This window comes from Scardinius erythrophthalmus (assembly GCF_964197995.2).
Source record: "Scardinius erythrophthalmus genome assembly, chromosome: 8".
NCBI classification, from domain to species: Eukaryota; Metazoa; Chordata; class Actinopteri; order Cypriniformes; family Leuciscidae; genus Scardinius; species Scardinius erythrophthalmus.
Genome location: NC_138228.1, coordinates 8,083,073 through 8,213,966, shown reverse-complemented (window position 1 = coordinate 8,213,966; position 130,894 = coordinate 8,083,073). Strand labels below are relative to the sequence as shown.

Genomic DNA, 130,894 nt, shown 5'->3' with positions numbered 1-130,894 from the left:
TGCAGGAGCGGGCTCTGGAGCAGCGCTTGCAGGAGCGGGCTCTGGAGCAGCGCTTGCAGGAGCGGGCTCTGGAGCAGCGCTTGCAGGAGCGGGCTCTGGAGCAGCGCTTGCAGGAGCGGGCTCTGGAGCAGCGCTTGCAGGAGCGGGCTCTGGAGCAGCGCTTGCAGGAGCGGGCTCTGGAGCAGCGCTTGCAGGAGCGGGCTCTGGAGCAGCGCTTGCAGGAGCGGGCTCTGGAGCAGCGCTTGCAGGAGCGGGCTCTGGAGCAGCGCTTGCAGGAGCGGGCTCTGGAGCAGCGCTTGCAGGAGCGGGCTCTGGAGCAGCGCTTGCAGGAGCGGGCTCTGGAGCAGCGCTTGCAGGAGCGGGCTCTGGAGCAGCGCTTGCAGGAGCGGGCTCTGGAGCAGCGCTTGCAGGAGCGGGCTCTGGAGCAGCGCTTGCAGGAGCGGGCTCTGGAGCAGCGCTTGCAGGAGCGGGCTCTGGAGCAGCGCTTGCAGGAGCGGGCTCTGGAGCAGCGCTTGCAGGAGCGGGCTCTGGAGCAGCGCTTGCAGGAGCGGGCTCTGGAGCAGCGCTTGCAGGAGCGGGCTCTGGAGCAGCGCTTGCAGGAGCGGGCTCTGGAGCAGCGCTTGCAGGAGCGGGCTCTGGAGCAGCGCTTGCAGGAGCGGGCTCTGGAGCAGCGCTTGCAGGAGCGGGCTCTGGAGCAGCGCTTGCAGGAGCGGGCTCTGGAGCAGCGCTTGCAGGAGCGGGCTCTGGAGCAGCGCTTGCAGGAGCGGGCTCTGGAGCAGCGCTTGCAGGAGCGGGCTCTGGAGCAGCGCTTGCAGGAGCGGGCTCTGGAGCAGCGCTTGCAGGAGCGGGCTCTGGAGCAGCGCTTGCAGGAGCGGGCTCTGGAGCAGCGCTTGCAGGAGCGGGCTCTGGAGCAGCGCTTGCAGGAGCGGGCTCTGGAGCAGCGCTTGCAGGAGCGGGCTCTGGAGCAGCGCTTGCAGGAGTTTACCATGGAGAACAATGGGAGCAGAAGGGGCCTCAGGAGAAGTGGAACCAGCCGGATCACCAAGGGCAACAACGGCCAAGACACGACCCTCCGGGATCACAGGCAGCGAGACGGATGGAGAGAAGACGGAGCCCCGCAACTCCCTTCGTGACAGGCCGTCCACCATGTCAGAAAACGGGCGATCTATCAACCTCTCCCGTTCAGCCAGAGGAGGAGGAGCGTTGAGACCCGCTATGAAGTAGCGGTTGAGAAGGATATCAGGGAGGAAGAGCCGCTTCTCATTCGCGACCCGGGCATACTCCCTTATCGAAAGCTCTCCCTGGGAGGGGATCGGGAGTTTGCCCCTCTTCGAGTCGGCGATGGTCCTGTGCCACCACTCCTTAAGAAGGTCCGACTGAGACTCGACGGGCGAGGACCTTCTGTCTGCTGGGTTCGAAGGCGGTCGGTTCATTCTGTCATGGGATGTGTGGAGATGAACCCAATTGCAGACAGTGGTCACAGCAACACAGTTTATTGTAGAAATAACAGGGAAAACAAAGCCCACAAGGGGGCAAAACAGGACAAGACAGGACTTTGAATACTAACTAGACTATGACATAGACTTGACGTAACTAGACTACAAATTAACAGCAAATACAGGATCAGAACTTCACTGGACAGGAATACTCACAAAGTGATCACACAAAGTATGAAATTGATCGACAATGATCCGACACAAGACAGCAGACATGAGGGGATTAAATAGGGAACAAATAATCAGGAACACAGGTGATAATGGGTAAAGCAATAATGACAAAACGAGGATAACAAGGGGGCGGGGCTAGGGGACGAGACAACGCAAGCACATGGCCAAACAAATGGCCATGTGCTGCACATGAAACATGGGCCTGTCATGATTCTGCCGCAAGACAAGAGAAAATCAAAGACAAGAAGGCAGAATCATGACAAAATGTAACAATGAATAAGACCTAATATGTAATATATGTCTTTAATGTGTAAAAAAATATATATATATGGTTAAAAACAAAACATCATCAAACACAAATTCAGATTATGAATGATGGAGAAGTAAACAAGCAGCAAACAAATAAGCAAGAAAAATACATAAACGTTAAATCACTAAATGCACATTTGAATGTATATCAACGTCAGTGAAATAAAAATATAACTTTAAAATCTACTCCTGAATACACACTTTAATATTTTCTGAAGAGACATGATCGCTTTATATGATGAACAGATTTAATTTAGGCTTTTATTCACATACAGAGAGGAGAACAAGTATTTGATACACTGCTGATTTTGCAGGTTTTCCGACTTACAAAGCATGTAGAGGTCTGTAATTTTAATCATAGGTACACTTCAACTGTGAGAGACGGAATCTAAAACAAAAATCCAGAAAATCACATTGTATGATTTTTAAATAATTAATTTGCATTTTATTGCGTGACATAAGTATTTGATCACCTACCAACCAGTAAGAATTCCGGCTCTCACAGACCTGTTAGTTTTTCTTTAAGAAGCCCTCCTGTTCTCCACTCATTACCTGTATTAACTGCACCTGTTTGAACTCATTACCTGTATAAAAGACACCTGTCCACACACTCAATCAAACAGACTCCAACCTCTCCACAATGGCCAAGACCAGAGAGCTGTGTAAGGACATCAGGGAGAAAATTGTAGACCTGCACAAGGCTGGGATGGGCTACATGACAATAGGCAAGCAGCTTGGTGAGAAGGCAACAACTGTTGGCGCAATTATAAGAAAATGGAAGAAGTTCAAGATGACGGTCAATCTCCCTTGGTCTGGGGCACCATGCAAGATCTCACCTCGTGGGGCATCAATGATCATGAGGAAGGTGAGGGATCAGCCCAGAACTACACGTCAGGACCTGGTCAATGACCTGAAGAGAGCTGGGATCACAGTCTCAAAGAAAACCATTAGTAACACACTACGCCGTTATGGATTAAAATCCTGCAGCGCACGCAAGGTCCCCCTGCTCAAGCTAGCGCATGTCCAGGCCCGTCTGAAGTTTGCCAATGACCATCTGGATGATCCAGAGGAGGAATGGGAGAAGGTCATGTGGTCTGATGAGACAAAAATAGAGCTTTTTGGTCTTAACTCCACTCGCCGTGTTTGGAGGAAGAAGGATGAGTACAACCCCAAGAACACCATCCCAACCGTGAAGCATGGAGGTGGAAACATCATTCTTTGGGGATGCTTTTCTGCAAAGGGGACAGGACGACTGCACCGTATTGAGGAGAGGATGGATGGGGCCATGTATCGCGAGATCTTGGCCAACAACCTCCTTCCCTCAGTAAGAGCATTGAAAATGGGTCGTGACTGGGTCTTCCAGCATGACAACGACCCGAAACACACAGCCAGGGCAACTAAGGAGTGGCTCCGTAAGAAGCATCTCAAGGTCCTGGAGTGGCCTAGCCAGTCTCCAGACCTGAACCCAATAGAAAATATTTGGAGGGAGCTGAAAGTCCGTATTGCCAAGCGACAGCCCCGAAACCTGAAGGATCTGGAGAAGGTCTGTATGGAGGAGTGGGCCAAAATCCCTGCTGCAGTGTGTGCAAACCTGGTCAAGAACTACAGGAAACGTATGATCTCTGTAATTGCAAACAAAGGTTTCTCTACCAGATATTAAGTTCTGCTTTTCTGATGTATCAAATACTTATGTCATGCAATAAAATGCAAATTAATTACTTTATTCTGGATTTTTGTTTTAGATTCCGTCACTCACAGTTGAAGAGTACCTATGATAAAAATTACAGACTTCTACATGCATTGTAAGTGGGAAAACCTGCAAAATCGGCAGTGTATCAAATACTTGTTCTCCCCACTGTACAAACATTCATCAACGCACACATCAGATATGATAAATGGAGGCTCAAGCATGTTTGCTTGACATGCGAGAACCAATGAGGTTCACTCTCGCGTTACGCAGCACATTTGAGCTTCTACAAGAACTGGTGAGATTTGTTCTCACGCGTCAAACAAGTACGGTTAAGCTTCTGTTTATGTTCGCTGATCAATGTTTATGTGAATAAAAGCCTAAATCTGTTCATCATATAAAGCGATCGAGTCTCTTCAGAAAATTTGGACTAAACCTCTCGATTCATATGGATTAGTTTTACAATCTCTTTATGAACTTTTTGAAGCAACAAAGTGGTAGTTGCGTGGACTGTCAATAGAGGAACAGAAAGCTCTCAGATTTAATTTCAAATATCTAGCGAAAGTGTTACAGGTTTGGAACAACGTGAGGGTATGTAATTTTTGAAGTTTTTCATTTTTGGGTGAACTAACCCTTTAAATATAAGCTGGGTTGTACTCTATGCAATTTTCATATCCCAGTTTTTAGGCAAAACATGCACACAACCCATTTTTCTGCTGCCCTAGATGAAGTGGTTACATTCATGGCATATATATATATATATATATATATATATATATATATATATATATATATATATATATATATATATATATATATATATATATATATATATATATATATATATATATATATATACACTCACCTAAAGGATTATTAGGAACACCATACTAATACTGTGTTTGACCCCCTTTCACCTTCAGAACTGCCTTAATTCTACGTGGCATTGATTCAACAAGGTGCTGAAAGCATTCTTTAGAAATGTTGATAGGATAGCATCTTGCAGTTGATGGAGATTTGTGGGATGCACATCCAGGGCACAAAGCTCCCGTTCCACCACATCCCAAAGATGCTCTATTGGGTTGAGATCTGGTGACTGTGGAGGCCATTTTAGTACAGTGAACTCACTGTCATGTTCAAGAAACCAATTTGAAATGATTCGAGCTTTGTGACATGGTGCATTATCCTGCTGGAAGTAGCCATCAGAGGATGGGTACATGGTGGTCATAAAGGGATGGACATGGTCAGAAACAATGCTCAGGTAGGCCGTGGCATTTAAACGATGCCCAATTGGCACTAAGGGGCCTAAAGTGTGCCAAGAAAACATCCCCCACACCATTACACCACCACCACCAGCCTGCACAGTGGTAACAAGGCATGATGGATCCATGTTCTCATTCTGTTTACGCCAAATTCTGACTCTACCATCTGAATGTCTCAACAGAAATCGAGACTCATCAAACCAGGTAACATTTTTCCAGTCTTCAACTATCCAATTTTGGTGAGCTTGTGCAAATTGTAGCCTCTTTTTCCTATTTGTAGTGGAGATGAGTGGTAACCGGTGGGGTCTTCTGCTGTTGTAGCCCATCCGCCTCAAGGTTGTGTGTGTTGTGGCTTCACAAATGCTTTGCTGCATACCTCGGTTGTAACGAGTGGTTACTTCAGTGAAAGTTGCTCTTCTATCAGCTTGAAGTTGGCCCATTCTCCTCTGACCTCTAGCATCAACAAGGCATTTTCGCCCACAGGACTGCCGCATACTGGATGTTTTTCCCTTTTCACACCATTCTTTGTAAACCCTAGAAATGGTTGTGCGTGAAAATCCCAGTAACTGAGCAGATTGTGAAATACTCAGACCGGCCCGTCTAGCACCAACAACCATGCCACGCTCAAAATTTCTTTAATCACCTTTCTTTCCCATTCTGACATTCAGTTTGGAGTTCAGGAGATTGTCTTGACCAGGACCACACCCCTAAATGCATTGAAGCAACTGCCATGTGATTGGTTGATTAGATAATTGCATTAATGAGAAATTGAACAGGTGTTCCTAATAATCCTTTGGGTGAGTGTATATATAAATAAACATATTTGAGGATCATAGATTGCCATCCTTTTCTAATGAAGTAGAGTAATGAATTATGTGTGTACAGACCTGAAGTCTCTATAGTTTTCAATAATCCTTTTAAAAGAACATTCTTGGACCAATTCAACTTAAGCACAATCGTAAGGATTTGTGGCATATTCATTATCCACTTCCAGCTTTTCTTTAAACTATACATGATTTTATATATATATATATATAAATAAAGCTAAATAATAAACTCATATTTAAGTGTATAAACTGCTATGACATTTATATCTAAATTAAATTGTTCTCTCTTTGTTCCTCTCTTTATATCTGAGTAGTTGCCCAGCAAGGACTAAATGGTGACAATGTGTTCCTGGAAACACAGAGGATTGAGATAAGCTATTCCATGTAAGCCAGATCACTAAAGCAACGAGAGCCCATGACAACACTTGTTTCAACATCTTGTCACCTGATCTGACCAGATCAGAGGCCTTCCTTCCCTAAAGAGAAGTGCAATTTTTGTCTATAAAGCGGTCTTAAATCTCAGAACCCTGCAGAACACATTGCATTCAATTGGGAAATGATTGCTCATTGAATACTCCATTAAATTAAAGCTTTTGGGAGCTTTTTAGAAGATACTGGCCATTACTGTGGCATCTTCATGTGGGTGGTTTTGAACATGTAGAATAAGCGAATATGAAAAAGTGTGTTTTTTATTAAAATAATGGTATTAAGTGAACTGCAGTACATTGTATTGAATCAGTTATTTTTGAAGAGTGTAAATGGCAGGGACACATATGCTGTCATGTGCTAATGCCGAACGTCCAATCATTTGCTTCCAGTGTTTCATGGGATTAGAGTGGATTTATTGTAAATGACTGTAATTTCTAAAAGGCTTGAGAGATTATAAAGAATGTAGACATGACAATTTCATTTTATCACCAAAAAACAAGACCTGCATGTTGTATGTTTAATGCATAATATTATCATAATATCAGGCCTACTAATACATTTGTCACATACCGTATATAAATTCAAATGCAAATTTTAAAGTGCAACACCTCTGATCAAAGTCACTTTGAATGGGACTTCATGGCTCTAAATTTACAGCACATTTAACACTATTGGCTATAGTGCATTACATAAGTACTGTTAATTACATTTCACTTAAAGGAAACTTTAGGATTTCTCTTTTTTCTGTAATTTAATTACAGTTACTTCTTATGTAGTTGCATTACTGTATGGACTATAGAACAGTTTTGTATAAAACAATATTGGATTTAACATCAAACATTGTGTTTTTAAATGTAACCTTCTCCCTTTAAATACTTTGGTCAGTTCTGTCAGGGAATACCAGACTCAGAGACAAGAGAGTTAGTTCAACCCAAACAGGTATTTATTGAAACAGATAATATGATCAATGCAAGCAGGTGAGTAATAGATTTGAACAGATGTACGGAATAACAGAGTCTTTCTTTACCAGGTTTCAGTGCCATAGACAGTGACTGGAACATGATGGAGAGCACACACTTCTTCGCTGACAGTGGTAGCAGCCAGGTAAGTGGAGTTCACAGGACAGGAGATCGTTGGAGTATCACAGGTAGATATTAGGATTCTTATAGAGATCGCTGGAGTATCATATGAGACTTCCAAGGAGAGTAGAGCCAGTAAGGAGTCAGTAATCCACATTGAAGACCAGGATGAGTGACTGTGTGGTGTGTGCTCTTGTACTGTTGTACCGATGTGCTGATGAGAGACAGATGCAGGGGATCAGAACTCGGGTGAGAGTGTGGGTGTGCGTGAACCCGTGACAAGTTCAAGAATAATTTATGCAAATTCATATCATTTATTTGAAAGATTTAAAAGAGCAATTTCATGTCTATCCTTGTATTGTTCAACTGGTCGAGGTTGAGATGGGATTTAGAAAGTAATAAGTAATGTAATATTTTGTAGACTGAGTAATTACAGTAATCTAATTACACTGTTGAAGATGTAATTAGTAGTAAATAAGTTTTTAGAGTAACACACCCAACAATGATTTTTCATGAGAATTCTCATTTCTGTATCTTAGTAGATACACTCTCAGAAAAAATGGCACAAAATCACTGGGACTCTACCTTTTAAAAAGGTACAAATATATACATTTGAGGTACTATGCACTCTTTGTGCACAAAGGTGAACCTTTTGAAAGGGTACATACCACCCCAGTGACAGCTTAAACCTTTTTTTTTCCTGAGAGTGTACGTTTTACACGACTATAATGTACAGGGCCGGCCCGAGGCATAAGCGAACTAAGCGGCTGCTTGGGGCCCCCTCGCCACCAGGGGGCCCCCCAAGCGAGTTTTTTTTTTTTTTTTTTACATATTAATTAACTTAAACAAAAGACATAAATGAATGAATGGATTAATAATTCAAGACAAGAAAATTCTGATTTCATGATCAGTACTGCCTACAACTGGTGCAGTGACTGCCAGTGTTTGAGTCATGCGCATAACCTTGCGTGCACAGACAATTCGTGCGAAAAGTCACGGTAATGTTAAGCCATGTCACAAAAATTTGATTTGATCAATGATTTATCCTTTAAGTTTAATGATATTCAGAACAGAACAAGGATAAAAAATAACTATAAACAAGCCAAAACGAATTAATTTAAAGCGAAAGTGAAAGCGGCGTTGGGCTCACGTATCTCTCTCATTAGAATCAAAATGTTTCAACATTCGCGATGGATTTGGATGGCAAACTATTCTTTATTATAGGCTTCTTTGTACTTCACCCACGTTCCAATATCGAAGAAAAAAAAAAATCTCTTCACATGCGCAAAAATGTGCTTGAAATCCAATCGAGGGAAAAAATCATTCTCTTCACATGCGCAAAAATGTGCTTGGAAACATCACAGTGGAGCGGTGCTTAGGCTGCGCAGCGTTGAATGGTACGAATTAGGCTATACTGACTATTTAAACAGAGCAGTGTAATTTTTATATGTTAGGTTGACTATTTTTTTTATTATATTTTATTACGGCTATAACGAACAGGCTGCGATATCATTGCAATGCTATGTTGTGTGTCTGTGTGTGTGTGTGTGTGTGTGTGTGTGTGAGGCGCGGACGCGATCGAACAGTGGAAACATAAAAACATACTCCGTCATGTTCATACAAGACATCATTCAAACTGCAAAGTGTTGCAAAACGTTGGAGGATATTTTGCAAATTATAATTTTTTATGTTTTGTGACAATTTGTTTTCAGAAGTTTCAAAGAGTTAGTAAAAGAGTAAAGAAAAAGTTAAAACATTTTTATTTAAGTATATCTATTTTTTATTAAGTATTTATTTTGTATTAATACATAACCTCATTGTATTAATTTATAATGTAACATTATAGAGTGACATTGTGTCAATAATCGTCAAGCACAGCACAGGTGACTCAGCGTGTTGGGAGGGGGCCCCCAAATCAAATTCTGCTTAGGGCCCCCAAAAGGCTCGGGCCGGCTCTGATAATGTACTTAAAGGAGTAGTTCACTTTAAGATGAAAATTCTGTCATCATATCACCCTCATGTTGTTTCAAACCTGTATGAATTTCTTTCTTCTGCTGAACAGAAAGGAATATATTTAGAAGAATATCAGTAACCAGGCAGTTTCTGGGTCCCATTGACTTCCATAGTAGGAAAAAAATATACTATGGAAGTCAATGGGACCCAGAAACTGTCTGGTTACTGATATTCTTCTAAATATCTTCCTTTCTGTTCAGCAGAAGAAAGAAATTCATACAGGTTTGAAACAACATGAAGGTGAGTATATGATGACAGAATTTTCATTTTAAAGTGAACTATTCCTTTAAAATTGAAAAAATTTTCCTTTGGATTTTTTTGCGCACAGACGACAATACGGTGTCAAAATGAACCCAGTTCACACAGAGCTGCAAAAACGATTAAAACCGCTGTATTGTGCTGCCAGGCCAGTAGTTGGCGATGACACTTTGTAAAGAAACACTACGTGCCTATAGACTGAACATGTATAGGCTTAAGTATGAGCATGATTCAAAAACTGTGTTTTAGGCCCCCAGAACGCCGTTGTGTCGTGTTGTGCACAAAAGGCTAATTTTTAAAGTAACTTTGTTCTTGACAATTTTTTTATTTATTTAAGCGGTACACTCAAAAAATTTATTTTAGCTCTTTGTTCAATTTCATTAATTAAAATGAGCATATACAACACAAACCTTCGTAGAAATGATTCCAGCTTAATTTCATTAAATGTAATCAATGTAATTTTTAAAAAATTTGGTTTACCAAATTTTTTTTAATTGAGTCAACATGAATATTTTTCGTTCGTCTTAACCGGATGTCACTCAAAAAAAGAATTTTGGCCTCTTGTTAAAATAATTAATTACAATAAGCAAAAGTAACACGATTGTTTAATATTGTCACAACTTAATTTAAATGTGTTCAATCAACCTAATTCATTTGTGTGAAAACTACATGAATCATTGTTGTTGACATCTAACTGGGCAGTGGATCTGTAGTTCCCAGCATGCTTTGCAAGGGACTGCATTAAGAGGGTAAATTTAGGGAAAAAGTGTTATTTTATGTGTTTTTCAGTAAATGGAAAGATGTTGTTAGTTAATGTTAGTGTTTAATGTTCAGTTATGTTAGAAACTTAGAGGACTTTCTGTAATGTTTTTGAATTTTGTGGTTACCATTTTGCAGAAGAGTGGCGACTGTGTTTAGGCTGTGGGCTCAGTATTATATGTGCATCAAACCTCGTGTTCAGGCTGTGGGCACTCAGTATACACCGTGTAAACCTCGCTCACAGACCTGCACAAGTAATAATTCAATTGAACACTAGTAGTGTCTATGATTAGAAGTGACCATAGAGTCAAATTAACTAAAATTATAATGTTGGTTATTTAAGGCAGGATAAAAACTAAATGTAGTTAACCTGACAAAACTTTATCTAGCAGGAATGACTAAATTAATTTAAATTCATACAACAAGATTACAACAAATTATTTCAAACTATTTCGATTTTGTTGGAAAAATGTAATTCAATTTCGTGGAAAACCTTTCCTTAATTTAATTAAGTTCGTTAAACAGATTATTTTTTTGAGTGTATACTTCGCTTTGAACTACTTTTATCTGATGCATGTGAATATGGAAATATTATATTAAAGTCTGAGACAACGCACAAAAAACAGTGAATTACAGATGCTTTAACAAAATACGTTACAACAATCACTAGTCGCCCCAGTCATGCATTAGAACAGGGTTTTTTAGTATTTTAGATGCCACAGACCCCCAGCTATGATCATCCTCATGTGAGGAACCCCCTTTACTTTTTTAATGAAATAATTGCTTGCCAAATAGTGTACTGAACTTGAGACGACTGTTCAACACAATAAGACATTTTCTTTCAGATAGGCCATGATTAAACAGCTTGAAAACTGGTTGATTTGAGTGTGAGCCTAAGTTTCTCAGTATATTTCAAACAAGGACAAACACTGCAATGGTGCTCTGTGGGTTTTCATGTGATTCAGTATGTCGTGCTTTTGCTTAGTGTCTTCCTTCTTGATGAAATGAAATAATGTTTAGTGACAAAGTCTCTTAATGTGGCCTGTCAGTCGCTGTGAGACTGGGTCTAGCTAGCGTGAATTAAATCCTTTCACATCTTTCGATGTGTTGCTAGACACCTTTTTTTTTAGTCTCTCTCCCTATTTCATGTGCATTTTTTTGTATCATAAGCTCTTTATCCACCCCCACCTTTCTGGACGAGACATCCTGTGCATGAAGGAATTATATGTTTCTGTGTAAAAGCTGAACTAGTTGGTAAATTCCTGACCATCATGACGTTTGTACTGAAATCTGGCTTTGCTACACAGGACGATGTAATGTCCTCTGATAGAATAACACTGAAGGAACTGAAAGTCAACAGTTAGAGGATGTCATAAATCTGTGTGCTTAAAGTGACATATTTCTTGAGTTTCAAAGTCTGAAGTGTAAACCAAATGCATGTGTATCAAGGCTCATTTAAAAAAAAAAAAGTCTGACAGGCAGGGTTTTACCAGCTTGAACTTTCAGTTTCATACATGAATCACAAAAAACAGTAAAACTGTACTTAACATATTTCCTGTAAATGATCTGAATTGAAATTTCATGTCAGCTTATTTATTTTAACATAATAGAGATTTTGTAAAGTAATTTATTTTGGAGGTCACTATCTTTTAAATAAACAAATCTTCGTTATGTCCATTTTACAGAGCTTATAAGACAATCAAAATACATTCCCACCCATACAGAAATGTAATATGTACATACTGTATATGTTTTCACTCTATATGAGCATATTTGATATATGGATATTTGATATATGACACGTATATGTCAATATATTTATTTTACAAACATTCATATATATTATATGGGATGAATGTATATGCATATGGGATTGGTCACATTTCTAATAGGTTTCATATATGGCTTTACATATATGTACATGTTTACACTCAATAATATGTCTATGTATTATCACTCTAAAAAATGCTGGGCTGTTTCAACCCAACTTTGGGTCAAATATGGACAAACCCAGCCATTGGGTTAAATTTTTAAATTACATTTTTAACCCAACGTTTGGGTTTGTCCATATTTGACCCAAAATTGGGTTAAAACAACCCAGCATTTTTTAGAGTGTATATATATGGGATACATTTATGTCAATATATGGAGTTGTTCCAATTTCTAATCGGTTTCATATAGCTGCGAATATGATTTATTTCATATATGAGACATAGTATGTCAAAATGTGTTTTATAAATACATACATTTATATTAATTAAAATTATGTCAATATATGGAATCGTTCCAATTTCTAAAAGGTTTTTACTTTATATGAGCATAGTCTATATATTGATATTTCATATATATACATATATTACATTTCGTCATAGGCAACTGTAATTTTTAAAGAGAAAGTTTGTGCATCTTTATGTTAATTTCTTGATTTCATCAGTCAATTTCAAAGGCCAACAAAGAATGTTTTCCTTTTAAATCTTTGAACTTTAAATATATATATTTTTCTTTCACAGGAGTACTTTCTGGCTAGATACGTCAGCTTTTATGTGAAATATCCATTCTAGACTATATTGGCATTCCTCAGTACTAATCTGAAAGGCAACTCAGTGTGAGACAGAGACATGTCTCACTCTGGGTTGCCTTTCAGATTATACCATTTAATTTATCCGTCTCTGTATGTGTTATATATGGAGTTATGAGTTCTAGCGCATGGTGTCTCATAAAGCAGTCCTTCTCCAGAGAATTGCTAAGACAACCAGTGAAACTGCCACCTGGTGCTCATCAATGTCAAGGGCACCTGGTGGAGCTCTATTAAAAAAAAAGAAAGTCTGGTGCCTCCTTTAGAACCGCTGGTTTATTTATAAAATACTTCAGGAAGTTCCCTTGACAAAATTAAGTAACTGGAAAGATATTGGTGATGCTATTCTTTTGGAATTTCAGGAGGTTAATCAGATATCATTTCAGTCAAGTGCTACAGAGAGAATTGGAGAAAGCAAAACTGACTGTATTGACAGTAGAGGGAGGTCAATATCAAATCACTAGTGTATATATAAATATGGAATGGTATGCAGAAAATTATCCCATTACCTAAAAGATGTCAGTAAAATAACTAACATGCTGATCAGCCCTATAGCCTCTGTAAACAATACAATTAAAAAAGTGTGTTTTTGTTTAGCCAATCATAAGGCTGTGATGCGCCTTCTGCCTGTCACTCATTTTGCTTGTTCACAACTGACAGTCCATATATGGAAAGGCAGAAACTAGAGCGCAATAGATTAAAATGATTTTATGCAGTTTAGAGGAAGCAAAATATATGAGCATAATTTATCATTTGTCATCAATGGCTTACAGAGCCATAAAAGTAATCCATAAGGCTCCAGGGGGGTTAATAAAGGTCAAAGGTCACTCTTCCACCAGAACTAGACTTTCATACAGCTGTTACCGGAAGCCAGTGATTATAGTTTATAAAGTTATGGATATTTTTCTTACAAAAACTCATCGCTTTGCTTCAGAAGGCCTTTATTAGCCCCCTGGAGCCGTACGGATTACTTTTATGATGGATGGATGTGCTTTTTTCGGGCTTCAAAATCTAAGGTACCATTCACTCCCGTTATAAAGCTGGGAAAAGCCAGGATATTTTTTAATAGAGCTCCAATTGTGTTTGGCTGAAAGAAGAAACTCATATACACCTAGGATGACACCTAGTAAATTATGGGATCATTTTCATTTTTGGGTGAACTAACCCTTTAATTCGGTGTTATTAAGTTTAGTGAAAGATCTAGAATGGCTAACATCAGTTGACCATCACAAATTAAACGTAGTGGTAAAACCATATACAGTGGCCACAAAAATGTGTACACTTAAATCACACTTTAAATGTTTGAATATCTTTTTATACAGCCAATGTCAAACCGTGCTGCATTTGTTTTAATGATAAAAGCACTTTCGTGCAAAATGTTTTTCACAAACACTTTCATGTAAAACATTTCACAAATAAATCTTTTTTTTATATTTTTTTTTATCAAACGTTAGGGTAATTTGATGGGAAATGACTAAAGCATCCTTCAAACTAGCTCTGGAAAGTGACGTTAGTTCTTACATCATTTGTTTACAGAAACTTTTCTAGAAATGTCAAACTACTTTTAGGGCCACTGTATATTCACAAGTCTTGATGATAAGAAAACAGACTGTATCCAAAAGATGGGAACATAATTTGCATACAGACAGGAAGCTAAATGGTAAGTCTTCTTGGTTCAGTCACACCAAAACAGAGCTGGTGCTTTGAAGACTGTAGAGATGATTGTGATCTTCAGTTGGAGCTCCAAAGCCTTCGCTTCTGTCAGTCACTTGACTGTGTCTAAAATTGACTCCTTCAAGGTCTTGCAAACCATAATCATACAGGGCCTTAAATGGAAGACGAACCCTGACTCTGTTGTAGAAAAGTCTCAACGGAGGATTTCCTTTCCTTTCAGCTACAACTGAGCAAATTCAATTTGGTGCAGGATTTGATGGTTCAGTTCAAGAAGGCAATCATCAAGTTCAACACCTCCTGGGGTCAGTCCGTGCAAGGGAGACAAAAGGCTTCAACGCATTATTTGTTCAGCAGAAAGAGTTTTTGAGCACTACTCTGAAGAACAAAACTGTTTATCCCTTTCCATTTCTGTTAATGTTCATTAAGTGCATTTGGGGCTTTAAAACATTTTTGATGACCTCTAGCACTACCCCTACCTAGGCCATTTACCTGTAAAATTTGGAGAGTCTGGTCATATAGTACATTTAGCTATTTATATTGAGCTTCATTGCAATTCATACAAAACCAATACATGAAGAACACTTCATCTTACATACAGTACACTTTCATCTCTCTCAGTCTCTACACTGCACAACTAGTGTGTTTATATGGTTACTGAATTTCCACTGTTATATTTGTGAACAACATACCAAGTAAACTGCCTCATAAAGGCAAATTTCATGAGTTAACTCAGTTCTGACTTTTACACCAGTGAGAATCTTGTGTTAGTTTGTAGCCTGAGAGTTTCCCTTCTCTCATGCCACATCCTGACAGTCATCATGGCATAAAAAAACCTCAAGCAAACTCCATTACAGCTAATCGCACTATAACTATAAGACATAAACAGACATATAATGATAGAACATGAACATTGAAGTTATTGCAATCCCAATTCTGTTTCACATTGTTGAATTTCCCTTGCCTCGCACTCTTTCTTTTTTCATTTTCACACTTTAATCTTTCTTCTGAATGTAGTCTCTTTGCATTAAAACCAAAAAAAAAAAAAAAGCCGCTCTGTTACATTTTTAGCTTGTTGGTCTAACTAAATAAAATTATTGCACACATTTCCACAAGTGTTGAATAGATTGATTTGAACTTAAGCTGGGGTAGTTGTACTGATGTTAACCTTAATTCAATGTGATCACACCAATTTCACATGATGTATTCTGTGAGCATTCCCTGAATATAATTCACTCTTGTTGACCAAAGCAGTGCTGTCCCTGGTCAAAATGGTGCCCTGTACAGAGTTGTTTTTTTAATGATTACTGTGGTGAAGAGGTGAGTTTATGCTTAAGTTGAGCTGTAATATGCAAATAAATTGAATAAACAAGCAATTTGATTTCATTTGACATACAGTGCTATGCATAAGTTTAGACACCCATGCTAAAGTTGACTAAAAAGAGGAATAAAAAATCATCTTTTGGAAATTGAACTTAATGCCTTAATTTAAAAAATTAGGAAAAATCCAACCTTTAAGGACACCAATTTTCTTTGTGAATGAATAATGTATCGTAAAAAAATAAATGTTCTTCCTTAAAATACAGGGTGCATAAGTTTGGACACCCTTATGTTAAATTCCCATAGAGCCAGGCAGATTTTAATTTTTAAAGGCCAGTTACTTCATGGATCCAGGATACTATGCATCCTGATAAAGTTCCCATGGCCTTTGGAATTAAAATATCCCCACATCATCACATAGCCTTCACCATACCTAGAAATTGGCATGGAGTACTTTACATAAGATCATCTCTCAATGCAAATCAAACTAGCTATTAGGCTAACTGAAATAAAACCATGCCAATCTCTAGGTATGGTGAAGGCTATGTGATGATGTGGGGCTATTTTAATTCCAAATGCCAAGGGAACTTTATCAGGATGCATAGTATCCTGGATCCATGAAGTAACTGGCCTTTAAAAATAAAAATCTGCCTGGCTCTATGGGAATTTAACATAAGGGTGTCCAAACTTATGCACCCTGTATTTTAAGGAAGAACATTTATTTTTTTACGATACATTATTCATTCACAAAGAAAATTGGTGTCCTTAAAGGTTGGATTTTTCCTAATTTTTTAAATTAAGGCATTAAGTTCAGTTTACAAAAGATGATTTTTTATTCCTCTTTTTAGTCAACTTTAGTATGGGTGTCTAAACTTATGCATAGCACTGTATTACAAATTTAGTGCAAATAACAAATAAGTAGAAATTTTAGTTAAGTAAACTGAGCAAACAGCCAAAATAATTTGTGCAATTTTCAACAAGATCACTAACAACAACTGAAAGAAGTTCTGTTTATAAAGGTCTTTAGAATTAGCATTAATGTATGATAACATAATCATCTTTAGAGTGTCATTGTGGTTTAACTAGTCTCACAATCATGTAGACCCTTATTCATTCATAATTATGCTCTTGGTATTCTTGCATCAGATCAGATGCAATGATTGTGTAAAGTTGTAATGGTCACTGTGTCATTCCTTCCACTCTGTGTTTCTGATGATTCATTTTTTTTTTTAGAACACTATCAAAACCAGAACATTTGTTATCTTCCTTATCATCATTTTGTAATGAATGCTAATGAAACAATGGGATTGTAATGAGTTGAATGCTTATACATCTGCTTTTCAAAAACAATTGATTGCATTACCTCTGACCCTTTGCTTTGATCCCACCACCCCCTTCTTTTTTGGGTGACTCCAATTTTCCTTTTCCAATGGCAGTGATAGTAACACCCTAAAATACTGGCGTTATTTGGTGGTTGATCTCCACTGTAAGATAATTCAAATGTTGTCAGGAAACGAATGGCAGTGTGATGGATGCATGTTTGCTGCAAATAGCCACAAAACGATGTCATATTTAGTATTTTTCAGTTTATCGTTAATGTAAAAAAGTATATGGCTGCTATAAAACTCAATATATGTCCTGTTTTCACAGAGTAATAAAGTAACTCATGGAGTGTGAAATGCACCCGAAGAAGCTCTTTTCTTTTTCTTTTTAGATTTAGAGCTGGAGTACTAATATATCATACTATTGAACATTTGTGACTACAGTCATTTAGTTTCATTTCAGGCTGTGTGCAGATTTCACTTTCAGGTAACGGATTATAGGAAATTAGAAGAACTGATTCTAGTCTGCTGTCTCGCTTCCGTCTCTACCTATTTTCTCACGACTTGTTTAGATAGGCTACAAAAACAATATAACAGGTCAGTGTCTGGCACATTGACATCCATCAGACTAAAAATTATCTTAGCATTCAAATTTTCAACCCTTCTTGATCTCTATTTTAAACAGATAAACAAAGGAAAAGCATTCGCATGACATGTATTTGTAGTGAAGTTGAGCATGTCAGCAGTTGGCTTACGAACGCTGAAAACAAGCCTGGGCAAACTGCTTCGTACAGGTGCGTGGGAGGATATCCACTGCCAGATTCACAGATTCAATCACTCCTACCACTGTCTCTCTCACCTCTTCTCTGTCTTGTAGGAGAATAACTGTTAGATCACATCAAGACACCAGTATGCTCCATGAAGACCAGGAGTCAAAGTTGAAGTTCAATCAGTTGACACAGAGTTTACTGAAGACACATGCTGACTAAACTGACCTGTCAATCATCTTGTCAAAGATAAAATCCTCCACATTTAATTATGGAGCAACATGCAATAGCACGTTGATCTGCTAGTCACGGGTCTTTCATGCGGAGACTCTCCTCATATTCATGCATAACAATGCATTTAAAAGTTAATGGCCAAAAGGATCTTTATAAAAGTTCACATTGTTGTTGCAGATGAAATATAACACGGATTACATTACATAAATATTTTTTTTATCAGCTTAAATGTTAATTATTAGTCACTCAAACCCCTTTATCTAATCTCTCAACCATCGGTCGCGCACATCCGCCATGTTTTGTAGTTTTCTTTAAACTTTTTACTTGTGTTTGTAGTTCTGAACTGGATCACTGAGGCCCTGTCCCAAATCGCGCACTTCATGTGGACTTGAATTGCGCGTGCTCGCCGAGTCTACGAGTCCTTAGACCGTCCCATTCAGCATTTTAACGCTCTGAAGTGTGCTCAGCAGCGCCCCCTTTGTACCCTTGAAGCGGTCTTCCGCGAAGCCCGCATAGATGCAGGCTCCACGCACTTTAACTACCCAGGAATCCTTGCGAAAGGCCAATCAGACAACGGATGGGAGGAGATTTCGCTCACGGATAATTGTTGACATGGCTGAGAAGAAAATATTACGGTTTTTATTACCTAGATGTATATTTTACTAGTTGTTACCTGCAGTTTATACAAACATTATGGTCATCGAGCAGTGGTTGATGTCTCAAACATAATAATTGTGTGTTGAATAATACGATCACATTATAATTCATTAAATAAATAGAACCAAATGTCAGGGCTTTACTGAGTCATATGTAAACATAGTATGAATATTGAAACCTGTAAATTCATCTGAAACTCATGCACATTTTCATTATGTGTTAAAATTGTAATCTTAGTTCAAATGGAACATTATGTATTATTATGTAGCTAGCTACAACTGTATACATCTTTTAAATAAGCATGATGTATCTATTGTCTAATGCTCAGGTGATATGCACAATATAAAAATATAGAACTGTAAAATTAAGCTGTGTAGTTGACATGGAGATAAGACGTCGGGAGCGCAAAAACGTGATTTCTCCTGTCCAACAACAACCAGGCCGTTATTTCCGGCGTGACGATCGAGTCTGTCCCAAAACTACCTCTCAATGCGCCCTCGTGGACTCGCGCCAAGGGCCCTATAGGTCTGCACTACATTACGTCACCAAAGTGTGGACTCTGAGGAAGTCCACAAGTCCGGAGTGTGCCATTTGGGACAGGGCCTGAATATTAGCTGTTATAGTGAGCAGGGATCCACACTTCGAAAATCCAACGGAAATATAGTAGGCCATCCGGGGACTTCTGGCATATTCCTTCAACATACTATGCTTTGGGACACACTTATTTTCATCTCACATACTGTTTAGGATGGATAGTATGGACAGACGCAGGGAAAGTTCTCCACACTACCATATAGACTTTCTGCCACACCCTTTATTTCTCGTTACCAACCCCCCTTGTGTAGTCCTCGTTTGCTTGATTCTGATCCTCATGTGCTCTGCTCCCTTTATATTTTGCTCCTTTGCCTCATATCTTTTCTGGTTTGTTGCATGCATGCATTGCATGCATTTTAGCTTACCTGTGTCTACGGGTCTTGTTAGACACTGACAAGTTTAGTCTTGTATTATTTCCTTTTGGTTTTTCTAGGGTTTCTTCGTTCCTGTTTGATTGCTAAGTCTAGTCAGGATCTTTCTTTTTTCTCTAGTTCTCCCAAGCCTTATTTGTTGGTTCTCTCTTGATTTATTGTTGTCTGTTTTCCCCCCTCTCTAGTTTCCCTTTTTCTTAAAAAAAAAAAAGTTTATTTCTTGTGTTTATTACTTTTATTTTCTTCTGCAAACTCATTTGCAAATGTTTAGGTTCTTTATTTTTTTCCTCTAGTTTGCTTATGTTTTTATTTATCTCTTGTCTTGCTGGTCCCTGCCCTGCTTCCTGTTCTGTTGACTCTCCCAGCCTGGCAGCTAGTCTGATGCTACGTCAAGTCTCACCACCAAATGTCAAGCCTCTGGTTCCCTCAGCCGCTGGCTAGTCTCCATCGGTGTCTGGTGCGGTCTTACCCCCAACCAGCCTGTTTCTCCATTGTGTGCCCTGCTATTACGGTTTGGACTGTTTCCCTCCTCAGTTCCTATGCCTTAATTGTCAACCGTGCATAAATCTTGTCATTTCTCATCTCTGCGTTTGGGTCTTTTCTAACTCAGAACCCTGACAGCCACATGCTTCTAATAATAATAAACACTTGCAAGCACAATTAGATAAAACATTTTCCCTTCAAGGCTTTGTTTCATCAAGACATTCCCAGGAACAGAATATGAAAACTACATCCCCACAGAGCAATGATACAAATTTCAACACATGATTCACCGGCATAGTTTAACATATAGTGACAAACTGTGCTATAAATCTTAAAAAGAATTACACATGCTAAGTATGCATATGTGTTAGTGGATAAATTGTTGACCTTCATGACCTTAAACACAGTTGTCTTTCATATCTCATACAGCTATCATTAGAAAAGCAGAATAAAGTTCAAACGGACAATACTCTTTCTGCAAAAAAAAATAACTCTTGATTAATTTGGTTGTATAAGCAAATTAATTAATTACAGAACAAGCACATATTTATTCTCTGGAAGCCGGGGGAAATGAGTAAACACTGTTACTGTATTCCTGACATGGGTCAGACCCTCAATCACCTCTCAGATTCAGACATTGCCTAAATGCCAGAATTGATACACTGGTTTCCAATTCATTAAGAAGAAAAATTGTAAATCGACCCCTTCAGTCTTATCCTTTTTGGTCTCTCTCTCCTCCCTTCCTTCCTTTCCTTTTCAAATCAAGTCAAATCAAATCAACAAAGCCTCACTGGCCTAATTGTCAATAATAGAATATTATTGCAAAGCATCTGAATGGTTGCTATAGTGGCAGATACATTTATTTTTAAGATGATCCTTTAGAAATATTTCTGGGCATATTTTTTCAGCAGTGTGATATCACCAAGTCATAATAGCAAATTACTTTCAATACTGACAATATCACACCACTGAGTTTGTGTGTAATGTGTGAATAGACACCCCTCTACAGTTCAATGGGTCGATTCAAGCCAAATGAAATGCTTATAATTGAAACTGGTGTGTTTATATTTTGCTTTTTAAATTCCTCAGTTTAAATAATAATAATTGACTGTAATAGAATATTTGACCTGTAATGAAAATACTTTATTTAGCATTGATCGACCCAGACAATTAAATCAGCTCATGTCTATAAACAGGGGACTGGAAAGTGTTGACCGAGGCAGTTAAATTGAAATACGCAGGCAATCAAATTGGAATAGGACTTCCATTCTCAATTCCATGCTCATTAGATTATACAGACCATTTAGACTATACTCGCGCTCATGGGTTTATATCATAGTTTTAGTGTAGGATGGGAGTTTTGGAACAGGAGAATACTGTGCCACTTGAATTTTTAATGCATATTGATATTCTAGCAGAGGGATCCAAAAGGCTGCTGCACACCTGGTTTGGCTGACTCAGAGATCCCGTTTCTTTATGTAATCTTTCCTGTCTTCTTTTTTCACCTGGTAAAGTTAAAATCCCATGTCTTAACGTGCTTTCTCACACAACGGTCCTTCAAATCTATTTAAATGCATTTTACCATTCTCTAAATGTGGTTTAAATTGGGCAGTCTTAAAACATTATGGACCTCGTTGACACCTGTATTTAGCATTCTCCACTGTCTGATGCAGCAAAATGTATCTTAATATTTGGTGTAAACAGGGCACTAAATATAGGTTTCAACATGGTTTTCAAATGTTTTAGTGACGACAAATGTAAAATTAGCAGTAGGCCAGTAGGCCAAATAAAGGCTAAAAAAACATCATAGGCTCATTGGAAAATTAAAACTAAAATTTTTCCAAAACTCAAAAAACATATTTATAGATGCCATTAACTACATTTTCTAGCTAAAATGAACACTAGAGGCAGTAAAACACAAATAACCTTTAGGCTTATTCCTTTTCTTATTTTTGCGGGGTTTCTTGCACAATACTTTGTTATAACCTCAAAACACTATAGCTACCCTAGTGCATGATTTGTAAACTAAATATTTTGTAGTTTGCATTATATAACCAGCTCCATATGTAGCCTATGGATTTTCTGACGTAAACTCGGATAGGCTATCTCCAGATATGTCCCGTAAAACAATAGTCACGATAAAATACATATTTTGACGTACATGTCCAAGTGAAACAGCTTCTTGAATGTGACTTGATTTTCTCTATTGGGAATTGATTGGATAATTGTAATTGTTTGCTAACTGCTGAGATCTCATGTGTGACAAGTTGCCGAATGGGCCCTTGCGGCTGTGCACACGTCATCAGATGTATTTTTTTATTAGAGATTACGAGGGCACATTAATAAAAAAAAAGTATGTGCACAAAAAATCATTTATAATAGGTCTAAAAAAAATTCTATATTTTATATATAATATATATATTTGTGTGTGTGTGTGTGTGTGTGTGTGTGTGTATTTATAAAACGGTTAGTTCCAGTCCTTGATTCTGATTGGTCAATAGCTGTATTTTATTCACACTGCAATTACCTCTTCACCCAACGGTTCTATGCATCACTACACAACAACGCTAGCAACCACGCTTAGCAATTAAACATATATTTGTTCTCATTGTAGAGTATTGTGAGAGATAAGTGAGTGTACCTGCATTTACAGTAGATCTTCCTTCAGGTCAGTCCTATATTCGTAATAAAAAATCTGTTTGAATGTATGCTGCAATATATTGTCCTTTTAACAGTAAAGGGGTTTTTCCGCCCTGACACGTGTCATTTGTCACTTGCGTCTTGCTTCTACGTATTCACCATAGACAGTATAAGAAATGGACACAGCGACCCCATTGGATTCAATGGAGAAAAGTGAAGTCAATTAGAAGCACTCACTTTCTGATGGCTGAGATGTGACGTGAGCAACCTGTCTGTCTTCTAGTAGCTGTGCCAAGAGAAATCTGAATCTTTCTCTTCCGAAACTTGCAGAGGCGGAGAGTGTGAGTAGGAGGTGTCCATGAGCTAGGAGCAGGAGAAACTTTTGCTAAGTATTCTGATTAATTATTTTGTCATTTTGCCTCCACGTCCCCCCGAATGCCCGCGAGCTTCTCCTCCTGTCCATACGGTAATTTCTCTACTGTGTGACAGAGAGTCGCGTGGTTATGACGCAATCGTTAGCCTATTTTTACAAAAACTGCTTCTACAGGGCCATAACGTAAGAAACAAAGTAATGGAGCCTTTTATACATTTTCGTGTTTCTTTAGAAATAAATAATGGACAAATGGAGTCTTTAAACGCCTAAGATGTAAAGTTATTCGCTGTCAAAGTGACGCCAAAATGAATGGGAGTCAATGGAATGCTAACAGCAGGTGATGGTCTGCTAATCATTGGCGGCCCCCGGGGAAGCTTCAGTTTTTTTCTGAAAGATTACCCCCCTGGTATTCACAACCAGTTTTTCCTTTCAATATAAAAGTATTTTCTACTGACTGACTCACTGCCATCTAACGGCGAAATAATGTAACTTCTGTTGCTGTTCATGGTCAGGAACTATTTTTTTCCAGCGGAAGGAAGGCTTTTAGTGACTTTACTTCATTAAAGTTGGACTTATACATATTTTTGGCTTTAATATATGTATTGTGTGGTAACTGTTTTATAAAAGCAATAAAGTACTCGAGGCTAGTGCTGTATCGTGAATAAGTCACTCACTTGCAGGCCTATATAAATATACATGTACATATGAATTAGTGCTGGGCAAAGATTAATCGCGATTAATCGCATCCAAAATAAAAGTTTGTGTTTGCATAATATATGTGTGTGTACTGTGTATAATTATTTTGTATATATAAATACACACATATTCATGTATTTATTTAAGAAATATTTGCATGTATATACTGTATATATATTTATACATAATTTATATTATATATAAATATAAATAATTTATATTTAAATAAAAATTCTTAAATATATACATGCATATGTGTGTATTTATATATATAAAATAATTATACACAGTACACACACACATATATTATGCAAACACAAACTTTTATTTTGGATGCGATTAATCGCGATTAATCTTTGCCTAGCACTATACACACACACACACACACACACACACACATATATATGTGTACATACATACGTAAGGACATGTATATTTATGTAGGCCTATGTTCAACGCAAATTGTAAATTAGCATCACTTAGCTAAATGTCAATTATCCAATATAGGCTACAGTATACAGTATAGGCCTATATGATTGTGTGTGTGTGTGTGTGTGTTTGTGTGTGTGTAAAAATACCTTCAGCCTACATTTAAAGTTGAATTATTGTAACTATATTCGACTCTCCTGAAAGTCATTGTACAATTTGCATACTGCCTTTGTTAAATAATAACGTAGGCTACTTTGCAAAAGATTAAGACCCTTTTGAAATTTTCAATTGCAATTTTGTTTTTAATTTCGTGTCAATATAAGCATTTCCCATTCTCATCAAATTTCTAGTCATCTGGCGTTGCTGTTACAGGTTGTCAACGCTAGGATAATGGCCACACCTTTCTGTGATTCTTCCTATGGCCAGGGCCCGCTCATCGGCTTTAAATCATCCGCTCCCCACAGAAACACAACACTGATCCCTTAGTCGTGCTCACACACCGTTTAACAGCGGTCGCGTTGCGTGAAATACCAAGAGAAGCGCATTTATTCCGCCTGCAGATAACGGTATAAATCTAGCTGTAGTTAGCGGTGCGCGATTCGAATGCTCGCTCGTGCGCGCGCGCTCGCTCTGTCTCTCTCCTTCTGTGCTCCTGACGTCAGCGAGATTGTCTGAGAGCGTCGAGCCCAGCGCGTTCTCTCTCTCCATACTGACCCTCCATTGTGAGCACGCTAACGATGCCAGCGCTCGCAGCAGTCGCCGCCGCCGCCCAGTAGAGACCTCCCAGCCCGAGGACCGAGCACTACGACCCCGTTACACAGACCGAGAGCGCGCGCCAGAGACTTATGTTCCAGCCCAACGTTGTCTTTTGCGGGATTTAATGCTCTAGCTAGTCGCCGACAGGGAGAGAGAGAGAGAGAGAGAGTGTGTGTGTGAGAGAGAGAGAGAGGGATAGGGACAGCCATAGAGAGGAATAAGGAAGAAACACCGAGGATATTTCTCACCCGGACCATTTTGGAGATAAAAAGAGCCGAGGTTTATCTAGTCATGGGATGTACACTGAGCGCAGAGGAAAGAGCGGCTCTGGACAGGAGCAAAGCCATCGAGAAAAACCTTAAAGAAGACGGAATCACTGCTGCTAAAGATGTGAAATTGCTCCTGCTAGGTAATGCGGAGTGGAGCCCTTCAAATCTAGCTGTATCCTACACATCGCAGTGTCTCATCCGATGATCAATGCACATGTATGGGATCTCTTCATTGTGACAGGCGATCTTATTCCCTTGTGTCTGTCTCTTCTCCACAGGGGCCGGGGAATCTGGGAAAAGTACCATCGTGAAACAGATGAAGTAAGTGGCATGTTTTAAATGACATCCATCAGTCAGTGTGCGCTGTGTGAGACACTCGAAACCACCCACCCACACACACACTCACACACACCCTTTATTGCTTGATGGCGAATTCTTAGGTCCGCCATATTTTCAAGGAGTTCATTCTCCACTAGCGTGTTACATACATTGTAGCAATGACATGATGATGATCTGGTGTAACAGATCCGCAGTATGTATATTAGTGGGTTCGGGAAGACGAGGCGGAGTCGATGTGCTGTTCACGAAAATGGTGCTGAAAGTCAACTGGGGGACCGTGTTTCCTAGTTAATGCTCTATTGGCGTCCACTGACACACTCCACCCCGTTTTCACTTCATCCTGTGGACATTTACGGATGTCTCTGATGTCTTCCTGTGCATTTGTTGATATGACAAACGTCATAAATCAATCAAATACAGGCATTAAGGTTTATAGGATATATATATATATATATATATATATATATATATATATATATATATATATATATATATATATATATATATTCTACAATCAAATGGTTGTGTTTCAGATTTGCAGCATCACTTTAGAGATTCATATTCTTTTACCTATAGCCTTACTGATTTGACCCATATTTGACTTTTTTTGACCATATTTACACTTTTCTGCTTAACTAGTTAGAGGTTCTTCAGTATTGGTTTCTTCAGTATTAAATGGCGTCCCCTTAAAATACCGTTTGCAAGCTTTTACATATCAACCATTCATTTTCAATTAAGAGTTTGCTCTAAAATAAATTTGAAGCCATTTACATTCACATAAATAACTAGCCTACATAATAAAACATAAGCTAATTCATTTATTCATAATGCGGGTTGTGTTGTAGTGTTTATAGTATTGTGTCAAAAAGAAGGAATAAAACAATTAAAAAAGGTTTTATTTAGCTCTTGTAAAAGTAAATATATACCCCCCCCCCCCACACACACACTATCAGTTGGTTTATACTATTCAGTTAATAGGGTGTTAAGAGCCTTCTGTTGGTTGAGAATGGTGAAGGCAGAGCTTATATGGCAAATGGTGCCTGGAGATAATGCTGTCGGCTGTGTGTGCATGGCGTTGGTGCAACATGAACAGGCCTTCATGCTTTTTGTAGTCTGTGTTGGGTTGATGCTCATATGAGGGAAGAAGGTTTGACACCCAACCAGCTCAACTTCCTCACGGCCATTTTTATGCACTGACGTCCTCTTTACGCTTCACTGAAACCGATCTGTTCATCTACCTTGTGGTTTGGATGTCATATGCTCATTTGAATTGAATCTTAAATGCAGCTCCTGTAATTAGCCTATATTTGACTCGTTTTGGAATAATCTATTTTTTTATAGTCACTCACTGTCTCCATCTGGACATGGTGTGTGTTATAGAATTCATATAGGCTAATGATGAATGCTTACTGATAATTAGACGTTATAATGTAAGTGCTGCAAGGGAGATTTTTAAACGTCGAGCTGTAGCAAGCGCAGTTTATTGCTCAGTGCAAAGCTTTCGATGAAGAAACGCATCCATTCTCAAAGGTGTGCACGAGCCCTGCCTTTGTCGAATCCAAATCTGTAGCCCTTTGAAAATGGCATTGTATGGGCTATCTGGTCTGGCTATGCTATTATATCACGGTGTTTTTGCAATGCGATGCAAAGCAATTGTTATGGAAAATGAACGTAATTAGCTCGGAAATGTTGTGAAATTGTACATCGGAGGATTTCAGGCGGGTTCAGTGGTGGACAGCGCCCAGCAGAGTCTTTTTCTGTGATCGGCTTTCTTCGGCTAGTTTCGGTTTTCTCCGTCGTTAAGAGCTTTGAACCTGCGGCGAGAGGGAAAACAGGGGATGGATTTGTGCGTCTTGTGCTCAGGGAGAGATGCATCCACCTACTTCGATTCTTTTGTATTATATTGTGTGTGAATGTTTTACAATGCTTAACTTGGAAATAATAAATACAACGCTTAACTTGGGACAATGGCAAAATAAGCTAAATCAGCTGACGAGCTGAGGAAGAAATTTGCGCGGCAAAAATGCAAATGTAAATACCTCAGATATTTAAATTTGTGGGTGCATAAAATGTCCCCACAGTGAGTGAATTCCTCTAATGAAGGATTTGATAGTTTTCAATATAGCCTAGTCTAGCATAGTGTTTGTGTTATGATATATTTTTATTCAGATGGAGAATTTCTAATATATCTGACGGGGTGTATATTGCAAGTTGAGTTTGAGGATAGCCTATGGAGAAACCAAAATTTCAAATTGCTTGGTCAGCTGAACAAAGTAATGACAGTATTCACCACTGTGCTTTTAAGCCATTGTAGCTAATGCCTCAGGCATATTTCTAAGTCATCCAAAGAGTGATGAATCTTTCCTCTCTAAGGATTCATTGTTGCTCTTATGTGCTTAATTGGGTAATAAGAGTGTCTCATGATGGAGCTGGTTAAACTGTTTGGCTCCTGAAGGAGTGGAATATGCAGCTCTGGGCTTCTAACTGTAATACGCCGTGAATTAGTTGTTTTTCTTGGGCTTTTTATGAGCTTAACTAGATCATTAAATGTTCCGCCACTGTCACTTACTTGAAATGCTTTTTAGGATATTGCAGCTTTAATATAATGTATTGCATTTAATGTATTTGTAATCATGTTGCATTGCTAAGTGCGTACAATAAAATGCAATTTTACAATCTGTTATATGTTATTAGAATCCAGAACAAACCAATTAAAATTCCAGTGGCATTCTTATATGTCTCTTAAGATATATAATTTTTTTGCTCTAATGTGAAAGAGCCGATCTCTATATGGTTGGCAGAGTTGATTTTATCATGTCTTCAAGCTTCCCCAGAGATAACGGTTAAGTATAAGCATATAAGCCTAAATATGTCATGACATGTTTCAGGAAATGTTAAGTGTATGCGATAAAATCAGAGCTATGTTGAATCTAGATCAGTGGTTTTGGTCTGGCCTTGTTAAGGCATATAAGACAAAACCGAACCACAACATTTACATTGCAGCAAGATAATCGGAACACTGTGTGTTAGATGGTTTCTAGCCTTAAGTTAAACAGTATTCTGTATTGCATGGCTTGAAAAGTGCGGATTAGACGAGGAGGTGTGCACTTAACATGTCAGTGTAAACCAGGGAACTGGGTGATGTGTGAAAGATGGTGAGAGAGAGAGGGCGCAGCATGAGGAGGGGAGATGTTGGTAAACCCTGTGATTATGGTGTAGTCCTTTAGGCAGGCAACAGTGCTTCCATCTGCTTTATTAGTTCAGTGTGAGAGGGGAGTGTTTAAGTGTGTGCAGGCTGCTCTCAGTATCTGATCACATCACACATACACGGCGCTCTCTCTCTTTTTCTCTGTTCCTGCGGTCATCGTCCTGGCACCTAGTCCTATGGGAATGAAATATAAGCAATTGAAGATGTATTTTGTGTGTTCGGGGGAGAGTATATGGTGATGGAGAACAGTTTTATAGACCCTGGAGACGGAGCTGTGTGTGTCATCATCGTGCATGTCACTTCTTCACCCACGCGTGTCATGCATGGATGATCAAAAGCCTTCAGAAAGCAGATAAAATGTATATATACGAAAAGTTATATGGTATGATGTGTGCACGATTGTGGCATATTAAAGCAGTTTGTATGTCGTCAGGTCCCTGATCTGATTCTTGTTTATAAGCCTGTTAAACATAGACTAGGTGTTGCACTGACTATAGTTGAATATTTATATTAATACTTATTTTGTACACTGCCATTTAAAAGTTTGGGGTCAGTAAGATTTATTTGGAAATAAATGTATACTTTTATATATAACTAGGATGCATTAAATTGATCAAAAGTGTCAGTAAAGACATTTGTAATATGATAAATCAAATTTATTTCAAATATATGCTGTTCTTTTGAATTATCTATTCATCAAAGAATCCTTAAAAATGTATCACAGCTTTCACAAAAATATTAATCAGCACAACTGTTTTCAACATAGATTAAATAGGAAATCTTTTTTGAACACCAAATCAGAAGATTTCTGAAGCATCATGTTACACTGAAGACTACTGAATAACGCCAAAGATTTTAAATATAGAAAGACGGGGAACTCATATTACTTAAGAATGGGAGAAAGTGCAGCGTGCAGTTTGGCGAAATAAGTCCTGCCTTCTAAAGAAAAAGTCAACTGCTGACAATTGCAGCTTTGCCATCACAGGAAAAAATACATTTAAAATATATAAAAATATAAAACAGATGTTTAATAATATTTCACAGTCTTACTGTTTTTTAACTAGTAAATATGTTCAAAAACATAAGAACTTACCATCCCCAAACTTTTGAATGGTATTGGTGTGTAGCCTAGTAAACTGTCAAACTATATTATTATGAAGTGACTATAAAGTGAATTTAGAGTGAAAATACAAGTCAAAATTCTTGCAACCTGCCCTGATACTAATCAAGTGTCAGGGCGTGAGAGAAACTGAAAGCGAATGGGACATGACAATGCACTCTGAATCTACTAATGGGTGATAAGAAGAAACCTCAATAACACACTCTATGTGAATAATGTTGGATTTGCCAAAACCCGCTGATGCTGTAATATTCTAAGTCAGATAAGATAAACATTTACTGGATTACTACTTTTCTGGACAACTAGCTGTGTAGTAAAAATGAAATCCTTATTTAGACTATTTTACCATCTGATCATCAAGTGGTTTATTGTCTAATCTGTGAACTGTAATCCAAGGCCACTCGTCATATTATCCTTTAAAAGCGGACTTCTGCTGCTGGATAGACCGGATAGGATTAAAAATGTTTGTTTTTTCTAAAGTGATCTCTGCAGCATGCAATATGCCAGGCAGTCCTGTAGCTGGCTAATTGAAGGGTTGAAGCAGAGGACCCAGCTGTTCAGTTTTACTCCATCTGTACATCCATGAAGCTAAACTGTGGCCATGCACTCGAGTAGCAGAGCACGAAACATTATGTCTCTAGTGTCTAGAGGTTGACATGTGTTGAGTGATTGGTGTCTGATGAAGGTTTAGATGAAGAATTCTGTAAGATACTGCAATACAGCTAAAATTAGAGTGTTTCACTTCCCCTAGAAGAAAGACTTCAGCTCTACAGCATTGTAAGTTTGAATTGCGACATTCTAGAGCTAAGAATTTATTTATTTATTTTGTTTTTTTAATAAAGTAAAATACCTTTTATGTAAAAATATGTATATAGTGGCCACTAATTAATTCGTTCCCACAGCTGATTACGTCAGCACCAGCACGTTTGACTAATTCGTTCTCATTTTAAGTAAATCGTGTGCACAATATTAGTTTCCTCATTTTATTCAATCTTGGCCACGTTGAAATATATAAATACAAGTATGGACTCAGTATACTGTACTATTTTTTGCTGATATGATTTTGATGATCTGGATTACCTTACTTACACTCGTAATTCAATAAATGTAATCTTTCATAGTGAACTTTATATAATATTGTGATGCCTAAATTTGCCTGTAGCATTTAAAAGATCTGAATGTAGTGTTTTCCTTTTATTTATTTAAATTAAAATTTTACTAATTTTATTTTAAAAATGAAAATATACAAATATACAAAATCATACAAATTCTGCATTTTGCTTTCTTTTTTAGCCTTTTAAGTGTAGTATGTGTATGCTCTGACCTACTGAACTCCCTGCACATTTTGTATTGTTCAAAGCTTCATAGCAGATGTAAGTTGAAGAGGGCTGTTTGGGTGAAAACCCATTTTAATGCAAAGAAAGGAAATTAGCATTGACACAAAGCACCCTTGCTTGTGTCTGCAGCACTGCTGGCCCTGTTATTACCACCTGCAATAGTGTGCAGTATGCAGATACAGATTTACGTCTGATTGTCCATTGGGAGTTCTTCCTATAGGTAGATTATATATTTTAAAGTATCAAGTGCAGTGGGTTTGGGTGGGGCTGTGAGTGGGACCATAGTGTGTGTGTGTGTGTTTGGGGAAGTCACTATATAAAAAAAGTCACTCTGAATCACTATAAAAAAGGGAAGGAGCTCTGATGAAACACACAGGCCGGTGAAATGAACAGTACAAATGAGAGTTTCCCCGTCCATTTTTGCTTCTCTCTCTGTCGGTGATCTTTTGACTGTCTGTCTGACACTCTGTCCGACACTCTGTCCCTCTGTAATAGAGGGGTTTTTATGTGTCCAGCTGATGTGATTGGAGTTGACTGAGCACAGGGAGAACAAACGGTTCTCATGTGTTGATTTCCCAGAGCTTTGACTGTAATACTCTGGCATGATCCCCTCTGGCTCGGCCCGCAGACACAGTGTGACTGAACAATGCACACCTCAATTCTTTATGAGATGGAGATGATTTTAAATGAGTGTATTTGTTTATATACTGTACCATGGCAGCATGTATTTTGCATCTGATTTGTGAACGCTACTGGGTAGTATGCAAAGTTATCAAACCTACATGCAACATTCAGATCTTCTATACCATGGTTTTTATTGTAAACTGGTCAATTTTTGTATTCTTTAATGTAACTACTAATTTGGTTTGAGAATATTTGAGAGTATTGATGCTGTATTGAGATATAAAATAGCACAATATTTGTGAATAAAACCCCACTTTTTGTTACATCCACGGTCCTGGCTTATAGAGCCATGTATCTGGGTTTCTACTTAAGAGACTGCGCAGTAACTTTATTCTCACTTCTTGTGAGTAAAAAACACAGGTAGAGAGGAAGTGTTCAGCTCAGGCAAAAAAAAAAAAAGTGTCTATTTTTCTTGCTCAGTCACACACTCAAGCAGATTTCTCTTTAGGGCAGTGAGAGTCGATGCCTGAGTTGGGCCGGAGAGTGGGAAACATTGGGGCTGGAATGTCAAGTGTTTCCCTGAACCCCTCAGTGACCCCTTGTTCTCCCTCCGGTTCTTTTTTTCCTTTTGGTCTCTCTGTGGTGGGTCCATATGTACTTGCCGTGTAGGGAGTTCTGGCTGACCCATGTACTGGTGATCAAACAAAGGGCCTTTGTCTTAGTGAGGTGTTTGTGTTGGGCCATAATGCAGGTCCTAGGCCAGCCCCTTCAACACCAACACAAAAGAGCTTTATTGGGGAGGCAGTCAGGGTGGTTCTGCTCATCTGATCTGAGGTCAGCTGATTTACAGCATGGCAGTGCAATGTGAACTCCACTTATGGTCCAATTACATAATGTGTATCTGGATCAGATTGTGGCGTAGTCCTTAACTCTTAAAACAAAAAAAGTTTTTTTTCTAGCTTCATGCATTCTTTTTTATTATTAACACTTGTGTGGGTAAGTAAAAGCAACATTTTATAAAACTGAGAAAATCCAAATTTTTTCAAAGACTACAACGTGCATAAACAATGCTTTCATCACTTGTTTCTGCTTCCTCCAGTATTCTTTCAGAAGATGCGTAATAGTGCCCCTACCGTATAACAGTGAAAACACCGAAAGCCGGAAAATGTGGGAAAAGAGTTAATTAAAAATATACTAAATAAGAAGGGATGCAACAAAATATGATATACTTTTATTATATAAATAGCATGCATATTAATATGTAATTTATTCCTGTGATGGCAAAGCTATATTTTCAGCAGCCATTACTCCAGTCTTCAGTGTTATATTAAATAAATTAGTCTGTTATGCTGATTTTAAGTTGCTGATTAAGTTTTTTTTATTGTTATTATCAATGTTAAAAACAGTGCCGATTAATATTTTTGCTGAAACCTTGATAGATATTTTTTTCAGGATTCTTTGATGAATGAAAAGTTTAAAAGAACAGCATTTATTTGAAATAGAAATCTTACTACTTGTATAATTTATTTATATTTTTACATATATCTTTTCCATACAATGATTCTATATAATGCTCATACTGTCCACAAGCTGTGAATAGCTACTATAAAAAAACATAAAAGTCTGTACAACTTGTGTGATGTATTCCAAGCCTTGAGACGCCATACGATTTTTTTTTAAGATTTTGTGTGAGGAAAAAGAGCCAATGTACTTATACTGTATGGAGAAGATCTATGTGAAGATTCTTTAATTGTTTTGTTTGTATTTTACCGTAAAATAAAAGCATACAGGTTTGGAATGACATGAGGGGGTGGGTCATTTTAACAGAATTACAATTTTCAAGTGAAGTGTTCCTTTAAATGTTAGAATGTCACATACTTTTATCTTTCACACCTAGCTGTGTGCAAATCATTTTCTTATTTGCAAGTGTTAGTGGGATACTGGTGAAAAGTGTGTTGTGGGGTGATGTGAGTGAGGAGTGTTAATTGCATCCTGCTGTGACTGTGTTTTGCCATTTGTGTATCATTGTAACCTTTACCTGGTGACTGCAAATAGAATTGGTCTGTCTGCTGGTTGTTTCCAGCAACCTTCGGCCCTGGGGAGCCGACACGTGCACACACACACACACACACACACACACACACACACACACACACACACACACACACACACACACACACAGAAACGCAAATGAAGCTTGGGTATTACACAAGCAACTTTTAATTAAGGTATAATTGTAGATTCAGTAGGGACTCCGCCTGTGGCCTTTTGTTCACACACCGAGTGGAGCATTTCTGCTTTTGCAGTGTTCGCTTCCTTTTTACTGACTGAAAAGTACAGATGTTGCCCCATCATTTTACGGTATCACACGTAACATCATTTGTCAGGAACAGCTGATGGTTTACAGTGAATGATGTGTGAAATCGTTGTCCATAAGTAACGGTCAGTGCTTTCAGCTGCTTCGTGCATGTTCCTCTGGCGAATGTTAAGAATGTGCTGCCTCATTTCATTTACCCGTATGCATTCCCTCCCTCTTTTCTTCACTCTGTTGCCATGGAGATGACAATGGCTGCCATAATTGAAGGATGACAAATGACCCAGAGTAGATAAGGGGGAGGGGGAGTTACTGCGATCCATGAATCAGAAGAAAAGTGGGAGTGAATCGGGGTTGGCCGTTGGGAGCGTACAGGATGATGGCTAAACATATCTGGGTGTGAGTAATATTATGTATTCACAACCAGTCCATAATAATCTGCTAGACTGGTAGTATTAACATTATGCTGCTTTTAAGCAACATGAAATTAAAATCGACCCAGTTTACTTTCTTAATAAATGACTGGTATGATTCATCAGTGCGTAGAATTCAAAAGCTTACATCAAAATGTTAATGTAAATTTCTCCACTTATGAAATTACTTTTCATTTCTGCTTATATAACTAAGGCTGAGTGGGTGTAGAGAAAGTAATATTAGGTAGTAGGTATAAAGGGACACATTTTCAGGCTAATCAATCAAATCATATAGAATGCTCTACATGGGCAACAACTCAGTGTGCAACACACACACACACACACACACACACACACACACACACACACACACACACACACACACACACACACACACACACACACACACACACACACACACACACACACACACACACACACACACACACACAGCCTTGTGTAATTGCTTTTCAAAAACCTACCCTGTTAAAGCTTGCTTTTGACATAACTCTGCAAGAAAGGCGGAGAGAGAAAGTGAGATGATAGGGAAGGAAGAGAAAGAGGAAGGGACATACAGACCCATCATACTCAGTTTGTTGTTTCATAATTGTAATTACGCCCTGTAGTTTCCCTTTTCTTTGACAAGCATTTCTGTGAATTGATCCAATAGAAAATGACTCGCATACATCTGGGCACAGCAGAAGAGATGGGCAGCCTACATGTTGGGCAGATGTTAGGCTTTAACAGGGAAGGGTTGACCTGCGAACTCTCTGTGTGATTGAGAAAGCGAAGCCTTGATTATTATTGTTATAAATAGATGTCCCTCCCGGTGTTTAGTGGGATAAGTGGCCATGTCCGGAGGGTGATGACAGAAACAGCACTCAAAAACAGCATCAGGACAAAGGATTCTCTTACAGATGACATGAGCCAGCAATGGGAGATAGGAGCAAGAGGTAGTGTGGGCCGTTGAGTGTGTGTGTGTGTGCGTGAGAGTTTTTTCTATTTTGGCTACCGGTGTGTACTCTTGAGAACCTTTAAATCACATTCCACCTCACTACTTTAAAATAAAACCTTGTAAACATTCAGATCTGTGACTTGCTCTATAGATCGTCTTCTCTTAACCTCTCTGATCTGATAAATGGAGTTCCATCTAAACCAAAGGTCAGGAGGAGCATGTTTATTTAGTCCTGTCCATCACAATGTATGTGTACTTCATTCATATGACTTTTCGTGGCATCACTCGACCATTCTAAATTCATTAGGACAGCCAAAAACATTTACCTTAAAGCATTAGTTTACCAAAAATATTGTCATATCAGACTCATATTACTTTCTTTCATGTTATAGAAATTACATAGCAGAATGTTCATGCTGCGCTTTTTCATACAGTGAAACTGGATGGTAGTCCCCCAAAAAATGACAACACCATAAAAAAAAAAAAAGTTCTTCACTTTCAGTGTAGTTTTAGTACTATTTACATACTTATATATTTTTTATTAAAGGGGTGGTTGATTATGATTTCACTCTTTTAACTTTAATTAGTGTGTAATGTTGCTGTTTGAGCATAAACAACATCTGCAAAGTTACAATGTTCAAAGTTCAAAGCAAAGGGAGATATTTGCTTTTAAAGAAATCGTTTTTTAAGGACTACAACAAACAGCTGGTAGAGACTACACAACATTCCTCCCGGTTAGTGACATCACAAACCCTAAAATTTACATAAACCCCACCCCCGGGAACGTGATTTATAGATCATCAAGACAGAATATGCTAATCAATGACTAGAAGTTAACTACACATAAGCTACATAAATTCATCAACTAACCATTCAGAAATGTCCTGTTGCTTCTACATGTTGTCACCTCTTTTTGAGTCTCTCCATCATTGTCTGAGTCCGGTTTGAACATAAAAGGCTAAAAGTTTTTGAAATTTTCAGTGCATGTTGGTGTGAGTGCAAGCTCTTGAAGCTCCGCCCTCTGTGCCGGGAGCAGCAGCTCATTTGCATTTAAAGGAACAGACACAAAACGGTGCGTTTTTGCTCACCCTCAAAAATGCTATATAAAAATATCTGTGGGGCATTTTAAGCTAAAACTTCACACAGTCTTTTAAAAATATTTCTATGTAGTTTAAATGTATTTTTATTTCAGTTTTAGTTTTAGTAATTTTAGTACTTCTACTTAATCTACACTTATTTATTGCTGTTTAAAATCTTTAATAAAGTTTTTCATAGAATATATTTTCATTTTATTTTTTCGCTTGTTTCTGAAAACAATTTTTACCGAAAATGATTTTTAAACTTTTTAATTTTGATTTTAGTTAACTAAAAACTAAACAAACACTCAACAAACATTAAGTTCTGTTTCTCACAGAGAAGCTATTTAATGGCTTCAGAAGTATTGAAATATAGTGCAAAAGCTATGTGGACTATGTTCTCTTTTTCTTTTTAAAGCTTTACAGTCCCAGTCCCCATTTACTCACATTATATGGAAAAGGGAAATTCTTCTAATCCATTATTTTCGTGTTGTATGGAAGTAAGAAATTCATATGGGCTTGGAACAACATGAAGAAAAAGTTATACAGGTTTGAAATGACTCGAACATTTTGAATTAATCCTTTAAATCACTCAGCTATTCGTAGTACTGCACATGCTCTTCACGTTGATGAATGCCGCAATGATTTGTCCCTTTGTGCGAATAAGGTTGAGTGTACTCAAACCAAGTTACAGGTCACAGAGCGCAGTTGGCGCGATTATGTAATAACCTCAGCAGGAGCTCGTGCTGGCCAGATCCTCCACCTCTCAGGACACATACACAAACACATACCTTACAGAGAGCCGCGAGATGTGGGAAATTAGTCTTCATGCATGAATGCCATAAGTTTTCCAATCTGAGATGATCCTTTCTCTCACTCTGTTCTCTCTCTTCTTTAATGAGCTGTTCTATAATAAGTTCATCTGAAGGAAAGGTTGCTGTAATGATGTCTGTCCTCCGCCCACATGCTGGCTTTCAGAGATCAGCCCTTATCAGTGGAGAGGAGAAGATGAAAATGACTGTTAACCTCACACAAACTTTCCAAGAAACTCCCTCGTCTTCTCTCTTCTTGTAACAACTCTTCATTATCCTCTTTTTCATGTGGGTCCTAAAACTTGATCCCCGAAGCTGTTAGAACTTATTTTGACGGGGCTCTTATGCCTATGTGGGAATGTTTGGTTCTCTGGTGGTTTTTGCTGCTCATTAGACAATAGGGTGAACTTTCTACCATAATTTAAGTGGCTGGGCTTGTATTATGATATTAGCTTAATATTTGGACAAACAAAATACACTCACTGTTCTTCGCTTGCATTAAGACTTTCATAAAACTTGCGTTTATGTAGGCTATGTGTTGAGTCGACCCTTTAACAAAGGAAAAACAAATTGTTACCCATATTTGATGAATAGAAAGTTCAAAAGAACAACGTTTATTTGAAACCGAATTTTCTTTACTGTCACTTTTGCTCAATTTAATGCATTCTCACTGAATAAAAGTATTAATTTCTTAAAAAAAAAGACCCAACACTAGAGCTGCATGATTCTGGATAAATTAAGAATCACGACTTTTTTGTTTAAAATAGAGATCATGGTTCTCCCATGATTCTGGACATATAACTAAACAAAACAACATGTAATTTACTACAGGTTCTGACAAAATTTTAATTGCTGCAGTCTATTTAAACATATTTAATTAATTTGAATCAATTATTTAAAAAGATTGGGTTGAATGAATGATTCAATGACTCAATCATATAGACATCTTTTGTTTTATTACTGGATTTATCAACATTTTTAGATGAATCTCTTGAATTAATGTTTCAATGACGAATACATTTATGTCACTTGTCGCCACCTACTGGTGTAACGATGGAATTGATACAATCTTTATTTGAAGCATTAAGTTACAACTTATTTCCTCTACTTTGATTGCTATACCGTAGACATCAGTGTTTATATCTGAACTATAAACTTTTATCCAATACAGTTCTACCCCAAACTTTTGAACAATTGTGTATTTCAAACATGTATGTCTACATTTGTTACATTTAAATCAGGTAAGCATTTTGTAATGTAATAGTATGTGTTAAAGGTGTTATTGAAAGCGTTATCAAGAAAATCTGGCTTTTCTCTATAACGGTCCCTGAAGGGGTCTGGATAAACGTTTAAGTTCTCTGTTTTATAAGATTATAACAGTCCTAGACTGAACCACTTTTTTATGTTCCTTTTTATGTATTGCATACATTTTTGAAGACACCCATGAGGAAGTGACTATCTATCTATACATGCATATATTCTGATCAGGAAGTACTCATTGTTCTGTTTACATTATACTCAAGTGTCTTTGTCTGACCATAAATGTAAGCTTAGAGCTGAGGACAGAGATGTAAACATACTAGGGCTTGCACAACGACAGGTTTTTACTAGTTGACTAGCTGTCCAGAAAAGTAGTCAGCTAGTTGACATGCAGCATCAGAGGTATTTTGTTGTTTTTGGCAAGTCCAGCGCTCATTCATGCTGGCTGCATTGTCATGTCGGTGCAAAAACCCCATCTTGCCCCATTCGCTTGTGTCTCTCAGTTTCAGGGCGGATTGCAACGATTTTGTATGCAAGCTCCATATCAGATTGTTTATAGCTGCAAGATCACGCCGAACGAAGTGAGTGCATGTTAGATCAGGAATGTTAAGAGAACATTGTGCTTGCTATGTTTTTCGTCTTCAAACTAAACTTGGGTCTTCAGCCAACAACGTTTAAATCCAGTGTGGCTAGCGCGCTTCCCATAACGTTTACGCATTAAGTCAGTAGGCGAGGGTAGGCCGTCTTTTATGGCTGTTCGGAAGCATTCGACCACATGTGTGTCTACACTACGAACTCAAACCGATCAAATGCGTTATCAACTACTTCTGGAAGTGGTCAAAACTGGACAAGCTCAAAACATTTTAGACCCCATTTACACCTGTAATTAGCATCGTCCACTTGTGATCCGATCGACCATAGTGCATCTTAATACCAGGTGTAAACAAGGCCTTAAACAGTGTGCATGGTTCAGGTCTACCCCACGTTATGGGGACAAAATGTCCCAACAAAGATGGCAATATCCGAAATCCTTTTTGGCCCCCATGAGGAAAACAACTTCTAAATCATAATAAGAGATGTTTTTTTGAAAATGTAAAAATGCTTTAGTTTTTTTTTTAAGGTTTAAAAACGTAAGGTTTAGGCCCAATTAGGGCTGGGCGATAAAACGATAACGATAATTATCGCGATAGAATTTTTCTCGATAAAACGATATAAAGAGGTCGATAAATATTCGATAATGTTTATGCGCCAAAAGCGGACCGAAACTCATTTGAACCGCGCGCCACACGGACCGTTTATCCGCTCGGCTCAAAGTCCAAACGGCAGCGCGAGCGCGAGCTCACTAGAGCCGATGCGTTTACTCTGATCGCTCTCGTCACGAGATCCAGTGAGAAGTGCTTGAATTCAGCGAAGAACACAATGTCTCAGTGATTTAAACCAGTTTAAAGGCAGATAAAACAGCGCTGACAAACAGGAGAAACACTGTGCGCAACGATACAGTCAGAAGGCTTTTCCGTCTACAAATTCCCATCATTTACCATGGATTTACTGTAACGTTACCCTAGTAATATTAACTGCACCATGAAATGTGGGATATACATATTGAATTGTATTACATTATTAATGTAGACAATGTATTAAAGGACTAATGGAATATAATTACAGTATTTAATAATGTATTTAGGCTACTGTTTTTCATACAAATACCATAGAAACCATAAAGTTACATTTTGCCATGATAGTGAGGTGCTACAGGGTATGCCTGGTTTCATCTGTGGTTGTCATGATCTAAATGCATGATACTGGATGACCAATGGTTAAGTTTAATAAAACTCAAACAGTCAGAATATTACATTTTACCAAAAAAAAAAAAAAAAAAAAAAAAAAAAAAAAGCACATGCAGAAAATAAGAAATTGTCCAATAAATATAGGAAAAATGACAAATGTTTGAATGTTCTACCTCAGATTTGTGAAATGTTCACCTGTTTGGCAAGTGTTTGTCATGATATGTTCTGACAATAAAGAGTAGTTTAAAACGCCTCGGTTACGACTGTAACCTCGGTTCCCTGAAGAGGGAACGAGCGTTGCGTCGAGAATGACGCTATGGGGAACGCTTTGCGTGATGACGTCTTGAAGCACATGTAAAATCAGTCCAATGGTGTGGCGGAACGTCAGAGGCGGGTGACGTCACGTACCAGGAAGCTATAAAAGCCGGCCCGAAACAGAAAACGAAAGCTTCGTAAAAGTCTGAAGTCGAGCTGACAGGCATGAAGGAGATATGGCAAGGCGACGCAACGCTCGTTCCCTCTTCAGGGAACCGAGGTTACAGTCGTAACCGAGGCGTTCCCTTTCAAGGGAACTCCCGTTGCGTCGAGAATGACGCTATGGGGAACGTCTATACCAACGCCTCCATAGCTACGAATGTCTGTCCTGTGTGTAATCTAATAGAGCAGCACTAGGATGACAAAACATGAGACCCTGGAGCAGAGTCTAGATCCAGAGAGTAGAACCTGACGAAAGTGTGCGGTGAGGACCAGCCTGCCGCATCACAAACGTCCTGTAACGAAACTCCTGATATAAGGGCCTTAGAGGCCGCCATACTCCTCGTAGAGTGCGACCGGACAGCCAAAGGAGAAGGCTGTCCAGCCACCTCATAAGCAAGTGAGATAGTCTCAACCACCCACTGCTCATTCTTTGCTTAGACACTGGACCTCCCTTTTTAGGGGAGCAAATGTCACTTTTACGCCACAGGGCAGCTCTGTGGACATACGCGTCTAACGCCCGAACAGGGCAAGCAAATTATTAGCCTCCTGGTCCGATTTCGAAAGGGAGGAGGACCTCCAAGTGCCACGAGGGAAACGAGATACCAAAGGGGTCTTTCCCCACAGACATTCCACCCAAAGGAATGTGGTAAGCACCTAAGGCCGCCACATAAACCTTTAAGGTGGACGGGGTCAGACCTGCAGTGAACCGGTCCTGCAGGAACTCCAGAACTGTACCAATTGGGCAGTTGACTGGATCCAACCGACGGTCACTACACAAAGAGGTGAATACTCTCCAGTTCAGGGCATAAAGTTTCCTCGTGGAGGGAGCTCTGGACTGTAGAATGGTCTCAACAACCTCAGTTGAGAGACCTGACTCTATGAGCTGGGCCCCCTCAGAGGCCAAGCCCACAGGTTCCACAGTTCTGGGCGGGGGTGAAATATCGAGCCCTCCGCCTGGGACAGAAGGTCCCTCCTGACGGGTAGCTCCAGAGGAGGCCCGTCGAGGAGCGACACAAGATCGGGAAACCATACTCTGCCCGGCCAGCGCGGGGCTATAAGAAGCAGGCAAACCCGGTCCCTGCGAACTCTCTCCAGAACTCCCGGGAGCAGAGCAACTGGGGGAAAAGCGTACAGACGTAGCCTCGGCCACGTCTGCACCATAGCATCCAGTCCAAAGGAGCTGGATGCGTGAGGGAGAACCAAAGTGGACAGTGAGACGTCTCTCGAGACGCAAACAGACCCACTTATAAATTCCATATCAGCTCCACCACCTCGGGGGTGGAGCCACCATTCCCCGGGCCTCGGCCCCTGTCTCGACAGAGTGTCTGCTACTATATTTTGGACCCCGGGGATGTAGGCTGCCTTGAGTGACAGCAACTTCCCCTGGGACCACAAGAGGATATGGCGTGCCAGCGCAAACCCCCTTGATATAGGCGACTACCGACGTGTTGTCCGTATGTACTACACATGGTGTCCCCTGAGACCTGTGATAAAGCTCCTCAGAGCCCGGAAGACAGCTAACATCTCTAGGCGATTGATATGCCAGGAACGATGATGGTCTTCCCACAGACCTTGAGATGAGCGACCCTCAGGATCGCTCCCCAACCCGTGAGGGAAGCATCCGTCGTTAGCAGTTTGCGACGACAAGGAGCTCCCCGCACTGGGCCCTGGGACAGGAACCAAGGTTTCTTCCACATAACCAAGGCACGTAGGCATCACCGCGTGACCTTGATTGTGCGAAATGGGTTGCCCCTCGGGGAAAAACCCTCTGGTCCTGAGCCACCACTGCAGGGGCCTCATGTGCAGCAGTCCAAAAGGTATCCCGTTGGAAGCTGCTGCCATGAGACCCAACAGTCTCTGGAACTGTTTGACAGTGAGTAGCTGGCCTAGCTCTACACTTCTCACAGCTGCCAGGATCGAAGCGTGGCGATGACAGGCGCGCCTGCATCGACACTGAATCCCAAACCACGCCTAAAAAAGTGGTCCTCTGGAGTGGAGAAAGCACACTCTTCTTGGCGTTCAGCCGTAACCCCAACTCTTTCATATGGGCGAGAACAACATCTCGATGTTGAACCGCCATCTAATGCGACTGAGCTAAAATCAACCAATCGTCGATGTAGTTCGTGATGCGAATACCCCGGAGGCGCAGAGGCGCCAGAGCTGCATCCACGCATTTGGTGAAAGTGCGGGGTGATAAAGCCAGGCCGAATGGAAGAACTCGATATTGGTATGCTTTGCCCCCGAAAGCAAACCTCAGGAACTTCCAATGTCACGGACGGATGGAAATATGCGTCCTTGAGGTCTATCGTGACAAACCAGTCCTCGGACTAATCTGTGGCACGATTGTCTCAATGTTAACATTTTGAACTTGAGCTGCATGCCAACTCGAAGACCTAAAATGGGACGCAATCCCCCGTCCTACTTTGGAACTATGAAGTACCGGCTGTAAAACCCGGTTTCCCTGTTGGAGGGAGGTACATATTCTATGGCCCCTTTCTCTAACAGAGTGTTTACTTCCTGTTCCATAACCAGAACCTGCTCGGGGCCCACCATTGTGGGCAGGACCCCCATAAACCGCGGTGGGCGTTACTAGAATTGTATCTAATACCCTTTTTCCACGGTCTGCAGGACCCAACGAGAAACATTTGACAGTAGCTTCCACGCTGTCAAAGATTCTACTAGAGGTACCAGTCTCTCGAGACTGGTTTCTGGATTTTGTTGCTGTTGAGTAGTCGGTTCGTCGCCCTGTAACGGCGCACCGGCAGGGAACGACCAAACAGACTGCTCTAGCACCCTCCTCAGAGGGGGCGGGCATCCCGAGGCCACTACGTTTCCGGGTGGACCTTGAGATATGTGCTCGCCGGAGACCGCTGCGCCCTGTAACACCGGAGGCGGCAGGGTTGGCAGAACGGTCCCCTGAGGGCACCGAAGAGAGACGGCACCGTATTTTTCTCCTGCTGTTGAGCAGTCGGTTCGTCGCCCTGTAACGGCGCACCGGCAGGGAACGACCAAACAGACTGCTCTAGCACCCTCCTCAGAGGGGGCGGGCATCCCGAGGCCACTACGTTTCCGGGTGGACCTTGAGATATGTGCTCGCCGGAGACCGCTGCGCCCTGTAACGCCAGAGGCGGCAGGGTTGGCAGAACGGTCCCCTGAGGGCACCGAAGAGAGACGGGCACCGTGAAAAGAGGTGTTAACCGCTCTGCTTCGGGGGGACTACCCTCATTTGCCCTGAGCCCTCAGACATCAGGACTTTTTCCCAGCAGCCTTCTTGGCGGTAATAACGGTCCGCAGATCCGTTTTACCCCTCGAAGACTGCTGGGTTTGAGAGCGCCCTCCGTGTCCCCGAGATTTTTGTGGGGGAGCACGGGAGGAAACGCTCTGTTTCTGAGTGGCGCGGTGCTCAGCGCTCTTTTTAGAGGAGTGAGGCTGCTCCCGCTCAGCAGCCTCATAGAAAGAACGGCGGGGGAGAAGTTTCTGAAGTGCAGCTGCCTGTTTTGAAGCTTCTTGTGACTTCGCTACAGCACTATTAACTGCGTCTCCAAATAACCCTTGCGTGGATACTGGTGCATCTAAAAGAACATGTTTTTCTTTGTCCTTTATGTCACTTAAGTTAAGCCACAGATGCCTCTCAGTGGCCACCAGGGCTGCCATAGAGCGGCCGATGGATTTAGCCGTCTCCTTGGTGGCCCTGAGAGACAAATCCGTGGCTCTACGCAGTTCAGACACCGTATCAGCACTAATACCCCCGCCCTCCTCAAAATCACCCAATAACTCAGCCTGGTAAGCCTGCATTATGGACATTGTATGTAAACACGCTGCAGCTTGACCGGCGGCGGCATAAGCTTTATGAACCAGGGAAGAAGTAACTTTTACTGGCTTGGATGGAAGTGCAGGAGCCTTCAGAGAAGATGCCGTTGCTGGAGAGAGATAGCTCGCGAGCGTCTCTTCCACCTTCGGCATCTCCCCATAACCATGCTCTTTATAATTGTGAATGGATGAATAGTGTGATGTTTGTGCAGTATACACTCGATATGACACTGGTTTCGCCCACGATCTCGACACCTCGGTGTGGAGATCGGGGAAAAACGGCAGGCTCCTGCGCTGGGGCTGCGCACGAGATGGCAGGAAGCGTTCGTCGAGCTTACTTTTCGAACGAACGTCCTGCCTATCTTCTGGCCACTCAATAGACAGTCTGTCAACAGCTCTAGTAATGACATCGAGCAGTTCCTCAAACGCATGAGACTGAGGTGGCGAATCCTCAGACTCAGCTACAATACTCACAACATCCAACTCCTCAGAGCTGGATAGTTGCAGTACTGGTACCTCTATCGGGGGGGAAGAAACCGCAGCGCGTGCTTCCACACCCTGATAAGAGGCACTGGATCTATCAGACGGATGCTGAGATAAGGCAGAGCCCGTCTCAACATCCACTGATAAATCCATCTGTGAACCCCAGGTCTGAGATCGACGCCGTGCCTCGGCAGCGGCGGGACCCGAGCCCTGGGGAGCGTGGTCGGGATTGAACCGAGCCAAGCGGGATCGGAGCGTACGCAATGGAAGCGCACAGCAATGCACACAGTCACCACCCTCGAGTGCTGACTGGGCATGCTCCTCTCCCAAACAAACAACACAAAGAGTGTGTGTGTCACCTCCCGTTAAATAACGCGGGCAGGGATGGACACACACTCTAAACTGCTGCTCGCTCGCCATACTGAATATATATATATATATGATATAGACAGACAACACCAAATATACAGACAGATTTCACACAGAGCGCAACTGAAGACTCAGAAAGCTTTCGTTTTCTGTTTCGGGCCGGCTTTTATAGCTTCCTGGTACGTGACGTCACCCGCCTCTGACGTTCCGCCACACCATTGGACTGATTTTACATGTGCTTCAAGACGTCATCACGCAAAGCGTTCCCCATAGCGTCATTCTCGACGCAACGGGAGTTCCCTTGAAAGGGAACCACAGTTAACGCTCTGGTTTCTACAACTTTCATTTAGGAGCAAAAATCTGCCTTTAAACTTGAAAGAAATAAAGATTTGACTTTTATCGTGATAATTATCGATATCGACTGATATAAAAAAAATTATCGTGATATTTTTTTTGGGCCATATCGCCCAGCCCTAGGCCCAATCCCAATTCTCTGTCTTATCCCTTCCCCTAACCCCCTGAGTTTTGCATCGTTAAAGTGAGACGTGCAAAACTAAGGGGGTTAGGGGAAGGGGTAAGACAGAGAATTGGGATTGGGCCTTAGTGTTAGGTGATTATAATAAAACAGTTTGTACAGTATTAAAAAAAATTATGTCTATGGAAAGTCCCCATAGAACATGAAAACCCAACATGAGTGTGTGTGTGTGTTTGTGTGTGTGTGTGTGTGTGTGTGTGTGTGTGTGTGTCAGGCCCTTGGTCTTTGCCAGGTCGACTGGAATAGGAGCCCTCTGAGTGTCTACTTTCAGTTTCTCACATTTGAAACAGATCAATGTTTCCATCCTCTCGCGGGAATCAAAAACCGATGTCCTTATTTATATTGCGACTTTCAAAAGACCCTAAACATTTGTTATTTTTATCACCTGAGTTATTTAGTGGTCATCTGAGAAAAGTGAAAGAGTGAGAGTGACAGACAGACAGAGAGATTTTGGGAATGGCCATACAATCTCACTGGTTTTTATTGGTTTGCTAGCACCAGCTGTTAATTGCTCATAATGGAAATGTATTTTATATATATATATATATATATATGAAGAGTTCAGATGCAAAAGCCTCTAAGTGCCATCTGAAATTTTCTTCTTGAATGATAATTTTTATCAAGCTCGTATATTTAAGTTCAGTAATTTCACTTAAATGACAATTAATAGGTAATTTTCATTGGCATTTAATTGAAATTACTGAACTTAAATATACGAGCTTGATAAAAATGATCATTCTAGAAGAAAATTCATATTTTATTTTTAGCTTTTTTTTGTGTTATTGTGATTTAAATTCATTTTAATAGAAGCACCAGAAAATGTGTATTTCAGTATATTCTAGAACTTTTTTAAGGGCTAAGAAAGTAATCATGATTTAATCTCTTTATTATTTTTGTAGTTTACCACGAGTGGCATTAATAAAACATCATCTATCGTACATTTTTTTTTTATTCCTTAACAAAGACACTGAATGGTTTAAAACTGAATGCGATTCACTTTGTATTTTACACTTTGTACACAAACTGAGCTACCAAATTAAGCATTATTATAAACTACAAAAGTTTATTATGATTAATTACTTTACAAAATTGTATATAAGATAATAAAATATTAAACAATGTTACTGGTGCTTCTATAAAATGAATTGTAAACTGGTTTAGAACTATAATTTCACAGTAAGAGTGGTTTTGGTTGAACTAAGTGCAATGCTGAGCTAATGATAGACAGGTAGCAGCCTTCAGGTCACCTGGGATTATGTGTGTGTGTGTGTGTGTGTGTGTGTGTGTGTGTGTGTGTGTGTGTGTGTGTGCGTGCGTGCGTGCGTGCGTGCGTGCATACAAGTGGTCAAAAATATCATCCCCAAACACATGCTTCATCACACCTCTCTCTGGCACCAGTCTAATAAACCAGTGTGATGTCTGGGTCTGCATAATGCCAGGCTTTGCCAGTCTGTCTGGCTTTATCTCATGCCGCACTAACACCATTTACTAAGACCAGCCGAGCACTGATGTGATAATTCATTGGCTTTCGCTTTCAGGCCAGACAATGCCATTATCCATCAAAGAAATGCATATAATATTATTTGAAAAGGGGGGGTCAAAGCCTCATGATCTAAAAATGACTTACCATCTTTCAGTATTGCAGAACTGACAGATGTCCAAACCTAATTTCAGCTAAATCAATTGAATTAGGGGTTTTAGCCACAGTAACCTAGTGCCATTGGGGCCCCCCTTTGTGGTTTGGCTCCAGCGGGGTCATATTCTCTGTGAGAAACCCGTCCCTGCTGTTCTGAATGCTCTACTTTCCGCAGATCAAAGTCAGGCATGCTGTCTATCGCAAAAAATAACACCATTTTATTGTAGCTAATGAGGTTCAAGTATTAAATGTGAGAGTGAGTGAGGGAAAATGCATCTAATAAGAGACAGTAAAACCCACGACAATGTACAACATAACTTAGGAATCAGGAGGATGTCTACATAGGACACGCTGCACTCCAACACAATGTTGGATGATAGAGACACAACTAATGGTGTAATCCACAGAACATGATGATTAATGCCCCCTCCTCATCACAAAACTCCATCTTCCACTGGTTTTTCAGTAGCACAAAATGAAGAAACAATAGCTATAATAGTTACAGTAGTAGTCAACTAATAAAATCATTAATCATTCATCAATTGTATTTATCATTTAGAAGGCACTCGACATGTGGCTTTTGACATGCGTAGATATGAATGTATACTAATTAAAAAGATAAACTATTTATCACTAGAATGCCTGTGTGAATGCGTCATCCAGACTTTACAGGTACTTGATTGCTTTTTCAAATGTTTTGCATTACATAATGTACTGGCAGCATTAACAAAATATTGCAACATTTTTTTTTTTTACTGACTGACTGACTGACTGACTGACTGACACATTAGGTGAAATCAGCTACTGTCAAATATACTGATCTGGAAGGGAGTTTTTTTTTTTTTTTTTTTTTTTGAAAGTGAGTGTTGCCAATAGGTTGTAGAAACTATTGGATAATGTGTGTGTATATATGAGATGCCAACAATACTTGAACCACTACCTATTTTACCCAGAATGTTAGTTATGGTAGTCACAAGATATACAATGAATGGAAGCAAAAATAAATGAGGAGAAACATTGTGAGAAAAAAATAATAGATTTATGGATTGTAGAGGTTGTGTGACACATTGCTTGATTTGAATGAGATTAAAATAGCAAAATATGTTTGCGTAAACGAATCTAGTCTGAATAGCATTCAGTTTTAGGGTGTATTCACACCAGGAAAGTCCTATAGTTCACTTGCTTTGGTCCGGACCAAATACAATGTTGATTTTTTATTTTTTTTTGGTATGGTTCGCTTTCACACTGCTCTTTTTGCAAGTGAACCAAAATTTGTAAAGTATAGAGATATTTCGTAATGCAATATTTGTTCTTTTACTGATTTGGTGTTATTCTCTAAAAACGCAATATTTAGAAACTAATGAGCATCATATGATACAATGTCATCTCTATGATGTTGTAATTAGGATTTTGCGAAGATGTGCTGGCGGAGAGAGCATGCTCTTAACTGAAAAAGTTCAAACATTATTAAAAACAAGTGAACAGTCAGTAATAAAATGAGAACAAATACACAAATTACAAGCAGAGATAAATACTAAATAACAAAGTTTCAAAGTCTAACAGTAGTATTCAGGTAGGCTACAGAAATTATTAAGCCTAAATGTAAAATAACACTATTTGTTCACTGAAGAAATGAAATATAGTTTCATCTTTCTTAAAGTTGTATTTTGTTATTTTATTAATATTAATAATGACACAGAGAAACGTAGGAATATTGAGTGTCTGCTGTCACTTTAAGACCAAATGCATGGACCGAAAAAAATTACAAACAATAACTATGACATAACCGAGAAAATACTTGATGAGTTTTTAACATAATTTGTGTGCATTTGTGTCCGTGTCAAGGGCAAGGAAACGCAAAAGAGGAATCAATTCAGTGTTCGAGCGCTGTCTGAAACGCGTCTCTCTCTCTCTCTCTCTCTCTCTCTTGCAATTGGGTCGGTCCGCACCCGAGTGCGATTGCTGTATTCACACCTGCCCATAAGATTCGCACCACGGGGGGAAACGACCTTGAGTTAGATTTAATCGAACCAAACAAGTCAGGTGTGAATACACCCTTACATTAAAAAGATTATAATCTTATCGTTTGTTTTTGGTCCTCTTGGTCTCATGAAGTTGAGTGCCTCTGATTTAGATCACGTTACATCTAATTGTCTCTCACTGACTTTATGAATTATGCACAAAATTAACTGTAATGGCGTTAAAGTAAACTTTATTTAAATTGTTCAATACTGAGAGCAGGGTAGGACAGCCGCATGGCGGATCAGCAGTCCCGTTGAAGCCGTGACACACAGACAACAAGACATATTGCATCACTACCTGTACATGCTTGAACATCACTATGTTTGCTTTCTATCTCCACACACACACACACACACACACACACACACACACACACACACACACACACACACACAAACTGCATGCTCTCTAACATGGCTTCTGTTATGTGTGTAGGATTATCCATGAGGACGGTTTCTCTGGTGATGATGTGAAGCAGTACAAGCCAGTGGTCTTCAGCAACACCATCCAGTCTCTGGCCGCTATCGTGCGTGCCATGGACACACTGGGGCTGGAGTACGGAGACAAGGAGCGTAAAGTGAGTTCAACACAAACCCTGATAAGCTGAAACACTCATTAAAGAGTGGCATTAAAGAGTGGCATTCCCATTGTGATTATAACCTTATGGATTATAATTAAAACACTTATGATCAGCTGTAATTTCACTTTACTTTAAAGCAAGACCGAAGAACATTTACACAAGACAAATATATACTGTTCTGTGTAAGATGATTCAGGAAAATCAGATGACATGGGTAAATGACAGTGGCTTGTAGCCTTAGCTTTATAGTTCCTGTGGCTGTAACTATGAGCTATAATGAATTGAACTCACAACTCAGTAAGGATACAAAATGGTTTTAAAGAGACCTTTAAACCTTTTTACATTTGGTTTGGTTTTTAATAGGAATATTCCAGGTTCATTTTATTTCATTTTCTTAAAAAAAATAGAGGTGAGCACTTGCAATGAGATTAAATGGGGCAATGCAATGTGAAGATAGTTTATAATAATATTAATTTATATACAATAGTGAATATATAATATAATATAGTAATTATTGAAACATTTTGTATTATTGTCAAAACTTATTGTAATTTTTGAGCTGTAGAGCTGTTTAAATCATTTTTACAGTTGTTTTACGGTTTATGGTATTGCGTTATCATGGCAACAAAGTTGTAAAATTGGATCTAGTTTTATACAGGTTCGTAAGTTTTTTCTTCCTCCAATCATGATTCACATTAAAGGGATAACATTTTTGTCATTTACTCACACTCAAGTTGTTCCAAACCTGTATGATTTTTTTCTTCTTCTGATCATAAAAGAAGATATTTTGAAGAATGTCTGTAATCAAACAGTTGACGGTAGCCATTGACGTCCATAGTATATATTTTTTCTTACTATGGAACTCAATGGCTACCGTCAACTGTTTGGTTACCAAAATTCTTTAAAATATCTTATTTTGTGTTCAACAGTAGACAGAACCTCATACAGGTTTAGAACAACTGGAGGGCGAGTAAATGACCATTCCTTTAGCACACATTTTGTTTACATCTTTGGCTATACTGTTGAAACATTGAGCGTTTTGATTACATTATGCCACAATTGTCAATGGATATTATATTAACTTATACTGAACCTGGAATGTTCCTTTAATAATAAAAAAAAATCATTCTACTAAAGACTCTATGCATTGAACACACAACCAGTAATCTAATCTAAAGGAAAACAGATGTGGTAAACATTGATAGACTCCAGCCACAGCAGATATCGTTTCCCTCCCCTTAATACATAAGTAAAATGGTTTGGCTCTGATGGGAAGCTTCATCTTAAGATTCCTCTGCTAATGCATTCTATCAGTGACAATATAAGACTCATAATCCCATTGTGCCCTTTCCCAAAAGCTTTCTCACTATAATGTCAGTGAACTCATTGACCTTTAGCAGGAAGAAATGTTTCACTTTAATCAAACCAAAGCTATCAGTATGGAGGGAACAGTCATCTGAAATATCCATCGATTTGAGATATTTTCTCTTGTGAGAAATAGACCACGTCTTCATTTCCAGGTTGAGTTACACCTCAGGAAGCTGGCCTTGAAGGGCATCAGATCTGTGTACCTAATAAGAGAGGTTACAGATAGCAATGTGGCATAATGTGTAAGTGTGTTTGAATGTGACTACTGGGCCCACATGGAACCGGACTTTTCTGCTTTTTCTGTTTCATTTGCTGGTTTTTGTTAGGGAGAAGCACAATTTGGCACAATTATGACTTAAACAGATAAAGGAATATTGCAGTTAAGGGACTATTCTGGGTTCAGTACAAGTTAAGCTAATTCCACAGCATTTGTGACAGCATTTGTTGATTATCTAAAAAAAAGAAGAGAAAATAGTAAAGCAAAACCCAAAGTAAAGTTATAACCAAGTAAACTTGGATATAACTTTACAAAAAATGTTATTAAGCAATTACATTTTTTTAATGAAAATTTTAATATATATATTTTTTCACACTAGAATCATGTTGTCACACACACATATTGTTTATGTTTTTTGGCTATAAACGGTTGAAACCGTTTATGGATTGGCCCTGTTCACTTCCATCGTAAGTGCTTCATGATAAACCAGATTTTTGCCTTTTTTAAAGAAAAGGAATGACCTTCTTCATTCTTTTGGTAATCAAATGTTGTCAACAGTGCTTAACTTGTACTGAACCCAGAACATTCCTCTTATACAGCCCTGAGCGAATTCTTCATAGATCCTTCAGAGTTCTTTGTGCACCAATTCCATGTGGGCTGAGTTCTGTCTATTGCCAATGGTGGGATTGATCAGAATGGTATACAGTATGTGATGTGTTCCAAAGCTATAGAGAGAGGATCCTATATGACACTTTCCTCATTGTAAATCGCTAAATGACTTAATGTTAGTGCATACAGTATGTATACGTTATTCCTGAGAACAGATCACTTACACGCATCCACATGAACTCTTCAGCCCTCTGTTCCTTCAGGCTGTGGAGGCCAGCCGGCTCACACATTTTAAATCTGAAGTGTGAAGCTTTTATTGAAACAACCTAGCCTCTATAGATCTGTTTGCCCTTTCTTTCTTTCTTTCTGTCTTTCTGTCTTTCTCTCTCTTTCAGTGTGTTTCTTGCTTTTATACCTTCTCAGCTTCCCTCTTTCACTCTCTCTCTCACTGATCTGTTGGTCTGTGTATGCACAGGCACAACCCTCTCTCCTTCATATCTCCCTTCTCATATCTCCTCTTCTCTCTCACCAATCTGGCCCTGTTGCCATGACAACCTCATGTTTCGTCTCTCTCTCTCAATGCATTCCACAAGTCTGTGTCCATGGGCAATGTCACTTGCATTGCACTCTGCCCAGCACCAAAGAGGCAACAATCTCATGTGACCATACACGCAGTGTGTGTGACCAGAATGAAAAGTGTCCAAACACACACTCAAAAGCTCTATATAGAGAGACTTGAGTTGCAATACATTTAATTTGAGTTTGACGCTATCATGTTGCTAAGATAACTGTGTGAAGCCTAAAATAAAAAGACCGAAATATTGGGAAAAATTGTTATGTAATTGTTGATTATAAAATATTTTATTATATTATGTATTATTTTATTATTAAATGTATTGTATTATTAATATTATTTGTTAGATAATTTTGTTATAATAAAATAATCAATATTACACCAATCTATATTAATATTATTTGTTAGATAATTTTGTTATAATAAAATAATCAATATTACACCAATCTATGTTTAGCAATAATTTTAATATTGAGTGAAACATAAGTTGACATTTTTGTAACCATTTTATAATCTGCCATCTTGGGTTTATATTTACACCCTGCTCCAGTGTTGTTATTGTTAACTAAAAACTATTAAAAATCTTTTTTTGTTTATTGAAATGAAGCTGAAATAAAAAAGCCTGGTCTCATTGTTAATACGTAGGTACATTTGTACATTTACAGGCTGTACAATTGTTGTACGTTTGAATAGATGCTGAAACTTGCGATATGGACGTATTGGGGCAACATTTAATCATAAACATTATGACGTATTTAAGAAAATGTAAAATTTTTACGAATCTTTTATATCATAGATATTTGTATAATTGCCCTTTTTATCATTTTATGGATACATTTTAGATCCCTTAACCCTACCCCAAACCTAAACATGACCATTTTATAGAGCCTACCCATTCTTAAAAATATGTAGTTATAAAGAAAAACATAACAGATAATTGTAATAATACTAATTTATTTATTGCAAAAATGTCAAAAGCGGTTCCAAAAGTAGTTCAAATGACGATGTGTTGCAGTCGTGGTATATAACAGTTATGTAACAGATTTGTATGATTAAAAGCCGAATTTAAGTTCTCTCTGAAAGTCTTATCCCGGTGCACATTTCTCATTTAAATGCACATCAACAGAAACACGGCATGTCACAATCTGTGAATACTCATGAGATCACGTTGAATAAAATAAATAAAAATAAAATAAATAAAAATAAAGGCTTTCTCAAAATATTATAATAATATCTCAATAATACTAAAATAACACTGCTCAATTCATAGGTTTTTATAATATGTATAGGTATTACCATCCTGTCTCTGTAATTTTGGAAAAGAGCATGTATCTGCCTCATGCCTTTCTATAAATCTGTACACACTTTTCTACAAAACACCCTGTCTAGGCTTACCACACATTTGCCAGCGTCATCGATTGATGCCGGTATCTGGATATGTTATACTACGCTCTGTGATAATTTGTTACAGGAGTCAATTTTCAGGAGCTGCTGTCTATTTTTATATGTTCTGCATATATGTACACATGACACACATATTCCATGTACATTCTTGTCATGTCTCTATACATGCAGCTGTCCTGGTAATCACCCAGGATCCTTTTTCTTTGTAGTGTAATAGTGGATGATGCTATGGCCTGGGGCAGAAAGTCCATTCATCCTAGTTTGATTCAGAGCTCACCACAGCTCACTCATACAGCTCATCTCATTGCTGCCATGCTTATGGTCCTCTACATTACAGCAAAATGGCTGCCGTTCTGAGCGGAATGGGTTCCATAAGGAGTTCCAACATGTTGGTGTGACCTTGCCAGGGTTCCACACATCCTGAGCCACACTACGACTGATAATATAAATGGCAGTCTGTGGTGGGCAAGGGCCGTGAGCCCAGTGCCTGGCACCCAGATGGACACAGATGGGCTTTGCCATTCAAGCCCTCTGCTTTGACTGCAGCATCATGACGAAGCGAGTAAAAAACTCTACAAACCCAATTGGGTGTCACTAGACTACGTGCTAAATGCATGCAAATTTATATTCAAAAATGCCCCAAAATAGAACTGAGCTTTAGGATTGCAGTCAGAATTAGGAGTGTTTGCTCATGGAATGACTTTGAGTGAGAGACGGAAGTGAAAAGCTCTAAATTTAAAGTGATTTATCTCGCATTAGTGCTGACACTCTGGTGACAGCTCTCCTCTCTGGACATTTCTATTACTTATTTTCTTATAACGATAAATATGTGCTTGCAGAATCAATTTAATGCATATTAAGTGTTTTTTGGGTTATACAAAGAGTTATTTTATGGATCGGGTGCTGCAGTGTGTGAAAAATCTGTTCTTTCAGGCAAAACTGATTGGATGCGGACAGTCACTCATATGAATTGCTGTCTGTGGCCAGTTGGAATATATCGACAAACAGTGGCTTTTAAAGTATTGAGACACATTAATGATGCTTTGTTTTTCCTTTAAAATTAATGGAAATCCCATAGGTGGCTTTTAAAGTAGTTCATGACTTGAGGCAAACAGGCATCCTTTGTGTTTAGTTTGAGTAGGGCTGCACGATTTATTGTATTTTAATCATGATCACGATTCCTGCCTCTCTTGATTAATTAAGCATAATTGGCCTGCTGTTTATTTATTTAGATTTTTTTATTTATTTGACATTTGTTATCTTGCATTGTTAATAACAAACCTCCACAAGCTTTCATGCTTTGAGTTGCCAGATGCCACGAGTTTAAATCTCTTAGTCAGAGCTTTTCACTTAAATGGGTGCATTTTTCCACCTAGTGTTTTACCTATCTTCCCAACCTGGCGAACTTGCACATGTGCTCTCTCTGCGCTGCAACAAAAGCTCTGATAATCACAGACAAACATGTATGTTGGAGTTTAGCGATCTCCATTTAAATATTCTGCTCAAATGAAAGTGTAATACAGCCAGTCTGTGTTTCTCTATGAGGCTGCTCGTATTATTTACTGCAACTACTGTAAATCTGTGAGCAGTGACAAACAAGTAATTCCAAACATTAATCTCGACTATATTGTTTACGGTTGTGGTCGCTGAATAAATGCACTTACCATGTGCTATAATACAAAGTATTTTTGTTGTTTTAATAGGAAAACATTAACATTATTATTGAATATTATTTGGAATTACGTTTAAGCTTTTGAGAGAATCTTTTTAAAGTTTAATTAGTTTTCATAATTTAGAAAGTGTTGCATTTATATGATAAATGTAAAAAATCAGGAAACTACAGTAGATGAGGTTAAATAAACCCTGCATATGAGTTGACTTACTCTTGATTTGTGTTTTTGTGAAAGTGCAATAATTCTGATGTAAAATGTAAAAAGAAATGTCTCAAATGAGAACAATTATGATTAATAATCGTGATTATCATTTTTGAGCAAACAATAGTGATTATCAGTTTAACCATTATCGTGCTGTCCTAAGTTTTGTTTTAAATCCTTCATTGCTCTCTATGCAAACTGTCACTGGGGTATTTGGTAGTTTATTTTGTATAGTCTGCAGGCTTCTCTGCGTATGTCACTGAGGGAAAACAGTTGAGGAATAAGGAAGAGAGGGTGCTGGCACCAGAATATTCCCTGCAGTCCCGGCAACGCCCCAGTGGTGCTTACGCTCCCACTCATTATCCAGAGAAAACTCATATGAACAGCCTCATCATCAGCTAATAGTCTTAATGTAAGGCTGACCTGGAATTAATTTTGATTAAAGATTTAAAAAATATTGATGCCCAAGGATAAATAATTTATAACAAATACTGTAATATTCCATAAAAACAAGAATTGTCCATTTTGATTTCATGGTGACTTTAAGATAAGCAGTTTAAGGAGAAAATAAACTCCAGTTTGACATACACAATATTTTAGTGTTCTGCTTGAGATACCCACATCCTGTACTCCACAAATTTCTTTCTAAAATGTTGTGCAGTTTCATTTAGTGACTTTAGGTAAAAACATTAGTATAGATTTTATAGACTAACAGTGGCCATGGAAGTAGTAAGTAGTATGAGTTGGGAGTTCTCCTGCCATTATATAGTAATAAATTCGCATTTAAAGATCCCGAATGTGAAAATATTTGCATATTAGGTGCTCTTTTTGGTCCAGGTCACCCTGCATTTTGGTACGTTCTTTGTGAAGTTGTTGTAGACAGCCTGTACCATTGCTAAAAATCAGAGGGGAAGGTTGACGTATTTATAGGATGTGTAAATTAATTTTGCGTGAGGCAGAACGAGAGCCCTCCAGAATTATTAACAGATATCTATCCCAGCAGATTACACCGCAGCCTCCATTTTAATTGAGACTTTAATTGAGAATTTATGTCATGTCTCTGGTGCTTGGATTTAGTAAAAGGATGACTGGGTCCCTTCTCCCCAGCCTTACAGCTCATCTACACAGATCCCAAATATAATTATTTCTGATGCATTTTAATTATATATTGGGTTAATCAGTTTACCTAAGTGAATCTTTACTCAGGAGAACCTACTTGTGTTTCCCGGGCTTTAGTTGTATGTCAGGGATAGCACCTACTTGTTTGTGGTCCTGGTACACTTGGTATCACAATCATTTCCGAACCAAGGACCCCTTTCACAATCCTAAACTGTTTACAGACCCTACAGTAAATTTGAGCTTAACTTTAATAAAAAATAATAATAATAAAATAAAATAATAATAGGTAAATGGGTATTTTGCACACTTTGATAGAGCACTTCTAATAAATCACTGAATCATTCTCCCCACAATCTCAACTGTCCCGACCCACTTTTTTATATATATTATTTTATTTTATTTTACTTAACCCTCTGGAGTCTGGGCTGTTTTTGGGGCCCTTGAGATGTTCTGACATGCCCTGACATTTGTGCTTTTTTCAGTTGCTTATAAACATATTAATGGCAAAGGTGTAAATTCACTCTATAAAGCACAAACAGGGCTACAATAATATGTGAGCCACGTGAATGTACATGTTTTCATTTTTGAGAGAATAATGTTTATGCATGGATATTGAAAAAACTAAAAACTAAAATTTCTGAAATAAGGCCTCAAAACACATAGTAAATATGTGTCAATAAGACTTTTGACTAATGGATGTCCTCGCCTATAATTTTTTCTTCAAAATTATGTGAAAATAGTCTTGCTTTATTGTTCACATAAAGCCATACATTGATTTAAATTGATGTAAAACAGGTTTTGCTTGGAAAGCCAATATGCGAGGGGGCGTGAACGAAGAGTGGTTTACACCTGAAATTACAATGTCCCATCCCACTCTGCATAATTAGCCATTCACACAGGTGTGAAACTGGCTGAGCCACAATGCAAGGACAAAGGATCTTTTGAAGAAGACTTATATTGACCATTTAAGATTTTGCTTACATTTATCTTGTAAATATGTTTTGCTATTTTATTAAAAAGGTTACAATTACAACAATAATTAGCCTACAATTTCAACAATATTTCAAGTGTACTCTTTCTTTGTAAAAAAAAAAAAAAAAAAAAGATTATAGGCCTACATTTTATCTATGTATTCATTACAGCTAACATCTTAGTTGATGACTTTATTTTTGACAAAAATTGTAGGCTATTTTATATATAGAAATTGCTAAACAAAAGCTTATTTGACGAGGCAGTATATTCTACAGTAAAAACTGTACCCAAATCTACTAAACAAAATGTTGTCTTTCGTATTTCGCCTGAATGTAACGTTGTTTTCATGAAATATTAGGGCATATAAATGTTAATTTGCAGTTTACGTTGCTTATACAAATAGCCTACATTTTATTTCAACATATTTCAGTCGATTTTTACCCATCTCCGTATAGCAATACGGTTTGCTAAAAAAATCATCATTCGTTGACGACTCGCGATCTTTGCAGTAGGCTAGTGAACGCACCGGATAAATGCACATTTATTAGGCTATAGTTTTTTTGTTTTGGATGGTTTTGTTTAGAAACAGCTTTCTGTAAATATATTTCACATTTTTTAGACATGTGAGGCGAGTAGGCTCATGATTCATGATGATCTCCAGTTCAAGCACCTTATGTTGTGATTGCCTATAGGCCTATTTACTTTAAATCCAGGAAATTTGTTAATGAAAAAATTATTAAAATTAAGATACAATTGATACAAAACGAAATTCGTTTTAAAGAAAGGATTTGTACTTTCTGTTTTGAGGTCTCTGTGAAAGTTTTAGAGCGCTCGCGTCCATAATGGAGAACTGTCAGGTAATATTGTTTTTTGCCAGCTGTGGTAAACAGCGCGCATCTATGCCGTTCATTCATTCATAAACAGAAACCCGAGAAGGAAAAACTTACTAGTATTCCTCAGCTCGTATTCCTCGTATTCCTCATTATTCCTCACAGCGCTGTGTTGTAAACAAGTAATGTTCTGAATAAACTTGTGTTTTGGTTGTCTCGAGCTGATACAGGGGGCGTTCACAGGATTGCGCGGATTACCTCAGCCATTTGCGTTTGAATAGCACGCGCTCTCCGTGGGCGGAGTCACATTACATTTGAATTAGCTCTAATGAGGTCGACTGGAATCGCTCTCTTTTAATACAGATTTCACAAGATGAGAATATTTGTTTTTTATATAAATTACTTCAGTAAAAAGAAGAGAATTCAAGCTTCATGCCTGTGTGACTGTATGCCTGTTTGACTGAGTATTCACTGAGCTACAGCTCATTTTCGGACGCGTTTTAGAATGGACTACACGGACACAGAGAAGGCAGAACTCGCTTCGTGTTTATTTTTCTTCATTTGGCAAAAAGCACAACACTTTGTTTTTATTGTGAGTATACACAAAAATAATACACATTTAACAGAATCGATTGATGTATGAAACTTGTTTTGTAAAATCAAAGTCAAAAGAGAATTTCGGGTCTCAATCAACTCATAAGGAAAAAAATCGAGCAGATCACGCCGGCGTGATCTCCGACCTCTGAGGGTTAATGTCAGTAGTTTTATAGTGTATCTTTATCTTCAGTTTTTTATATATATGGGTAAAATATGTAAGTCTACAGTTTTCATTTTAGAATGTAGGAGACTGTAATCCAGACTTAATATTTTTTAGTAGGCTTTAGTAAACTAAGCAAAATTGCAACTGAACCTGATAGCCGATTAGCATGCATTTTCCTTTTATGGAAAATAGCATCTACTGTTTTGGATTGTTTAAAATAATTAAGATCCAAAATCTTGAATGATCAAAGACACTTTTATACTTTTACAATTATTTTTTTTTTGAAGTCACATTCAAAACACACAGCTCAAAAATCTGACGAGGTAAGTGTTTGAATGGGTGTGATGCTTCTGAGCTGAATATTAGCTCCGTGTTTTAGCTGTTCATGCTTCAGCAAGGTTATTTGTGCAATCAGCTCAGCATGAGTGGTTTTGAGTTTTACTTTCTCTAGCAAAGTGTGTTGGCAAAGTTCTAACAGCCAATCAATGAAGTTGGGTATGATGAATGTGTCTCCCCAGTGCTGCCCTTGCCCAAACTGTGCTACTGTCACTCTCTAGCAGATCTGTGATCTTAATTGGAGAGCCAAAATTAAAGCGATCAGGAACAAATATCACCTCAGCCAGATGGTCCACGTTAGTGGGCTAGCGAGCCGGCCACGTCTTCGGCATATGGCCAGCTCTTATTACAACAGACACATCAGTCTTTGTGTACGTGTGTGTTTAAACATGAGAGTGCACATGTGAGAGTGTGATTATGACAGGCTGTATATTTGCCCTTGAGTACTGTAATAACATTAGAGCTTTACTGACAAGCTGTTTGACATCATGGGAAAAGACAGAGAAAGAGGATGAATGAGTTTATTGTTGCTCCTTAGAATATCTGATTTGAATCTGTACAAATGTTTCTTTATGGAGTCGCTGGTATATTCCCTCATAGAAAGTCTAGTCAGCCAGAGATCAGAGTGTAAAATGGTTAATGCAGAGTCATGAAGGAATAATGTCTCTCAGCAGTTCCAAAGGTTACACTCAATTCATTAATGCTTCATAGAGTGGCGGATGTATGGAGTCCTAACACGTCTTTAATATTGGTATTAGTCGTCATTTTTAAATCTTCTCTGCCATGATATATATTAAAAAGATAATTTTTCCTGCTAAGTTAAAAGAAAGTGTCAAACAATTCTGTGTCAAAACAACAAAAAATTCTGCCATCATTTACTCTCCTTTATGTCATTCCAAACCCGTAAAACTTTTGTTTATCTTCAAATTACTAATCAATTTATTTAAAATTTAATCTGAGAGATTTCTGTCCCTCCATTGAAAGTCCACGAAACTACCACTTTGACGCTTCAAAAGGTTCATAAAGAGATAGAAACTAATCCATATGAATTGAGCGTTTTAGTCCAAAATTTCGGAGGTTTATTCTCGTGTGTAATGCAGCACGTTTGAGCTTCCGCAAGAACCAATGAGGTTTGTTCTCATGCGTCAAACAAGTATGGTTGAGTTTCTGTTTATGTGTGGTGATCAATGTTAAGATGTGAATAAAAGCCTAAATTCAATCTGTTCATCATATGAAGCGATCGAGTATCTTCAGAAAATGTGGACTAAACTGTTTGATTCATATGGATTAGTTTTACAATCTTTTTATCAACTTTTTGTAACGACAGAGTGGTAGTTGTGTGGATGTCAATGGAGGGACAGAAATCTCAGATTTCATCAAAAATATCTTTATTTGTGTTGTGAAGATGAACGTAAGTCTTACGGGTTTGGAATGACTTGAGGGTAATTGATTTAAGTAATTGATGACTTTTTTTTTTTCATTTTGTATGGAAAAAAAATCACAATTCAACTTCTATATTGAATGATACGATGACTTGCACTGTTCATCAAATATTCAAGGAAAAATAGATAAATAATTCCATTATTATTGAGAATTTCTTTTTTTTTAAATAAAAATATTGCAGTATTAGGGCTCCAGACTAACATTTCAGAGCAGTGACACCGGTGCTGCCAATTTCTACGGAAGGTGAAACCAGTATCTGATTTAGAAAAAAAACATAATGTTACATGTTTTGTCTCAATGAAATGGATATTTCACAGTAACTTGTGCTGACAGTAGCAGTAGCTTAAGTTGGGATGTGGATGCAAATGCGACCTAAACAAAGTTAAGTCACACCGGCAGGAAAAAAGTTTGCAAAATGTATCAATTTTGTTGCAGTCCTGGCTTGCATGAAATATTTATGGCCTGTACAGTTACAGGATCACCCTCAATGTAAAATGACATTATTTTCCTATTTGTTGTTATTTCCATACCACTGATGGTTTTCCTCATGGTTTCTGTTGTTTGTTGCCTCTGGGCAGACTAAAAGGAATAATGGTTTTGTTGAAAGTATGACCAACACATGAATATTTACATGACACCCACATTGTATATGCCTCTGGAATACAGTGATGAAAACCAATTTGTGTTCGCACAAGAGAGATGAAGACCTCCCACTGTTTTTTTACAATTACTTTTCCAATTGGCCAAACCAGAACCACATTTTACTGTCCACCACTGTTAACCTCTTTAGCAACACTGTATTAAAGTAAATGACCCTGCAAAGTGTTCTTTAAAACCGACAAAAATGGAAGAATGAGAGCATAAAATCGAAGTATAAAATCGATTGGTGGACTTGAACCCGACCCACAAAGCTCCACAAGGGTAACAGGAATGTCTATTTTGTTCAATGGATGCACAAATCTGACTTGAAGTGTTTATTTTGTTTTATTTTTTATATTTTATTGCTGATTTAAATGTAAATGCCATTATGTACTGGCTTTTTTCGCAGGCTAACAATCAGCAGTTGATTGGCACCCTGAGAATGGCATTACTACAACACATCTTCAAGCCAATCAATTATCCTAATCAATAAAATAACCAAGAACTGAACAGGGAAGCAATTTGTCCATCACCATTGCTTAAAAAGAATACAGCTTTGGATTCTTATATGAGCCTTAATTAAGGCCACAAAAATGGCTTTTTAAATACAGCTACTCCATGTTCAAGGCAACAGAAGGGGTTTCAGATGTACAGTAGAAAACCTGGACACTCTCGGCCCAGTAACACTCTAGTCTCTACATGCATGTGTGGATTTCAGCCTAATTGACATGGCAGTATTTTTTTAGTTCTGGCCTCATTCAGAAATGCCTGTGCATTCATCCCATAACAGCCAGGGCTTTGGGGCTTTTGGTTTTGATCTGAATTCGCTTTGACTTGTTTTTCAGATTTTCTCCTCGTAGCACCCTCAGAGACATCTTTGCCTTTGTTACCAAGAATGACTCCTTCGCATCATATGACCCGTCCCATGAACGGCATGTCCAAAATGGACATTCAGGCTAAAAACAGGTTCATCACCCCTTCCTTCAGTACCTCCCCATTTGTTAAAGCCTTCTCAACCCCAGCCAGATTAAACAAGCACAGTGCTGAAGCTGGAGAGCTATGAGGTTCTGTAGTGCTCTGGATTTAGATGTAATTGGTGACTGGTAGAACTACCAGCACCATTAATAAAATGGGATTTGACGCTTCTGGGGATGTAATAGCGCCAGCACCTGCAGCGATGATGTTTAGAACAGCACTAAGCCTCCGCAATTACAAATGAAGAAATGATTTCTTGCACTTACCCTAAAAATTGATGGATTTTGCCAGATCTTGATGGCCCTTGGGGTGAGATTACTGTAGATGCGAGAAATGACCCAGCGGAAAATTTGAAGAGAAATAGCACATTATATTGCAGCGAGGCCACTGTGATTGCCTAGTTTCCTGTGGTCACAGTGTGGAACATCATTTACACTTAAGCTCACCTTGTTTGGTCGAGAGGTTTGTGATGATGCTCTACACTCTTGATCTACTTTCCAAAAAAAGACATAGTGTATTTGACTGTACTGTAGATCTTTCCAAGATCTTTTCATCCAATCCTAATTTTAGAGTCGAAACGGTCCATTTTATAATATGAGTTTTACTTTATTGAATCTTTTCTTTTTGTATTATTTATTTTGAAGCTGTTTTTGCACTGATGCCAGATTTGAATTTTTGTGTGCAAGGTTGGCTGCACAGATGCATCTGGATATCAATTACTGCTTGAGGAACACAACTAAAAAATTAAAAAGCTACATGACACTTTGATAAACAGAATGCTTAAAATTTATTGTTTAGAAAGATCATTATCAAGAACACAAAACACTGATTATTATACTTTGATTATTTACTGCTCTTGAACAGCTTTGGTTTATTTTATACAGTGTAAAAAATATCTTAATGGTTTTTAATGTTATTGATTAATATAAATTGTTTACATTTTACTAATTTAATTTAATTATAATTTTTTTTTTTTTTACCTCAGTAGGGTTTTGGCCTCTCTTTCATACTGGTTAAGCTGATATTTTCTCTTTGCTGCCGCCTATCCTGTCAGAGAATAGTGCAACAGAGAATGTCTAAAGTATGAGCCCTAGAGCTTCGTGAGCAGCACGCAGCGTCTGCATTGGTTCATAGTCGGGGATAAACAAGACATTAGCGGGCAACTCAGCTTACAGTTTTACAGATAGTGACTGGCCCTAGTGCTGTTCTGCTGAGTCTCACTCTGACTGTTTATGGAAGTAATATAGTGTATATATTTGTGTCTTTCAGAAGAATTACGATAGTTAGGTGAGGCTTTTCCTATTAAGGGTAAATATAAACTGTCTTCACCATTTGCTCGCGATATATCAGCTGGCTTCACCTCAAACACATTTAGAGTGCTGGCGTGATCAACAGGAAGAAAAAAATGTCTTTGGTGAGTTAGGAGCTCAGAGGAGATTTCTGCACTGCATCACTGTACAAGCTGTCCTAAATCCTACAAAGGGAGTATAAACTTCAAAGAAATAATATGTTTTTTTTTATATACATCTTATACTATGTCCTTACCAGGAACAAAATCACTGCGAATCAGGACAGTTTTTATGTGTTTTCTCACAGACGATTCAGTCGCACTAAAGCATTTACATGAAATTATAAAAAGATGAATTATGTTTCGGAGCGACTGAAGTTGAGCTATGCATGCACACATACTTGTGTTATTGTATCAGCTCACAATGGGAGGCTCCAGGTAGAAGTGAGAATGCTCCAGATTTTCAGTTGACGTTCTTGTCCTTTGATGGCTCTTGTGACTGAAAGAAAGACATCAAAATGGCGGACATGAGAATCTGCTGGACAGTGTCCTCGATAGGTTTGATGCTGTAAAAATACAAAGTAATGTCACTTACTCTGTCTGATGATGACTATGTCATCTTGACTCTCAGTCATACTGTATTGAGATAATGGGCTCTTGAGCTATATAACTGATGATGTCAGAAAGCCCAAGCTAGCCTGTTAGCGTCGCTTAATGTCTCAATTAAACTGAAGTAGCGAATTAACATTGCAAGAAAACAAACCGTTCCTAAAATAAACATATACATGGATGAATCATTCACAATAAGATAAAAAAAACAAGCTTTTCGAAAATCGATAGGGTGAATTTTTATTTCACGTAGACTCCTTTTTTAATTTTCTTTTTACTCACAGTTTTTTTAGGCTGATTTAATCATCTAATCAACCCTCTTGTTGTGTAATTTCAGCTATAATTAGAATCTCTATGGAGGTTCTTTAGGGGGGTGATCATGGGTCACCTTTGCAAAGGAAACGTGTTTTTCTTCCCTAACTAAGTCTTTCCTTATGGGCCTTGATTTTACTGACATGATGTAATTTTGATTTTGTGATGGTTTTATTTTATTGTGTTCAATGAAGATCATCTGAATAAGAGCTTTTGCATTTTGCAAGAGCATATACAGATTCTTCTGGATTCTCAAATGCCTTCAGGAGCAGATTCCCTTTTCTCCCCTGGGCCTCCTGAGCACATTGTGTCAGTCACTCCATTCTGTTAACATCTCACAGTAATGTCCATGCCATGAAAGCTCCTTGACCTGTGTGTCTCTGTGGAGTCGAGGCATTTTGCGTGTCTGCAAGAGCAGTGCACACCCTCCCACCCCTCCCCCACTCCCATCTTGTCCTTGTGCCAGGACTGGCAAGGCATTGGGAAACAGCGCTGTGTGCTGAACTGGACTAATCCCGCCAGAAAACAGCTGAGCCTCCACCAGTCCGGCTCTTAACCAGAGCTGACAAGACAAGGGGCCACAGTGCTCTTTCAATGAAGCTGCTTGCTTCACACACACACATACACGGATACCAAGGCACTGGCTGGGCTTCAGACAGAGTAACAAGGGGTTGAAGAGATGTGAGGGGTGAGGGGTGAGGAAGGGGGTAAAAGGGGTAGGGAGGAGTCAACTAGTTGCCTGACAGTGAGGCTGGCTAGTGTAAATTTAAAAAATATATATTTTTAGCAACAGTGCTAAAATGTAGATGAATTAAGAGATGCAACGTCTCTGAGAGGGGTTTTATAGTGAAAAATGTCATGCCGCTATATTGATTCCCCCTTAAAGCAGTAGCATTTGTGTAATAAATTCATAGTATTCAACAATACATTTCAAGATTACGGTTAAACTTCAAAACACGATCCATAGATCTTTGATGTAGTAGTTTAGTTCTTTTGATCTACACTCACCTAAAGGATTATTAGGAACACCATACTAATAGAGCCCGACCGATATGGATTTTTGGGCACCGATGCCGATACCGATAAAAAAAAAGCCAGATACCGATATATCGGCCGATATTATTTCTGTGTATATTATAATACAGTAGCAATATTATTTATGTGTATTATAGTACAGTAACAGTAAGTTTGGACACACTTTACAATTGGTGTGTACAAACTTTTGATGGCTACTAGAGCCCGACCGATAAAGGATTTTGAAGGCCGATACCGGTACAAATATTTGTTGGTTTTAAATTTATTTTTTATTTTTTTCAGAAACGCGCAACAAAACATTAACAAATTTCCTTAACATTAGTTATTTGTAGTTATTTATGAGTTTTAACTAAAATAATATGATAATGCATTTTAAAAAGAAACTTGTTTCTTTTATTGTCACAACAGAACAGAGGAACATCAAAATATATTAAAGTTCTGATAAATAAAATGTATAAAAATACAAACTTAAGATTTTTTTTAAGACTAAACGTTTAGTCCTTTGAACAAAAACAACAATTTCACATTCAAATTGACAACAAATTCAAATTGTCATAATTTACTCTCTCAAGTTATTTTTTTCTTCTGTTGAAAATAAGTTATTTGGATGAATGTGGGTAACCAAACAGTTGATGTACCCCAGTGACTTCCATAGTATATTTTTTTTTCTTTGGAAGTCAATGGGGACCAGCTACTGTTTGGTTACCCACATTCTTCAAACTATTAATATTAGAAAAATATTAGAAGGAAATTAATACAGTTGGAACAACATTAGAGTGCCTGTAAATAATGAGATCATTTTTATTATTGGGTGAACTATCCCTTTAAGGACAAGCGGCAATGTGTTTACAATTGCTACTGTCTCTTTAAGAGCTGAGCACGACACGTCTAATGTACACGCATTTAACAAGCAGATTTTCTCTCAATTTTTGCCTTTACTTTAGACAACCGACTTTGTTTATGTAAGTCTTGTGTGTATTTAACAGTATTAGCACAATAATACTCGAAAGATAACTTAGTCCAGTATCCAGGTACTGGTAGAAAGGCTTTTAGTGCATGTGAGCTTCACATGTACGCGCTGAGAAACGCGCATCAGTATTTAAAATTAAATGTTTAACCGACAAAGCATTAAAGCACATGCACATTATGAACTTTTGTGAACTGCAGTGTTAACATTTTATGTGAATATAGCCTACGTCGCGTTGTTCCGCTTCACTCTCGGCTTATTTAACCGCAGCAAAACTGGACATGAGTCACGAATTTTGTCATCCTTATTTGAGTTAAGAGAACTGATAGGGATGTTCTTTTAATTGTTATTCAAGCAATGTATGTCTCGTGAGTCGTGACCAGCTCACCATGAACACACTTCACCGCTGATCTCACTCGCGGTTCTCTCTGCCCGACTCGGGCTGGATCAGGTTGCAGTCAGAATGTGAGGCGCGTTATACACGAGTGTTGCCAACAGGGACGGTGTAGAGTGCCCTCTGGTGGACTAACTATACAACGGCAACCCTCATAACATGGTTGAAGGGTGTTTCGTCCGTTTTTATTTTATTTTTGAAATATTAATTTATCGGCCGTTATAAATGCCGATACCGATAGTTTTGAAAATGCCTAATATCGGCCGATAATATCGGCCTGCCGATATATCGGTCGGGCTCTACATACTAATACTGTGTTTGACCCCCTTTCGCCTTCAGAACTGCCTTAATTCTATGTGGCATTGATTCAACAAGGTGCTGAAAGCATTCTTTAGAAATGTTGGCCCATATTGATAGGATAGCATCTTGCAGTTGATGGAGATTTGTGGGATGCACATCCAGGACACGAAGCTCCCGTTCCACCACATCCCAAAGATGCTCTATTGGGTTGAGATCTACGGACTGTGGGGGCCATTTTAGTACAGTGAACTCATTGTCATGTTCAAGAAACCAATTTGAAATGATTCGAGCTTTGTGACATGGTGCATTATCCTGCTGGAAGTAGCCATCAGAGGATGGGTACATGGTGGTCATAAAGGGATGGACATGGTCAGAAACAATGCTCAGGTAGGCCGTGGCATTTAAACGATGCCCAATTGGCACTAAGGGGCCTAAAGTGTGCCAAGAAAACATCCCCCACACCATTACACCACCACCACCAGCCTGCACAGTGGTAAGGCATGATGGATCCATGTTCTCATTCTGTTTATGCCAAATTCTGACTCTACCATCTGAATGTCTCAACAGAAATCGAGACTCATCAGAGCAGGCAACATTTTTCCAGTCTTCAACTGTCCAATTTTAGTGAGCTTGTGCAAATTGTAGCCTCTTTTTCCTATTTGTAGTGGAGATGAGTGGTACCCGGTGGGGTCTTCTGCTGTTGTAGCCCATCCGCCTCAAGGTTGTGCGTGTTGTGGCTTCACAAATGCTTTGCTGCATACCTCGGTTGTAACGAGTGGTTATTTCAGTTAAAGTTGCTCTTCTATCAGCTTGAATCAGTCGGCCCATTCTCCTCTGACCTCTAGCATCAACAAGGCATTTTCGCCCACAGGACTGCTGCATACGGGATGTTTTTCCCTTTTCACACAATACTTTGTAAACCCTAGAAATGGTTGTGCGTGAAAATCCCAGTAACTGAGCAGATTGTGAAATACTCAGACCAGCCCGTCTGGCACCACCAACCATGCCACGCTCAAAATTGCTTAAATCACCTTTCTTTCCCAATCTGACATTCAGTTTGGAGTTCAGGAGATTGTCTTGACCAGGACCACACCCCTAAATGCATTGAAGCAACTGCCATGTGATTGGTTGATTAGATAATTGCATTAATGAGAAATTGAACAGGTGCTCCTAATAATCCTTTAGGTGAGTGTATGTAGGTATGCAGAGGAATGTCTTTAGCCATTGTGTTACATCTGTTTTTTTTTAAACAAATACAATAACTTGAACATTGCATTTAAGACATCGCATTGTTGCAGTCTGTTCTGTCGTGAAACTCTAGATAGCACAGGATGATTGAGGTCCTTAAAGCTACACTGTGTAGGATTTTCTCCCATCTAGCAGTGAAATTGTATATGACTACCAACTAAATATTACTTTCTAGCCCCTCCCATTCCGAGGGCGTTTTAACTCCTACGGTGGCCGTATTATTTCAAATCTGCCGGCAGTCGTGAGTAATCTCCCCCTCGCATTCGTCACGGTGCCACAGAGTGTAAAAACGTGAAAGGCGAAGCTTGAATTTCCAGGTATGTCCCTCTTTGGCTAATGTATTTTCAAGATGGAGGCGCAACATGGCTTCGGCCATTTGAGCGACTCGCTCGTATCTATTCTAAATGGCAGATTCTACACTTACGAGAATACTTGATTAGTTGGTAGAAGTAATTACACATTAATGAGCACATATAATTTTTAAAGAACAAAGTGTTTTTTGCTAAGAATCAACTTAAGAAATTACACAGTGTAGCTTTAACTCAATCTGCTTGTAATCACATCATTTTCTATAGAGTTCCTGCTTTATCAGTAACCAATGAGCTCGCTGCTCAGCTTTCAAATACTTAGTCAGGATTTGCTGTAGCAGTTTGCAGCACGCTTTCCGAAACCCTCTCATCTTCCCCAGCTCCATCTTCATAGATCTGCTACGGGCTATTCACGTATGCTATTTTATACAGCAGCAGCATGTCTTACTTGTTCAAAGCAGCATGTTGTGTATGTACTGGCAGCAAGTCTCTGTACTTGCTCTGCAGCAGCAGCAATAACTTACAGCAGCAGATCTATTCTGCCAAGACCAAACAATCAACATTGTCATATCCATTACCATGCAAAACACTCAGAGAGTTGTCATGACAGGAATACACTAGTTTGAGGTCAGTAAGATTGTATTCAAAGAAATTATTATTTTTTTCCACCAATGACGCATTAAATACATCAAATGTCACAGTAAATACGTTTATAATGTTACAAAAGATTTCATTCAAATATTTGAAGCTCTGAATCCTGAAAAAAGGAATCACGATTTCCACAAAAATTGTTAAGCAGGCCAACTGTTTTCAACACTGATATTAATAATGTTTCTTGAGTACCAATCAGCATATTAAGAATGAATTCTGAAGGATCATGTGACACTGAAGACTGAAGTTATGATGCTGACAATTCAGCTTTTATATATAAAATATATTATTAAAAAATATATAAAAATTGCCATTTTAAATTGTAATAATATTAGACAATATATATTAGGGATGCACCGATGCATCGGCTGAACATCGGTAACGGCCGATATTTGCCTCGTTAACTGCCATCGGCCATCGGGAAATAAAAATGACATTCGCCGATGTCACATGGGCGTCAGTTTGGTTTGATATGCTGGGGACAGAGACGCATTCGGAAGTGCATTTTCAGAAGTGCTGGGTACAATGACGCATTTATTTTATTTTTTTCTATGAGAAAACTCCTTTTCTCGAGAAAAGAATGACCATGGTATGTAGCAGAAGAAGCGGCGGATTATGCACGATCCGCGAGTGCTGAAGACGTTCTGCACGGCTTTGATGGGTGCGCAGGAGGACATAAATGGGCGGCGACCGCTTCTTCTAGTGGCGGGAGCTTTTCCCTCAGCGCCGTCAACAGATAGAGCGTTAACTGTACACACCGCCGCCGACTTGAGCTGCAAAGAAGCTCTGGCCTCCCTGTCAAGGACGCTTGTCAAAAAGTACGGGGAAGCTTGACCGCTCTGAATAGTGAGTGAGAGCGCGCGCGCGGTCGGGGCTCTCTCTCTCTCTCTCACTCGCAGAAGAGCGCGTGCGCGCTTAAAATTTAATATTTTGGTATGAACATTCACCCGTGTTTTTTCCCTCATAAATGCGAACACGAAAAATAAAATGAATATTATGATGTTTTTTTTGTTGGGTCAGACAATGATTACCAAATTTCTCTCTCATATTGCTCCTCATAACAACTGAAAAAGAACTTATAAATAAGGTTATAACTGTCAACCAGAAAGTGACATTAAAGGTTTTTTTTGTTTCATAAATTGGTCTGATTGAATTTGTGCTCATTCTAGGATAGTGTGATCAAGAGCCGAAAGACTTGTATGTTTCCGTGGCACAAAAGAAGGAATAAATAACAAAAAGAAAAAACATCGGCATCGGCATCGGCCATCGGCCAAGTTGTTATGTTAAACATCGGTATCGGTATCGGCCCAGAATTTCCCAATCGGTGCATCCCTAATATATATATAAAAAAATCTGTATTTTTGATGAAAAAAATGCAGTCTTGGTGAAAATAAGAGCCATCTTGCAGGTCTCTGGACACTTCACCTGCCAATAAACAGAGTAATGTTTTGATAACACCACAGACCACACAGCCACATTCTTAACACTTTTCTGGTTAATCAACCTTCAAAAGAATTACTTATAGTTGTCTTTGCACATTATACTGAGATTACAGAAAGTATTTTAGCCATAAAGTATTACATCGTCTTTAAAATGTGTTCATTGTCTACTGTATATAAATTCATTAGCACAAATCTGTACTTACATTTGTAGAGGTGGGGGATTGTGGTGAGATTGTGGTAGATTTCTCTTCTTGTTATTTTCTTCATATCTGACAGCCATAAGGGAGTTAGACCGAGTGAGCGAGCAAAGTTTGTGTTAAATCAAAATGGAGGACTCTTTATGTGTGTGCACAAGCATATATAATGAAGCTGTCTAACACTGGTTTGTATGTGGTAAAAATAAAACGAGTGTGCCATTAATTTGTCTACCCAACATCCTTTATCAAAGAACCCCAAAGATAACTCTAAAACAGTTTTTAGGTGTGCATGTCTTTGTGTGTGCTCAAAGGAGCTATGTTGGGATTTAAAGCTGGAGACAGATGAAACATTAAAAAACAAAAATGCCCTGGCTTTAAGAAAACTTTGGAAGTCAGGGTTGGAATGGAAAGAAAATGAAGCAATGAAGAAGTAAGATGGATGGAGATGTAGTGGAGACTGCAGATAAAAGAGAGAAGAGCAGCTCGGCCCATTGATTGATGGTTGGATAAGACGAGTTTAAGAGCAGGATGCTCCTCCAGTCTGCGTGTCCAGAGGGGGATGGAGCTGGGCCGTGATGGGACTGGCAGCATTTGGGGCATCTCTTAACACAGGAGCTTTTTTTGCTCACAATCTCTAGCATGTCCCAGTTTTTGTTTTGTGACGTGTGCATCCCCAACCCCCACTTTACCCCCTCTTTTCCCTCAGTGCATGTCCCACCAGAACTGCCTGAGAACGACAATTTTGCTGTGAGCTCTGAATAATACAGAATGTTTGCATTTATAATTTATGATTTAGGCAGGAATTGGACTTGACTGAACTGTGCATGGCTTTATGATGAGAAGAGTGCACTGGGAGGGCTTGGGGTTCAGGGAACACAATAGACTGAGACAATATAGTGAGTTTCAATGTCATGCATATGCATTTTGTGAGTGACAATCAAGAAAGAATGTAGCTAATGATAGTAAGTGACGTACTCAGCCAGAAACACACGTAGTGTTTTGCAAATGCATCACGTTTGCAATTTCTTGTATATAACTGTACATAACTGCACTGTGTCTACACCAGGTGTGGTCATTGTGGCTTTGCTCTGCATCGCAACAGCTTGAGTCTGTCTACACTGGATGCTTCAAAGTGAATAATCCAAATCTATTTGTCTTGTTGTCGGAAGTACACTCTAAAGAAAATGCATAAAAATAGGCCACAATGTATGTATTAATTTGGCAGAATTTTCCGTTTAATTTTTTTAAAGGTGTTTTACCTGTATTTTGAATTTTGAAATTCATTGTGGTGCGTTTTAGAGTTATTGGAAATGTCTTTAAAATTACTGGATAATGTCCGGGTAATAAGCTGCCAGTACTTTTTCTGTTATTTTTCAGATTTATTTTTTACAGTGTAGCGCAAGTGTATGGAGTATGTCAGAAATAGAACTGGCCACAAATTTACTGTTGGCTCCTCGTCACGTCATGCCACATCCAGTGAAGACAACATCACTAATTATAATGGAATCTGTTTGCTTTTGACTGGACGTGTTACACCACTCGCGTCTAGTGTAGACAGCAGTGCCGGTCCTAGACTTCTGGGGGCCCTAAGCTAAACTTTGTTCGGTGGCCCCTGTCAGTGCGTTCAAACCTCAAAATGACCTGACTTTCTGAGCAGTTTCACTGTCAACAAATAACAATGAGTTGAAACATTCAGTAATTGAATAAAAAATAGAAACCATAGGACAAATCTTTAGCCTCATAGCATAATTGCCTAAGTCATTTTAACATGAAATGACATAGGGAGCAGCAGGTTAAACAGGCTGCTGTCACTTTAAGATGAAATGCTCAGACCTAATACACTGACAAGCAATCGATTACTTTACCAGCTGTTTATGTCCACTGAAGACATAACTGAATGCGTCTCCAAGATGGACCTTTTGACATATTTTTGTGTATTTGTTCTTTTAAGCGCATGCCTGAAGTCCAAAGTAGCCTGTCCGTGTGTCTCTCCATCTGGGGTGGCGCGGGCAGAAACCCGCCTGTTGAATAGCGTCTCTTTCGCAGCTCAATACAATTTTAAACATGACGTTACATGATTCTACCCATTTGGATGTCAAGCATGGGTGACAGCGCACCGTTTTAAATGAAAAGGAACGGAAAGCGGCATTATGTTTTCATAATTGTTGGAGGCCAAAATCAAAATAGCAACTAAAACACACCCCTAAATCATTCTTGAAAGCAAGGGGGCCCCCTGGTGGTTCAGGGGCCATACGCAACTTGCGTACTTTGCGTAAAGGGAGGACCCGCACTGGTAGACTGTTAGCGTCTGCATTTACAATAATAAATCTCAAAACTTTCAGTACAAAGGGGTAACTTCAAGTCTTTGTGCCATCAAATTAGGACTAATGAATTTGTTTAACTAGATCTCATTGAAAAAGATGCTCCATTATGAGAGTAGTTCACTAGAAAGATAAAACTGGCCATAGAAGTATATGCTTATGCTAATCTGTATGCAGTTTATTCTAAGGTTTGCTATAGCACCCCTTGTGGCAACTCTGAGAATGATTCATGTACTTGTCTTGCATTATGGATTGAGGTCTGACACATTTCAGTATGTTACAATGTCGAGTTTACATAGCTAGAAATGTTTGCATTTATTTGCATAGCAGAATGGTATGCCTAATATTAGGCCATTGCAATGCAAGACATAAATACTCTTCCCGTCTGACTGATTGCTCTTAGTGATTTAATCCAGTGAGCACTGCTGTGGTTAATATAACAACACTCTCCTTCTGATTCCTTCTGATAAAGGTTTTTGTCTCTGTGTATTTTTCATTCTAATTTCAAGTCATTTAGGATCAAAGACCTAGGGTTTTAAAAAATGTGGCTCCCAAGAAAATCACTGTCCAGGAAGCTCTGGATGATTTGAGGTTCATTTCACCTGAGAGGTGGTGACTTTGATCCCTCTCACTGCATAAAACATTTAGTGACCAGTTAACATTAGCCTTTCAAAACAGAATCAGAAATGATCAGCAATGACTTGCTTGATGTCACGTCCTTCTCTCTCATTCAGTTGCTCTGTGTTCCGTAATCTATTTCCCCTTATCTTTAATGGATGGCTATTATATTTAGGGAATCCTTCTTTTTTGTATTGTTTAAATAGAAATGGCTTTTATGTACTGTTCAAACAATAGGACAAATATATGAATGAAATGAACAATTTAACCTTCTAATAATAGCCTACTTTGCAGAAATTGAATAAGGTAATCAAATGGCTTTTATGTACTATTCAACATTTGCTGACTTTATTTCAGTAAGGATATTTCCTTGTTTCTTTGGCTTGTTGGTCAGGGTTTAGCACTCTCTGCCTGTGTGTTTGTATCAATATGACGTGTTCAGTGTTTACTCATGTAATGCTCGACCTCTGTTTATTTTAAGGATGAGTTGTCGGCCTCTAGCCATTTTAGGTCAAACACTAAAAATATTTTTTATTCATCTGTTTTTTATGTTTTTTTGCAGATATTTGGAAATATTCTCCCATTTAATGATAAATCAGAATCAGAAAGATATTACTACAGAACTGTGTGTAATGATCAGGTTCAACTAAAAGGGAAGTTTTCATGTGAGAGTGAACAAGTGTGTGTTTATCTCAAAGTTATCATGAAATCAAATTTTTCTTTTTATTATAAATTATTTATGAGTGCACTCCATTATTTTATTTTAAAAGGTGCCCTCATAATCTTTAATCAAAATCATTAATTTCCCCTCCCCGAAGGCGGGACAATAATCCTTTCCTTCCAACTTATCACTCACATGAGATCAGTAAGTGGCAAATGACCATGATCCAATAATACAATCAATTCCCGCTGGACAAAATCAAGCCCCACTCTACATTTTTTCTCATTTGTGAAGCAGTTTCACTCGGATGTACATCACAATAGAGAACAAAATGTGATTGTGATTTTAGTTTCATGCCAACTTTAAAGGTGCAGTGTGTAATTGTTCACCATTAGTGGCAACAAACAGAATTACAGTCTGTTTGAGCATCCCAGTTGGACCAAATATAACAAAACTGCTTTAAACAATGGGTCAGAATGATCTGTTTGTCCGACCAACAGCAAACAATATTCACAGAAAGCCTGTCATTATTGTTTGCAATTTCTTTTAGTGATACTAGTATAGAAATGACCCACTTTTCCTTTAAGGCATTTGGGTCTGTGTGGTTGATTCAGCAAAGTTTAATGGTCCTTGGCCTTTTGCTGTTGCAAGAAATGAAGAAAAAAAAAAAACTGAGTCAGTGCTTTGTCCAATATGCTCCCTTTCCCTCACTCCCTCTCTCTTTCTCTCTTGCTCGCTTACTTTCTTTATTGCTCTGGTAAACAGTGAGATACTACCTAGAGCATCCCCTAAATCTCTTGTAGTTTGCAGGCAGCTCAGATTTACAGAGCCTCATGTAAAGTATAGCACAGCTAGCATGGAAGGAGGCAAAGCATATTTCATTAAATCCGCATCGATGAGTCAAATGACTCTCGAATCCGATACACAGAAGCTCTGCTCCATAACTTAGAGAGCTGCCTATATAGGCTGCTGCCTTTTAATGTAACCTACAATAATCCTACTGGACCCTCATGAGTGATTGATTTGGAATACTTTGCACAGGTAGCAACTCCACGCACTACAAAAATAGCTCTTCTATTGGAGACATGACTCATTTCAACAGAGTTTGGAGTTAGCATGTGGCAAAGCTAACCGTGTATTTTCATAGAGGAATTGATTTTTTAATGCCAATTTATAAACAATAAAAAATACACCAAAATAACTATTTTGCACCCGCCCACTCCCTACACTCTTAAACTACTTAATTATATATATATGCTTATTTTGAAATAAACATCAAAATGTTGTTCTATAAGCATAAAAAGTTTTAATTTGAATATATCATTTGCAATACTTCATGGGATTGTAGTTATTTTCTTCATTACAGTTTTTTTAAAACTGCTTACACACAAAATCCTTACTTTCTGAAACCTGACACTCAAACACCATAACCACACTCCAAATCTGCAAAATCATACACAAATTCTTGGCCTTCGACTCAGTTTTCAATTTCATAAAACACTTTTTGCAAACCACAACACACAATTATCTATGTAACGCACAAATCTAACAGGAAGTATCTTGATTTCCTTTTTCAAACACAACCTATCAAAATGCCACACTTAGTCATCAGCAACTCCTCACATGTGCAAACACTCATTGCTTTACTTAACACCAACCAATCATGGCTTTAGAATAGGCCTATAAATTGGCCAAAGGTCAAGTTATAGGTTTTTCAGACTGTGTAATATTGTATTAACAACCACAAACGCTTACAATAAAAAAAAAATAGTTTGGTTTCAATCTTGTTTTCGTGTTTACCGTGAATTTTTCAACATCTCTCTGCCAATTACTTTCAGTCTTGTACAGAAATGTACATAGAAACTCATGAAAGAAGAGCTTTAGGTTTTAAAAAAACTGTATACGAATTGTCTATGATGCCTTAAAATACTGTCTCAGTAAACAGCTCACTTTAAAACAGAGCCACAATGTGCCTAATCTTGAGTGTTTGTGCATTTGTGTTGTATCTGTGTGTGTAATGATGAATCAATTTCACAAAAGGAAATACTGTCTGTCTATTGGTCAGTTTTTCAAATTATTCATGTCTGTGGTTTTGCCAGTAAAAAGCACAATCTATCCTTATCACTTGTATCTGTGCGCATTTAGATGTGTGTTTGTGTGTAGCACAGGTGTGTGTAGGCGTTTCCCTCCTGCCGTGTGTGTGTGTCCTCCGTGCTGTAATTAGCAAGGCTGCTCTTCAATAATGCAGAGACTGAGGAAGAGTCAGTACAGTGTGTGTGTGTGTGTGTGTGTGTGTGTGTGTGTGTGTGTTGTATGCCTGTGTGTGTCGCACTGGCATTTAGCGCTTAATCAATGCCTTGCGCGGCCTGTGGCCACTAATTGAAGGTTAAGAGATGAGAGACCTGTGTGCCTGAGATGGCGCTGATGCAGAAGAGAGGCTCCATTCCTCTCTCTTTCTCTGCCCTTTAAAAATCCCCCTCTCAATCAATATACCCACACCTCTGTACTGTACCTGAACATATTATTTACCATACAGCACAATCTTTACATCATAGAATCAGAATATTACAATTACAGAATACATTTTACATTACGTGACTTGTTGCTAAGTTACCCTAAACTATAGTGCACCTGCTGGGCAGGTTATACTAGAAGGAAGTGGTTTTCTGGTTTATTAGACTGTCTACCTGAAGGAAAAAAAAACTGTTAGACCAGTTGATCATTTCATCTTAAATCAGTCAGCTAATGACCAGTTTAAACCAGCTAGAAACTAGCTAATATGTTTAAAAACCAAGCTATCAAAATAAAATGGATTTTCCAACAGAGCTTTTATGCAAAAATCCCAGTGAACATATTTTGTGATTCTAGAGGTGGAAGTTATGTTTAATGTTTCATAATTCCTTCATTAGTTTGGATTGGATTAGATTATCTAGATTATTTTCCCCATGTTTCCTCTTTTTGAAAATGTTCCCATGCTTGAGCTAATCCTAAGAACCATTTTGCCTTCCTGAATAAAAAGAGAGACAGAATTTGAAGGAAGTGAAGGACAAGCTGTAACAAGTTCTTTTGAATTATTCCTATTTTTTTTTTTCTTTTTTTCTGGAAATAAGATTAAAATGCCAAGTCATTAATTTTTCATTCTGAGAAACCCAGACCTTGAAGTGAGTAAGTAGATAATTTACTGTTGCTTTGTCAAAGATCAATGAAAAGGCTTTTTCATGTTTCGCAGTGTTTCTTTTTCGTTTCTTTGCATACAATAAAAATTCTCTCTTACAATAAAGGTGCAGGTGAAAATGAGATAGCTAGCAGGTAATGAACAGGGTGTTTGTGTGTGCTTGTGTGTGTTTCTGTGTAATCACACCCCCAAGCTTGTGTAAATACAACCAAGTGTCCTCTGATTGGAAATGTAGGCCTTCATTTAATGGAATCCATTTGTTATGAGACAGGCTCTATTATATTTTGCAAGCAGTCAAGGCATTGTGCAGTGTTGCATCATGGGTTGAAGCTCTACAAGGGAAAATATTTGTGCACGTATATTTGAATTCATGTGGACATAAATGTATTTGTGTTTATGAGCATGTGCTTGTGTGTGTCCTAGGTAATGTGTGTCTGTGCATTTGTGAGGCTCCCAGCATAAAGCCTGAAGCATTTTCATTTGCATAAGCTCGGTATGAATAGTTCAAAGCCCAGTTGGTAGATGCTGTGTGTGAAGCACATGCACTCCTCTCTCAATCAGTCACTGAAAATCTTTTCAGCTCAAGAATGTACTCTTTACTTTCCCACCACAAATCGACCCATGGTGCTCCAATCAAAATAGACAATGCTTGAGCAGCAAGGTGTGGCATCGTTCTCTAGCTTTTACGAGCATAGAGGAACAAAAAGAAGCGGCGGTTCTTTTCCTGCTTTCTACAATGTTCCACTGGTCGAGTGGGCCTCCTCTCTGAAATGCAGAGACCACATTTTGAATTATTCACTCCAAATAAAAAGCTGCATCTGTCTGCGGATGAATTATTTACGGTTAAAATGGGTCCCCCTGTCGAGGGAGATGGGGAGGGGGTGTTTGAGTGAGAGGTGGGATCAGCTCCACATGTTTATCAGTCCGCTATGAACACAGATGGCAGGTGTTTTTATTGTACTTGTTAGTATATCGCAAATTTTCCTTATTGAAATTTAAATTAGATTCTATTTAAATATAAATGTTATGTATACAATTATAATTTCCCAAAATGTACAATTATTTCAAAAATATAAATGTATTTTCATTTTTTTTACATTTACAATATAATAATTATATAATATAATAACAATATAATAAAAAATATATATATATATACACATGTTTTAACTAGTTTTATTAAATGTGTTGGGTCACCATCTGAGAAAAACTAATGATCGATACATATATATATCATCAGTTTTTCTCAGATGGTGACCCAACACATTCAATAAAACTATTTTATATTACATTTGTAAAACAAAATATCCTTTAAATCTTGTAAAAGCATAAGCAACAGCAGATGTGAGATTTCAGCTTCACTCATTAAAAATAAAAGCAAAAGAAAATGTATTTGTATATTAAATGGTGCCAAAATGCAATAAAGTTTCATTAGATGCAGACATCAGCAACAAATCATACACAAAACATTTCCCCTCCCTTTTAAATGTTCATGATCCTTTTTATTTTGCTGTCATAACTATGCATCTTCTTAAAGGTTGGTTATATTTTATTATTTTCTTTTACATTATTTTAACCTGCTACTTAAACTTACTTGTGATCCAGTGGGTTATGACCCACTGCTCTACTTGATATTGTGAATGAAGATACTTAGTTACCCATCAAAAAACCCTTCCATCTAAATCTAGTTGGATTTGAGCTTTTAATGGACTTAATGCATGAATTAACATTCATATTATCTAAGTAAGCGATGAGGGCAAACGGGTACTTTTGTGGCACAAAAAGTGTTGTTGTGAAGCTAGGCCCATAATGAAGCCCTGGCTTCCCTTTGTGGCCGACTATAAGTGCACATCTATTGATTAGATGGGAGAGGATGAGAAACAGAGAGGTGGGAGATACTGCGAGATGATACAAGAGGAAGGCCCCAATGTGTCTGGGCTCCTAATGGACTGATCCGATGCACTCTCGCTCCGTCTCCCTTCTCTTCTCCATTTCTCTGTTTTCACTCCCATTGTTTTGTGACAGTCTCCAGGCCGTGAACTGTTTACATCGCTGTTAACGGCCCACATACTCCAAACATATCCATCTCTACCTATATCTACACCTCCATCTGTGTGAGCTCCACTATAGCCGCTCTGTTGTCTTCACATATGCTGAATTATTTACAAGCAGACACAGTGGGAAGAGATAAAAAAAAAGCACAGTTCATGGAAGCTGCCGTAGAGTGAAGGCATTCTGATTGAATGTAGAGGAAGATGGTTCTCCTTATAGGAACACAGTTAGAGGACAAAAGAAAGGCTGTGGTATTTAGGTAGTCAAGACATCCGCACATTATAGACCTTATTCACTGTAGTTTCATTTTTGATTTTTAATGGGAATGAAAGTGAGGCAGTGAGGGATAGACATGCAACTCTTCAGTGGGTTTTACTGTTATTTAATGTGTCTTTGGATTGTTCTGCTGACGAAACACTGCAAAAATATTCTCCCCAGACGATTTGAGCTGATTTGAATAGAATTTTTCAAGACTTTTCAAGACTCACGTCATCATTGCTGGAACGCCTCTGTCAGCATGTGCTTTTGAACCCACAGACCCCTGCGAATTGAATGCGAGTGTGTGTTTGTTTTCTTTCTTGTAGACAGTCATGTATGTGTGCCCTCATGCACACAGTAATCAGCCTCTCTGCATGTATTCATCATTAATTTGTGTGTGTGTGTGTGTGTTTTCAAGGCAGACCTTCATAATTTTCCATTTGAATTATGAAGAATTCATAAGCATTCATGGCTCAGTTGTTTTGTGTGTGTGTGTGTGTGTGTGTGTGTGAGAGAGAGAGAGAGAGAGAGAGAGAGAGAGAGAGAGAGAGAGAGAGAGAGAGAGAGAGAGAGAGAGAGAGAGAGAGAGAGAGAGGTTTTACTTATATTTTGAGGACCAGATATCTCCACAAGGATAGTAAAAACTGAATTCACCTACATTTAACAGACCAGTCAAATGTCCCTGTGAGGAAAACTGCGTAGTAGGAAAAATATTGTTTCTGTGAGGTTAGTTTAAAGGGTTAGTTCAGGATTTTAGACATGAATCTCTATAGCTTCCCCATAAGCAGTGTGGTGCATTGACCATGACTTACCCCCGACAGCGTACTGTGAGCCGAGCTCCGGTCCAGTTTTGGTCAAGATGAAATTAGTCCGGCAAGTTTGCTGGGGTCACGGCAATAAAGCTTTTTTCTTCTCAAATCAATATGTGTTCAAAAGAGTGATATATTTGCGTCACTAAAACGTTGTCTATGGAGAGGTCAGACCTCGTAATGGCTTGGCACTATTTTCTCCCCTGTCATAACACTGCGCGCTGCCGCTATCTACAGCCAGCTGCGAGCTGCGCAGGCGCACACCACTTTTTCAGTTGTTCGGCAGTGTTTACAGCAGTGTTTACGTGCTCAGAACAGCTACACGAACGAGCTAACATAGCTACTCACCAAGAGCGATCAGTTTGTACAAGCTTTGTAGAAAATGGTGCGGACTTGTGACTATCCGGACTGTACAAACAAAGATGTGGCGCTTTCTCCTCACACATTTCAAAGATTTCCTGTGGCAGATGTTGCTCTGAGGCGACTTTGGCTCATTGCTCTGGGCTTCAATGTGAACTCCAAATTGGCGAAGATAAAGAAGCTATCCTTTTGATATCCTAAAAGATATCCTTTTGGCTGTGTGTCGAAGTCAATGTTGTCATCGTCGCTGCTGTAGTAGACATGTTATCGTTCTCTTTACGCGCTGTAAACAAAGTGACACGTGCGCGGCTCGCAGCTGGCTGTAGGTAGCGGCAGCGCGCAGTGTTATGACGGGGGAGAAAATAGTGCCAAGCCATTACGAGGTCTGACCTCTCCATAGACAGCGGTTTTGTGACGCAAATATATCACTCTTTTGAACACATATTGATTTGAGAAGAAAAAAGCTTTATTGCCGTGACCCCAGCAAACTTGCCGGACTAATTTCATCTTGACCAAAACTGGACCGAAGCTCGGCTCACAGGACGCTGTCGGGGGTAAGTCATGGTCAATGCACCACACTGCTTATGGGGAAGCTATAGAGATTCATGTCTAAAATCCTGAACTAACCCTTTAAGGAATAGGGGATATAAAATAAGTAGCTCTATTTAAAATCAATAGAAGTTATTGGCTGATTTGTTTAGTGTGAAACTAACAATGTGCTCTGCTGTGTATCACTTCATGTTTCATGCTTCAGTGTCTTCCCCTGCATGTATGTATTTTTGTGTGTGTTGGTTTCCTTGGATTAATGTACTTCATCATTAATGTGTGTCTGTGGCCATCAGCAGTGCTGTATGCATTGAGCAGACTGAGAGAGAGAGAGAGAGAGAGAGAGAGAGAGAGAAAGAGAGGGCGAGAGGGCCATGGTCCTTAATGGAGCTGCACTGAATACCAGTAACGGCTGGAGGGGGAGGGGATGGAAGAGAGGGGGAGAAAAGAAAAAGGATGGAAGATAAAGGGGGGATATGTGCATTGAAACTGCTCAGTCAGTGAGATGGCTGGTGCAGAGCCGCTGCTTTCCAACCATTTAGCACACAGAGAGCAGAAGTGAGCCAAGCTGAGCCTGCAGCCTTTCTTCCAAGGGTGCAGTTCTCTCTCTTTCTCTCTTTCTTAGTCAGGTATCTGCAAGATCGGCCTATCTGTTCATCTATTTTCCTTTCATTATTTCTCTATATCTTGCATCATCTGCTCTGCATCTGAGTTTCATTAAGGGCGCTATCCAGGGATGATATGCACCTGTTTTGTCTGAGGGGGGACCATGGACAGTCTTGACTTTCTAGGGGCCCTTGGTGAGAAAAGACTAAAAGAGGAAAATATTTAAGTATATACTACCTTTCAAAAGTTTGGGGTCAGTAAGATTAAATAATAATATTAATAATTCTTGATCCAAAATGACAATGAAGACATTTATAATGTAAAAAAAGATTGGCCATCAGCGCCGATAGCCTCGTGAGCAGCGCGTCGTCATATAACGCTGTTGCGCTTCGGGTGACCGGAGTTCGAATCCTGACTCATGGACCTTTCCTGATCCCATCCCCCCCCTCTCTCTCTCCCACCTCGCTTCCTGTCCACTCTATCCTCACTCCTATTACAATAAAGGAAGGAAAAAAAAAGGGGGGGGGGTGTATTTGATATCTGCAAGTTAGATTAAATCCTCAAAATATGAGGAAAATATTTTATATGATTTAAATATGTTAAATATGAGGGAAGAACAAAACACTAAACTTAGTGAAGGTAATTATCTGACAAAATCATTTGGCAAAAAAGGCAAACTACAGCTATTGAAAATAGAAAATGCATAGAAAAACAAAAAGCTCACAGGAAAAAGCATACATCATACTACATAATCAGTTATTAATATTTTGTTGGTTCTCTCTTGTTTTTGCACGTGTTCATAATTTCTTTGGCAAAAAATTTGGCCCACACAATTTAGCATATTTCATTGTGTTATCACAAATAAAACAATTGACTCCAAGCATTACTACGCATTATGCTTACAAATATAAATGATTTGTACAGAAATTAATTTTGCTTCATTTTGATTTCATAAATATTTTTTTTTTCCATAATTTTTTACCTACATTTAATCTACTTTAAGATATACATACATAACATTACATAGTGATAGAAGCAATCACTTTATTGAAATTAAAAAATAAGATAGACAAAAATTGCAACTGGATAATACTCAAACGTTAAAATGTTAGCATAGAAAATGAGGTGAAAATAACAGTCTACATTGGATGGGACCTTGAAGCTGTCCACACTGGACACAAGAAGGCGACCTTTGCAAATCCTTTTGCTCTCTGTGTCAAAAGTTGCATGAGTGCTAGGATTATGTCAGAAATAAAACAGGTCATCAGTTTACTGTCAGGAATTTGTTCCACATCCAGTGTAGACAGCATCACTGATTATAATGGGTTCTATTAGCTTTTGTCACGCCGCGCCACTCACATCTGGTGTAGACACAGTGTAATCCCTAATGCAGTCAGGGGAATTTAAAATCACCCATTTAACCACGTCAGACAGATTAATAACGGTCACACCCAAAGAGTGAAAAACAACAAAAAAAGACTTAATCCTAAATATCTTAATCTAGTCACCATGCTGATTGAATGGAAAACAATAAGGCCACAGATAATCTGAATTTGCTGTAATTTTGTGTAATAATTTACAGATTAGCCAGTGACCACACTGTAAATGTCAAAAATGAACCACTCTAATCACTTCTCAGCTTCTCCAGAAGGAAATGCAGATTTTAACGGCATATGAATTAGAATGCAGTGTACTGTACAAGTGTACTATAAATCAAAGATTAATAAGCAGATTGATGCAGTGGCCTCAGTAACCGTTTATAAAATTTGTATGAGCAGTGGTTACCACTCCTTGTGAATATATTGATAAAACAACCCAGCAATCATGAGCAAATATGGCCGATTTCATATCATGTGCTTCCAGGGAATCCTGCGCAGGCCGGGCAAGTGATATTTATAGTTAATGGGAATAGTTATTGTTAGATTTTTCTTCCTTGGTCCAGTAACTCTAGCCTTCAAAATAAAAGTCTCTTCATATTAGAATAATATATACCCTATCATTTAATTTAGTTCTTTTTCTTTGCAGCATGCATATGCCAAATAAATGCAAATATAAACCTTTTAAATCTGTCGTTAATATAAAAGGCATGCTATTGTGTATATTTGTGTTTTTGTCTGCTCAACACATACTCGTCTGTAAAGTGTTTCATGGAGTGCTGCACTTTGCTTGGTTATTTATAGCTAGCAGTGTTAGCATCCTTACAGTAGCACCACAATGTGTGACAGTATGATAATCTAATTCAACAACCCTTATCTTAATGAGTCTTATCATTATCAAACTAATGCAATCAGTCGGGCTACATTTATATTTAGGCCTCCCGTCAAACAAGGCGCTCTTGTTCAACTGATGATAGTGTGTCTGTTTGTGCACACTCTTGTGGGTGTGAATGTGATTTTATTATTGTCTGTCATTTTCATATTTTTTGTCTTTCATTTGTAATTTATACTGTTTGCCTCTTTAAATATGGACAAGAACATATCGTCTTTCTGTTTTTTCTGTACTTCCATTCTTTCTTTCTTTTTTTTCTATCATGGACTTTCTATCTCAGTGGGCAGATTTTCATTCATTTTTCCATAAGCTGTGTTGCGCTGCTTGGAAACTGCCGGTTGCCGTAGAGACGTGGCTCATCGACCACTTGGAGTGGAAGACTAGGTTTGCATATGTGCCATATTAGCCTCCATTTATGAGCTTCATTTGTGCCACTAATTTTCTCTCTTTCTTGCGCCTCTCTTTTTCTTTTTTACACTCTTGTACATTTATTTTAATGATACTGGTAACGAAATATAATCTTACGTCATGTTTGTGATGAATAATGCTGCTAATTTACTTGTTTTTGTTGAAGGATGGTAATCTAAGCCATGTTAAGAAGATGAAAAAAACTTGATGCTAAAGCCTAAAGATCCTTCAGTACATCTGTGTAATTTGAATTATACCTCCAAATTCTCAAAACACACCTAAGTGCCCTTTACAAAGCTGATGACAGCCTAGACATTCCACCCACAATTAGCACAACCCACTGTAATGACCCAGTGAGGCCGTAGCTAATGAGGCACACAGTGGCACTGCTCCCTTGTTTCATGCCGGCCCTCAGGGATACTTTAGGGCGGCAATATGCTATGTATATTTGTCAACCTCACTTCTGGGACCTGAACTTGAAGCCTGAACTTGGCCCGTATAGATGAGATGTTGTGGCCAGACCTGTCGAATTTTAAAACTGAGGGTACGTTTGCACGGCAACAATGTACTAAAAACAGAAACCAATTTCCACGTACAGATGTCAACGTTGTCAAAAGTATCCCTGTTCACACGGATCTGCAATAACGACTAAAAATTCTGGTATTATGCTGCCAGGCCAGTAGAAACACTATACTCAACTATAGACTGAACACGTAATACGCATACGCATGACGTCACTGTTTTCACAAATTCACATTTACACAGAGACGATAACTGTATTGTTCATGCAGATATCTAGACAGCCAATCACATTGCAGCAACTCAATGCATTTAGGCTTATAGACATGGTCAGATATCTGCTGAAGAATATATATGTAGGTAACACACACACACACACACACACACACACACACACACACACACACACACACACACACACACACACACACACACACACACACACACATATATAATATATAAGTGAAAGCCTTTAAAAAAAGTACTAGTGGGCACTGTGTTAATTGGGTCACTGATGGGGACAACTCTGTGTGTTGATCAGGGCACTTATGGGGCCTGAAGTGTAAAGGAAACTTTATGGTGTTAAAAGCATGGTATTTGGAAGCATGATAGCTTTTTTTTGGATGCGGCTAAAAATAAATATAGTTGAAAGAGGCCTGCAGTGGTGGCAGATCAGGTATGCAGCAGAGAGGAGCGAACAGCACACTTTAATAAATGCCAGGCCTCAGCAGACTCCACACAAACCTGCAGGCCTGTGGAGAGAGAGAGAGAGAGAGAGAGAGGGTGTGGAAAGAGACAGTTCCGTCTTGTCTGTGTCGGTATCTCTGTGGATGAAAGAGAGTGTGAAAATCAGCAGAGGAAGCACATGAAAACATAAGCATGTTAAAGGGATTGTTCAACCAAAAATTAACCTATGTTACTTTCAACTATGGAACAATGAACCTCTATTTAGCTGTTTTCCATACAAATAAAAAATAATAAAAGAACACTATAAAAGTGGCTAATACAATGGTGTGCCATACAGTAAATCTCCTCAAGCCATATGATAGCTCTGTGTGAGACCCTGACACTTGCACAAAAATAGTCATTTTTGAAAAAGTCATTGTGCAAGTGGTGGTTTTCCCCTTTTAGCAAGCTGTAAAAGGGGAAAAAAACTCCAGAACCATTGTGACTCGATCGTTGAGTATATGTGAACTCATCAGTCTGATTTCCAAATGAATATTTGAGTATGATTCCTAAAGGAATTTTCAGTCTGATTCTCCTAGAACTGTTGTAACCTGATCATTGAGTCTGTGAGTGGAGCTCTTATTTGTGAACAAATTGTTCGATCTGATTTATGAACAAATCATTCCTAAACTAATGTTTTAGTCTGATTCCAGAATGGATCATTCATTGCAAACAGTATCAACTGGTTCATTGAAAAGAACCATCTAAAAAAAAAATATATATATATTTTGGTTCTCGACTCAATGATCCAATCGCTCTGGTTCTCAAGCTTACGAGACTTAAATTACAGCGCTTAAATAGAGCACACGAGTCTTATGAACCACTTTGATGTTATTTTTTTGGAGCTTATTGTCATTTTTTGGACCCTTTATGAGAATATAATAATTTTTGTGGGGACTATTCCTTTAACCAGACATTTTTTTTCCTTTCATAACTAATCCATTTTTCTCCAACCTGACATTAATCAAATAAGTGCTTCTGATGGTAGTTGGGGGGGGGGGGGGGGGGGTAGGGTTTAGAATGTAATTATTAATGTGAATGTAATTATTCCTCCATAAATCCCAACAGAGAATTCCCCAGTGTGGGATGAGAGTGTTGGTGTGCTCCACTTCAGGAAGAGTTTAGTAAGGGTAGGTCATAGAGCAGAGGGAGGGCCAGTCTGACCCAGAATTTAGATTTTTTTTTTTTTTTGTCTGTCAATTTCTCTTTTTCTCTGAGTCTCTGAAGAACCCTGATGACGCAAAGGGAAAGAAACTGAGATATTTGAATGTTGATGTGTCAGTAATGGAACAGCACACCTTTCCTTTCAATTACTTTCGGCTCAGCTTTATTTTCTGGGAGAACATTGCCAGGTCAGACTGACATGCAGGAGGTTTAACGTCTCTTTACTCTGGGGTGTCATGAAAGCTAAATTTCAGCAGTACAAGTTAATTAGCATACTTTTTGGTGAGAGAGCAGTGACAGCAATTGTTACTCACTCAGTATTACTGATATAGTAGAAAGATATTGTAAAATTTTTTTTCAGTATCGACATTGTACAAAAAAAGTCCAATAGCCTTTCATTCTCAGCAGACAGACATTAGCCAGTCACAGAGATGAATTAGGGGACTTATTGCTTAAGGAGCATTGATTTCCTTCTTCAATAACTATATGTTATAAGAATGACAGATGTGAATGATGTTTGAAGCAGTAAGAGTGAAAGCTTTCAATTGGTCACAGTGCCAGGTGGGTGTGGCCTCTCCAGTGACGGGCATCCGTGTTGGTGAGTAGATTGACAGAGGTGTGGTCTCCACTCTGGGCTTTGAGGACCTCCTGTGTTTAGGCCACAACTGGAGCCTTCAGCAGGAGAGCAGAATAACAGATACATATTTCATCAAATCAATAATTTAACAGCTGCCATGGGAGGCAAATAAAGAAAAAGAGGGGAGGAGATAGAGTGAGAAAGTGGGAGGGAAGGGTGAGATACAGAGAAAACGAAAGAGAGAACAGCAAATCTGCAATCACATTCCCCAAGAAAGGCCCAGTAACCATAGTAACAGGAGATGACTGTCACATGATGCGGAGGAGTGGAGCAAGAGGGAGGGGACCTATGAAAAGAAGAGGAGAGATGATAATCACGGGACGGAGTGAGTCGAGAGCAGATTGAGTCGAGTTCTGTGTTGCCTCAATTCTGCTTCATGTCAGCGGAAGCCAAAAGCCTTCCCATCACCCAGACTGCTTACTTATGAGTGTGTCATAACAATTGTGAAGAGAAAGAGAGCTAAAAGATGTTAAGACTGATGAACTGTGATGGGAGGCGGCAGGGGATGATAATGATATGAAAACCAAAGATGTGATTTTTCTTTTGCTGTTTTATCCTGCGTCTATTATCTCAAGTGCTAAGCATGACCAAAGAAAAAACATTTTCTGTTAGCTAATAATGGCCTTGCTCTGCTCAAATTGTATTTAGCTTTATGAAACACCTTTCATAGTGGTGCTCTTTGATGGCTAAATCCTTGTAATGTAGATGAGCAGTTTATGTTGCAATTTTTTTTTCTTGGCAGCTCTGTATTGACGAGGCTGCTCTGGATTTGTGGGAAATATCCTGCACACTTAATTAGCAAGATTTAGATGTTTTTGATCCAAGTTCCCACACACATCATGTTCAGCGCAAGCATATTACATAATTCACAATATATAATATATAGAGTATGCCTATAATCTGGAGCTCTATTCCAAAACCTAGTGAGCTGCCTTCTACTGACCTCATAAATCACTGATTTGAAGTTATGTAGGCAGCGACTCTGTGCGCTACACAATTGATTTCATTAGAATTTGATGTTAGTATGCTGCTAAGCTAACAGCTAGGTACCCTAATACGCAAAAAAATGAAAAGCACAGACAAATATTAGGTAACATATTACGTTTACTTTGACTGAACACTTTTTTTTATCAATAGATCTAATGAATGTAATATATTTTCACAATCATTTCTGTCATCTCATCTCAACCATCTCAAGCTTAAGTTGCTTATATGTCATGCTTTAAACAAGTACACTTTGATGTGGCTATTAAGTAAAGTGCCTGATTGTAATTTTAACTGTATTTGATATTACATTTAATATAATACAAGTTTCAATAGAAATGACATTAAAGTATATTTTAGTTTACCATAAATGCTTGTATATTTTGAAGACAACAGAAGTAATTGTGTCCTATTTAAAGGGATAGTTCAAGCAAAAATTAAAGATATTTTGAAGAATGTTGGTAACCAAACGGCTGGGCCCCATTGACTTTTATGGTATTTTTTCGCCCCCATAATATGGAAGTCAATGCGGTCCATCAACTGTTTGGTTACCCAAATTCTTCAGTATATCTTCTTTTGTGTTCAGTAGAAGAAATAAATTCATGCAGGTTTGGAACAACACGAGGGTGGGCAAATGATGACAGAATTTACATTTTTGGGTGAACTATCCCTTTAAGTCCTACTTTAGTCTGTGAAACAAATACTCTAAAATTGAGCTAATTGCATTTAATGTAAATTTAAGCTATAATTCGTTTGATCACAAATAACATCCAATTAAGTGTCCAAAAACATAACATTTTAGAAATATGCTAAAATGTAATTATTTTTCACAAGGTTCGACAGATTACATTTTTTTCCGAATTCAATTGACTGTTGTAGATCTGCAGTAGAATGCTTGTTAGTAACAGCGTGCCTCTTGTATATCAGACCAAATCATATAATCTTAATGAGTCAGTGATTTGTCATCCTTCTGGTGTCGTATTCAGTCTCCTAGACCTAGAGGACTATAGTATTAGTCAGTGCAGGCCTCAGCATGCCTGACCCATTTGAGAAACATGGTCCTGTCCCCGTGTTTTTTATGCCAATATGTCGTACGACTGATTCGACTCTCTCATTGTTTGTGAACCAGACAAACCCAGCAGCTTCTTAATAATGCAGGTCTGCATGTGTCTGTATGTCTGTCTTGTTGATAACATGATATCTGACTGTCTTAAGATGATAAAGGCAGGAGATGAATGGTCATAACTGCATAGCGTGCCATTCTGTGGAACATACAGCATCATTCATCTACATCATCAAATTTCTTGTCATGGGCATTCCCTCTCTTCCATTGAGACACAGCCCAACAACAATCGAATGAGATAATGGATTTACGTCTGGAATTTTAGCCGTCTTTTTGGGCTTGTGTTTTTTCTCACTCTGTTTTAAATACTGGCTGATTATGATCATATTGTTTCGATTCAAATTTCTTTATATTTATGCATTTGGCAGACTCGCTTATCTAAAGCGACTTACATTGCATTCAAGTTTTGTGTACATTTTATTTCAAGTTTGTGTAATCTCTGGGAGCCATACTATACACAACATGAAGGCCAAAATTATGCTTTGGAAAACTAAAAAAAAGGCTTGTTCTCACTTTGCCTCCATGCTTAATTTTCTCTGGCTTTCACACCTCTGTGCTATTAACATCAGCAGTGGTTACTAAAGGACGTGCAGCTAGTAGCTTTTCCCTTATTTCTTACAAGAAATGCGATTGAAATTCATTTAGAAAAAGTAATAATTCATTTGAAACTTCTTATGAGGACATATGTTAACACTCGAATTATGAAGATTAGGAAACCAAGAGGTTCTCAGAGAATCCAAAACAAATACTAGTGTCTTAACAGCTGACACCAGTGAATAACGAAGTATCACATGTCTCTTTTGGCTCTCTTGAATTCATTTAGTTCTCATATATATATTTTGGCATGACTTTGAAGGTCCATATTCACAGATATGCTGGAAACTAATGGATTAATTAGCAACTCACCCACTCAAAGCACCTCATTCGGTCATGTCTGTATTGATATACACTAAAAAGCTTTATTTTCATGACCTCTCAGCCTTTTAGAAGTCCACCCTATGCCAGTGGTTGTAACCTTGAAAAGACAATTTGTAGTTTAAATTCATGTCTAGGGAGTTATGTCATGGACTTTGATAAAGTACTTGAGCAGGGTCATCTTCAGCAAAGCAAAGCATCTCTCTTTCCTCTGTACTAGTTTGAAAGGGAAAGTTTCATTGTCAGTGATAGATGATTAGACCACAGCCCTTGTGCTGATAGGGGACTGTATGTTACCCTCCTGTTCATTACAAGATTAGAAGCAAACTACAACTATAACTAGAGCACCTACACCTACAACTTCATTGTACTTCATACAGTTCCATCCGTCCGTCCGTCCGTCCGTCATCTAAATAAGTGGAAAAACTGACGCATTTCTCAGTCTGGTCTGAGCCACATTTATGAAGCACATGAGAGGCATTGAAACTGATCCTGCATATCCTGTCTCGTGGACACGCTGTGTCCGTCTCAGCTGTGATCCAAATAAAATGTCACATTATTAATCGTGACATGTATTGCGATGTGTAACATATCATAAGATGGTTGCAGATACTCTATAGCCAGTGTTGCTATAACAATACCTGACACAGACACCATCATGTTGTGTCAACCAGCGCCACCCTAGCAAAAGCCTAATGATACTCTGAGGAATCCAACATTTTCTGTTGTATGTGTGTGTTCACTGTGCCCACTTGCGTCACTCTTACAATAATTGTATTTTCACCAGGTGCAGGGTCAGGGTGTCTGTAAGGATACTGTCCGTCACGCCGGGCTACTGACTGATCTGCGATTCAAATCTACAGCGCGTTGAGTTCTCTCCTCGCGCTGTTTCCTCTAATAAATGAATGCTGATGGTCCATTCTCTTTAGTCTGTGCAAGGGCCATAATGAATAGCTATTATGTGTCTCTATGAGCCTGATCTAAATTCAATAGGCAATCACTCAGGAATCACATGGTCCTTCGTTACCGTGTACCTTCCCCAAAAAAAAACTAAAACAGAGGTAGAAAGAGAGAATGAAGAATGAGAGGCGTGACCAATGTCGTGACATTAGAGACAGACCCACCTGCCGGATTGATGCACAGAGAGAGCGGAAACAGGTGCATGCCTGTTGAATCTTGTCAGCTTTATGGGTTTATTCTTGCAGTTTTTTTCAATCCAAAGAAAAATGCATGACAAAAATGTTCCCGTCACAAACCTCTAGCCCTTGGACCAAGGCATCTGTCACTATAAAGGCTCAAAGAGCTTCTGGACGCCAGTTTGATGTCCCATAATTCCCCGGAAGGGGTAATGTTGAGGTAATCCTCTGGTTCATGTTGTGTTGTAAAGCTCAAATAATTCATTATTCTTATAGATTATTAGACTGATTTTAACCATTAATAGTACATTGTATTCTGTTAATATTATTACATTCATTTTTAATTTGTAAAAAAATTTACCTGATAGAAGCATCTATTATGATTTATTGCAGTTAGAGTATGATGTGTGTGAGTTATAAGGGCTCAAGAAGGTTTAGTCATGCTGAGTTCAGAGGACTTGCTCTCAAAGGTCACACTCACTGGGGGAGAAGGAAAGGGAGGCTCCCTCAGCCAATCATACGGACTCCTGCTGCTGATGCTGCCCCCGCTGAATCACCATGGAGATGCAATATCTGTCCCTATTGACAAGTCATACGGAAGATGCATCCATTTTCATTATCCAGATGAATATGTCTGCATCATCACAGTAGAAAAAAACTCAAAAAATTGCATTTGCATTAATTGTGGATTAATTAGCGACATCCATGCTTTGTTTTTCCCCCTCGTATTCATTCCCAGGCCCCCCATCTCACTCTTTTTAGTGTGTGAACGCTTTACTCTTTCTCACCGCAAATAATGGAGAGGGTGCAAGACCAGCCTTTTTGAACTGACCCCCATCTTCTCTTCCACTCTCTATTTAACATGGGTCTTTTCTTTTCACTCCACTCATCCAGTCCATTTCTCACGCTCTCCTCTTTTGGCTTCCGTAGTTGCGCAGGATGGCGGAACCCAACCCCTTCGAGTAGTAAGCTCGATTGTGATCTCTTTAAAAGAAACTAAACGCTCCTTTCAGAAGTTGTTACTGCGGTCAAGCTTTTTAAATGTGTTTGTAAAAGGGAGTGATTTCATAAGTGAGAGGAAGAGGGAGGGAAGAATGAAAGAGAAACAGGAAGTCATGCAATGTGTATATATTATATAATAGTGTATAAACAACTCTCGGAAGAGTTTAGCATGATAATAATGGATATGACAATGATGTTAATGTATTTGTTCTTGGCAGGATAGATCTGCTACGCTGCTGCTGCTGTTATTGCTGCTGCTGCTTCAGAATACATACACAACACACTGCTGTGAGCATGTACTGTAAAACATACGTCTGCTACACAAATAGCATATATGAAAGTTCCCATAGCAGATCTATACAGGTGGAGCTGGGGATGGTGGAAGTTTTCAGAGGAACTTTGAAAGCACGCTGCAATCTGCTACAGCAAACACTTACCAACTATTTAAATTTTGAGCAGCAAGCTCATTGGCTGCAGATGCAACAGCAACCAATCAGCTTGTGCCGTGTAGTCTACAGTGGAATTGTAAGCAGGTTGCGTTAAAGGAGTCATGACCTGTAATTTTCACTTTTCCACGAGAATCAATGTATGTTATGATGTCAGGATATACCATATATGGACACCGCAGACCTATGCTGCAGGAAGCCCGCCCTGCCCCTCTCCCCCTCATATTCAGTCGCGAAAGATGCAGAAACGTAGTGCACACGTGAGTTGCTCTGTTGTTGACTGCCAGAATCAACATGTAAATGTGTTTTCTCTCCCAAGAACGGACCAAGCTGTCAGGGACCAGTGGATTAAATTCATTTTTAATGACGCGGTTCCTACAACCCTTCCCACTGGCTTAACGTTAGGTGTCTGTGCTAATCATTTTACGCTGGAATCGTTCACAAATTTGGGGCAATATCAGGCGAAGAATTATATATTATATTATATAACTATGACAACATATAATTGTATTGATTTTTTTATAGAATAGATAAGGATAGATAAATAAAACAAACAGTCAAGTAATAATAAACATAAAGAAAAAGATCACGTTACATGTCTGTAGAAGAAAAATACTGAATGTATAAAAAACCACAACGTGAAACAAGGCAAAAACACCACATGATAGCAAACGTTGATCTCAATAACCACTGTAAGCTGATAAAAAAAGTAGACTACATCTCCGTTAATGTAATCTACATTTAATAAAAGGTATAATGTATGTCTCAGTCAAAATGATTGTCTTTACCATTCGGAGACATCTCGATGTAGACGTCCTTCCATCGACTCTACATCTTCCCTTTCCAGCTCAGGTTCAGAGTCTGGCTCATACATATATGGTTGAATTCCGTTGGTCGCGGCCAGGTCGGTTCATTCACAACTTGCGCCATGATGTCATTTTGGAATGATATGCTGAAGTTACCTGCGGTGTCAACCCCCCTCCTTCCTGCCACCAATCAACGCGCCCCCTCATTTGCATTATTAAAATGACCGTCCACGACAGCCAAAATATCGCATCAGATCTCACGAGACAATAATGCCTTCAGAAATAAGGGTCAGAGGAGCTCTGTGTTTTTTTTTTTTCCACTTTTCTTTTTTAGAAGGGCCTGAAAGACTATAATAGAGCGTGGGTATCCAAGGTAATACTAGGTTATGACTCCTTTAAAGTTGCGACCGATCAGCCTGCTCCATCTAGAGTTTCATGACAGAACTTGGTATGTATGTGTATGTGTGTGTGTGTGTGTATATATATATACAGTGTATATATATATATATTGTGTGTGTGTGTGTCAGACAGTATCTCTGCTTCAAATTTTGCTGTATAATAAGGACTAATCCTTGCAGAAAGGGTGATTAGGGATCAAGACCCGATTTATGAGTCACAGTTTGTTGTGCGTTTGGCTCATGTTGGTGGGTTTGCATGCAGTATATTCTCAGCCTTGTCGGCATCATTAAAGATCTGCTTTGAGTTGCTCCTAAAAAAAATCCAACACATTTGAGTGTGCCCTTAAGGTTCTTCTCTTTCAAACAGAACAACTGTATGTAAATGAGGAACAGCACATCCAATGATTATAGTAGTGTTACTTTCCGTTGATAGTAATAGAATATTCGCTGATTCTGTTATCTGTTTCCTTCCGTTATGCTCCCTCATTGTGCCCTTGCACAAGTTTGTATAACCCAAAGTTGTTATGCAAAAATAACTGACCAAAGAGGTCTTTTTTTTTTTTTTTTTTTTTTTTTTTTGCAAGAGCCAGCTTATGGACAGGGCTTTATAAAATGTTTAGTGCCAGCAAAAAGAATTTGCCAGTAAAAAACAAAAACAAAAAAAACATTTAAAACAGGATACATTTTTTGAGCAGCAAAAATGTGCATTGTATATCCTACTTGTTTTCAGAATGGATATAAACCTCCATTTTGTGAACAAACAAGCATGTTTATTGGAAAGCAAGACAAAAAAGTTTCTCTCTAGCATCAACTTTGCCCCACATGTTTCTGCTAAACTTCTTTGGAAGGAATAAAAATAGGCACAAATGAGTCAATTGTTGACACAGTAAAGCCACAATCACACTGGCAGTGAAAATAGCTGCAGGTAATGATTCTGTGCTGTCGGTTGCTAGTAGGCGTTCCCACGTCGCATCACTGCTTGTTTGCATAAAGTTGAACTCTGCTTGACTTTGTCTCATCACCAACGGTCGTGGTTTCTCATGTCACTGAAAAATTGCAAAATGAATGTCCTTCGTTGCCAAAAACAGTCATTGTAAACAACCCTGAAGAGAGCTTTGAAATTGTGATGAGAAATGTTTGAGTTCATATTTAAATGTCAGACTTTTAATCGCAAGCTTTTTGAAATTATTACAATTTAGAGCAGCTTGTGACTCAGTGTTCTTGTGTTTGTAAGTCTCTTCTGTGTGTTTTTTCTGACAGGCTGATGCTAAGATGGTCTGTGATGTTGTGAGCCGTATGGAGGATACCGAGCCCTACTCTCCAGAGCTGCTGTCCGCCATGATCCGCCTGTGGTCTGACTCAGGCATCCAGGAGTGCTTCAGCCGTGCCCGCGAGTACCAGCTCAATGACTCCGCCCAATAGTGAGTATGGCTCTCTGCTGGGAAGAGCCATTAGTGCTTTTACGCTTCATTAAGAGCTTTCTGCTTAAATATACGCATCTGTTATTATATCATTGACTATCACACTGCAGTCCTATTCATTTTAGAGGCACAGGGCATTTATTTTATGGACTGTAAATTAGGTAGCGTCTACATTTTAATATGTATGGTCTTTATTTTCAATTCTTGTTTGAACAGGGAGCTTTTAGAGTACCGGTATTACATGAGCTCAGCAAAATGTCACTCTGAGATGCAATTACAGTATCTGCTGATGAAAGGTCTTGAGTTTGTGTGTGCATTTGTGCTGTATAGTATGTGTGTGTAATAACATTGAAAGAGTTTTGTCAGCATTACATTTCCTGTAATAGTTTGGGAAGCTGGTCCTTGTGGAAAATGGTGTTTAGATGAAGACAAATTACTTGCTCACAGATTGACAACTTAGATTATGTTGTAGTGAAGCACATGTGGGGTGGAGAAAGACTTAAAGGACAAGTTCGGTATTTTACACTTAAAGCCCTGTTTACAGATCGTTTCTGATGAAATAGAACGGTTAAGATTAAAATTTGGACACATGCTGCTGTCCCGAGAATTTTAGGTTTATTTCGCTTTCCCCAAAACCTCTAGAATGGGTGTATAGGTGCACTGGAACAATCCTTCATAAAACGCATTAAACTTTCGTTTACAAAGACCTGAAACTCACCGAGTGGTCAGGGGTGTTCACTGATATGCTCACACAAAAATCGCTGCAAAACATGCTTTCCAACAGGTTTTATCGTAGTTTTTGTCCAACTCCATTGACTTGTATTGGACGAGCTGTGTGAGGTACGGTATTACTCCGCCGCTTCTTCTTCTGCTTCTTCTGTGTATTCAATGAAATGCCAGTGGTTTGCTTGCAATTGGCAAAGGTGCATTATCGCCACCAACTGGGCTGGAGTGTCTATTATTCAAGCTCTCAACGGAAGAATCTACGGGTGTGAGACGTTTGGAAAAATAGATCCACAGTTTTACAACGAATGGTAAAACACCTGTTGGAAAGCAACTTTTGCAGCGATTTTTGTGTGAGCATATCAGTGAACACCCCTGACCACTCGGTGAGTTTCATCTCTTTGTAAACGAAAGTTTAATGCGTTTTATGAAGTATTGTTCCAGTGCACCTATACACCCATTCTAGAGGTTTTGGGGAAAGCGAAATAAACCTAAAATTCTCGGGACAGCAGTATGTGTCCAAATTTTAATCTTAACCGTTCTATTTCATCAGAAACGATCTGTAAACAGGGCTTTAAGTGTAAAATACCGAACTATCCCTTTAAAGATAGGTAAGGCAGTGTTTTTAAAAACTCTTTTTGTTATACTAGTTGATACCTGATAGCAACCCGTGGCTTTGGGTCTGAAGGGAGGGTTGGATCTTGTGCTTTCAAAGCTGGCTTGCTATTGCTTGCCTCTCGGAAATTGCCTACCCTACCTTTAATGTTTAGGGTACCAAAAAATAAGTTTGCTAGACAAGCCTGGGAGAGACGTTTCTCTTCCTTACTATTTGCATAAATATCACCAAGTTTTGCATAAATGTTCTGTCTTTTGTTCAAGCCAGTACGTCACATGAATGATAAGTAAGACAAACAAAGTTTCCAGTAATGTTTTAAGTGCAGGTGTATGAAAACAGAAATACCAAATGGTGGAAGGACAATACATTTAATTTTAGGATTTATGTATGTTTTGTGATAGATTGCTGTTAGGAGCTGTATGACTTTAGACATTTACTGTTAACAGGCTTTTTTTAATATTACCATATTCAGTTGAGAATTTGTTCATATTCAGTGACCTTGCTAATATTTAAAAACCTCTGATTCTTTAGGAAGAATTTAATTTCAGTAGACGCTGCGAATGCACACCCACCCACACCCACCCACACACACCACACACACACACACACACACACACACACACACACACACTTTTTCCATTCATAACCTGCATTTGTTCGCACAGTCTTTTTTCGGATGACCCATTTAGTCACAATGTCTTACAAACACTTTCTACTGTGCAGCAGTGTTTCCTAATTAATTCTGTTTAAAACAATACTGTTTTCTTCTTACATATATCATTTAACATCATTTTATTTCTATTTTCTATTCTATTTATATATTTATTATGTTTTATCTTTTTATTTTATTCTATTTCATTATGTTGTGTTTTAATATGGGTCAAGAAGTCTCTTTTTAGTGTCTTTGTTTTATTTTGCACTACCTAGACTTTTTACCTCGTCACATTTCATTCAGACTGTTAACTCACTACAAATGAGAGCAAACTATGTTTCCTGTGGTTGTGCTCTAGATTTAGCAGCTACGCTGTGCACAGGAAACACTTCTGCACAGTACACCAGTGTTTATGTTTCTTAGCTTGCTTGCGTGTGTGTGTGTGTGTGTGTGTGTGTGTGTGTATTTACACCAAAGACATGGCTAGCTTGACAGGTACAACTTGTATGTCTAAACCATTCTTTTACATCAATCATTGACTGTAAGAAAATGAGTTCAAGAGAGATTGAAGATAATTTCTTTTGGTGCTGTTTATCCACACCGGCTTCCTCTTGTCTTTAGGCTGTAGTCTTGTCTTTCTCCTCCCAAAGGTCTATTGAACTGTTGAATATATCAGGAGACATTTCTGAACATTTCCGATTGAGGCGCAGTGGTCTTTTCCAGAGTGAGATGCTGTAACAGGAATAGATCAGCCTTCATATTATTCTGAAAACTTATTTCATTATCTGAACTTCTTCCACTATTTCTGTCCTTCCTCTCATTCTTTCATACTCACCAGCTTCTTCTATATTACTCTGATAACATCCACTTTATGGTGTTATGGATGAGTTCATTCTCTCTTGTCCGGCTTAACTGACGGATGTTTTAAAAGCTCCTCCCTTTTTACACCGCAAAACACCCCAGTTGTGTTCCTCTTGTCCTCTCAGTTTTGTTCCTGATCAGTTTTATTTTTGTTTTTGACTTCTTCTTTTCAATTTTAGGTCTGCTAATTTAATTTCTTCAGTATTTTATTTCTGATAATAGAGTTAAAGAGAAGCATGTTCTACTTGTGGTTAAAAGAGATGTGCTGTAATCTGACCGTGTCATAATTGCTTGTGGAGGTGCACTGGCCTGAACTAAAACTTGCTAGATTTTGTGTTTTTAAGTTCAGCACCTTCATTTTTGACATTTCCAGAGCAAATATAGGAAAACTCTATGTTCTTATTTAAAGGGATAGTTCACTTTGAAATTAAATTTTGGTATGTTTTAGCTTACCTCAAGGGCATCCAAGATGTAGGTGTCTTTTTTTTCCGCAGTAGTTTAAATTTTGATATTTTTAGGTCAAACCGTTCTTGTCTGTCAGTCATTGAATGCAGGTCTGTGGTCACTGTCTCAAAGAGCATGCACAGAGTCCAAATTAAAACAATTCCCTATCGTAAGTACACATTGATGGCCTAAGACACGAAACGAGCGGTTTGTGTGAGAAAACGAACAGTGTTTATATCGTTTTTACCGCTTATACAAAGCCACGTCCAAGTGATCTGAGGGTGCGAGCGCATCCTGGTGTGTGACGTATACGCAGACTGGTGCATAGATATATATACACTAGATGTCGCCTTAAAGACACTCGTTCCAATGAACTGCCGTAGACAAGGCGACATCTAGTGTATATATCTATGCACCAGTCTGCGTATACGTCACACACCAGAATGCGCGCGCGCCCTCAGATCACTTGGACGTGGCTGTGTATAAGCGGTAAAAACGATATAAACACTGTTCGTTTTCTCACACAAACCGCTCGTTTCGACAGACAAGAACGGTTTGACCTAAAAATATCAAAATTGAAACTACTGCGGAAAAAAAGACACCTACATCTTGGATGCCCTTGAGGTAAGCTAAAACATACCAAAATTTAATTTCAAAGTGAACTATCCTTTTAAGTCTTGGACAGTGTCATCTTTCAGATTAACTTTCATTGGCTTTGCCTTTAGAAGATGTAGCAAGTTTCACTTATTCTCAATTTTTTTTATTTTGTGGGTGTGATAGACTAGTGTATCTTCACTGAATTACTGTCAAAATCAAAATAACTTGTATCCTAGGTCATTTGTCATTGTCAAGAAACTTTCTCAACAATGAGAGACCTGGTAAATATGAATTTGAGTGTGAGTAAAAAATGACAACATTTTGGGGTGAACTATCCCTTTAAGCAGCAGTACAGTAATTCCAGAGGTCAGAGGTAATATCAGACTTTACATGATATTAGTAATAATGGCTCATTGTGACATTCTTGCAGCACCCTGAATTTCCAAACCTTTTTGTTAGCACAATACATGTGGTAAGCAGCAGCCTCTCTCTCTCTATCTCTCTCTCTCCGTGATGGGGAGCAGCAGACAGCAGGCTGGCCGCTGAGAGGTGTTGCCAGGCAGAGCACTCAAGCAGCAGCAGGAAACAGAGGGAGGGTGGAGGGAGAAAGAAAGAAAGATGGTGTATGAGAGAGAGAGAGAGAGAGAGAGAGAGAGAGAGAGAGAGAGAGAGAGAGAGAGAGAGAGAGAGAGAGAGAGAGAGAGAGAGAGAGAGAGAGAGAGAGAGAGAGAGAGAGAGAGGGAGACGGGGGAAGGGCAGAGCTGGCAAGCAGCCTGAGTGGTAGAGAGATACGAGTTTTCCATACTAAAAAGAGAGAAGTGAAGAAACCCTCCAGCACAACCCTGCCCGCATGTCCATTAGGCCTAAAACGACAGAGTAAAGTCCACATAGTGACGTCATATTTATAAAAGATTTACAATAGTACATACAGCTACTCCGCAGAACACCATCAGGGCATTGAGTGCATATGAGATAAAAACAGTAGTCCTGCTGCAAATGACAAAATGTACTTGCGCACACGTACTTGTACATAAAATCCAACAATTCTTCCTTACTGAATATATTCGCTGCATCTACAGCCAACTAAGCAGACGTTGAAATATATGATATTTTTTGATATTTAAAAATCATAATAATGTATTTAATATATATATGTGTGTGTATTTATATATAATGGCTAAATAAATACTGTATTTCAAGAACTATTTCAGACAATTTTCTTTTGCATCCCAAGATTTTTGTTCTCGCACCCAAAGGCAACACTAGTACCTGTCTCTGAGCCACGACTCTAGTGAAATTTGTCTTTAGTCAAATGTAATGAAAGATTACCGACACTTATTGTTGTTTTATCTGGACAGTGCGGACAGTTGCTCTCTAAAAAAAAGCTTATGGAAATCCTCAGTTAACATAGCTGCCCTAAATCTGCTATTTGTTAATAGACAAAATATGCTGAGAGGGACGCGTGCACAGCCAGCAGATACAGGTCACAAAGGAACGTGCCCCAGAGAGAGAGAGAGAGAGACAGCACTGACACTATCAAAGAGAAGAGAATGTGTCAGTATACAGTCAGCCTTATTAGTGCTGTTCAACTTATGTCCCATTTGAGACTGTGTACTATGAGAGCAGTTCATACTTAAGTACATACTGTGTCAAGTAGACTTGAAAGAACCTGAGATTATAAGTGCCACGATCCTGCAAGCCAAAAGTGCCACTCATAAACATTGATACAACTTAGTCAGTCACAGCAACAGCACCCCCTAGAGTCAGTGCAGTGAACCATAAGAAGAGAAATATGCAAAATACACAATGAGGTTTCTTTCAAAAGCTCTTTATATTGTTTCCATATATGGCTGAAAATATACAGTGGGACCAGACATATTTTTTTATTATAATAATTTTTTTATTAGAGCAGGTTTGTGTAAAACCTGTGTCACCGTGACTTTGCCAAGCAAGACATGATCATGGATCAACATATTTTGTCCGAAAATGTATTCCTAACCCTAACCCTACACCTAAACCTAACCCTACCTATAACTTATCCCTAAAATCAGAGGGAAATCATATGTGAATAACCCTGATGTAGGGGCACCTAACCCTGGTTGTAAGCCTAAACTTGACATAAACTGTAAACTTGACCCTCAAATCTGATTGGTTGATTAGAATACTGTTGAATGTTGTTGATCCAGGAACATGTTGCACGTTCACCTCCAGCATTTAAGAATGGTCAAAGGAGCATTGTGTTTTAATGGAAGCAAGAACTTCTGACCATTTGCCCTTTTTAAAATGCTAAAACTTTCTGTTTATTTCCAGGTTTAAAATAGATTTTGTTCCCCAGATCTTTCCAGAGACTTTTGGACCACATGACATAGACCTTGCCCTCACATGCTGTGTTATTCGTTGTTATTTTTTATTTTTCAGTCCTCTTTCTATACTCTCTCCATCTATTTCAGGCCTTATATCCATTTCAGCCTGTGTCTGAATCTGGCTCCATGTCACCACATCTGTGGAGACTTGGCACAGGGAATTTTGCATTATTATCATAGATTTAACAGCTGTTTATCATGATTTAGTGTTTAGTTTATTTATTTATTTATTTATTTCAGGTTTATTTAACAGGGACAATGCACACTAATAATACATAATTAAATGTACAGAGTGCCAGAATTAGCCCAAAGGCTATTTTACATCTGCTGTCCCTGGACAGATCTTAAGATGTCACACCTAAAAAAAAAAGTAAACAAAAAGATTAAAATATCACATACAGTACGTTAGAGCCAACCAACCTCATCGGCATAGCACAAGAAGCACAAACAAACAAAACAGACAGAACAGAGAAGACAGGGGAGCAACAAGATTTCATGTCAAATGTAATGTTGTAAGTCTGTGGAATTATTTGGTGGAAGGGAGGTTATGAGGTCAGAAGGCTGTACGTGTAGCCAGGGATGGTACAAGGGGGGAAATATGGATAACTTGTAGTAGAAAAATTAATGTGAAAAACTGTAACGCTTAATATCTGGGGGCGTCCCGGACACCTTTAGTGCCATATGCCATTGTGATAGACGTTTTGCATATCAGCGGCACAAACCTGAAGAAAATAGTTTTTTTTTATAAAGCGTGATTTGAGCTAGAGAAGAAACATTTACAGTATGAAGATATTTAAGTCTAATATATCATTGCCACATAATCTTGACAAACAGTTTTGGATATTTCGGTCCCAATTAGGTAGATTTAAGTTGATACCTATACTAGATACCTACAGAAAAAAAAAAAAGTACTAAGCCTAAACGGTAGTGTACATAGAATAAAAATCTATGTTGCTATCCACCTTATTGTTCAACGCAAACTATATGTCATTTGAAAGTGTGAAACTTTCGATTCATTAGCCGATTTAGTAAAATAACTTGAAGAATAACAAAGTGCAGTCAATGGTAAAACTATTTGCACTACAAACTCAGTGTGTTTATAATTAAGACAATACATTAAAATAATATAAGAAATACCAGTTTGTAGTATCAATAAGCATTAACTAGCTGTTTTGTACAGCTAAAAACATTCAATTTATGAGTGGCCGTGCTCGCTTTTACGTTAAAAATAAGTTGGATAGGGGGAATATCCAAGATGCCCGTTGAGTGACCTGACTTGTCTTAAAGGGACTTTGTTGTAGTTGAGCACTGAAGACAGTAGTGACAGTGGAATGTTCACATTTCACTGCAGAATTCTATTGCATCCAAGGAAACCTTCGACTCCAACATCTCAATGCCACAGATGGACAGGAAAAGAAGGGAGACAAGAAAGAAAGAGAGGCAAACAAAATAAAAAGCAAGAGCAGAATGTACACCGAAGCGTACAAGATATAATTACACTAGACACAAAATGAAAAATCGAGCTGATTTGAAATTCCAAGCAGGAATACTTGCAGTAATTTTCCTCTAAATGTGTCAAAACATTTTTGGAAATTGCATTTTTGATGTAATTATCCATTAGATGTCTACTGTATACCAGTAATACCATCCAGATGCTCTGATGGATGTTTCGGCGTCTCGTGGTACTCAACCTTCAGTTCAACCGGCATGCAATTTGGAAGCACACATTTTCATCTGGAAGATAAATGACATCCACAGCCTTAGAGAATATGCATCACACTTTGTTGAAAATCAGGCTCGGTCCTTCCTGTCTGCTTGCATCAGTGTTGTGTTTTGAAGAGGTAGCTTGTGTATAAATGTGTCAGCTGTGAGTGGCACAAGAAGGATGTTTCATGTTTTATTTTGACTCATAGTCCTATAGTCTGATTGACTGTCCTGTGTTTAAGATTTTGTCTTTAGTAGGGATGGACTCTCATCTGATTTGTTGACGCTCACTATTATATGAAAAGCAATAATTTTTCTGTCAGAGCTACAGTGTAACATAAATGAGAATCTGTCAGCAAAATATAAACTCAAGGGAAGTCACTATTTTTAACCAAAAACATGTTTTGGTCAATCGTTTACATGAGAACGGTGTTTTGGAAAGGCTTTCAATGTGCATGTTACTCCCTGTAACCTACAAAATTGTGAATCTGTGAAAACGGTGACATCTTGTGCACACATGTTCAGTCTAAAGGCTTGTAGTGTTTCTTTACAAAGCGACATCGCCAACTACTGGCCTGGCAGCATAAAACAGCGTTTTTAGTCGTTTTCGTGGATCCGTGTGAACGGGGATTGCGAAAAACGCAAAGTTTTTCAGATTTTAGTACATTGTTGTCGTGTAAACGTACCCTAAGAATTTAAAGTCTCCTATGCTCAGCAATACAGCGAAACAGTAATATTGTGAAATAATATTATGATTTACCTTTTTTATATATATGTTTTTAAATGTAACTTATTCCTGTGATGGCAAAGTTCCAGGTTCGGTGTTACACGATCTCTCAGAAATCATTCTATTATGCTGATTTGGTGCAAACCAAATCTTACTGACCCCAGACTTTTGAATGGTATAGCATATGCCTGATTATAATATCATCATTACTGATGAATTACAGATGTCATGGTAAACACAATAAACAGTGTGTTTGTTGTGCTAGGTAAATAGCAGTTTTTTTTAAACAAGGCACAAACTATAAGCCTAATGTACATGAAAAAAAAAAAAAAAAAAATATATATATATATATATATATATATATATAATTTTTTTTTTGTAAAAATAAATTAACTGTTACTGATTTTCAATACAGCATAACACTATCCCAGTGCATTTAACAGTTGATTAAGCTATTTTGTGGCTGATTAGTGAATAAAAGATACGTTTTTGCACTGAAATGCAGCATTGTTTAGTGAATTCACCCCACAATCTCTTAAGAGACTGATTCATGATGCTTTTATGATTTGAGAAAAACAACAGCAACTGTTGGATCTTCTTGGTTGAGAAGTTACTAGTATCTCAAGAGACTTTTATACTTCATGTGAATGACAGTTGCTCAGATTCTGTGGATTCTGTGGTCCTAACATACTGTCTTTCATTCTTCCTCCAGCTACTTAGACAGTTTAGATCGGATCGGTGCTCCAGACTACCAGCCCACAGAGCAGGACATTCTGCGAACTCGAGTGAAGACCACCGGTATTGTAGAAACCCACTTCACCTTCAAGAACCTGCACTTCAGGTGAGACTGATTGGTGTGTTATTTATGCATCTGAAGGTACAGGGTGTAATTCAGAGCCTTTCTCTGGCTGTTAGAGTACTACAGTTATTATCATTTTCACTCATTCATGAATCATAATCAGGCCATGGCTAGATGAAAAAAAGTTTGATTTAATATGTGTATACTCAGACTCTTTTCAGCAAAAAGTGTTTTTAACGTAGATGATTATCTCCAAACACTTCCATTCTCTCACTTTACATCAGCTCCTCATTCACAGGTTTTCTCGTCTGATAGCACGTGAAAATAGAAGACTAAAATAAAAAGTGTTGATGGGGGTTGGACAGACAGAGCTGCCACATTATTCTGAAGACAGATTTAGCAACACGTCATACTGTTACGGCAGAAACTAGCGTTTTCACAGAAAAGGGCAGTACCTCAGTGCACAGCAGAAATACGTGTTCTGAAGCTGATACTAGCATCTGAATGACAGATTCACTCATGATATTGGGTGAAAATCATTACAGATTTAAGATTTAGGGCTTTTTAAAGCATATAGTTATATAATAAAATACGGTAGTGGCCAGAAATGATGATTTTTATTTTAGTTCTTTTTTTTAAAGATTTTGTAATCATGTTGCGTCGTTGTGCTCGGAGTCAATCGTTTTATTTGTGATAATGCTATGAAACATGCCAAATTGTGTGGACATAATTTTTGGCCAGGCTGTCATACAAAGAAATTATAAACACGTGCAAGAATAAGAGAGAAACAACAAAACTGATTATGTTGTAGTCAATGTATGTAATAAAATGTAATAAAACCTGTAGTTGTAGTTTACCCCTTTTTTAATCATTTTGTCAGATAAATACCTTAACCAAGTTTAGTGTTTTGTTCTTTCCTCATATTTAAATGGTTTAATCAAACTTGTTGGGTCATTAAAAACAAATCCCCAAACCAATCCCCTTCAGACATCACTTTTGGCCACTACTGTTTGAAGATTTTGGTTTAATGGATAATCATGTCGCGTTAGGAAAGTTTTTGAGGAGAAAATGGCAAATGTTAGCTGTGGAACAGGACACACTACTGTTCAAAAGTTTGGGAGCGGAAATATTTTTTTATGTTTTTGAAAGAAGTCTCAGAAAGGCTGCATTTATTTTTTTTAAATCAAAAATACAGGGAAAACTGTAATATTATGAAATGTTATTAGTTTAAATAACTGTTTTTGAATATATTTTATTTCTGTTGTGGCAAAGCTGGATTTTCAGTAGCCATTACTCCAGTCTTCAGTGTCACATGATCCTTCAGAAATCATTCTAATATGCTATATTTTCTATATACTGTATTCTATATATTCTATGATGAATAAAAAAGAACTGCATTCATTTGAAATCGATCTCATTTTTAACATTATAAATGTTTAACTTTACTGTCACTTCTGATCAATTTAATGTGAATTATTGCTGAATAAAAGTATTAAATGGGTCATATGATACTATTTTAAAAGTTCATTATTTTGATTGAGTGTAGTAGAATGTTCAAAAAACACATTATTTTTCACATACTGTACATTATTAAGTCTCCTCTATTCCCTGTGAGAAACGTACTGGTTTCTACAGAGCCCATCCTTCCTGAAAGCTCAGATTGCTCTGATTGGCCAGCTGACCTAGTGCATTGTGATTGGTCAAACACATCAAGTGTGTGTCGGAAATGTAACGGCCCTTACCATAATCGTGAGCTTCAGCTTCCAAGGCTTCTATAGGGTTTGTAAACATACAGTTAATAATAATGTTGTTGGTTACCATATCAGTTTGAGCCTGAGTCGGATTGTGAAAATGCGGATTTTCAAGCCGTTCGATTGGAAATAACTTTGCAAACACGACATGAGCAGAATGTTTGACAGTGGTAAGCAGTCTGCGTTGTGTTCTCCCAGGTTCAGGAAGCTGTCCTCTGTAAAATGTGCTGTCCACAAGCAAACATTGAGTTGTTCTGCTCAGGAACAGCTTTATAAACAAATCTTAACCTCAGTTTTGCTTTCGCATCCAAACACACAACGCCAAACACACACTTCAATTCACTGAAACCTTGCCTTCTCTCTTTGCGTAAGCCTTTAGACGGGAATTATGCTAATATTTCACATTGTGACGTTTGAGGAAGTAATATCTGGACTTTGACCGAGGTGTTTTAGGCAGATCTGGATCATTGTTCTCCGTTAGATAAAATAAACCACTGTGTTGGGAGACTGTAACTTTGCAGATCATATACATACACAAACAAATACGTTACACACTAAAGGAAAAGAAAAACAGTAAAAAGTATTATATGACTCCTTTACTTTCTTCAAAAAACTAAAATCTTACTAACCCCAAGCTTTTAAATGGTAGTGTATGTTGCTTGTGTGATGCAGTGCATTATTGTGATTGTGGTGAACTCATGTTGAGTTGTGTCTTCTAAGGCTGTTTGATGTGGGAGGTCAGAGGTCGGAGAGGAAGAAATGGATCCACTGTTTTGAGGATGTGACTGCCATTATCTTCTGTGTGGCTCTGAGTGGATACGACCAGGTGCTCCATGAAGACGAGACCACGGTGAGCACTAAATACACACGCACAGACATGCATCCATACACAAACACACGTCTGTGCTTATGCTCTGACACACACACAGGCTCATAAACATGTGCACTGTGTTTCAAATACACTGTGTGCACACCTAACAAACTAACAAAAATGATTCATTGGTATTTGAACGTTTTGTCATTTGGAAGTTGCCTCAGATGAGATGTTTATCACAAATCCTGATGGTCATGACGTCTCGGTGCAGACATAATGATCTTCAAGTTGATCAGAGCACTGTAATCACAATCATGTTGCCAATCATGTGACCATGATCATAGTGTGCTGTGTGATCATCCACAGCCTTATTATTAAATAAGGGCCATGGGACCTTTAAATAGCTGGTTTTTAGAAATTTAAAGGTCAGTGGCATTTATAAATCAGCCTCCATTATGAACTCCCACACTAAGCGGCACATCCGGTAATGCGTATACTGTGTATGTGTCATCTTGTGCATACTGTAAAATTCTTAGAAATAGTAAATAATAATGAAAAAAATACGATTTCTATTCCAAAGTCCTAACAAACTTACTGTTACAAAATACTATAAATTTCACTATAGGTTCAAATACACTAGGTTTATACTGGATAAAAATATGTTTTACCCATAAATAATTGCTAATTGGTCACCCTTTACGTCTGTCTGTGGGTTTTGCTAATATTTAAACAATGAAAAGTATTAAAAAGAGCTGGTGACTAAACCTTGTAACTCCTTTGGATCGGTAAAACCTCATAACTCCACTCCGCCTCTATCATGAATGAAGTGCTTCACTCAGTTTGGACCGTCTATGCTTGTTTGCAATACAAAGGTAAATGAAGAACTGTATTTTTGTATAAGTACAGTATTTTCTTAACTCAAGAAACACTATATATATAACTGACCGCCCACACAGCTACAGTAAGCTTTATAACCTGTATGGTGATGAAAACGTTATGCTATGCACTTACTTTCTCAGATGTACATGCTTTGTCCTTCATTAGAACGGAATGATGGATAAAGCATGTACAGCTCTCGCAGTGGAGTAACGCAAAGCCAAAGTGCAAACTTTGCTCCAGAGTTATGGTGGTGAAGAAGTCTCAAACCCCAGTTTACCATCCACTACAGAAAGTGAAAGTAAAAACTGACCGAACTTTTGGAGCTTTTGAAATCTCTGCTATCGTCAATACACAATATTGTCGTCTATGGGCGCAATCTGGCACAGGGCTTACCTACGCCACTGGGCTCCAGGCACCACCCTGTTTGTCACATTTAGGTTTCAGTAATGGGTCATGTTTTGATTCCCCACACACTGTACCATCATTATTGGACCAATTACTTGGACAAGTCTAATAACGGCATAGCTTTGAGTATCGTGTCTGTGTTGCAAATGCTTATCCCGTGCTAACTAACTGTGCTTATAATGGGTTCTCATAGTGCTGGAGTTCCCATGAGGTCACAAAGGTTCAACATTTTTCTATTTTTTTTTTTTTGCTTACACATTTTGTAACTTGTGATGTCAGGATGCATTTGTCCCACATCTTAAAATGGCAATTTTGTTGATTGTTAACCTAGTCAAGTGTTGGGCTCAGCGTAGGTTGATTTCAGTGGTGGAGGAAGTACTGAATCTCAGTACTTAAGTAAAAGTACAAATAACCAGAGACATATTTACTTTAGTAAAAGTAAAAGTACCACAATGAAAACCCTACTTAAGTAAAAAGTAAAAAGTACCTGATTTTAAATGCACTTTAAGTATTAAAAGTAAAAGTACTTTCATAACAATTTATTCTCTTAATGTCTATATTCTAATAATTAGGGCTGTAACAATATGCAATATGAAACCGAAATCGCGACACTCGGATCCACGAACCTGTCGTGGTGTGAGTGTGAGAAGGCAGAATCGCAACACACCTTATTTGAAGTTAACATTATACAATACGTAGACCTGGATAAATTCTTTAAAATTGGGCAATCCCAGCGTTATATGGACGTGACAATTGCAGTAAAAACTTGAAATGTAAATTCTCAAATTGAAACTGTTTATATATCCATACTCCCTTAATAAAGAAGTCCAGACATTAGAAAAATACTAGTCTACAGACACATGCGTTTTATATTTTAATATGAGGGAAATATAAATCCGTAACGTGACACACAAAAAAAATCTTTAACTTTTAGGTGGCAAAATATTTTTTAGTAATTCTGTGAATTTCACTGTGCAAACCAAAAGTAATAACCACCGGATGAAGAACATATCACAGAACATATCATATTCATTTTATTTTTTTGTGTTCACCTTTAAAACGTTCACAGAGACCTCAAAAGCCCTTCTTTAAAGTGAATTTCGTTTCGTATTAATTGTATCTTAATTTTAATCAATATTTCATTCATGTTTCATGGATTTAATAAATAAGTAAATATAGCAGAAAATAGATCAGGACACGGAGGCGCGGGCGCGTGAACTGGTGAAACTCATGAACCGAAACTCAGGTCTGTACTTGCCTCACAGACCTGAGATGTATATAGAAAACTTGAAATGTGTACTTTTAAACAGAACAATTCAAAACGAAAGAAAACTTAAGAAAACTGTTTTCTGCATGTAATCCGTATAAAATGTGCATTTCTCTCTGGCGCGTTCACTGCAAAGATCGCGCGTCAGAATCAATTAAAATGTCTCCTTGTTATATTTTACATATTCATAATCATTACTTTTGCCGGTTCTTTGTGACAGCTTTCTTGGCAGCGCCACAGTTGCATGTTACATGAACGCGTCAGCACCGAAAACATGGAGATTTTTTTCAATCCCTGTTTTGGCAAGGGGAAAAACTGATCAGAAAATGTAACGAAAATGTAAAGAAACGTCGTAGAAATGTAGTGGAGTAGAAAGTATAATAATTGCTGCAAAAAGTAACGAAGTAAAAGTCAAAAGTATGCACTATTGATTCTACTTAAGTAAAGTACAGATACGTGAAAAATGTACTAGTAAAGTAACGAAGTATTTTCACTTCGTTACATTCCACCACTGGTTGATTTGTCTCCTGTGTTCATGTGATGTTGTCATTAGTTTAAGACAACAAGCACTTTCCTCACCATGTCCGTTTCTTATAGACAACATGATATCAAATGGTAAAAGTTCCTATTAGTTAACATTGTTTAATGCATCAACTATTTTTTTTTAACAGTGTTTATTAGGGGTTCAAGCACGTAATGCTGAAACCCTATTGTAATCAATCTTTGTTAATGTTTATTGTTAGGTCATGTTATCTCAGGTCCATTAAATAATGTTAAAAGACACAAGTTTTGTTTTTAATAATGTATTTCAAATAACATTAACTAAGATGCTTTACAATTATTTTTAATTGTTAGTTAATGTTAACTAATGTTCTCAAACGGACCTTTATCGAAATACATATGAAATATTAAATGATATAATAAGCAGAAATAACTAAATGAAGGTAATTTAAGTAATCAAGTTTTTGAATATATATAGGCAAATTATAAATTATGACAACTTTTAAATGGCAATATGTTTACATAACATAATTAAGTAGACAAATTCAACACAAAAAGCCATACAAACTTATTTTTAAGGTCTATGAACACTTTTACAGTGTCCTTTAAAAGAAGAAACAAATAATTATTTGTATCCCCACACAATTGATTGATTTTGTGACCGTGCCAATTGAATCATGGCAGGTGTGATGAGTCATGTTTGGACGTCTGTGTGGCACAGGCCTCAGATCTGCCTAGACACACTCTCTCTCGACAAACTCCGATAAGAGAATTTTTACAACATCAGAGAGATTTACGGTGATGTGTTTTGGATATAGAAGGGGCTTTTATGGCTAGAAAAGAGGACGCCCATAAATACAGCAACTCTCACGCGCCCATATTCACCTGATCTATGGAAGTTATAAAAAGAGAAGACAGATTCTATTATTCTGTAAGAAAGTCCTGGCGAAACAAACGGACAGAGATAAACACACATGCAGATGCTATGAATACACACTCTAAGAACGTGTCTCCTGTCCATTCAGCGCTCTATCAGTGTTTACGCATTTGTCGTCTGACATTCTGTCCCAACATTCCCTCCTGTGCACCCTGTGCCCTTTCCTCCTCCATTTCAACAAAAAAACATACGTTTATTTCCTTCAAACACTGTGTGTTCCTTTCCAGTTTGACTTTTTTCATCTGTTTGAGCTGTTCCTTTCTTCATGTGTGACAAAGCATGGAACGATTCTGCATTGCTAGACTATTGTTTAGCATTTCAGTGTGTGTGTGTGTGTGTGTGTGTGTGTGTGTAAATGTACGTGCGAGTCTGAACAGCAGTGGTATCTGGGGGTGGGAAATGTGAGTGAAGTGGTGAAGTGTTGGGTTCTGGTGCATGTCCGGTTCCGCTCAGCTGCTCCTGTGGCCTCCAGCGGCCACCTCTGCATCTGCGTCTCTCCTTCAAAACATCTCAGCTGCTCTCCTGTCATCTCTCGCCATCGGCTTTCTTCTCTAAGCAATCGCTAAACAATCCAGCCCAGCTCTACAGACGGCCCTTCCACAGGTATGAAATTATCGTCAGCAACCTCAGTTGAAGTACATACTAAAAAGAGTTGGAAGCAGTAGGCTTTATGTTGTGCCTTGCGGTAACTTAAAGGGGTAGTTCACCTAATAATGAAAAATCATTTCAACAAATATTCTACATCCTTACAATAAAAATCAATGGGGTCAAATATTGTTTTGGTCATCTTTGACTTTCATTGTATGGATGAAAACAATTAAAAGATCATTTTTTGTAGTTTACAGAATAAAGAATAGACCATTTGGGAGCAGATGTCACAGTTTTGTTGCTTGCAACTGCATGCGCATTGTGGTGGCATAAAAACGGTGTTAACAAGTGGAGGAAAAGGGGCAAAATCCATGGAATAAGATAAAAATGAGTCTTAATGAGTAGATGCAGAAAAGATAGTCTTCATTTTTATTGAATACCGTGTTCAAACTAAGACCCTTCGGACTTAAACGCTGATGTTTGCGGTCTACTATTAAAGCATGAATTTGATGTAAACAATAGGACTACATATTATTAACATATGCTTTTCATAGGGGACATCATTTATAAGCCCTACAGTTACAGCATGAAATTATATTTAAGCCTACAGTGCTATGCATAAGTTTAGACACCCATACTAAAGTTGACTAAAAAGAGGAATAAAAATCATCTTTTGGAAATTGAACTTAATGCCTTAATTTAAAAAATTAGGAAAAATCCAACCTTTAAGGACACCAATTTTCTTTGTGAATGAATAATGTATCGTAAATAAATAAATATTCTTCCTTAAAATACAGGGTGCATAAGTTTGGACATAAGTTTAAGTTTTTTCCTATTTTTTTTAATTAAGGCATTAAGTTCAATTTCCAAAAGATGATTTTTTATTCCTCTTTTTAGTCAACTTTAGCATGGGTGTCTAAACTTATGCATAGCACTGTATAACATTTTACATAGATTTTTATGTCACTTTTTTCTGCGAGATTATATCTCCCAATTTGGAATTTACAACTTGCAATTGCGAGTTTATGTAACAATTCTGAGGGGAAAAAGTCAGAACTGTGGGATATAAACTCTCAATTCTGTGTAATGAGTTTATATTTTCACAATTCTGTGCTTTTGTGCTTGCCAGTTTCAGTCATTAAATTTAGATGCATTGCTGATTCTTTCCAAAACCACAACTTTTAATAGGCTGTTACTGGTAAAAGTGATCGTCTGACCTCGTTTCCTCCTGAAATGACCGGACACATCAAAGAGATAGTCACTGCTTCCAACTCTGAATTCATTACCATTCAGATGACAAACAAATAATGAGCAGAATAATCATTTATTAATCACATATGGAAATAAGGACAGTGTATATCTTTACCCTTTTCCCTTTATAAATAACATGAGATTCACTGTATATCATCTGATCATGATGAGATGAGTAATTCATTCTCCAGTTAGCGGAATATGTTTTGTTTCCTTTTCTGGCTTTTATCCTGTTCCTTTCTTTTCTTTAAATTTCCTTTCTTTTTTTTTCTGTTCATGTCTCACGTCATATTCTAATTTTGCACTTAGTGTGATTACACCTGAGTGTGTGTGTGTGTGTGTGTGTGTGTGTGTGTGTGTGTTTGGATAAGAGAGAGTGTTTGTGGGTTTGTGGGCTATAGTTTGGAGACAATTTTTTGGGTTAAATCTGACGAAACCTTACTATATAGCTAAGTAAATATGTGGATGTTTGTGGATGCATGTCTGTAAATGATGTTGATGTCTTATTTTTCTTTCTGCAGAACCGCATGCACGAGTCAATGAAGCTGTTTGACAGCATCTGCAACAACAAATGGTTCACAAACACCTCCATCATTCTCTTTCTCAACAAGAAGGACATATTTGAGGAGAAAATTAAGAAATCTCCCTTAAGTATCTGCTTCCCAGAGTACACAGGTAAACTCATTATACACCGGTGGTAAGCAATAGAAAGAAAGGACAGAATTCTTCTTTTTATCTGCAAAACAAATTTACCTGCGGGTATGAAATAAAGATACCTTGACCTTGAGATAGGATGAAAATACAAAATAATTGATGAGGAGAGGATTGGAGAAACAATCTCCGGAAGCCAATTAGCACAATAAATCTTCAGAACCGTCCTGTTATTTTATTCATTTTGGATGGATTCTCACCCATAATCTGGACAGCCTGCATTTCTTTATTCTCCACACTGAGGAGAAACAGTCATCTGTTATTTCTTGTTCATTTTAGATCTGAGCTCTTCTGCTTCCTCCATTTCCTCATTCTCATTATCCTGAATGATATATGGGAGACAAGCTGCACAAACAATCACAAATAAGTTTGAGAAACAGAAATAACTTTCTTGAGCATGTGCTGAGAAACTATATATAATAAATCATTTTCACTGCCTGAGGAAGTATTTTATTTTTTAAATAATGATAAAAAAAAAAAAAATCCTACAAGATTGTATCCTTGCCTGTGAGATCGAGGGCAATTGTAACACTAGTTATGTAATATGTTTCTGAAAAACTGAAAAATGATTCAATTATAATGTAAGTCTTACTTTGCCGACCTTTACTTTAAACATACTTTCAGGCAGCTAAAATAATTTGTATAATATATAAGTTATTATAAAGCTATTTAAAGCAATTATTTTATTACTTTGTAAAATAGAATATGCACATATAATAAGTGTTCAGTTTCCAGTTTATATTTACCAAAATTCTTTCTACTCTCTTTTGCTGTCTTTCCAAATAGTCCTTTATTTTAAAAAATTGGCTTCTTTTTATCACCATTTCTGTATCTCCCACTGTTTTCTTTGATTCACTCCTTCCTTTATTCATCTGCTGCTTTTCCATCCTTACCTGACTCATTCTGTGCTGCAGGTTTGGACACATTCATGGAAGCTGTGAACTACATTCAGGCCGAGTACGAGAGTAAGAACAAGTCAGTTGAAAAGGAGATCTACTCGCACATCACCTGTGCTACAGACACAGACAACATTCAGTTTGTCTTCGACGCGGTCACTGACGTCATCATCGCTAACAACCTGCGCTTCTGTGGTCTTTACTAACTCACAGTGATGTCCAGCTCTTTTACAGCCCCATAATACAGTGGACACTGTTGTTGGATATGTGACTTTTTGTCCTTGTTTTATACAATTGTCTCTATTGGTGTCCATCAGGCATTTTGATGTTATTTTATAAGGTGGGAACTGAGTCAAATCTGGTTATAGTTCTCACAGAGCTGTTTTTTAAATTTTAACCGAAGGTCTGAACTCAACTATTGATTTAGGTACATTGTTACAAATATAGGAATGTGATTTGAATGTCCTTCCTCCTGATACCTTCCTGGTTTGTAAGAGAGAGGTCAGGAGATATTGTGAGGAAAATTGGTGCCAAACTTCCACTACTTGCTACTTTTATCCTATTGTAACTGAGCTTGTAAATTCAGACCTATCCTTTTGTCCTTATTGCACGGTATGCAGATTAATGAGACCAGATTCAATTAGGTTATATGGCAATATTTTAAATTCTAGTGATTATGTAGGTGGTACTATTATGATGTTCTATACACACATTTTTCAGATTAATGCATTTTGGATATGAATTCCACGAATATTCACAAGCTGGCTCATTTTACATGAGTTCTGAATTGGCATCTCAGAGTGTTGATGAAACACTAGGCTTGACATTTACTTGGCATTTAGAAGAGAGTGCAAATGTCCTGTGCCCTGAGCCAAACCACAAAAATGTTAGGCTCTTAGCATCCTAAAAAAAAAAAAACCAACAGGACGTGTTACTCTTCAAAATTGGAAGTCTTTTTATTAGCTTTTTGTATTGTATTGAGAAAAGATAAAGCTGATTTATAAAGAGAGGAGAACTACATGATCACATAAAAACATACTATAATATATACAGTAGTGGCCAAAAGTGTTGTTCGGACTAGGAAATTGGCATCTTCACACTTTATTTAACGTATTCAAAATGTGTTATAGGTTTTGTAAGCATATTGCTTAGTTGTGCTTTGAGTCAATAGTTTTATTTGTGATAATGCAATGAAACATGGCACATTGTGTGGACGTAATTTTTGACCAGTCATAGAAAGAAATTATGAACACATGCAAAATCAAGAGAGAACCAACAAAACTGGTTATGTTGTAGTCAGTATGCTTTTTTTCTGCAAGCTTTTTTCTATGCATTTTTTTTACATTGTAAAATAAAGCCTGTAGCTACCCCATAGTTTGCCAAATGTCAGATACATACCATAACCAAGTTTAGTGTTTTATTCTTCCCTCATACTGTATTTAATATAAAATATTTTCATCACATTTTGATGGTTTAATTGAACTTGTAGGATCATTAAACCCCCCCCCCCCCCAAGCAATCCCACTGAATATCACTTTTAGCCACTACTGTATATACACTACAATATATATATATATATATATATATATATATATATATATATATATACACTCACCTAAAGGATTATTAGGAACACCTGCAATTATCTAATCAACCAATCACATGGCAGTTGCTTCAATGCATTTAGGGGTGTGGTCCTGGTCAAGACAATCTCCTGAACTCCAAACTGAATGTCAGAATGGGAAAGAAAGGTGATTTAAGCAATTTTGAGCGTGGCATGGTTGTTGGTGCCAGACGGGCCGGTCTGACTATTTCACAATCTGCTCAGTTACTGGGATTTTCACACACAACCATTTCTAGGGTTTACAAAGAATGGTGTGAAAAGGGAAAAACATCCAGTACGCGGCAGTCCTGTGGGCGAAAATGCCTTGTTGATGCTAGAGGTCTGAAGAGAATGGGCCGACTGATTCAAGCTGATAGAAGAGCAACTTTGACTGAAATAACCACTCGTTACAACCGAGGTATGCAGCAAAGCATTTGTGAAGCCACAACACGCACAACCTTGAGGCGGATGGGCTACAACAGCAGAAGACCCCACCGGGTACCACTCATCTCCACTACAAATAGGAAAAAGAGGCTACAATTTGCACAAGCTCACCGAAATTGGACAGTTGAAGACTGGAAAAATGTTGCCTGGTCTCGATTTCTGTTGAGACATTCAGATGGTAGAGTCAGAATTTGGCGTAAACAGAATGAGAACATGGATCCATCATGCCTTGTTACCACTGTGCAGGCTGGTGGTGGTGGTGTAATGGTGTGGGGGATGTTTTCTTGGCACACTTTAGGCCCCTTAGTGCCAATTGGGCATCGTTTAAATGCCACAGCCTACCTGAGCATTGTTTCTGACCATGTCCATCCCTTTATGATCACCATGTACCCATCCTCTGATGGCTACTTCCAGCAGGATAATGCACCATGTCACAAAGCTCGAATCATTTCAAATTGGTTTCTTGAACATGACAATGAGTTCACTGTACTAAAATGGCCCACACGTGCCCCTGGATGTGCATCCCACAAATCTCCATCAACTGCAAGATGCTATCCTATCAATATAGGCCAACATTTCTAAAGAATGCTTTCAGCACCTTGTTGAATCAATGCCACGTAGAATTAAGGCAGTTCTGAAGGCGAAAAGGGGTCAAACACAGTATTAGAATGGTGTTCCTAATAATCCTTTAGGTGAGTGTATATATGTATATATATGTAATTAACCACAATTGATAGAACCCAACTAAGATTTGTAATATATTTTTATATTATAATACACATTTTCACATTGAATCTCCAAATAAATGTAGAAACAACAAAGACGGTATATTTGTTTATTCTCATCTTTTTACTGAGTACCATGAATTAAGGCCAGTATCACTGATACCAGTAATGCTACTGATGTCTCTATTAAATGGATTTTTTCTTAATTTCTGGAGATTAAATAGGTAATGATAGCCGTCCAATATTACAGTATAATTGAAATCAATGTTTATTTAACATTAATAGGCTATAAAAAAAAATCCTCACATAAACCCATTAAACGTCTCTCTCTCTCTCTCTCTCTCTCTCTCTCTCTCTCTCTCTCTCTCTCTCTCTCTCTCTCTCTCTCTCTCTCTCTCTCTCTATATATATATATATGTATATATATATATATATATATATATATATATATATACATATATACACACACAAATTACATTTTAGGGTTAGTAAAAAAAAAAAAAATTGAATGCTTGGTGGAAGTCTCTTATGCTTACCGCTTCTGCATTTATTTGATAAAAAGTAAAAGCAGTAATATTGTGAAATATTTCTACAATTTAGATTTTTTTTTCTATTTTAATGCTTCTTTTTTTTTTACTTCATGTAACAATGTAAAACTCTTTACTGTTACTTTTGATCAATTTAATCCATTCTTGCTGAACAATAGTATTAATTCCTATATATATATATATATATATATATATATATATATATATATATATATATATATATATATATATATGTATAAAAATCTTACTGACCACAAACTTTTGAACAGTATACACACACATACAAATAACACCAGAATCACACACCTGCAACAACTGGAGAAGTATGTTTCACATCAGTATGACTGAAGTGCTAGAATCACTGAGCTGTCTCACCACACGTTGCTGTTTTGTGTGTAATGCAGTCTGTTTTATTCTATCTTGCTTGATTAACTGGTCACAGTACGCAGTAGGGTTAGTCATATCTAGAGGCGACACAGTTTTAACTATAGAGCAAGCTGTGATATTATTCATTGCAGGAATATGACTGCAACAGGAACTGAATGAACCGGAGCTGAAAAGACTGATGAGCTGATAAACTGTTGCTTGCTCTAGAATTGGCAGACACGTGCATTGCATTGAACTGAGGCCTTGACCATTAGGCCTGCTTTTGAGTATGTGAAAATACAGATCTGTAATTGACAATAATTCACAGTGCCATATATGCTTTGGACGTTTGCTGCTATGAATGTATGTGAACAGCACTTTTAATCTTCATCTCTCTAAACAATCACTTTAGTCAGTGTGTGGGAATTATACATCAACTTTCAGGGAGGATGAAACCTTGTGTAATACAAATTGGGGTAACACTTTATTTTGATGGTCCACTTTAGACAGTCTACTAACTATGAGCAACTTTGCAACAACATGTCAACTAACTCTCAGAGTATAAGTTGACTGTAGACTTAGTAGTAGACAGTTAGTAGACGGTTAGGGTTAGATATTAGAATTTGGGTTAGTAGAATAAGTTGACATGTAGTTGCAAAGTTACTGATAGTCAGTAGAATGTCTGTTGGGAGAGCGTTCAAATAGTGTTAGCAGATTACTTTAATGAGAGTTTGTTGACATGTACTGTAGTTGCAAAGTTACTTATAGTTAGTAGAATGACCAAAGTGGACCAATGAAATGAAATGCTACCAGAATTGGAATTTGGCACCTGTAGCACAGCATGACCAATGTAAAAGACCTAGCCTGTAGCCTTTTGCTTTGACTGTCTTTGGAGGGTTCAAACGTAATAATTTAAACCTCAGTCCGTTATTAGCTACTGCTAATCTGTGGAAAATGTGATTGAATTCAATCAACTGCTTCAGACAGCAAAAGGACAGTGATTCCTTTCATACAGAAATGCCAAAACAGTAACCATTTGATTTAATTAGGTCATAATTGAGGGTTTCCTTGATGTACTGTAAAACATGCTGAATTGTGCCAGCTATAAGCAGTCGTCTGTACTGTTAAGGCCAGTGTCAGTACTGAGCACAATTCAGTCATTGTTCAGGTCCATTATTGGTCAGTTCACACATTATTGGTCAGTGCATATGTGTTGGTGTATAGTTACTTTCATTCTAGAAGCACTTAGTAAACGCCTTTGACCTTAATCCCAAATTGATCAGCCATAACATTTAGATTATTATTTTTAAAAAAAAGTAAAGTAACAAGACTGATGGATAATGTACATCAATTACCAGATCAGACACTTTATAATTAGTTCAGTGGCCAAGATACTCAAACTCAAGGGTAATTGAGTCTGTCCGTTGCTGAGGGACAAAGGCCAATTTGTTCCCTGGCCTTTAGCCATAGTACAAATAGCTGTTGGTGATGTATCCAGAATCCTTTCATCAGACTGACAAATGTAATAAGTTCAAGTGGTACGTTATGTTAATGTAGCATAATTCACTTAAAATGGCACTTAAATATAGTGTGTTCCTTTGTAGTATTGAATTCATATTTGATTCTGATTACAAACAGGAGGACAAGGCAAACAGGAGCCATATTCTCCCATCAAACATCTTACTGTACTCCTACCACCCATCACTTTTTGTATGTCTGTTTTTGTCAAATTGCTGTAATTATTGTTTGGATGTGTCTCACTGCTGTGATTATTTATTGAACAATGGATGTCTATTTATATGACATGAATGAATAAAATAGTCATGAAATCCGAAGTGTGGCGCTCATTTTTTAATCTTGCATCTTCTGTTTTTGAGCACTGCTTATTTCCTCTGCATAATCGAGGATGTTGAGTGGTGAATCATCATTATTGGAGTGAGCTGATAACTATCATTTTACCAAACTGTTAGCAAGACTTGAATTCATAATCTGAACTTATCTGTGATCACATGATGTGGTTAATGCCAATATTTTGACTCTAAGATGTCTCTTTGTGTTCAGGTGATGTTTTGCTTTTTGTGGGCTTCCGCTAGTTTCTTATCTTGACTCTTGCTGTTTATATATCTCCACTAAACTTTTTTTTCGGGTTTTTCTCTCTGTCTCTTTTTCTCTGTCTATCCTCCATTCTGGTTTCTTTTCCTCTTGCAGAATCGCATGCACGAGTCTCTTATGCTGTTCGATTCCATCTGTAACAACAAATTCTTCATTGACACTTCCATCATTCTCTTCCTCAACAAGAAAGACCTGTTCGCTGAAAAGATCAAGAAATCCCCCCTGAGCATCTGTTTCCCTGAATACACAGGTAAGAATGCCCTCTGACGTTATGGTCAGGTTTAACACTAGACTCGGACCACCCTACATCCTGAAGTCGCTGTAACGTCGGAGGCAAAGGATGTAGAGCAGTAGCTGGATCTTGCATGTGCAGTCATGGGTAAAAGGTGGGCACAGTAGGGTCTGTCGGATTCTCTTCTGACAGAACACAAGTCACCGCATCCGTTAGACCCATTCAACCCTCAGTGTTGCTTTCAATGTGAAAAGCATTCGGTCACTGAAGTCGCAATGAAAATGTATTTTCGTTATTTGCAAATATCTAACCAAGTGTTTTTTAAAGCACACTTTTGACAGAACATTTTACAGAATGAATTAGTTACACTATGTTTTCAATATTCTAATAATGAATGATTAAATAGTATGCAACATCTTTATATATTGTTTAAAATGAAGACAAAATCATTTGGACAATGACAGTATGCGTAATTACATGTTTAAATTATGATTAACTTTAATAAATCAATTCTAAATATAATTATAAATTCTAATAATATATTGTTTAAAAATAAGATGAGTATTTGGACAATAATAGTATATGAATTTAAATGTAATGTGTAAATTATTTTAAATTCATTCAATTATTAAAATGAAGTAAATTAATAAACAATATACATCAACATCTTGATATATTGTTCAAAATTAAGAAAGAAGTATAGGCAATTACAGTATATGTACTAATTATAATTATTTTTAATCATTATTAAATAATATACAATATATTATCTTGATATACCGTTCAAAATGAAGATTTTGGACACTTTGTGGTTGTCAAACGTTTGTGGATCACGTCTTTAATACAGTCCATCTGTGGTTATTTTACTAGGACTCGCTGAGAAAAGGATCGTCTAGTATTGCTTGTATGTAGATGCTGCTTGTTTTGATATTTTCTTTCTAGACATTTTAAGTGTGACTTAAATTGTCCAAATCATTTTTGGTCCTAAAGGTCTCATACATAGTACATAGATTCAGCAGCTTTTACAAGGGCACTTGCTTCATAAGGATGTGTACGAGAACAGAACAGAAGAGAAGAGACATTTGTGAATGTCAGAAGTCACCGAGGTCATTTAAAATATTGGGTTAACGAGCATCTGGACCAGGGGTGTCCAATCCCTGTCCTGCAGAGTTTAGCTCCAACCCCAATTAAACTCACCTGAACCAGGCATACTAGAAACTTCCTGGCAGGTGGTTTGAGGCAAGCTGGAGCTGAACTTAAATTGTCCTGAACTAGGACTGAGATTGGACACCCCTGGTCTGGAGTGACAAAGATCATTCATTTTTAATATCAGAATATCAGTCTCTCACACATTCATTCGATCTCTTTCTGCCTCTGTAGGTCCAAACACTTACGACGATGCAGCCGCTTACATTCAAGCACAATTTGAAAGCAAGAACCGCTCGCCTAATAAGGAGATCTACTGTCATTTGACCTGTGCCACGGATACAGGAAACATCCAGGTGGTGTTCGATGCCGTGACCGACATCATCATCGCCAACAACCTGCGAGGCTGCGGCTTGTACTGAGGCCCGCCCCCTCCCTCTCGAGCCACTTCTTTGGAAATGATTACTATTGAAAATGCAAGTTGGTAAATAATGATAATGATAATTTTAAAATAGGCATATACAAATATATAAATATATTATATATATATGAAATGTTTTTAGTTTGTCTTTCAAAGAGCTGCCAACAGAACTGATTTCTTATAGAAACCCAGCCTTTATGGTTTTAGAACAAAGTTGGGACCTTTTTTGTGTTTTTGTTTTCCTTTGCTGTCGTACGTTTCGTTCTCCCCCCGTTTTCCATTGTGTCTTTATCGTTTGAACTAAACAACCCTCATTTTCTTTTTTGATAAATGTCTTTCTTTGACTATTTTTTATGTTTTATGTCATTGTATGTATATTTATTACATGAATATCAGTCAGGGGGGGATGTACATGTTTGCCTGGCTATATGAATTTACTTTGACGATAATGTGACATTAGCTAAATCCACAGTTATGCTAGTCTCAAGCACTATGGTTCAAGTCAGTCGTAGCGTGTTCCCGCTCCCGATTTGTAATCACTGTAGTACCGTTCGATATCGTAGAGAATGGAAACACCCAGGATCGCACCCACCAGGCTTTTCTTGCGTTTCGTCTGCCCGTCCCCGTCACTTCCGTAGGTCAGCTTTCTGGGGAAGGTTCTGGGAATTGCAAGTATCATATCAGTGCCAACCTTCTGAGAATGACGTGTCTGGGAATAGTACTAGAAACACTAGGTCACTGTTATGAGAACTTATTAACATTTGTCTTGTAAGGAACTTTTACTTTTGTATTGTTGTTGATTAATTTATTAATTTATTTATTGATCATCTGTCCCACACACTTCCTTTGTACTTATTACACCTTTACGTCCATTCTTCTACCTCTCGTCCATTGTCACCCTTCCCTCTTCATTCCTTCTCTTTCCTAGGTTTCTTCCTGTTTTAGTTGGCTGGGTAATGGAGTCCCCGTCACTGATAGCATGACCCCTCAGCCTTTGTATAAAGAAACAGCTAACTGCTTCACATAGCTAATGGTGCGAAAATAAAGAATAAAACATGAAATAAAAAGAACAAAAAAAGAGGAAAAAAAGAAAACGGAAAAGACAGACGCAGCAAAAAGAAAGGGTATCATGTAGGCGGGGTTAGGGGGGGTGGTAAGGGGGAGGGGGGGTACATGTGGGGCTCAGAGAAATGATGTGGAGGCTTACAGACGAAGGTCATTGGGCTCTCTGTCTTTGTAGAAAGCTGTAGATCCTCCAGTTCTAGAATCTTTACGAGTAGAAATAATTGCGAAAAAAAAGAAAAACATGGATGACAATAATAACAACAAACGATGATGATGATGATGACGACAACGATGACGATGATTACAATACCAATATCAATGATTATTCTGTAATATTATTAAAGGTATATTTCTTGTGCTTTGTAGCTACAGAACTTTTTTTTCCCTCTCTCCCCCTTTTTTTAAAAAAAAAAGAAAAGAATTTTGCAAGGGTTCCTGTGATCCACTCTTGAACCGTTCTTACTGACTTACCCATGTTGATGTTGATGAACTGTACTGATTCTTTTTGCCTGTTCGCCCTGCATTGCAATGTCTTTACTTAGCCTGAATTACAGTATATGTATTGATTTTTTTTATTTTTTTTAAAACATTTCTTTTCTTTTGTTTTTGAACGAACCACTTTTTGGTGGCACGGCCCCGTCCCCGGTGCTGGAGAGGGCGGGGCTGCGCACGGCTGTACAGATTCATGCGCTTTCTCTTGGTTTTTTGAGAATTGTACTCAAACACCTTCCAGGTCTGCATAGAAAAGCACAGCTCTCACCTATCACACGTAGATTTGGAAAGATGTATCTATCCTCCCTCTCTGCCTTCTCAGTTTGAAATCAATGAAAAATAGAAAAAAAACCTGTAAAATTACCTACACTACTGTTAATTTTGATTCTCCTTCCCTTCTTTTTTAAATCCTTTCTTTTTCCTCTCCAAGTGAATGCTTTTGTGCTGCTTTTTCTCCCTCTTCTTTAGTGAATGGTTGTTCTTTCATGTGGGATGTTCGTGCTGGAAAACCAATCGAATGTAGTGTTTACATTAAAAGCCACAGTTTTCATGACTACAACCTGGAGCTTTTTGCTTTTGATTGTTATTCATTTCTGCTTTGTCGTTTATATATAGCACTGCCACCAGGGCCGGAGTGGGGCCACTTTTCAGCCCGGGAGTTTCAGGCCCAAGACCGGCCCACTTTTTCCATGGTGGAAATCCAAATTAGCACTTTTTCTAAATTGGATAAATGAAGCAATAGTTCAGCTCGTACTATTGTGTAGTTTGTATTAATACCATGGTTCAACAAATAATGAAGGTTAAATAATAATTCACTTAGACTTTATAAGAAGCAATTGTGACTTTATTTCACACAATTCTGACTTTATATCTCGAAATTCTGACTTTATAACACGCAATTCTGACTTTATAACACGCAATTCTGACTTTATATCTCGAAATTCTGACTTTATATCTCGCAATTCTGACTTTATAACACGCAATTCTGACTTTATATCACGCAATTCTGACTTTATAACACGCAATTGCGACTTTATTTCACGCAATTCTGAGAAATAAAGTCAGAATTGCAAGATGTAAACTCGCAATTGTGAGATAAAAAGTCGCAATTATCTTTTAAAATGTTTTATTCTGTAGCGGAAACAAGCTTCCATACCTTCTGGCCTCTTCCTCCCAGTCCCATCCATCCTTCCTGACGCGTTACGGTAGGGCCGGCCAGCGATATTTTTTTCCCCAGGATGGTAGGGGAAGGCTCATGAATATTCAATAGGGAAGTCATCCCTGATTGGTCTTAACCCCAGTGATGGGTAGGTTTAGGGCGGGGTTAGGGGTAGGTCATCAGACCAATCAGGGATGACTTCCCTAATGAATATTCATGAGTCTTCCCCTACCATCCTGGGGAAAAAAATATCGGTAGGCGCCGGCGGTGCCGCGGCCGCGGTAGCCTACCTGAGAAAACGTTTTGGAAAAGACGGGCTATGGACCCAACCAATTCTATCGGAGGGGAGGGGAGAACTCCCTCACATGGTACAACCCATACAGAGGCTGCGCGCTGCGGTGTCAGAATGCGGAACGTGTGTAGCCTAATGTAACTAACGTGACAAATGTGAAAAAAAATAAATAAAATCCTCCACCGGCCCAAAAGTGAAGCGGCCCACCGGGAATTCTCCCGATTCTCCCGATTACCCACCCCGGGCCTGACTGCCACCATGATCACTCAAATAAATGAGGGCTCCAAGATGACTCTAATGAGGTGATACAGATACCAGCAGAGATCAGTTAGCGTAGGAATGAAAGGATGCGAGAATTGAGTTAAGGTAAACTTATCCGCCATTAATCCAATACTAAGGGGCCATTTCAACTAAAAACGTTTTATGCATTTTTGATGCAAACGAGTTTCAAAGTGCAAGTTTTTGAAACCGATACTGTTACCGCAAAACTACAAAAACGGGAATCTGTGAAAACGGTGACGGCATGCACATGCGTATTACGTGTTCAGTCTATTGGCGCATAGTGTTTCTTTACAAAGTGACATCGCCACCTACTGGCCTGGCATGAATAATACAGCATTTTTAGTCGTTTTTACGGATCCGTGTGAATCGGAATCATTTCCACAATGTTGTCATCTGTACATAGAAAAAACCTTTCCGTTTTTTGTACATCGTTGTCGTGTAAACGTACCCTAAGAGGACAGACAGTATTCATGATTAAGGTGATCTGTTTAAGGGGCTGTTTACACAACACCGTCACTGTGAAAACGGTGACGTCATGCGCATGTGTAACACGTGTTCAGTATAAAGGTGCGTCATTTTTCTTTACAAAGTTACATCACCAACTACTGGCCTGGCAGCATAATACATCGTTTTTAGTCGTTTTCACAGATCAGTGTGAAAGAGGTCATTTTGACAACGTTGTCAACTTTACCTGAAAAACGCAAAGTTTTTCAGTTTTTAGTACATCATTGTTGTGCAAACGTTTCCTTAGATCAATATAAAGTACTACAACTTATTCACAATGTGTGTTACATGTACTATAAACAAAACTGTCGACATAATAGTATGCAATATAGGGAACATGGAGGAAGTGTGGTTGAATCCCAAGGGACATAATTATGATTCTGTGCCTCTTTAAGTGTGTCTTCAGCCAGACCGTCCTGGAGAAAGAAGGAGATGCTCATTCACTTTATACCACAGCTTCAGTGGACTTGAGAAGCACCACTTTGTGCCAGTCTGATTGGATGGTAATTGCAATGAGAGATTCACATATGGATAGAGAGAAAGAAAATGAGAGGAAGAGTTTGTGTGCGTTAGATAAGAGGATGAAATACAGACCATGATGGGAAACTGCAGAGGTAATTGGCATCGACTCTGTCCACCCAAATCAACACAGAGGCTTTATATAGCTATAGGGAAATTGTCCTTCCCCCTCTTCTGGTGGTGATCTGTAGTCTCTTTTACATCTATAAGCACAATCTCAAAATCAAGTCCACAGGCTTAGATTGTGCCAGGCTCATGGGTGCCACCAACAGGTCTACTGCAGAACTACTAAATGATAAGATAATTATGTTTAAATAAATATAGCATATATTATGTCTCCACCAACATTTAAACTAAACCTAAGCTGCTGCACACGATCATTCATACTGACTGCCACTAATTCTTTAATGTGATTACATGAACACTGTGAGTAACTGTAAGATAAAATTACTGGATTCTGTTTGATCACTTATCTGATCATCGCTATAGGGGCCGATATTGTTTGCTCTGATGCTGAAGTATTTCATTCTTGTAGCCACACAATGACGAGTCAGTGTAGTGTCTTGGTATGTCCTAAAATTCAATCCCAGGACCTTGTCCCTGTCAGCTATTTTTCCATAAACACACACACACACAAAGATATTTATAGTGCAGCACCATGGTCTGTCTGTTGCTAGGAGACAGCCTGGTGCAGATTTCCTCAGCATGCAATACCTAATGCTTTCATCACTGCTATGTATTTTGTCACAAGTTGTCTAGTGTGAATTTGTTATTTCACACTGCATAAAATCATTCAGTCTCTGTATTGCCACAATACAGTAATTGTGTTCTTCGGTTCTAAACGCATTATGCATCAAGCTGACAGCCTGCAGGATAATAATGGACATTGTGCTAAAGAGAGCGCAAGAGCAAGGAAGTGGTGTGTGTGTGTGTGTGTGTGTGTGTGTGTGTGTGTGTGTGTGTGTGTGTGTGTGTGTGTGTGTGTGTGTGTGGTGATGGTGAGCAATGAGAAGGCCAACCGAAAATGCAGTTTAAATTTATGTCATAATTAAAGGTCAAGACCCCAAAGTCATTGTTGCTATGGAAACTGCATCGTTTACTCCTGTGTCCTCACACTGCTGGAATGATGCCGTCTGTTCTGTTCAGTGCAATATACCTGTTCCTCTCGCAATCACTCCGAAAACTGACACCTGGACTCTCTCTAATGAGGATGCAAACGCCATAATCCTTGAAGTACGTCCTTGAAAAGAGGACATTGATAAATGCAAAGTTGCAAAGTCGTCACAAACAGTAAGTTTTATCTCAGTAATAAGGTTCCATAAGTCAAAAGTCCAAATGTTTTATTTCGTAATTGTTTTATACTGTTTAAATTTAGTTGAAAATGGCAGGCTCTATTTTGACATCTTACCTCACATAGTGTGTCTGCAACATGTACCATGAAATATGTGACAACTCGCTCTGGGTTTTTAAGCGTGACTACTAAAAGACGTTTTCAGGCCTACATAGAAATTCAAGTTGGACATAGTGGGGAGAGCGGGGCACAACGTAATGCTTTTACAATTTTGTGGTTTTGTTTTATTAATACAGTGTATAGTTTTTTCTTGATACCCCAAAAGAATGGAAGTGAAATGTGACAACATGCCCCATAGTTGGGGTACATTGTA

The 130,894-nt window shown here is 38.4% G+C and overlaps 1 protein-coding gene across 3 annotated transcripts; it reads left to right on the top strand.

Annotated features, from left to right (window-relative positions):
• Positions 1-25,076: 25,076 nt before the first annotated feature.
• gnao1a (guanine nucleotide binding protein (G protein), alpha activating activity polypeptide O, a) lies at positions 25,077-127,025 on the top strand. Of its 3 annotated transcripts, none has more exons than XM_081372513.1 (8): positions 25,077-25,587; positions 25,726-25,768; positions 50,460-50,601; positions 97,674-97,834; positions 107,234-107,362; positions 109,792-109,921; positions 123,215-123,368; positions 124,731-127,025. In XM_081372513.1, the coding sequence occupies exons 1-8, from the start codon at positions 25,470-25,472 to the stop codon at positions 124,916-124,918; spliced, it is 1,065 nt and encodes a 354-aa protein (XP_081228639.1). In that variant the 5' UTR covers positions 25,077-25,469; the 3' UTR covers positions 124,919-127,025. The 3 variants fall into 3 exon arrangements, with proteins under 3 accessions (XP_081228639.1, XP_081228640.1, XP_081228641.1); XM_081372514.1 differs by lacking the exons at positions 123,215-123,368; positions 124,731-127,025 and adding exons at positions 116,235-116,388; positions 117,339-118,745; XM_081372515.1 differs by lacking the exons at positions 25,077-25,587; positions 25,726-25,768; positions 123,215-123,368; positions 124,731-127,025 and adding exons at positions 35,485-35,755; positions 116,235-116,388; positions 117,339-118,745.
• Positions 127,026-130,894: the final 3,869 nt, after the last annotated feature.

Coding starts and splice junctions, on each gene's coding strand:
- gnao1a (XM_081372513.1), top strand. CDS start 25,470: ATGGGATGTACACTGAGCGCAGAGGAAAGAGCGGCTCTGGACAGGAGC. Junction 25,588..25,725: donor TGTGAAATTGCTCCTGCTAG/GTAATGCGGAGT, acceptor TCTTCTCCACAG/GGGCCGGGGAATCTGGGAAA. Junction 109,922..123,214: donor TCCATGAAGACGAGACCACG/GTGAGCACTAAA, acceptor TTCCTCTTGCAG/AATCGCATGCACGAGTCTCT.